At 41.6% G+C, this 129,849-nt stretch overlaps 3 protein-coding genes across 3 annotated transcripts; 2 read left to right on the forward strand and 1 right to left on the reverse strand.

Annotated features, from left to right (window-relative positions):
* Positions 1–1,016: 1,016 nt before the first annotated feature.
* Positions 1,017–32,960, forward strand: LOC306776292 (ankyrin repeat domain-containing protein 13C-like). Its single transcript, XM_079266935.1, has 13 exons — positions 1,017–1,623; positions 3,483–3,524; positions 15,719–15,823; positions 20,680–20,765; positions 21,121–21,166; positions 22,038–22,104; positions 23,317–23,461; positions 23,646–23,777; positions 24,723–24,884; positions 29,606–29,685; positions 30,044–30,142; positions 30,585–30,685; positions 30,844–32,960. Exons 1-13 carry the CDS (start codon positions 1,236–1,238, stop codon positions 30,972–30,974), a joined length of 1,584 nt encoding a protein of 527 aa, XP_079123061.1. The 5' UTR covers positions 1,017–1,235; the 3' UTR covers positions 30,975–32,960.
* Positions 32,961–35,913: 2,953 nt separating this feature from the next.
* rsph4a (radial spoke head component 4A) lies at positions 35,914–42,652 on the forward strand (the record flags this gene model as incomplete). The annotated part of the gene is made up of 7 exons (XM_079267246.1): positions 35,914–36,011; positions 37,309–37,531; positions 39,050–39,325; positions 40,414–40,854; positions 40,937–41,078; positions 42,181–42,298; positions 42,406–42,652. 7 exons carry the CDS (start codon positions 35,914–35,916, stop codon positions 42,650–42,652), a joined length of 1,545 nt encoding a protein of 514 aa, XP_079123372.1.
* Positions 42,653–47,675: 5,023 nt separating this feature from the next.
* LOC306777011 (F-box-like/WD repeat-containing protein TBL1XR1) lies at positions 47,676–87,804 on the reverse strand. The gene is made up of 16 exons (XM_079267935.1): positions 87,548–87,804; positions 70,628–70,692; positions 59,783–59,884; positions 58,197–58,342; positions 57,894–58,119; positions 57,506–57,638; positions 56,248–56,389; positions 55,464–55,527; positions 54,557–54,654; positions 54,361–54,421; positions 54,150–54,271; positions 53,852–53,926; positions 53,408–53,535; positions 52,951–53,116; positions 52,361–52,462; positions 47,676–52,276 (listed from the first exon to the last, which is right to left on the reverse strand). Exons 3-16 carry the CDS (start codon positions 59,838–59,840, stop codon positions 52,250–52,252), a joined length of 1,548 nt encoding a protein of 515 aa, XP_079124061.1. The 5' UTR covers positions 59,841–59,884; positions 70,628–70,692; positions 87,548–87,804; the 3' UTR covers positions 47,676–52,249.
* Positions 87,805–129,849: the final 42,045 nt, after the last annotated feature.

The raw sequence follows: 129,849 nt of genomic DNA on the forward strand, positions 1-129,849 counted from the left end.
TAGTAATACTTCTTCCACCATTGCCAACCCATAAACTGTGTATAAACAGGCGTGGGGGAAGAAATATCCAATATTTTTTAATGTAAAGATACTTTATTTCATGTAAATGTCCGGCATTCAAAATGTGTGTACTCAATGTCGTAATGAGAAAGGTACTCTTTTTCACTTTCTATGGGACTGTCCAAAGATTCAAAGCTTCTTGACGGTTGTTATACAATTTTTGTCAGAGATGTTTTATACTAAAGTGTAAAATTCTGTGTGCTTGGAATACATATTTAAAGATTGAAACAGACTAAACTTCTGGACTCTAGTCTTCCTCAAGCCAGGAGAGCTAGTATTTCACTATGTTGTAAGAGTTAATGCTCCATCATTGACAATATAAAGGAGCTTTTTGGATTGTATGGGTCTGGACAGACTAACTTACATTGCTACGGGCAAGAGGAACGACTTTGTTTAGCTCTGGGAACCACATAAAGATTGTGAAAGTTAGAAATGTGGGGTTTATCTGAAGTAAAGAAACATACAGTACCACAGTTTGAGTACAGAAATACTGACTTTACATGCACACAACTTGCACTAATATTAGAATCCACAAATATTTCCCTACATTCTTTACAATTTCCTTCAGGAAATAGGGAAATATTTTTGTTTTTATTTGTATTCCAATATCGGTGTAAGTTTCTTTATATAGTAAAGAATATAGGGAAATATTTTGTTTTTATTTCTATTCTAATATCGGTGTAAGTTGGGAGGAAATATTATTTAAAATCATGACCAGAAAACCAACTGTACTTGCTATAGCTGTAAAATATCGAAGTATCCGACCTCAAATGTATTACAGTACGTTGTTACTTGACAGAAACAAATGTATTAAAGGAATATCTATTGGCTAGTGGCCGTTAGTAACCTTCACTGAACTCTCGCGATACTACGAGGCGGAAGACATTAGCCGAATCCTCCGTACTAGTTAATAGGAGCCGCTTATGTTGTGCAGCAAAGAACTAGGAGGCCAGTGAAGTGTTTGTTTTCATAGTAACCCAGTTATCGGAAGTGCTACTCGTTCGACTCTGAACACGCGGTCGGGTTTGCCTGTCCGGTTGAGGATTAAGTGTGTTTTCATGTTGTGCAGTTTACGGTGCGTTTACGCGAGGACTTCCACCTGGCGAATCGCATCAGTTCGCCCGGGAGGGTCATCGTCAGCGACGACACCCTCTGCTGCCATAACTGTTTAGAAAATGACCGGAGAGAAGATCCGCTCCCTGCGCAAGGACCACAGGCCGAGCAAGGACGAGGATTTACTGGAGCCGGACGAGGAGGCTGCAACCGGGACGTTCACCGCCTCCAAGACGAACAGCAAGAGCAGAGCGAGTAAAATCTTCAGCAATCACAAGTTAGTCAAGTCTTCATCCGCTCAGCAGCAGCAGCAGCAGCAGCAGCAACAGTCACAGATTAACGCGAACGCCAACACTTTGTCAACGTCGGACGTTATCGACGACAACAACAAAAACCCCATTATCCGAACCGGGCAGGACTTCCCGGTGCACGAGTGCGTGTTCAAAGGAGATGTCCGACGCCTGTCCTCACTCATACGGACGCAGAACATCGCCCAGAAAGATGTCCACGGTGAGTCTACCATATATCTTAACCCCGAAGGCAGGACCCCAGCACTCATCACGATCCACCAATGTTTAAGGTCCAGCAAAGGCTCTGTTTTAGTGAGCTAATAGGCCACCAGTCCCTAGCAGAGAGTAGGCGAGGCTTCTCCCTACCAAGGCCAAAATGAGGAATATGTTTGACCACCCTAGTTTCTTCAGATCCAGTGCCCTCAAGTCAAGTATGTAAGAAGGAGGGTTTTGCTTCAATACCTCCTCTCACCTAGAGCACTGCAATTCCTAATTAACCAGAGCTAGTCACAAAACCCCTCTAAGATAAGCCATCTTTGATAAACGCTCATTAGAAGTTGCTCCACAGCCATTGTGTGTGTATTTAGGGGTCATTCGCAAGACCTTTCCCAGACTGATGGCTCCTCTTCTGCAGGGCAAAGTCTGCTCGGATAACGCCACAATTTCCACAGAAACCCCTTCCTGCACTAACATAAAAGGACATGATTGTGTTGTTCCGGTTCACGTGCTGAGACAAAAGATGGCCTATTAGTTGTGCTCAGTGGCAATGCTGGAATGTGGTCTGTCTTCAGATCACAGCGCTGATCAAACGGGACATTTGCCTCTGGTGTTGTTTTGGAACTTGAGCCTGTATTGTTCAATGGTTTTGCCGTCTTCTTAAGGATTGGTATGGTTCAGTGGGTTTGTGTGTTTACGCACACATTAGTTGATCCTCCACTGGAAAAACAGGATGACGCCCGACTGTCACATAATGTCATTAAAATCAGTCGGTATGTTTACACGAATGAAGAAATAGAGCTTTATTAACCATTGCATTATCCCAACATACACACACAGTTAACGGCTGCAACTAACAGTTATTTTATTTTAGATTTTTCATAGTTTTTGCAGATGAAATACTGGCAATGAAATCAGTTGACACCAATATCTGGAATAACTAGAGCAACCGGTATACTGATTTTGGAAAGCCACATTGCTAATAGAGATACAATTCCATTCACCGCCATTGAAATCCTGGCGTCTCTGTTTATCACAACATGGAGTGGGACTGCCAGCTGATTCCCAGCATTGATTTTCACATACATCAGGGATTCTACGAGGCCGACCTACTCTGGATGCTTGCCCGCCACGCTCTCTCCATGGAAAAGAAGCCTGAAGGAGCTGACCGGACAGTTTGGCTTCTCCTTGAGTGGTTCTCCTATGCCTATGAGGCACATTTCACATCCTAGGGAAAGAAGACCTGTGCTTCTCCACACCTGACTTGTGTTAAGGATTTGGGCGGGCCTGGAAAAAAATGCCTCAATGAAGCCCAGGAGCCATCCTTAGCATAAACCCTCCCCTAACACTATATAAAAACTAGAGCACATGGCATCAGGGGTTCTGACCGGCTTAAGTCTCAGCCCATAGAGCGTGTGCTTTAACACTCTGCAGCAGTGAGATGGCCAACATGTCGTACACTGTAACTGTACATGTAATCAACCCTCCTCCACGATTGAGCATAGTTTTAGAGCCTTTAGCCTATATTTTTATACACTTGCTGATTTTTTTAATTTATTTTTTTATTCATTGTACGGTACTTTGGCAGGGTGGTTAACAGCACATTTTTGCTGTGGTGTGACAAACTCAAACTCCTGTATTGTAGCATTACCCGGAATTAATATCCATCTTATTTCGGGGATGCGGTAGGTTAATACATTATATGATATTGCTTGTCATGGTAGGAGAACACTCAATAGTCATATACTTACCATATCATTTGGACTCTCACCAGGCATATAGGCGCAGTGCTTATCACAGACTGTTGTTTCTTATTGTGATTATCAAAAGCAGCCAACAGATCAGTTTTTTTTGTCTCCTCAGGAAACACACCATTGCATCTCGCCGTCATGATGGGGCACAAAGGTGAGTCATGTTTAAAGATGCACCTCTGTGTGGTTTATATTTGTCTCGCTGCTGCTTTCTAATTGAATCTCTCTGCTGGTCTGAATGTGGTTGATTAGTTGAGATGAGAGATGTCATTTTCAACTTCAATAATATTTTCTTAGTGAGCTGCTATTAGTTTTCTGCTGGGGGCTCTTGTCCTGACAATCTTACAGAGCTATTAGTTTGAATCAGTTGTAATAAAGGTCTCGCAAATGATGTTTCACACAAATGGTACAGCTATGTGTGTTGTCCCAGTAGGAAATCAAAAAGTGTAACTAGTTGAGTATTTATGTAACGCACTGTAGGCTAGCAATCAGTTGGGAGTACAAGATGAATATTTCATCATGATTCGAGGCTTTGTAGAAGTCTTTACATGATTTTGTTCTTAGCTGAAATGCACAGGTTGGACTGCATGAAATATTAATGCAATGCAAGGAGACTTCAGAACATGCTGTTGAGAAATGAATCTCCTGCAGCAGGTTCCCAGTGAACAATTCGAGCAAAGGGTTACTTGTTCTGCACATTCCCATTTGTTTAATGTCTGTCATTGGAGCAATTGATTTCACATGCAAGTTCAATTCCTGTCGACGAAGTGAAGGCCCTGACACTGCCTGTCGGTAATCCACACAGTGGACGGCCGAAGTGTAGTGGCGGATGGGACACTATGGAATCTATTGTGCTAATGAGGTTGCTTATCTGCCTGAGCTGCTAGCTCGTCCTCCAGGGATGCTCAGACCAGACGGGCTGAAGGCTCCAGCATGAGGTCATAGTCTGGGTGTGGCTCGCCGGTTGGGATGGAGAGGAAAAGGCTCTCTTTGTGTCGCGCATGTGTTTATTATTTACCAGACTAGTAATGGCAGTGATGTCAGCTTGGGCTATAAGAAACGCATCTTTAACAGCTTTGTTTTGTCTGACCAACACTCTACAACACGATACATCCAGCTTAAAGTGATGTGAAGCAGTACATTTTCATACTGGAGAAGCTGTGACCACAGAATTATGGTTTGAAATTGAATCATCAAAATAGTTCCTGTTACATTTTCTGTCAATCATGTAATCTTTTTTTCAGTGATTTGTCTAATCGTTAACTGAAGTAGAAGACGACATGTCAAGTAGACAAAAATAAGTAATATTAATCCAACACCAGAATCGATGATGATGAGTGAATGAACAACAATAGATTTTTCTATTCAATGAATACTCTTCAGGTCACTTTCTAACTCATTATTTATGTCCTAAACTGAAATTAAAGCTTGCAGTACACTTATTACTGTACTTCCCACCCAGTTTTGTTTTGACACCGTGGTTAGAGGTATTGGATACACACGTTTTTTTTTCCTGAAGCCTGTTTCCTGTCATGTCCCGTCAAAGGGTTGTGATATCTGTACCCTTGGCCACACTAGATATTTTAAACTGGTTTCAGATATAACAACATAGAGAGTGTTTGGAGCCAAAGAGCCACTCTGGCGGAGATCAGGAGAGGAGATTAGAGTTTCATTATGTACATTAAGCATAACATTGGTTTGGGATAATCTGCAAAACAAACCAAGGAACATTAAACAGCACCAGTTTTGCCTCAGAGACTACAACAATGTGATTCTTCAACTGCTGTTTGATTCGGTCACCGAGTGTGTGACCGATGGCGAGGAAGTGAGCGACAACGCCGTTTTATAGATGTACTCAGCCTGGATCAGGATGGGTGGTGATGGTGGGGGTTTAAACAGCCCACAGAGCCTTTTGTCAAGTGCCCCATCTGTAGCCACTGCACGTAGTGAAGCAATAGATTAGCACTTTATTTCTCCAACCTGCTCCGCCGCCCTCATTCCTCTGTTAGAGTTGTACCGTATGTGTCTTGAGCAGGACCTCCACACAGCTGCTGTACATGCAATTAACCCAGAAACCCACAGGGAGACTTCCTTTCAATACTTTCACGACTGCGTAACAGATCGAGGCAGACAGCAGATCACTGTTTCAGAGTTAAAGGCTAATTGTCAATGTATCCACTATGCAGGCATATCCTTTCGGTTTGATTCAAATAGGTCACCTGCATCTGTTTGATTGATGAGTAAATTACAGACACATGGCCTGGCTCTTGTCTTCATGGTTATATAATGTACGCTAAACCTAATCATGATTATTACACGAGCATTTGTTTTAGCAGTGGTGATATATAGGTCAAAGGCCAGAGGGAATATATAGGGCTTACATCAGAAAGCAAATGCTCATGCACATGGCCGCCTGTATTTCCTTCAACATCAACCTCTATAATCAGCTGCTCCATTCCCCAGGCTCAGACAAATGCATGAAAATATAGGTTTGTTTTTATGTTTGCTGATGTAAAGCACTTTGCGAGGCACTTTACAGTTACATCCACCCTTTCTGGTGCCAACGCAGCATCTTTATTTAATTACAGCGTGCAGTATGGCCGATGTTATTCCGTCTTTCTGAAGTGCTGAGCCTTGGACAATAGTCAGAGCTTTAATATGCAGATTGCGTGGAACAGGGTTGGGCAACAATTTTATAAAAAAACCCAATTCAGACAAGTCATGAGCCAAGCCTTTGATCCTCAGCTGCTCCCCTGGTGTGAACTCGATGACTTCCCATTGGTGTGACTTTGTTCATTTTGATTTCTTTGCCATGCTTCCACATGGAAGCAAGTTGTACATGGAGCAATTGTGTTGCTTCTGTAAAGAATATGGACGACCGATAAGTGCTTTAGGTGCTGTCACGACACACGTTTTTTATTTTTCTGCAACTACACTCCTGGGATAGCCACATTCCTCTTTGTTGTAATGTCTTTAATTAGGAAGAGTTTCAAAATGTGTTCCTCTCTTTCATAAAGAATGCATGAGACCCTGGCCTCTTTGTCATTAATAAAACATTGAGTATGTAGATCAGAGGGGTGATGTGCTATTTAAGACCATGTGACAATGTTGCTCCTGTGTGCGTTACGTTCTCTTTTTAAAAAGGCAGAAGTTATTCTTTCTAGTTCTAGACACCAGGTTGGCTCTGCGAGTACACCACTTGAGGCAGGTTTTTTTAATGGCTTCCATACTAATGTTAAGCAGAGAAACAAGTCTGAACATGAGGGAAGTAACCAGTTTGAATTTGTATCCAAGACTAATAAGGTTGGCTCAAAGGTTCGCAGTGAAAGAAGGCTTGTGTTGAGAGCTTCTATGTGGTTTTTGTAAGCGTAAACGATCGCCGGTCAAACGGCTACAATAAACCCGCCCCATCAACTGAGAGCCCTACATATCCACTCGGCAGCGGACAGTTAGCAGTTTGCCTCTGCTTTGCATTTGAGTGGTTTGCCTGTGTCCACATGCCGGTGACTGTGACGGCTCCTGGCCAGCACTGAGACAGAGTCGAACAGACGCCAACAATATAATGAATGATGTCACGATAAAACTGACTGCTGAGCCGGAACAACAGGCTTCAGTTTTGGCTCGCTGTAGTTTTGGTGACCGGCTGCCCAGAGACTGAAGGGATTTTGCGCCGCACTTACTGCTGATCTTGCCATTGAAAGAGGGATCAGGGCCTTTGGCTGATTTCCCACTGTTGGAATTTCAAGCACACCTCTGAGGATTACTCTCCGCAGTACCAGGGGGTGTTTGACATTTAATTCCTGAGAATCTTTCCACATGTTTTAGCAGTATGGATTCAAAAGTCGGATGCTGAGTGGATGCTGAGTCTTGTGTAACTGTTGGTCCCATATGGCTCTTTGGTTAATCGGTCAGCTGACATCTCAATCCTATAACACAATTTTGCTCATCTATAAAACCAGGATTATTCATTTTTTTATCATTGATGTGATTCTACAGGAATCAGTTTCTATGACACATTTTCTAGCAGTCGGACAACATTTGTATCTAAAATATACTGCAAAGGGATCAGATGCACACTACAAGCCAGTAGAAGCGTCTTCGTCGTCCTTTTTGGTTCGTTCGTCTTGTGAATATGAGCTGGACACAAAATTAGAGCTGGGCGCAGTGTTGGCATGGAGTTAAAATTAGTTTATTGGGCCTTGTTTATGAATTAAATGTGTCACCATAGCAACATTGAAGGTGATGAGAAAAGGCAGCTCGTGGGAAGATGGGTCAGTCTCAACTTGAATTAGTTTGAGGATATAGTCGATTCTTCTGTTTTTAAATATTCATGTCCTGTGCACATTTGAAGACAAACGGACATCATTTTCCTTTCTTTTTTTTTCTCTGTCTTGACATTTTGTATTCATGCGCTGTGGATGTGTAGCATCAGCAGGACACCAGGAAGTCATTAAAGCTTGTTCACCCATTGGTGTTTGGCCTTTAATAAAGGTCCTTATTGCTTAATACCACACCACCTTTTCTGTGCCGTGTGTGTATTTCTGTCTCTCTAGTTTAAAAATAACAAAAAATCAATTTCCAATTTCCTGTTACCCGTGAGTTGTCTGTGAGACACCATTTGATGCTTGATGCAACGATCACTTCGGAGGAATTTTTTCATACTTGTTTCGCCTCTCTCTTTATTACCTAAATTAAACGTGTCTCCAGTGCTTCCTGTTAATCCGAAAGCTGCAGACAGGGTTTTAATAGGTGGTCGGAGAAAAAAGCAACTTTCGATGTTGCTTCACTGCTTACCTGCTTGTTGCAGAACCACCTTTTACAGATTTGCAGATTATATTTTCAATACACACACGTTGACTGCTGTTATATTCCAGGGATTTCATTTTAAAAAGGAAACAGACTTTTGTTATCGGAGCACCTACCGACCCATGTTTGTGAGGCACATGTTAAGATAGTATTTTTTACCTCATAACAAAGGGGAGGCCGAGCCAGCCATGTGGCCGGCTTCCTTGTGCCGTCGACACGCTGCACCAATAATGCTACCAAAACTGGTTTACAATTATAAGGAATTTAATTCCACTGATGTAAGCACGATTACAGTTATACATTGGAGTGTACACTCCTATGACATATTAAAACAATAAAACCCCATTTGCAAAAAACCTCGCTCGGCTCCTCCGGTGGAAACACGTCTGTCGTCCGGGAGCCATGGCACTGAGAGAGAGCGAGGAAAAAAAGACTTTGAATTACCCCTCCCACCCCTGTTTGACACACCTCCCCTTCCGTCTATCTCAATTGCTATTGGCTAACTTCCAGGAGCGTATTCACTTGTCTGGCTCTGAGTTCATCATCACATTCAATGACTGTCAGTTACGTTTTAAACCCTTCTATAATAATCCTTCAAAATAAAAGTTATACTTCTGCACTTGGCAGAAGTTTCATGCTTCTGCATGTTTGTTTATGCTTATGTTTATCTTAATTATGCATTCTCAAAACCCTTATGATTATGACTAACTATGAATTATTAATTATGAATTATTAAACACTTTTATTATATCTACTAACTACAGTTTTTTACTCAAATTTCTTACAATTCCCCCCTAACTCACAGTTCACTGTGAGTTAGCTACTCAAATGTAGTTAGTTTTTCAAATGTCCCTGGAGACCTCCCCCCTACTCAATCCAGGGAGAGGCTTCCTATCTATCTAAACAGAGGCAAACAATTCATGCACACAGATATCATTTCAAGTATTTCTGTTCAGTTCGTTTCAAGATAGAGTGCGTTGAAAGTCACTGCCTTCCATGTCTTGGGGCTGGCAGGATCAGGATACAGCCTGTAGGCTAGAGAACACATACTGAGAAGCCTTGACTGTTCTTTTACACGTGACAAAATTACATTTCTTAATCTTTACACCTTAAAATCCCTTTATAACCCAATTAAACAAAAAAAATTTTAATCTCCAAATACTCATCCAAAACAATCCGTCTATTTTCCAAACTTCCAACATCTCACTGGATGTTTTAGAAGTCCATCTGGGCCTTTATCAGGTCCTTCAGGATCTCCGAGAGGATGGTCAGGAACCGCTTGTGAAGTTCCGCTATGGCACCGCTGGTGGCCTCATCTAGACTGTGGCCATCTGAAGCGCCAATTCGTCCTCATCCTCGTCACATAACTGGTTGCCTGGACTGGTGTCTGGCTCATCGGTGAAACAATAAACCCCTGTAGAGGTCCACGGATGCACGGGAACCCCCATCCACAGACAACTAGGCGGTCTATGATGACAGCACACAGAATAATTACGATTGCCAAAAATGTATGTTTTCACTGGCTAAGCATACTTCCCAACCAGTCGGTGAACGGATTCGTGACACCAGAGTTGTCTGCTAGCTCTTGGCTGAGTGCTGTCAGTCCCTCCAGAGCCCTGGTCACCGATCCATCAGGAGCTGTGTTATTTGGAATGAAAGTGCAGCACGCAGACCCAAACATCTGGCACACGCCACTTTTCTCTGCTAAATCATATCTAATGCCATTCTGTTCTGCAAGGTCATTAAACTAGTCTTCGCCAGCTGTGCATGCAGTCCTGATATGGCGTCACTGGTGAAGTTTACTAAACGCTGTTGGTTATAGTAAATGTAGTTGATCCAATCGACATTTTTATTAATCATCACCCTCTGAGAGAAAACAGATTCTAAATCTGCTGCTATTTGATTTCTGGCTTGAAAGTCATTAGACACCCCCCTTGGCAGTCTTATGACATCTTATGTACACTTGGTCATCAAAGGCTCCCTTCGGGCCACCGGCATCTCTTTTGGATATTCTGTTAGCATGTGGGCGTGGAGAGATGAGTTCTCTATAAGTTGCATCAGTGACAGGCAAAATATAGAATGACAATATAAGTTGCACCAACGCACATCTATCTGTCCAATCTTTAGGCAGGATTGGATGTATGGTTCTTCCTCCACACCATCACCATAAATCAGCTCTAGGTGCTGTCTGTCTTAACACACTGTTATATAGATAGTCGCTAGCGTTGTGACTGTTGCTACAATTTGCATTAATTTGCAATAATACTACCTACATTGGGCCCTTAGCGGTATCTGAGACTATACAATCAAATGGACCCTCTGTAACTTTGAACAGAGGTGGGGTATTATATTCTACAGGTGGGTAATGCCAGTGTAGCCTCTGACAAGTGTGTTGGAGGGGCAAAGTGTCATCAGTAAACAGAGTTAAAATACAACTAAATTCAGGACTTATGAGTCTGAATCTTGAAGGAACTGGTGTTGCTAGGGGTTGCTCGGTCCTGAACACACAATACAATCTGTACTACTGACTTGAAGCCGTATATTGTACCCACCATACATTCCCATCTGCCATTCCCGTTTCCACCCCTTACCTCATCCTCTGCGTCAGTCGTGTGTCGAACCTGGTCTTTTTACAGGCTTAACAATAATCCTAATGAGCCCTTGTGGGGCAGGACTATCAGTAGCCTTTCCCTGTATTACGTAAAGTCCTCAGTCAGTCAATTTAGGTAAGTCTTAAAGGATTACATCTACCCACCCCTTTTCTACACATGTGATAAGAAGCTGGGGCATTTAACATCTTTAGTCGGTCTTTAAGACCTGGGTTGGGGTCTTTTCCTAAACCCTCGCCACCTGTGTTCATCGTTGCCCATCCCCAATCTTCACACGCACAGTTATAATACGATAACAGCTTACCATACTTATTTGTGGCGGGCCCACACTCGTCAGTTATGATGCACAAGGTTTTGGTCATCCACCCGTAGGTGTGTTCATACCTGGGACAGGAAACGACTTCACAGAAGTCGAACTGGACCGTTGATGTTGTACCTTCTTTGAACGTAAGAGTGAGAGTTACATTTTCATAGGTGAGTGTCGTCGGAGAAGCCTCTCTACGTGGTCTGAGATCGGTTTGATTAGTTACTGAAGCTAAATTTCGAATCCTGATGTAGTCATGCATGTGTTCTGGCTCCTGTCTGTGGTTAATTCCCCACACTAAGAGGGAAACTACTGAAATCAGGACGAAAGTAATTACAGACTTCCATAACCTACTGAAGCTAGAGTCTCCCAATGGAAGGCCTCGCTTAAACTGTGGGGGAAACGTCATCTTCAGTACTGTCTAACCCCTCTTTTGAGGTGTCTTTGGCTTCAAATTTTCCTGTCTGATGTTCACTCCTGTCTCTGCGAGTGTCACACTCGTTACCTTCGCTGCTGCACAGTGAGTGAGGTGGTGTCAAGTAGCTCCAGTTTTACCTTTCACCTTTACTGCATGTGAGGTTGCCAATACTACCTCCCATGGACCGGTCCACCTTGGTTCACTCCACCTGCGCTCATGGACTCTTATCCACACCAGACTGCCTGGTGACACATCAGCCTGCTTCCTTTCGTCAGCTGCTGCTTCTGCGTTTGTCACCTGAGAAAACAACACTCGGCTCATGTTAGTTAGAGCTCCCGTATATTTCTCAATTTCTAGAGTTAGCAAGTCTAGTTGTGGTTTATCATGACGTTATTAAATCTCAAAATTTGTGAGTAGCACCTTTACTGAAAACGATTCTAAATGTGGATCTACAAAAAATGTTTGACACCTTACCATAAATGTTTGACACCTTACTATATCCCCCTTCACCTCGATATCTCTGCTGTAAGGGATCACATGGCAATCATCTATGTATCTTGGCTATACAGTGAACCTCCCCATGGTCCTGGTGACAGCATGGGCATCTGTTGATGTCTCACGGGAGGAGGTCCAGCTGGACCTGGTCGTAGGTGCTGCTGATGTTGTGGTGGGAACGGAGCATGTTGTGGTGCTGCACTGATCTGTCTTCCTCTCCTTTTATGTGGGCAATCTCTTACCCAATGACCCTCTCTCCCACATACGTAGCACTTCCCTCTACCTACAGGTCTTTCATAACCTCCTCTGTAGTTACCTCTCCCTCCGTTAGATGCTCGTGCACGTCCTCTGCCTCTATAATGTGGTGGAGGTTGGTAGTACACCACTGTGTGGGCTGGTACTGCTGGATTTGGTTGGTATGAGGTCGGGGGTGCAGCTGGATATTGGGGCTGTTGTGAGGCCTGAGCCTTGGCTACGGCCATCTGTTTCTTGGCCAGATGTTTTCTACTTATTTCTCTGTCAGCCGCCGCTATTTGAAGTTTCAGCAGCCGCCGCTGCATGCTCTTTATATCCTCGTCTTCTTTACTTTCTGCTCGTCTTTCCTCTATCTGCTGTTGCAAATCTTTTCTGATGCATTCTACTTCTCTTACTTCACATTTTAGTCTTCTTACCAGGGCTCCTACTTCCTTACTCTGCTTCTTTAATGTAAACATTATGCAGCCTAGGAGTATTCAAATGTGTGTATTAAATGTGCATGCTTGTCATCACCTGAATCAAAGTCAACTCACCCTCTGTGCTGTATGGCGTGTGGCCGCTGACTCCAAAACTGGGATCCGCTGCTCCACTTCCCAGATCTGGACCCACTCAACCACGCACCTTGACTAAAACAAACACAGAACTGCCAAAAGTTCAGCAGTAAATGTTAGCATACGTCTGTAGTGTAAGAGAGGTCAACGATCTCTCAAATATGTTGCGCCGTCCGTGTCAAAATTGATTCTTAGGAACTGTGTAAATTAGTAAATGTACCAAAATTAGTCAATACTGGATATGTGAAGGAATCTCGAATCCAAAATTGAAGCTAGAATTCCGAAATCAAACTCAACATCTAAATCAGAATCACAATCACAATCCAGTTCCAAATCAGAATTCGAAAGGTTTAAAATTGGAAGTAAAATGAAATTAAAAAACAATGAATAATTAATCAATTAAATATTAAATTCAACTTTAAAAATCAATAACTGTGTTCAAAGATATTCAATCAGAAATACCAATGTAAGTCAAACTGTTGAACTACACTTACACTCTGGTCTGCACAATGAGTCACAATTAAGTTCAAGAATTGAAGAAACACAACTGAAACCATTAATCTTTGTTAAAATGCTGAACTAAAACCAAAGTCAACGACTAAAGTTATAATGCTTAATTAAAACTAAGGTCAGGATATAAGCTCAGAGCTCTTAGACAATGAATCTCTGAAAAATTCAGATTCTACTCACTTATTTACAGTTATCTGCAGTTACTCCTGTTTAATTGTTTTTAAATCTCCTTTTCTTTTGCCTTATGTTTTGATGCCTCCAATGGTTTTATGTGAAGCACCTTGAAATGTGCTATACAAATAAACTTGCCTTGCCGTCTGCGCCGAACCGGAAGTTGTTCTGCGCCAAACCGGAAGTTGTCATGAAACCAGCTTTTTTGTAACAGATATGCTAACCGCAATGCTAACGACAAAAACGGAGTTTCTAATAAAGCGTACGCACACACAAGTATCACCAAAATCCCACACTTTAATTCCACTCATACGCCTTCTGTCTCCTCTCTCAATCCAGCCGTTATTTTATTTTATAAGCACTTATTTTACATACAGAGTACGGCAACGCCGGAGCTACACGTAGCTAGCGTTAGCTCCTCACAGCGCGGTCATGCAATATCAATCATTTTAAACGTATTTCCACGCTGCTAAAACACAGACTAGTCACACGTATTATTGGACATATTTAGTCATCATTTTAAACGTATTTCCACGCTGCTAAAACACAGACTAGTCACACGTATTATTGTTTTATTAACCCTTAAACCTCCGGTTAACGGGCTTTAGCTCATCCGGACCCGAGCTCACTGTTACGTATATGAAACGCGAGTTATTCACTTCCAACGCCACAAACCACTCACCCAGTCTGTCTAGTTTCACCAAAGCCCTTATTCTACGCCCTCTGAATCACCCACATGATCCACTAATTATATTCACAGCCAAAGCGAGCAAGAGTGTTTTTCCTGGAGCCTGCGGCCTCAGAAGCTAACTCCCGCTAGCCTAGCTCTCTAAGCAGCGTATGCTCAAAGCCCGAAAATTCTTGGGCCACAACAACAAAGGATCGCACCCCTAAGTCGGAATGCCAAGATATTTCAGTCCGCCAAGTCACATACCTGCTTTAAACTAGCTATCTGCAGGCCTAACAATACTTATGTTGGGCCGAAGGAGGCTCCCAGCATGAGCAAAGCAGTTTCGCCCGTACCACAGCTTGTTTGATTCCAATGTGGTGATTTACTTACACAGCGCTGTCCGTCTTTAATTAATTCTTAGGATCCTTATACTCTTGACTAATCCCTTAAGTTCATCATACTTCAGACAGCAAATCGTACTTACCTCAGTGGAACATGGCCTCCCTCGTGGAACGTACCCACCGGCCACACAGAGCTAGCCGTTAGCAACGCTTAGCCAAGCAGAAATACCTCTAAGATTCCTAGAAGCTAACTCACAGATTTCATGAAACGGCTCTGCCTACCGATATTGTGGGCCCAGGATGTCTGCTTGACTAATGCCGCCGTCAGCACACACAGCGAGGCCGGCAAGACTGTCCCATCTGGGGTTCGCCAAATTTGTTAAGATAGTATTTTTTACCTCATAACAAAGGGGAGGCCGAGCCAGCCATGTGGCCGGCTTCCTTGTGCCGTCGACACGCTGCACCAATAATGCTACCAAAACTGGTTTACAATTATAAGGAATTTAATTCCACTGATGTAAGCACGATTACAGTTATACATTGGAGTGTACACTCCTATGACATATTAAAACAATAAAACCCCATTTGCAAAAAACCTCGCTCGGCTCCTCCGGTGGAAACACGTCTGTCGTCCGGGAGCCATGGCACTGAGAGAGAGCGAGGAAAAAAAGACTTTGAATTACCCCTCCCACCCCTGTTTGACACACCTCCCCTTCCGTCTATCTCAATTGCTATTGGCTAACTTCCAGGAGCGTATTCACTTGTCTGGCTCTGAGTTCATCATCACATTCAATGACTGTCAGTTACGTTTTAAACCCTTCTATAATAATCCTTCAAAATAAAAGTTATACTTCTGCACTTGGCAGAAGTTTCATGCTTCTGCATGTTTGTTTATGCTTATGTTTATCTTAATTATGCATTCTCAAAACCCTTATGATTATGACTAACTATGAATTATTAATTATGAATTATTAAACACTTTTATTATATCTACTAACTACAGTTTTTTACTCAAATTTCTTACACACATATTCATTTTGAGATTTCTCTCTTTCCTCCCTGAGTTGTTTTTTGCAGCTGGTCTTTTATTTGCATACTGTATATGTTTTAGTTTGTCTTAATTGTGACACCATTACTAGAACTTCCCATTTAAAGAGAGTTGTTATGATTCAAGTAATTATTTACCTATCAGACTGTCTTCCCTGCCCTCTCTTATAGAGTGTGCCCACCTGCTGCTGGCCCACAATGCACCAGTGAAGGTGAAGAACGCTCAGGGATGGAGTCCCCTTGCTGAGGCCATCAGCTACGGAGAGCGACAAATGAGTAAGTATCCGACTGACTGAGAGGCACTGGGAGGCAATACGCTGCAACCCACAGCCGCTGCTACACACTGAGTTGATGTTGGTCAGTAGGCATATTTACTGACATCGATGTGGCTTCAATACGGTTTCAGTTTGGGTTTTCCAGCGTGAAAACAAAATGGTGACAAGGGTGAGAATAGATCCGATCAACAGTCCACGGCACCGGCTCCAAGAGAGGCCATGACGCTGGTCTGCCTACTTTGTCCCTCAGAGAGAGAGAGGGAACATTCCTCAAGGCCCTCTGGCTTTTGTGCTTTGATGAAAGGCAATTCATTCGATGTTTCTCTCTCCTCTCATTGGACGATTATGCACAAGCTCCCGTCTCGCACATGTTTTCACCCACAGTTCATAGTTGCTCAAACTTTGATTGAAAAACGCTTTGAATGGTTTAAGACTAATTTCATGTGTCCATATCAGCCTCTAAAAAAACATGAATGTGAAACCAATCATGTTTGTTTTTATAGGTGTTGGATGAGAACACCTTTGTACACTGGCAGTTTAATTTTTAACATATTGAATATTTAAATTCTGTGAGTGTATTTCCTAAAATGTGCTGCTTTGGAAGCACGCCTCATCAGTCTGGCAGTTATCCCCTTTTCTGTAATACACCTTTAAGACTATATCGTTTTTCTATATCTCAAACCCTACTTTTATGTGATAGGTGCATTTCGTCCACTATCTATTTAAAGCTCTTGGTACTCTTCTCATGGTAACAGGAAGGCCTGAGGTTTTGTTCTGTGTGGTTGAGCGCTGTAGCAGTGGTGAGGATCAAAATAAGAACGTCTCAAACTGAACTACAATACTACTGCTGCAAAACTGCCGCCAGATTGAGTTGGCGAAGGGCACGTGTAGTCGACTCAACTGGTTTTGGAATATCACAGGTACATGGGGTTGGAACATTGTTTAATCTTATAATTAAAAAATGCAAAAGAGCCAAGACTTATTTTTCACGCAATGCTCATAATTTGACTAAAAAAAGCTGCTAAATGGTCGATAGCCGATGGGTTCCGAGATTTGTTTGTGGAAATTGCTCTCCACATGAACCATTTAACCAAAGCCTGCTGAAACAGGAAAAGTCAATACTACAAACGGAAACCAGAACGCTTCTCGCCCAGCTTCCTAGTGTCAAAAGATTTTGCATAAGCAATACGACTATGATAAAGCTCAAAGGCAGAATGCAGTTGAAGTTTCTTAAAAAGACTTTCAAGTCCACCAGAATGAAATAGTAGGGGCTTATTAGCGCTGCCACTTGGCACCACCATTGAGCAGACTAAAGTGTCTCCTTTGACGGCATCTTCTAACTCTCTAATGCCACTTACCGTACCGTAACAGGTTTACAAGTGTCTCTATTGACTGAAGCCTGTAATGAACTCTGTAGCACTATTTTACTTTACCATTGAGACGCGTCCTCACCTCGACTAGCATGTACAGACCACCGTGCCATGCCGCTACATGACATATTGTGTTTAACTTGCGGTTGCTACCGTCACCATTGCTCGTGCACGCTGAATACAGCATGTTTGCTTCTGGTGTCTGAATATTGTCAAAAGACATTCTGGGAAAAACAGAAAATCGCTTGACTGAAGTTATGTAGAAGATGAGGCAGGTTGAGGGAAAGTGGTTGGACCATGAAAGTGATGCACAACACTTCATAACTAAAAACTAATGCAACAAAGTGTTCTGTCAAGAATATATCAGGTTTTTCTTTCAAGTAAGAGGCATGAAAGTACATTGTTTACTGTGGGATCAGTATGTGTGACAAAATAATCTCAACTCAAAGTACACTTATCAGCTTTTTTAAGTGTTCCAAACACATATGTTCTTCGTCAGAGGAGTTTGTAGGCCAGAGCGATGTCGGAGATAAGTAGATAGGCACCTGCTCGCAGACGAGGTCAGACGAGGTCAGTCTGCTGATCATCTGAAGCAAAATAATCTGCCACTGAGGACTGTTGTTGTTTAACCCTCTTTAACTCTGTGTTCTTTAATGTCGGTCCAAACCACAGGGCAGGGCCTCTGTTGTGACAAAGGGCTGAGCCTGAACACTGTTAAACAATCATACTGGGCCTTCCACATACAGAATTTCACCTGGTTGCCACGATTGCATTGAAGGAGAAAGGTGCTGTAGGAAACTGACTGTTGTAAAGCGCAATAAATGTTGAGTCCCTCACTGGCTTACTCACCAGCGGAGCCCCACCTAGCAGTTATCAGTAAGAGCTGAGTCAGTGCGTGTCAGGAGTCTGTGAGGGAAGTGGAGACCTAAGAGCTTTGTTTGTCTGCTTTACAGTAAGGCATCTGTCCTGAAAACTGGTTACACCATTTAATTATAGAGGTCTGGTTCTCCATAAAGTCAGTTTGTCAATTAAATATCGCCCAGGCTGAAGCCGAAGTCAATTATTTTTCCTTCCCTAATCAAGCATCTTATGAATTTAATCAAACATTAAGAGCTCTCCCCCCTGTGTGTTATCTCCAGTTAATATGGACCTTTTCGAGTCTTTTTAGATTTCGTGTAAAAATTGATTGACAAGCTTCAGTACGTGTAGTGATTTTTAACTTAATTCAGATTGGACTGTTTGCTGCCTGTGTTACATTACAGTCATTTAGCAGATGCTTTTACCCAAAGCGACTTACAGTAAGTGTATTCAACATCGGTATTCAAGAGAACGACCAGTCACCAGAAGTCATACGTACATCTCCTTTTTCAAACAAGCATCTAAGAGCATAAACCAGAGCAACTGCACAGTGCAGAAACAAACTAATGTAATAAGTGCTGAGTGGAAGTCTCAGGGTCGCACTTCTTGAAGAGGTGAGTTTTCAGCCTGATGAAAGATGGGCAGCGACTCTGCCGTCCTGACGTCAGTGGAGAGTTAATTCCACCACTGATGGGCCAGGACGGAAAACAGCTGTGACCGGGTCGAACGGCCGCAGGGACCTCTGAGCGACGGGGCAACCAGTCGCCCCGAGGCAGCAGAGCGAAGTGGTCGGGCGGGGGTGTAGGGCTTGACCATGGCCTGGAGATAGGAAGGAGCTGTTCCTTTCACTGCCCTGTAGGCTAGCACCAGAGTCTTAAACTGGATGCGAGCTTATACAGGGAGCCAGTGTAGAGAACGGAGAGGGGAAGTTGTGTGGGAAAACTTGGGGCGATTGAACACCAGGCGAGCTGCAGCTTTCTGGACAAGCTTGCCTGCTTGGCTCCACCACACAGTGACTCCAGCGTACCTGAGTCAATATTGACTGTTCTCAGATTGTTGGAGGCCGGCCAGCAGTTGTCCAGTTAGATCCATGGCCTAATAGTTAAATAGTTGCAGTTTGTGGTGATGTAAATACAAATAGTCCTGACTCTGTCTCTTTTCATTAATGTGTGGAGGTGAAATTATTGAGATCACTCGTCTAATTAACGCCAGTAAAGAGCCCTAATTAGTGTCTCAGTGAATTAACTCCAGCGTGGAGAGTCAGTTTGGTTTAGTGTTAAAGAGGTCGCCATTGGTTTGTCGGCCTCTGTTGGCCGGGTGGTCTGTGAGCAGATGGTGAGGTTCTACTTTTTTTTTGCTTGTCCCGCTGAGAGGCAACGAGGATCAGGAGGAGCCCCATCCAGAGCTTGTCCACACTCATTAGGCAGCCGGACCTCAAAGACACCTCGTCCTTTGCTCGTGTCTGTGTCAATTGGCACGAGTGTCATCGTGTGTGTGTGTGTGTCTGTGTATTGCATGCCTGCCCTGCACTCTAGTTTGGCCGTGTTTGACCATCGAGCCCTCCACACTGCCATGTTGGGATTATCAATAAGACAATATGTAGGACATGTTAGTGTATTGACTCAGCACATGGAGCACAGCAGTTACTTCGGCTGATGTCGGCTTCATTAAAGCACCACAATTATGTGCTCCCGTTCCCATTGTAAACAGTAAATAACGTTTATGTTTGCTGCTTGGGTGTGTCTGTTTTTCTCTTCATCCTCTAAAGTCTCTGCAGCCAGAGGGCTGAAGATCTGTGAATGCTTGTTAATGCGAGTATGTCTCTACCCCGGGTTGTCGTGGTGGTTAAAAGTGCAGCTCATTTATAGGGAGCTCCACACCTGCCAGGCTTGTTGCCTTTGCCCTTTGTTGCCCTTTATTGCCCTTCCTGGAAATGTTTTGATCCCGGCAGGCAGTGTAGAGGGATTGGCCCGATGCTGCTGGGAGTGTCCCTGGGAGTGTCCCATCTGGCCCCGGAAAGTCAGCGGATCTCTAAGCTAAAAGCCGTCGTTACTGTAAACTGCTGATATTTGCCTTTAGCGTGTCACATTGCTGACCGGGTATGCATAGCAAGACAATTCCTAAGATGATGGTGGTGACTCGCAGTAGATTCACGCAGGCATAAACGTAAGCCTTGACTTTCCTGAACAGTGCTACATTAAGGCAGCGTTCATTTTTGGCACCTTTTAAAATGGTGTTATGAACATTATATTTACTTTCTCCGTTCTTTCCTCGGTCAACTAATCATGATTAAGGAGAAGCTGTCTTGCATGGCATGTAAAGAATGATGCCAAAACAAGAGAAATATGGTAGAAAAATGAGGTTTTGAATATAGTGAATAAATGTTCTTGGAGCAAGTTAAGTGGTGGGATCGAATTCCATGAAACCAAAAGGTTATTCGAAAGAATTCACAGTCAGCCGTTATGGGAACAGATAACATTTCTCCAGTACACTTCTTTTACAATTTTCTGTGCTGAAAAATCTCTGAAGCCATTGCTCTTTTTCTACGCTGTGAAAATATGCCTCTTTATTGACGCTTTTTGTCTCACTCGTGCTTCTGTTCTTCTCTTTTTTTCTTTTTGTCTTCCAGTCACAGCGCTGTTGAGGAAGCTGAAGCAACAGTCCAGGGAGACTGTGGAGGACAAGAGACCCAAGCTGCTGAAAGCCCTGAAAGAAGTAAGTAGTCCTGACTCAGTTTTCTGCTCCTGACGTCTGGACGCTGTTTCTTTGTTTCTGATCATCAGGTCTTTTCACTTTTCACTCTGCTCCCCCTCTTCTTGTCCTTTTTCCATCTCGTCTCGCTCGTCATCTCAACAAAGCAAAGCCAGGAGCCACACACAAACACACAAACGCACATTATCGACGAGTCCGACTCTAAGACGTGCTGTTAAACATTGTGTTTAACACCAATGTTTTTGTGGCTGTCTGGTGTGATGTCACATGTTCACACAAACACTGTAAACATTTCGTCATGTACAGAAAGACTCTGTAGTTTCGCTTGTGATTGAGATGTATTTGTCTTCATTTCCAGCTCGGAGACTTTTACTTGGAACTTCACTGGGACTTCCAAAGCTGGGGTGAGTCAAGCCACACCTTCTGCTGTCTTACAATAGTGGCAGAAAACATCATTGTTTCACAGACGCTATCCACTCTGGGGAAATTAACCGTGCGGAGGAATGTGTCATGACAGGAAAATGTGACTAACTGTCTGGTTAGAGAGTGTTAATCTCTGCCATAAGGGACATTAGCTGAACATGACTTCCCCTGCTGTCCATGAATTGACAGACCATCCTCTAATGTTAACATCCATCCTTTCGTCGTTATATCAGGACTATGTGCTTATACCAGCTGCACTGAATTTACACACTGACCTGATGATCTGTTGCAGAAAGCAGATGGAATATACAGAGTGACTAAATGCATCTGCTGGAGCAGGTGTAGCAGCGTTTTGCTTAGTCAGGACAAGGCTGGCCTCAGATTGTGAGCCAGGACTGAATTCTGTGTACCGGTACTCACTGTCTGTCTGTGTGAATTATTGACAAGGTGGACACGGTTATGTAATGGACGCACGAGGGTAACCCAATGTACACTGGTTGCGTAACAGTGTATTTGCAATGGAATTTGTGTAGAAAGTAAATTATGTTGTAGGTTAGAGAGATTAAGATTCATGTGCTTAGAGAAGCATCTGGTTTAAAACCAGCACAGTCACAGATCTGAGACCGTCGCAGGGATTTGTTTTTTAATGCGGCCCTTCACGGAATCATTTTGGACTGTTAAAATACCTCTGGCATTTTACGCAATGATAGAACAGCGAGGAAAGTGTCTGTCTGTCAGTTACTTCATGATACTGAGGCCTTGAGCAGGATGATGATAGTCTTTGCTGTTGAGTGAGCTTTCTAAATGTAGACGTTGTTTTACACGTCCTCACTGTTTCTTGTCATGTTGCAGTGCCTTTGCTCTCCAGAATCCTACCTTCAGATGCATGTAAGATCTACAAGCAGGGCCTCAACATCAGGCAAGTCCTGTCAACGTATGTATTGTATGTGTGTTTAAAAAGTGTGATGTTTGAAGACAACTCAACAGCTGCTTTGCAAACATGGAAACCACATCATATTAAACAGTGTTTTTTTGAGACAACCTTTTATCAAGGCACTTTATTACTTTTGACTCTTACTACTTCATCTGTCATCCGCTTAAAACAACCTCTCCTATTCCTCCTCTCCTTTCTCTCTACCTCCCTGTTTTCTCCCTTCAGCCTAATTTGGTGAACTAGATTGGGTATCTGTGGAAACTAGACAGTGATGCCTATGACCACTGATCTTTTACTTCTGTGTTTTTTCAGTTAATGTCAGAGGCCTCATAGAAAGGAGAGTTACAGTAATGTGCTGCCGAGCTCGCTCACAAAGGGCACCAGCCAAAATGTGTCAGTCACAAAATCACATCAATGAATCTACAGCAGGAATCCACCATGTTATGTTTTATGGTCTTGTGGGCAGCGTTCAACAGCCCTGAGGTTCAGCACATCAACACTCGGGTTCCAGTTTTATTATTCAGTCATATCGTAGACAAACCCTGGCAGCCCTTTATTCAGCACATGCAGATGCTCCTGTATTTGTGTGTCGTAACATATCAACTATTTCTATCTGAAGAATGAACTCGGCACAGAAAAGTGTGTTTGAGCATCTGCACGCTGGAGCGTGTCATTGTTCTCTGAAACTGCTCCTGGCTGTCTAATTTGGTATTCAAAATGCCCTCTTGTTATCCTGGAGTTGCAGAGGGAGCGGGAGAGGGAAATAAAAAAAACTGTCACAGCAAGTTCATTTACATTCTAGTGCTACGGTGTGTCAGGCCTGTCGTCCACCTACCCATAGCACCTACCACGTTGTGTCTGGTCTTCAAAAGCAGATCAGCTATTCTCTTTGCTGGCTAATTCCATGACCACTCACTTTGACAAAGTGGAAGAATTGGCGATAATTACCATACACATTGTCTCTAAACTCTCAGAGCAAAGGTGTGACATCCATCACAGTTTTTTCATTTCACGTACAGTTTTGACACTGTTTGCTGACGTGTTAGTGGCCAAAGTGAAACTCAGTGCAGCTCTTGTGCTGTCATCCTCTGTTTCCTTGTTTGTCTGTCTTCTCCTTTCATGTATCTAAAGTTCCCACACTAAACCCGCTCTATGTATGTGACTATATATGTGTGTGTGTGTGTGTGTTGAGTGTAGATTGGACACTACCTTGATCGACTTCACGGACATGAAGTGTCAACGCGGGGACCTCAGTTTCATCTTCAATGGCAACGCCATCCCCTCCGAGTCTTTTGTTGTGCTGGACAACGAACAGAAAGTCTACCAGCGGATACACCACGAGGTGTGTGAGACACGTGCTGATACAAGACGGAAAGACTTGCTTGCAGCCTCTGAAGTTTGCAGTGTTCATAACAACCCACATGACCGTGTTCTGACAGTGTTCTTTGCGCAATCTGCCCAGTAATTATTGAAATATCTCGTGTTGGATGCCGCTTTAGTTTCCTGACACTGTCCTGTATTTTCAGGAGTCCGAGATGGAGACAGAGGAGGAAGTGGACATACTGATGAGCAGCGACGTGTACTCCGCAACTCTCTCCACCAAGTCCATCACCTTCTCCAGGGCGCAGTCCGGCTGGCTGTTCAGAGAGGACAAGACGGTCGGTGCCCGTTGTTGTATTGTGGTTGTTCTTATCGTGGTGCTACTCCCACCACCACAGCTTTTCCAAAGCCAGTTGTGGGTCACAGGGTTTCACCTGGATGTGTCATTTCTGGAATCTGTAGTAGCTTTGACCCATACAGAAAGTTGGGAATTTCATCAATTGTCTGGATAAGGCAGGAGATGGAAGCTACACAGATAAATATCAGAACAGATTACGTGTAACATCAGTTGCAATACATGATTCTTGGTGAACTCAAAAGTAACCCAGACTGTTGAGCCCATAACATGTTTGACCTGAAAAATATTGACAGACTAAAGGGCATAAAATATTAGGTCTGGTCTGGGAAGTGCTCTGACAGTGTGCTAGATGTGCTGACTTGTAAAAATCAACGGAAAGAAAAACATACGGATCCCTGTGCTCTCACTTTTTACTTTTACTTTTAAGCAATAATGTAGGCAAAGTAAACATAGCAGATAAATTAGCAATAGTTTGACATGTCTGGACAGAATCCGACTCTGTTTTCTTTTGCTCCTTTTTCTTTTTCTTTCCATCTTTTACAGGTAAAACAATTTGCTCACCATTATGTTCTTAGCCTGACCTGTAAATCTTGTTTCTCCGCGCCTTTTTGATACCTCACCCCAAAAGCATTCCTCTGTCAGCATATGACAGATGACATTGCTGTAGACTCTGTCCACTTTCCTGATCATATTTCCTGCACTACATCTCCCATACCAGGCATCAAAGACAGGAATGAATCAATGATAACCCCAGGAAGGAACCACAGGTGATAGGCTGAGAGTTGAACAACAACACAGGCAGGGCAGGGGCCACGAAGGTGGTGGATGAGTTATGAGGCTATTGCTTTCTGTCCGCTTGACATGTTTAAAAAGGAAATTGGTGAGTCAGCGGGGGGACTTATCTCACGGTTTCCTCTACCTCCAGGAGCGCGTGGGAAACTTTCTGGCAGACTTTTACTCTGTGAACGGCCTGGTGCTCGAGTCCAGGAAGAGACGGGAGCATCTGAGCGAGGAGGACATCTTGAGGAACAAAGCCATCATGGAGAGCCTGAGCAAAGGAGGGAATCTCATAGAGCAGAACTTTGAGGTGAGTGGGGCTTCTAATATGGCTGATGGTTACTTCATTTTAGCAGCGTGATGGAGGAAGCAGAGAGACTTCCACCAGAGGCTCAAATGTACAGCCTTAGACCACAATGCCCCCGCTATCATCACCCATGATTTGATTATTGGGGTTATAAGGCCCCATGAAGCATCACATCGCAAACACTTATCATAGATTGTTACTTGACACCTGCATGTTGATAACATGTTACACCGGATCCAATGACTAACATCCACCTTGACCTTAAAAAAAGGCACAGAATCTTTACTGACCCAACTTTTCCAGGAACTGTAGAACCAGAGGAAGTAAAAGCCTCTTTGCTGTTTTCTTATTTGTGCTTCCTCAGAAGATGAGGCAAACTAGAGTCAGCCTGACCTGGTTAAACTTGCACTTTGTTTCTGTTGCCTTCGATTGGCCAAACTGTGGCAGATAGTTAGACATTGAGAATCTGTGTCTCACTTTGACTCACTGCAAGGTAAACCAAGTGGAGCTGTTTACTTATACCTGCAGCGTAACGTCCAGTCCCGAAACTGTCCTGTCCCGCTGGAACCTTTGGGTAGGACATGAGTCTCAGACAGAATAAACCTCACAGTTCTCACTACGGTGTCTGTACAAAACTCAATCCTGTAGAAACATCATGGAGATCCCGCCAGAACCTGTCAATCAACTGTGCATGGTGTATGGAAGCATTCCTGTCGTAATGTTGTTTCTTTGATGTTTTATTTGTTTTGGACATGAAAACAGAATGAAAAGCTGCCCTCGCTCACTCACTGAGACAGCCCCCCCTCTCCTCATCCACCAAGCATGGGCTTGAGTCTCAGCACAGCCACCTAGTGGCTACAAAGCTGCACCTTCACATTCACAGGGATGACTCTACCACCCACCTCACGATAGTTTGTTCTGGAGTTTGCTGAGCAAGCTCTTGTCTTTACACTGACCATAAAGCCAGTCGCAAAGTCAAAGCCTCTCAACTCTCAATGGCTGCCTTTAACTGGTTGGTTTTTGTCGACTCCCACTTGTTCTGTGCTGGGCTTTGTCTCTTCACAGTGTCCTCTGCTGCCTGTCAGTGTATTTACACTCATTTAAATCACTGCCCACTCATGTTTAAAGTGAAAAAGCCAGTAGTTTAGTGGGTCTTAGTGTCGATGTATGAATAGTTCTCCTTCCACCTCAGTGGAAAATGATACATGGAAAGTCTGTGACCGGGGGCGGGGGGAAGAAAGCAGCAGCGGTGACGTCGCTTTGTTTACAGCAGTGAAGGGGAGCGGGTCAGCTGTGCGCCTGTGGACACAGGGAAGCGTGGGGGGCTTTTAAACAGAGCTTGACACTATTGATCAAATGGTTGGAGGCTTAAACCCTCGGTGCAATGGAATGATGGAAGGGTGGGACCGGCATACCGGCAGATCTGTGTGTTCTCTGTCCTCGACACAACAACACGCCAGAGCTGACACGCACAGGGTGAGAGCAAGGCCACAGCCCACAGTGACAACCGCAAAACATCTGTGATGATTGCAGTGTAGGCGGGAGGTGAACGAAGATATCGATATGTTGTTTGTAGTCACGCTACACACGGCTGACTCTTGGCACAGTCAGGTGTCTCACCATCCACATTTTTCCACATTATTCTGCCCTAGTGCCTTATTTAGGCAAGGTCTTCAATCTTGATTTAAATGAGCTGAGGGTCTCAGCAGACCTGCAGCTTTCTGGGACTTTGTTCCAGATATGTGGAGCAGAAAAACTGAACGCTGCTTCTCCATGTTTAGTTCTGACTCTGGGAACAGAAAGTAGACCGGTCCCAGACGACCTGAGGGGTCGGGATGGTTCATAAGGTAGCAGCAGATCAGAGATGTATTTTGGCCCTAAACCATTCAGTGCTTTGTAAACCAACAGCAGGATTTTAAAGTCAATTCTTTGTTGGACAGGAAGCCAGTGCAAAGACCTCAGAACTGGAGTGATGTGGTCCACCCTCCTGGTCTTAGTGAGGACTCGAGCTGCAGCGTTCTGAATCAGCTGCAGCTTTCTGACGGACTTTTTACAGAGACCTGTAAACACACCGTTACAGTAGTCCATTCTGCTGAAGATAAATGCGTGGTTTCTTCGCAGCCTCACCTTTCTTTTTCTATAAACTTGCAGGACAGGAATTGAAGCGGCTAGCTGCATACAGGGCCCGACTTTTCCTGGAGAGAGTCATTGGTGTCATTAGCCTTGTAGCCTGGACCCAGAAGATATCAATTATTGGAGTGTGAAGAGGAGTGTGTTTGGTTCCAGCAATGACCAGCTTTTTCATGGTGTCAGTAAACTCAGGTGGGGGGAGGATGGGGAGAGTGTGAGAGAGGATTGCGATCCAAAGTATGGACCCGAATGGGATTTCCCCACCCTTCTAGGAAGGGTGGGGAAAGTGGGAGATTGGAGGCGAAGGCGGTCCCTGATGATGAGGTTGGAGACTCCTCCTTTTGGCTGTCGTTAGGCGGGGTCATCCTTCCCGTAAGGTCTCCATGGCGATGCTGTGTGGTTATCTCTTGTTTAGACTCCTCTTGTGTCTTGTCCTTGGCAGTAGGGACAGACGAGTGACGCAGGGAGAAAAACAGGTTCGAGGTAAACAGTTTTACCCCTGACGTGTTCAGGCAAAATCCATGCGCTGCAAAAAGATGTCTGCGCTCCCAGAAAAGGTAGAAATTGTTGATAAAATGTACTGAATGGTCAGCACATGCAGTTGACAGCCATCTGTTCAGTGCAAACAGCCTGCTGAATCCTTCATCTCCTCCTCTGACTGGTGGAAGAGGGCCACTGATGAACACCTCAGCCTTGACAGAGCTGACTGTGTTTAACAGATCAATAAAGTCTCGCTTCAGAACTTCAGACTGTTTCACAATATCACAGCTTCCTGTATGCACGATGATGTTTTCCGCTGTGGGAGAGTCAGCCACGATGTCCAGGATTTTGTCTCATGTCAGAGACCATATCTTTCGGAAAGCAGAGTATTTTGGTGTTCTTGCTGCACAGTTTTCTGACATCTTTTACAGCATAGTCACCAACAATCAGAGTCTCAGGCCCAGTCACTAGCATTGCCTGCGGCCTTTTCTCACATTGACTCTCAGTTTTTACCCCGCTTTGAGGAGATAGCTGCTTATCCAGGTCATCAGATGGAGATTTAGGATCCTGCAACAATGGAGCAAATCTGTTTTGAAGTTGTAGGCTTGGTTGTTGTGGAGGTGTTTTGCAGGTTTTACCTTCCTTAGCTGTCCTTGGCTTTGGCCGTCTGGGTGCAGGGGTTGAGGAGGAGTTCTGCCCGTGTGCTAGTGCAGGCCAGTCAGTCGCATCACAAATCTCAGGGCGCTGGACTCTGCCTGTTTGTCGTCCTCCCATATATTTTCTCTTCGGCTTTGCACCGAGAGAGTTCCTGGGAGGACCACCATTTGAAGATTCATTATCTGCTCTCTCCTCCTGTTTCTTGGTAGGCCTGGTTGTGCTAGTTAGCTGTGTCTTAGCTGGCGTTTGTCCAGTGTTTTGAGTCCATGGTAGAGTGGTATCATTCCCACACAGTCCATTTACCTCCACGTTTACTTCTAGTCGGTAGATTTTTGTTTCCAAGACTGCAATCTTCTGTAGGAGTTTGTAGTAGTCATCCGTGGAGAAGGGAGGCATCTTGCTGCTACTTAGCTTTAACTTAGCTGCTAGTTAGCATTAGCCAACAATCCAAATAGCTCGACGACTTTCTGGATTTGTCTTCACTCAAACGTTGAAGAGTGATAGATCTGGCAAGATATGTGTGATATATCTGGCAAATTGAAGCAAGCAGAGGCAAGAGCAAGCAGCAAAGCGACTGCACTCTCTCATCAAGCATGTGTGCTAGTGCAGGCCAGCCAGTCTCATATTTCCTGCTCACAAAAGAGAAGTCAGCTGGTGTGATTCAGTGTGAACTTTGGCAAGAACAATGAGTTCATTTCAGCAGAAAGTACATTTTATGAGAAACAGGAACTAAGTAAAAAAGTAAACGCATCAATTATTTGGAAAGTTTCCACCTCAGCAAATATTGATCTTGGCTGTAACTGAAACCAACTGTAGCCTGAGATGATGTCTTCATTGCTTTTGTTTCATATGGTTTACAGCTGCTGTATATATAGAAATCGTGTGAATAGAAAAAGGCTTAAGAGCAGGAACACTGAAGGTCAGGAAATAAGGACAACATGTAGGAAACTAGATTAAACTGCACTCTGTGAAGTAGTATCACGTCTCAGATGTTTAGCGGTGGTGTTCTAAATTATAGTAATTCAGTTACTTTGAAAAGGCCAAACAGCTTCACAGGTTTAGTGATGCACTGGGGCCCTCTAGTGGCCTGTGCTGTGCATGGCGTCGCTCTGTGGGAACAAACCGATACGGACTGATGCATGAGAAAAAGGTGTTACAATAATATTTAAGAGATTTCACTTTCTTCACTGAGGTCCTCGTGTGACTTTTGTCAAAGTTGCTGCTAAGCAGAAATTGGCAGCTGCATGTTTTACTAACAGCCCATTGTAAATAAAAACCACCTGTGGATAAGCTTAATGTTAGAAGATTCTCAGTTTAATCAGTAATCATTATGCTTGGTCTGACATCAGTGTGCATTTTAATCTCTGTTTTTATGTTCTTTTGTGTTTGTCCCTGCAGTAGTTTAGTCTTCAGATCTGCCCTTAACATGTTGTTTGTGTTTTCTTTGTGCTCTTCAGCCGGCGAGGAGGCAATCTTTAACTGCCCCTTCACCCAACACTGTTTCCTGGGAAGAATACATTTCTGCTGACAATGGAAGGTAGCTTTTTCAGAGGACACCAGACCATTAAGGGAAAATAATGTTACAGTAATTCAATTTAAGATTAATCACATTTCTTTACCAAATATATTGCTGCAATATCATTGTTACGTAACGTATGTCGTTTCCATTCATATTGTAGACTGCGTTCTCCTCTTGCACACATCGTATGTATGTCTGTATGTATGTTACTATAATTATATGTTACTTCCATGATAATATCTGTACAATTCAAAACTCGTGCATCCGTTTTCAGTATTGACAAAAAATACATGTGAGATTTCTGCATATTAACTGGCTGTAAGCGCTCGATCATGACATTCTAATCTGACAGGTTGTCGTTTCTCTCTCTGCTCAGAGCTCCCCATCTAGGAAGAGAGCTGGTCTGCAAAGAGAGCAAGAAAAACTTCAAAGCCACGATAGCCATGAGTCAAGACTTCCCTCTGGGCATCGAATCGTGAGTCTTCTCTTTAACTTTGTATCCAGTTATTAAAAAGCAGGCAGCCATAATTCCCCCATCTTGTTTTCTGTGGTGATCAAAAGAGAAATCACTGGTATGTGCAAACCACAAGAACTATTTTATTGGAAATATTTTCTCCATATATCTGTTTGTGTTATTACTGATTGTTTATGTATCAGCAATGTGTTACAGTTCTGTCCTGTGGGCTTCAAATGGTTGATATAATTGCGTTGATATAAGCAACAAATGAGGTTGAATGAATACTGTTGAATTGAACTTTGAAATAAACTATGACAAACTAATACATCTAACAAATGATGCCGCTATCTAAGAACCTGTAAATTATACCCAGTCAAATTTCCCTGATATGGTATTTATTTCAGCTATAACTTTAATTATTGTTCGTGTCTTCTCTACAACAAATTGTTTGTTTTGTCAGGTTGTTGAATGTTCTGGAGGTGATTGCACCCTTCAAGCACTTTAATAAACTCAGAGAGTTTGTTCAGATGAAGCTCCCTCCTGGCTTTCCTGTCAAACTGGGTAAGTAGATGTAATTCCAAAAAGCATGCTGTATAAGAGAGACAGTAAATTGAAAGGGACTTTTTTCATTTGATATTTCAAATATGGAAAGAAATCGATCACAGGCAGGGATAACAAAATGAAACGTGATTCATAATTCTGCTCGTGTCTCCCTGCAGACATCCCTGTTTTTCCTACGATCACAGCCACCGTGACGTTTCAGGAGTTTCGCTATGATGGGTTTGATCAGTCCATTTTTACCATTCCCAACGACTATAAAGAAGACCCTAGCCGCTTCCCTGACCTTTAACCTCTTAAGCTGGAACAGGAAACAAATGTGCAACGAGGGAACATGATGCTACAAAATGTACTTTTCTAATTGAAAAAGGAAAAATGGAGAGAGAAAAAAAATAGTGGTCATTTTTCCTTGACAGTTTATGAATTTCTATCTTCCATCCCAAACCCTGAACACAAACAGCAACAAGACAACCAGAGTTTGACATACAGGACTAAAATGCCATCATCAGAGCTGGTGGAAGCCCACTGTGGCAGAGAGGTCGAAATCTCCTGACATTAACGAGGCGTTTTGAAGCGCAGTGTTGCAGGTGTTTACTTTAATCCAGCAGCCGAGGCAGGAAACTTGGAGCTGAGGGTCTGAAAGGCTCATCAGTGAGAAGGCATTGAAGGTAGAGTGAGTTTTTTTGGATATGGGGTATAAGCAGAACACAGACAATCGGTTGATGCTATGTATTTAAGTATGTAAGTAATGTTTATAAAGGGAATGTGTTTAACTGACCTGTAGTAAAGCACTGTGGGAGAGGAATTCCACCAAAAATTACTTTTTAGGTCCTTTTTCCTGCTAAAGTAGGCTTTTAAAAATGTACGATATTAGATCTGAGACATAAACTGTATATAATCTAATGCCCACCTGTTAGACAGGTGTGTATGAGAATAAAACCACTACTTTTTTACACTCTATTCTTTAACAATATCACCCACAGATGTAATGCCACTTGAAATTCACAACATTGAAAATAAGTTTTCGAAAATGTTATGTGAAGTAGTGTCTTTTGTAGGCTAAAACCCTAAAAATCAGTTTTTGCAGAATTCCTTAAATTGTTTGTGAATGAGTGTTTGTGTGTAACATTGATTTCAATGGGCATGGAGTTGCATCACTGAACTTTCGGGCACTAATAAGATCCATGACAGCCACTCTACATTCAGCTGAGTTCATCAACACTCATTTTGGGATACACCTTTAATCCTGAATTTGAAATATTATTGTTTAACTAAGGCAATGCTGGAAATACTGCAATTTATATGGTACCACAAAGTCTTCTCTTAGTTTGTTGGCGTGTCAGCGCGTGTAGGTAATAATATCAAAGCCTTTTGTTTCTTACTACACCTTTTTAAACTATGTACAATAATGCAAAAATAACTATGGATTGCATAGTGGATACATATTAGGAATGAATGAGTGACTACAACATTCATGCCATTTTTACACCATAACAATAACCAGTACAGCACAGTATGTAAATACATGTTTTATGACCTTTTGTCTTTTATGTTCTTTTTTTATTGTTCTTTGTGTTGGTGATTTGAAGATGTCATCTACAAAAGGAACATTTGTGGATTTTTTTTTTTCTTTTTTTTTAATGTAGCATCATGAGTTTGTTGATTTTCTTTTATTTTTTTTGACGTGGTGGCAGTTGCTATTTTTGTACATACTTGTAATGTTTTAAAGAAAAAAGGAATCTCTTAATTCTTCTGTCATTATTTCCCTTCCGACTATATCTGATAAAACCTCCAGGTGTGATTATCAAACAATCAACTTCACAGGGTGAAAAGCACAAAGCATCAGGCTTCCTCTGGAAACAAAGTTATTTGTTTGTAGCTGCTGCTATGGTTCATGAGCCCTTAATTATGTCGATACCTACAAGTGTTGTGATCGTGTTTGTTGGTTAACTTGCCTGCTCCTGGAGTTTAAAATGAAGGTGTACACAGATGTGGTGGCTCAGTGTCGTTAGACACATCGTTATTAACGAAACGTACATTTAATGCATTTTATACATTAGTTACATTCCTCTGTATGGGCAAGTGCAGCTAACAAAACTGAAAGTGTGCCTCCTTACTGACATATCCATTTTCATTTCATGCTCCTTCCTGTGTTCAGCTGCTTGAATTTTCCATGTTTTAAGTAGGAAATGTATCGTTAATCATGTTCGTTGTACAGCAAAGACTGTTGTATAAGTCTGCAAAACTATTTTCATATAAAATGTACTAAAAATTAAAATTTCACATATCTGAAAGAGTTTTTGGACTCGTTTTTCACTACCATGATTTACTGTTGCTTATTAAAACCTTTTTAATATGATGACAAAAGATCATAAGACATCATAGTATTCTATGAAAATGTCCCAAACGGGTCAATTTTATAGTACACCATAAATAATCAAAAAAATTCATAGTATTTCATAAGCACGTCATAGTATGCATGTCATATAAATGTAAAACATGTCATTGTATATAGTATGCAATAAAAATGTCATGATGTATTATGACATTAAAATGTCGAAAAAATAGTAGGCAAGGCAAGTTTATTTGTATGGCACATTTCAACAACAAGGTAATTCAAAGTGCTTCACATAAAACCATTAAAAGCATCAAAACATAAGGCAAAAGAAAAGGAGATTTCAAAACAATTAAGAACATTCATTGCATTAAAACTTTTTTTTTTTTTAACTAAGAAATAAAATACAGTAGTAAAATGCAGAAATGCAGGAAATTGATTAATATATTAATTGAATGTGGTTCAATTAAAGGCAGCAGCAAACAAAAGTCTTCAATCTTGATTTAAATGAGCTGAGGGTCTCAGCAGACCTGCAGTAAAAGATTACAACTAATGTCGTATGGCATAAAAAGGTCATGGTATAGAACACCATTGAGATTCATGTATGCCATAAACCACATTATAAAAAAGGTATAGTATGTATGCCAGTAAAATTTGTATAAAAAGAATAATATAGCATGCCATAAAAGATTATTAAAATATAATAATGTAGTAGGCCATAAAAAATATGAATGCTATTGTTAAGAACATAAAGTAAAAGTATAGCATGTCAAATGACATTTTGAATTATATCATTAAATGTATTTTTAAAAAGATGGAATGTTCCAATATGTAAACAATCTTCGACTGGGTCATAAAAATGCTAAAAATTGACAATTGACAGACAATGTTGATATTGGCATTGGTATCAGCTGACAAGGTATGTTTATAAATGGCAGTGGCACGGCCTCCCTACTCACTGTACCTTGCACATGTTTAAAATAAAACATGAATATATGAACCTGTGTATTATTTGAATAGCTTAGTATTGAATGCACAATAAAGAGGTATGTTTATACATGGCACTAGGCCCAGTTTAATATAAAATACAATTGTATACAATATATATATATAGTCGGGGGTCCCTGCTCCATCTCTATCAGTTCCTTGGCCTGAAAAACGTTGAAGACCCCTGTCGTAAAAAATGTCAAAAAACTAAATGTGATGAATTGAATTTGTTTATTTAATTAATTCATTACAATAAAAATATTATAAAAAAAGGTCACAGTATGGTCTGTTGCCGAAATTTTGCAGTTTGTCTTAAAATGTCCAAAAAGTCATAGTATGTTTACATAAAATAAGTGCAGTATATCATAAAAATAACTTGTAAAAAATATCATACTATGAAATTACATGTCAGTATAGTATTGGTATTGTGGTATAGTGAATTATAAAGATTTGTAACAAAAAGAGTATGAAGAGTATTCAAATATGGCATCAAAATAGTTCATAAAAAGTAGTAATATAGTGTGCCATAAAACAATTCATGAAAAAGTCAAAGTAAAGTTTGTCATTAAATAGGAAAATAGTGATGGTATAGCCTGTCATGAAATGCTTTTAAAAAGTCATAATGTTAAAATAGTAATGAAAAAGTAAAAACTAAAAGTTGAATGTATGTCCAAAAGTTATTAGTATATTATGTCAAAGAAATGTTAAATAAGTCCTGGTTTAGTATATAAAAAAACAGCCAAAAATAATAATTATAGAGCATCGCATGAAGAAAAAGGAGTATGTGATAAGAAAAAGGCAGTATGGTGAGTCATAAAAAAAATCGAAATATCATAGCAGTATGTCATAAAACAATGTCCAAAAAATCACAGTATATGTCATGAAATTAAAATGACAACCGAAGTTCAAAGTTCAAAGTTTGCTTTATTGTCAATTCCACAATATGTACCGAACATACAGAGGAGTTGAAAAGACGTTTCTCTTCAGACCCACATATGAACATATAAAGTGAATACAGTGCAATAGATTAAAAAAAAAACATTTAGACAACATATGTATTATCAGAAAAAAACTATCAATCTGTATTTAGCAGCAGTCGGACATATTGTATGTAAGTCATACACATATTGTAATAAGTCATTAAAATGTCAAAAAAGAAATCATAGTACATGAAAATGTACTGTGCAGCAGCGCCCTTTGCTTGTATAGAAGAGGGAGAAAAAGCTTACAGCACCTGGTATTCCCAGGCGGTCTCCCATCCAAGTACTGACCAGGCCCGACCCTGCTTAGCTTCCGAGATCAGACGAGATCGGGCGTGTTCAGGGTGGTATGGCCGTAAGCGAAGAAACTACCTACCAAAGGGCCCTTGAAAGATACTGCTCTTATGTCAATCTGTAGCACTTGCACATTGCCCGGTAATCGAATACACGCTCGAAAAATCAATTCCCTTGATAACCATACTAACATACTCTGTCAATTTTACATTAATACAGGCTATGTTATACAACTATTACTGGATTATTATCACTGATCACCCCCTTACCAAAGCAGCATAGAGTATAGAATTTTATGTCATCAATATCATAGTACAGTAAGTCACCAAAAACGTCACGGTACAGTATGTCATCAAAATGTCCAAAAAGTCACAATAAATGTCATAAAATTAAAATGACAACAAAACGTCATAGTATATGTGACAAAGTGGGTGAGAACACTCCATTTGTCCCCAAATTACATTCATCTATAAACCATGTGTTCTCGAGGGAGCTCGCGGTGCTCTCGCGAACCTAGCAACCATTCTGTTGCAGTAACCATAGCAACCGGTGAAGTTTGGAGCCACACCGGAGCCACACCGGAGCTAACTACGCCGTTAATTCATCGTTGTGAACGCTACTAAAACAGAAGTACGATGGACGCAGAGCGAGACGACAGTGAGCAGAGTCTGCAGTCAGCGGCCTCGTTTAAGGCTCTCATGATGACGAGCAGCACGCAGAGCAACATGAACCTGTGAGTGATGAATGAACGATGAACAGTTAGCTCACAGTTAGCTAGCTAGCTCACGGCTGCGGTGTCGGTTGGTTACAATGCATCACGTGATGTAAACAAGTAGGAATTACAACGAAGGCTGGTTGAGAGTCAGATTTTACTGTATGCAGAAACAAAATCAAATTCATCAAACTGTCAACATTTTCCAACAACAAGCCCTTAATTCACCGCCTTCACATGCTGGACCCTGCTCCTTGTCTGGCAGGTTATTAACAGATTTGAGGACACAGCACTCACAGGTCTAATCTTCCGTGTGTCGGTGACAAATCCGGAAAAATATATATTTTTAAAGATAACTACTTCTACTATTAATTATCATAATCACTTTATCTGACATAAATAACATTTGAATCCTTACAATTGTTCACACAGACACAGCGAGCCTCTACATTACTAACGTTACTCATCACAAGACTTGTTCTGCCTGAAGTTGGTAAAGGTGTTGCTGTCCTCCATGTTTGGCTCCAGGAGGTTGAGGATGCTCCTTTAGAAATACGCTGCTGTGAGAATGACCGTTGTAAACTCCCTTAGGAGCCTAAAGGACGGCATCCGATCATAAGGTGCTCTAGATTTGGTAACAAAGCCAGTATAAATTATCTCTTCATCTGAGCACCACTGGTGGTTGATCATCTCTCTTCACCGATTGTATTGTCCGGTCCTAGCGGTGAATGGAGAGCCCCACTGGAACAACGGCCGAGTCATCAGCAAAGGAAAACTTAACAGGACATTTTCAATTGCATACATGTGAAGTTTATTCAGTTAAAAAAAAAAGCACTCAGTGGTTCTCAAGTTTATATGGAAAACACAGAAAATCTGGTTGTCAATATCACTTTGCAGTCATAACATAATACAAAACTGAACAAACCCATGCTCTGTACAGTTATACATTTGTAGTGTTTGTAGCGCGACTGTGTCTCAATGGTAGAGCGGGGTCGTCCTTCAATCAGAGGATCTGCGGTTCAATCCCCGGCTTGTCCATGTTGCCTTGTCCTTGGGCAAGACACTTAACACCTGCTGTGTGTGAATGGGTGTAAATGTTAGATGGGACGGTGGCACCTTGCATCCATCAGTGTATGAATGGGTGAATGACATGTTGAGTTAAAGCGCTTTGAAAACTAGAAAAGCTCTATACAAGCACAGACCATTTAGTATAAGTATGCTTATATGTGTGAATAACATTTCTGGGAGGACATTTCCTAAAATGATCACCAGATGGTCAAACGCTGAGGAAGCTGATGTCTTTCTTTTCACGTTCCAGTTATGACCACCTCACCCAGGTGCTGATGAAGGTGATGGATGAGCATCCACAGAATGCGGTGGATGTGATTGAGGATATAAGCCAGGATGTGAAGCGGACTTTTTTTGAAGCGAAGCAAAGCACCCTGCGAGACCTTCCACAGACTACGGCTGCTGAGCTGCTGGCTGAGAAGCAGCGCCTGCTGTTTGCTGGGCCAGAAGAGGATGACCAGGAGGAGAAAGCGGTATCGGCAACATACACACTATGAATTTGTCTTGGTGATTTGAAGGGGAAATTACATACAGGCGATAGGGCTTACCTGTGAAACATTGGATTGTAAATTGAAAGTGTTTTTAGACACGTAATGAAGCCAGGTTACAAATCAGTTCTTTTAACAGCATTTTATTGACTGTTATATATGGCAATTGTCCAGAACTGTAAAGAAAAAGTACTGACAGCTGTTATAATATGTCTGGTTGGATTCATAATCTTAATTTTTTTCTTTGACATCTGGTCAAAGGTCCGGATTTAGGTCAAAAATTTAAATTTTAGACTGCAAGTAATGTTAACACAAACAAAGTTATTTTCCTAAACCCAACTAAGAAGGTGTGTTGCTTAAACCTAACTAAGGTTTGTTGCTTAAACCTAACTAAGAAGGTGTGTTGCTTAAACCCAACTAAGAAGGTTTGTTGCTTAAACCTAACTAAGAAGGTGTGTTGCTTAAACCTAACTAAGGTTTGTTGCGTAAACCTAACTAAGAAGGTTTGTTGCTTAAACCTAACGAAGAAGGTTTGTTGCTTAAACCTAACTAAGAAGGTGTGTTGCTTAAACCTAACTAAGAAGGTGTGTTGCTTAAACCTAACTAAGAAGGTTTGTTGCTTAAACCTAACGAAGAAGGTTTGTTGCTTAAACCTAACTAAGAAGGTTTGTTGCTTAAACCTAACGAAGAAGGTTTGTTGCTTAAACCTAACTAAGAAGGTTTGTTGCTTAAACCTAACTAAGAAGGTGTGTTGCTTAAACCTAACTAAGAAGGTTTGTTGCTTAAACTATTGGGTCTACAGATGAAAAATAGCCTTTTGGCTAACTCTGGCAGAAATGCAGAAATGTTTTTATTAATGTGCACTGTCCCGTTCAAATACACCAATAAAATAAACCTAACTAAGAAGGATTGCTGCTTAAACCTAACTAAGTTTCCTGTGAAGACGGGTGTTTATTTTGAAGGGACTGTATGCATGTAACGAGCGTAAATTGACACGTGTTGCTGGCTTTGGTAGGAAAAACGCATGAAAAATGAGAAGTGACTTTTCATAACATATCATACAAACCGTTATATGAGGATACGTTGTGTGTGCTTATAAGAAAAGCTCATGACACAAAGAGCCCTTCCGTACAGACACACACAAGGCCCCACTCATAGCAACAGACCCCCAAATTGTGGTTGTTTTGTTTCTTTTTGAGCAACATTCTACCTGTTAAGTATTGCCTTTGGATGACAAATGCACCTAATGAAACTAAGTATTTAGTTGTCGCTCATGATTTAAAGAGCATATCTACCTGCCATTTAAATCTGGTGTTCCCAGAAGGCTGTTTGTCCAGGGTCTTTGCTGTTTCACTGATTCGCACAACTGTCATTTGTAAATGGATGAGTAACCATTATAATGTTGCCTGCCAGGCTTACCTGAAAATATATTTTGTGGGTATTACTCATATAGTAAACAGAGCTGAATTTGTACAATTTAACATGTTCATTGGTCTTCATCAGATGGAGTCACCTCTCCCTAATGTGAGTGTGATTGGCTTCTACTGGGAGCAGGCTGGAGTAGGTCTGGGCAGAGAGGAGATGCTGCGGGTTTTCCTCGCACTGAAGCAGCTCGTTGAGTCGCAGAAACTGCTGCGCTGCCGACTGTGGGGCAAGATTCTGGGAACGGAGAGCAGCTATATTGTTGCTGAAGCCGAATACGAAGTGGGGGAGGTAGAGAGGAGCTCTGAAGAATCAGCTGAGGAAGAGGAGAGAGAAGCAGAGATTGAGGAGGATGAGGTGAGGAAGAGAAAAGTACTCAATCTATGAACCAGATACTCTTTATTTATTCTCAAACTGTGGCAGGGGTCTTTATTTACCTCCGCTTCAGAACCAGGCCTTTATTTGAATCCATTTTTCTTATGTTAAAAGTATATTTGATACATATTTTAGTAGGACTCCTCCCCTTTCCTGATTTGCACTGTTTAATCAGCTGTTAATGCAATCTCAACACTTTCTCCATGTTTGCTCCATGTTTACGCATTTACCTCCTTGAAAAACACAAATCCCCAAGTTGTCATTTACTGATTATTTCCAATCACATGCACTTTTCCGTTTTTTGTATCACTGTTGGCTTTTGTCGGTGAAACCCACGACCTCCTGCAGGGCTATTGAAAGCCTAGGCTAAGAGGAAATAATGCCTGACAGAAAAAGCAATAAAGCCTGCCCCTCTCCTGATTGGCTGTCTACAGGGCTTGACATTAAGCTTATTTAGCCATTTGTCCTCCGGGAAAGGAGCTGAGATGTTTTACTTGCCCGATCGTCAAACTTTAAAATATAGGCCTATTAATAAATTAATCCAATCCATAAAGATTTGGAGAATTTTACAATTTTTTTTTATCCTTTTACTTTGTTAATAGTAATTTATCGTGGTTATTTGCATAAAAACACACAATTCAAATGAGGAAACAATTTTTGGGGGGGTATTCACAGTATTAATAATTATAAGCAGCTTAATGCTAGTGTTAGGAAATGAAACGGGTCGCAACTCTAATATTTATTTTTGTGTTGCTGTGAAAACATCTCCTTCAACCAATGAAGTTTATTGCCAAAACCACATTTTACCTGATTACACCTGAACACATAATGAAAACGTTGTAATTGACCTTCCTCCAATACAAACTTTTAATGTTTGGAGCATGAACGCACCATAATGTAACCGAAAGGAGCCTTTATCAGCAGCACTGTGCTCGGGAGAGACAGGTCACTGCAACTAGTCTGAGCAGCATGCATGCTTCTTCCAGAGTGTCCCTTACTCTTTTCAAGGGAAAGAATAGAAATGAATTGTTTGAGTAATTCCTCTGGTCTTGTGGTGGCTTTGCTTTCAGGGGGATCCACTTCCTCGGTCCACCTATGAACCCCTTCCAGCACTGCCGGAGGAGAATCTAGGAAGAGGTGCTAACAAGTGTGTTTATTATGTGTGCAAAGAGCCAGGTCTTCCTTGGGTAAAGCTCCCTTCAGTCAGTCCAGCACAGATCACTGTTGCTCGCCAGATCCGTAAATTCTTCACTGGGAGGCTGGACAACCCAGTTGTCAGCTACCCGCCTTTCACCGGGAATGAAGCCAACTACCTGAGAGCACAGATTGCTCGGATCTCTGCTGGCACACAGGTCAGCCCCGAAGGCTTCTACAAGCCTGCAGAGGATGAAGACTATGAGGAAGCCTTGAACAGCGTTGAAGTGAATCCTGACTTTGAGGGCATCTCTGTTGCTGAGTTGGCTGAGTCTTTGTCCACCTGGGTGCATCATGTTCAGCACATTCTGCAGCAGGTACAAGTCTGATCCCAACAGGTACATGGACCATTTTCTCAAGTGATAAGCGTATTTAATGTGTTAGTATGGACTATTTTAGGGCCGCTGTACTTTGGCGGACCTGGCTAAGAAAACGGGAGATGACTTCAACGAGGAAGGAGAGGCTGAAGAGAGGAAAGATGATGATGAACCTGAGCAAGAAGTTGGACCCCCTTTGCTTACCCGTCTCTCCGAAGATGCAGGTCAGTCTTTGACTTTGGACATTTTCATGCCAAACCACTTTTGTGTTCAAAAGGTAACTTATGATTTCATTTCCACATGGGATCGGGTGACTTGTTGCCTTCACATCTCCCCAAATGAATCCCACATCTTCACAGTTTCAGTCAGATTTACTCACTAAAATCTCCCAAATGTCACTGTCCTTACAGTGCTGCCCAGCTGCCAAAATCCAGATGATATCAGAAGGCAATAAAAATGTTGATATGCTCATCAATTAAACTAGAAAATGCATTTCCTGCAGAAAATGCATGTGAATTCTGAGAGCTTAAATAAATTGCAAAGCATTACAGAACATATGAAAGTATTTAAATGAAAATGCACTGCACTGCTGAAAAAGAACTGGAAACTGAAATGTAAAACTGGAAGAATTGGTTACTGAACTGCAATACGTGAAGAAGCTAAGAGCTGAGTACACTGGTGGAAAAGCTGGAAGCTAAACTGGGATACTGTCAAAAGGTGGAAATTGAAATGAATTAACTGAAAAGGCGGAAAGCAGAAATGCTTTGGACTTTAAAAGGCAGAAAAGTTTGAATTTTTTTTTTTTTTAAACGACCATAAATGTCCTGGTTTCTTCAGCTGAAAGTATGAAGGACTAGTCAATCGAACAAAAAAACAGAAGAAGTATAAATACTTTGTGACCTTTTTAAAGCTTACATGAAATCTATACATTAAAAGTCTGCAGAAGTAGCAGATATTGCTACTATTATACCATTTGGCCTTTATTTTCCACAATCCCCCCTTTTAGAGGGTCTCTGCAGAAAAGGGAAAAGGCTTTTAGTTTGAAAAATACATATAACAGGTCACTCAAAGGCCCCTTAAACTCCTGTTACCAACTAGGGGCTTTTGTTTTGGAAATCCAGTCGCCTATGTGAACTCCTGTTGGTGCATCACCTAAAGAATCTATAAATAGAATCTTGTTTTGTGTTGGTACTCCTGCCCATTTCTCCAAACTGGGTGACGTGCTGACCGTTATCAACAGTAGATAGTACACTGACAATGGATAAGTAAACCAAACCTTTGTCCTTAAAGGCAGCGACATCTTTTTTTTATATTTGTGTCTCTCAGAAAAGTTCAACATTCCTCCCTGGACCTTGAGGGTATCCTCCACTCTCACCTACCAGCATGCATTGGCTGTGATACGTTCTAACCTTTGGCCAGGGGCATATGCATACAGTTGTGGAAAGTACGTGAAAAGATCAGAATACTCTCACTTCCTGTGTTTGATTTCTCACAGTATCCTAAAGACAACGTTGTAATTTACAACCAACCATGTGCTGTCTCTTGATTTAGGACGTTTGAGAACATATATGTTGGATGGGGTCTGAAGTATGCAGGTGAAGGCTACAGCCCTCCTGTACCCCCGCCACCACAGAACGAATATCCAAGCGGACCAGAAATCACAGAGGCCCTGGACCCATCACTGGAGGAGGAGCTGGCACGGCAAGAAACTCTGGAGGAGGAGCGAGATGCCGAGGAAGAGCTGGAGGAAGAGCTGGAGGACATAGACGGTGAGGACGACGAGGAAGATGACGATTGACATTTTTCAAGTATTTATTTGTACTTCAATGGCCAAATAAATCAGTTTATTATCAATCAGTTTATTCAGCAACATGGCTTGCTATTGTAAATTCAGGTTAATATGTTCAACATCTGAACAGGTCACTTGTGTAAAGATGAGGCAATGCTTGCGGTGGCAATGTACCAAAAGTTTGTTAAATGTATCCTGTGGAAGTTTTGACCGCTATGGAACAATGTTTTACAGATGTTGGTTATTTCCCTCTGACTTTAGGGAGGGGAGACTTTTATTTTTATCCAACTGGTTCTGCCCTAGCTGCAGTGCACACCAATAGCCAGCAGGCAGCACATGTGAGCAAAGTAGTAAACAAAAATATGTAGCCTAATGTATGTTATGGTCATAATATACCCTGCAAAAGAATAAAAAAAACCTTCACCAAATAATTCAGTTTCTTCTGTCATTTCACATCTAGTTGTTACAAACACACACTTAGTAATGAAGCAGAGTCTCTAACGGGTGCAATCGTTTTTTATTTCCTGGTATAAAAGCACCTTTAGTCTGGAAGACTGAGGGATGTTTCGCCTCAGCCCAGGTCTCATAGCTATGATCAAGGTTTTGTACCAAGACATTGAGAGTGTACTCAAAATGAATGAAGGCCATAGGGCTCCCTTCAGAGTCCACAGAGCGGTGAGACAGGACTGCTCTCCCTCATGGATGCTGTTTCTGTTGATTATTGAACCCATGTTGTATAAAATAAGAGCAAACATCAAAGGTCGGGTGTTAAAGGTCACATTTGATCAGCTAATACTGACACCATTGTTCTTTTTTATTAAAAACCAGAGGGAGATTAGAAAACTGGGGACTATCTGTTCAAGATTTTGGCACCATATCAGCTGCGAAGATGAATTTGGCAAAAAATGAAGCGCTGGCAATTGGGAGCTGGGGTCCGCCCAGTCTACCAGGAGGGTGGACCTTGAAAAGGGACGTTTTTATAGAAAGTGAAAATAGAAGGTGTCCTGCAGAGGCAGAGCACTAGTTAATAATACTTTGGTGGCACAGCTTGGCCAGTAGAACCACCTAAATGCCAAACACAAAGGTTAAAGGCCATCTTGGTGGACTTCTTCTGGGACAGGCTGCATCGGCTGACCTGCCGATCCGCTCAGCTGTTTGGGTCCTTAAGTTATCTTCCCAACAGAAAAGGCAAATGGACACAACACTAAGTGATAAAGAACATATCAATATTTATTTATTTTTTGTACAGGGCCACCACCTGTTCTGGTTTTTGGGCTGCAATTAAGAGCACACACACACACACACACTCTCTCACTCACACACACGGTCTAAAGTGAGATCAGAATGGCTGTAAGAGACCGACATGTAGATGCTTTACCGGATCATTACTCTTTAATGTAATGTGTTACGGTAAAAATAGTTATTTAACACCATCAAATATTGCACATGCAATGCCTTGTTGTGGGGAGAACCAGAAAGAAGAGGAACAATTGTACAGCAGAGCTCAGCATGAACTGAACACCCAGCAAGTGAAAGGCGGTGAAAGTAGCATTTTAACCTTTGCTTCCATTTTCATGGACCTCTTCCCATCCTTTATTGTTCTTTGTCTTGTCCTCCTCCTCCTCTGATGTGTTAGAGGAGTCAGACATCGTATCATAGGAAGATTACATTGAGCGTTAACAAGATACAAATACAAACATAAGGCTTACAGCACAATGCCCAAAGAAAAACATAGGTGCATGAATACTCTACTAGAGTCCAGAGTTAGACTTATATAAGACCCAACTGTGTGTTGGGAGACTTACTGAATGCCAACTGTTCTTTCAGATCGTCTCTCTCCTGGGTCAGCTCATCTCTGCCCTCAGCTTACACACCTCCAACTCATGGGATTTGTTTTTGGCTTCCAGCTGTGCAGTAGAAGCTATTGACACACTTAATAGAAGTAGAAGAGTTTATTATTGAATACATCTATTACCCTTATTTGCATGTCTGCTATAAGCCTAATAGCTCTTAATTACTCCACTCATATGAACAGATAAATGGTCATCTAACATCGTCATTATCGGTTACATCCCAAGTCTCTTAATTGCATCCCCGTTTCCCTCACTTGCAAACAAGAGACTTGGGATGTAGCCTTAGCTAGCTGTTAGCAACCACCTTTTTTAAAGACACGAAAAGGCTTCAAAATCCCAGAGAGGGATATTTACTCACGTATTTAACGTCGTAGAACCAAACATTAAAATCTCTAAAGCTTCCGTTAACCCAAAGCCTTATTTCAGGCATTTGACCAAAACCTGAATTATTGAATATATGATTGAAAAACTGATTAAAACTAAAACCTTTACAGTATATATATATGTATCTGTATGTACAGTATAATCCTTCTGAGCAGGCATTCTAGGCACGGGCGAGTTAAAGTGTCCTTTAAAGACACAGACACCCAAGCTCTGCTCTACAAAACTAGTTTCCACCCAAAACACACCTATGCAGGCCTGATTAAGTCACAATTGTTGAGGTTTCACAGAATCTGCACTGAACAGGAGGATTTTAATTCGGCAGTCAGAGTGTTGTTTCGAGCTTTGACCAGCAGAGGATACTCTCAGACTTTTCTTAGAAAATGCAGGAGGTCATTTCAGCAAACTAAACCTACAGTAGTAACTTATAACCTTCCATTTGTGACTACATTTTCCCCGTCAACTGTTGAACTGATCAGAGAAAGTAGGAGGAACTTTCACAAACACATTACAGGAACCTCAACATCTTTTTTTGTAAAGTAACTAAAAAAGTAACTTTTTAAACCCTAACCCTAACCCTAACCCTTAGGAGGGCCCCGCTCTTAACTAACCCTAACCCTAACCCCCTAACCCAACCCTAACCCTAACCCTAACCCTAACCCACCCTAACCCTAGCCCTAACCCTTGTGCCAGTGCCCCTCGTGGCCCTCTTAGGAGGGCCCCGCTCTTAACTAAACCTAACCCTAACCCTAACCCAACCCTAACCCTAAGTTACTTTGCAAAAAAAGTTACTTTTTTAATTACTTTTCAAAAAAAGTTACTTTTTTAGTTACTTTGGAAAAAAAGTTACTTTTTTAGTTACTTTGGAAAAAAAGTTACTTTTTTAGTTACTTTGGAAAAAAAGTTACTTTTTTAGTTACTTTGGAAAAAAGTTACTTTTTTAGTTACGTTGAAAAAAAAGTTACTTTTTTAGTTACGTTGGAAAAAAAGTTACTTTTTTAGTTACTTTGTAAAAAAAAGTTACTTTTTTAGTTACTTTGTAAAAAAAAGTTACTTTTTAGTTTCTTTGTAAAAAAGTTACTTTTTAGTTTCTTTGTAAAAAAGTTACTTTTTTAGTTACTTTGGAAGTTTGGAAGAAGACAGAGTTTGCTAATGTTTGCCTGGCTCGTAACACTGAAGAGCTATCATCAGATACGAAGAGACAACTTGATTTTTTTCGTGAGCCTGTTTCATGTGTGTTGAATTTAAATATTAGACAACTTTTCATCACCCTCACTAAGTCATATTTAAGATTGTCTTGAGGTGAGAATATTGATCGGTTCCTATGTAATTAGCTTTTAGATGGCTTGTTCTTTGTTATCTGACTTTCAAGATGTGAAAGAAAGGCAGAATAGTTGTTGAGATGTGTTCACACATGAATGCTTACATTTGGTTACATTGCTATTTGCTGTCATTGAAAATAAAATGATAAAATAACAATGTATGTATAGGCTACTTGTATTGTTTAAAATAATGTCAGCAGGGACTGTTGGACCTTGGGCATTTTCACATTATCAAATTTGGCCCTCTTTGAAAAAAGTTTGGACACCCCTGTTATACACGGTACTAGGCCCAGTTTAATATAAAACACAATTTTATACCAGTGGCGGGCCATCAGGGCCTGCAAAGCCTTCTCTGCTCGCCTAAAAAGAATCACTAAGTTATATCTATTTTATAATTTTTCTTAAATACACTACATGTATTATAATTCATAAAAATATTTTTCCCATTATCTTATTTTCTCATTGCACAGCTACTGTCTTCCTCAGTTGCTCTGCTTCCAGTGCAGCTTGTGTTAAGTCGAGCTTTTATCCAATCAGATTTCACCTTGTGTCTCTTGGTCAGAAGAGAGGCCCGAGGCCTGCAGACTCTCACCTGCAGCCAGTGCAGATTAAAGTGAATGGGGACGATATTGTTGATTGTCACAGTGTTTAACCAATCAGATCTTTAGTTTGACATGTTGGGCGTAGTCTTTGACGTATCAGAGCCTGCAAGCCGGCCTATGATGACGTCAGCATTACACGCCGCTCAGTGACCATGTGTAGCTCTGCCGCGAGGTGCAGAATGCGCTGTGATTGGTCAGGGGGCGAGTACGCGACTATCGTGAAACGAAACTTAACAGCAGAGGCTGTCGGGTAGTGAATCGCATCACGTGATGCAGCTCAGCCAATCAAATATGGGCATTCTGACTCCAGTGAGACGTAGCACACACCATGACACAGGGGACTGAGACGAGGAAAGACATTGCAGAGCAGTACATTCAACGTTGTAGTTGTGAAAGTAAAATCCTATGATAATCTCTTTGGGTCGCGGCTTGTCATCAAGACCACAAAACCCAAACGGCTGCATCTTCCTTTACATGACGAGAAATGAAAAATAAATATTGCTTCTCTCCCACTTTGAAAATCCCTGATTTTAAACCGTACGCTGAGGAAGAAGCACGTCTCTTTAGTGTCATTGTGTCGGATGTGCAGCACAGACAGCACGAGCATGAGGACGGGAACACGGGGGAGGTTCAAGCTCTTTGAAATCAGTGTTGTATTGGTTCAATAAAGCCATTCATAAAGTATGTTTCGACATGAATAAAACACGGATTCATGATCGTCACTGACACGAGTACGGTTACTCCAGGATGGTAGTTCAGCGCCGACACTACGCAGCATTTTCTCTCTCACACACTCACACAAATAAAAACTCAAAACTCTTATCAAAATATATTTTATTCTGGACTTTTGTTCTACTGATCTGACTTCAATGATAACAGACCAATGTGATGCGAGTTGCAGAAGAAGAGAAAAGAAGAAAAGTCACAAAGGCTGTGAGACCTCATGGGAGAGCTGCTGCTTAGACTGACATGTCTGTTGTGGTGGCACAAATAAAAGGCTGACTCAGCGACATTAGCCATGTGGACCCAGACACACTGACGGCACAGACCTAAGGGTGGCAGGAAGTTGCCCGCGTGAGATATTTTCATTTAACTTTTGGCTCAAGTGCTTGAAATACAAGGAAGAAAAAAAAAAAGTGATGAAATCACTCAGGACTCTTAAAAGGAAAACATGAAATCTCTGTAAGCCCATTAGTAAAAAACGCCCAATTTATTACAGACTGATACAAGAGGAAATAAATGGATTTGCAGTTTGTTTGTCAGAAGCAGAGCTCTGGAGGCAGATGTCAAATTCTTTGTTTAATTAAACCTTTGAGTGAAGCCAACCTAAAGCTTAAACTTTTACAAACTTAAACTGTTATGAGAAAATATAACCAAAAATATGGAAATAAGTTCAACAACTCCAGATGAGTCTGGAGAATTTGGCTGCCGTTTCATTTCAAATATTACCAGAGAATAAACGTTTCTTCAGCTCCGGTCAATGAGGCTTACGATATTTTTAGCACAGAAAAAGAATATGTAGTTTGCGCATTTATAATAACTCACGTATTTATTTGCTTCTTAACTGCCCCGGTGATTGTACTAATGATGGGACTAAACAGCCAATAAGAAATCACCTTCTTCTGAAAGGGAACCTCGCGGTTCACAGGGAGCCAGGCTGGATGAGCATGCAGGTGAAGCTGAGGATGCACAGCGCAGAGAGGACGTGAGCACACAGAGCAACCACACAATCACATGACAATCACATGACTGAGCAGAGAACAGACTTTCATCTTTTCCAAGAAAATCCTTCAGGTGCTAAAAGTTTCTTTTATAAAATATAATCAATTATGCAAAATAATCATTTTCTGTGCTCACAATATCCGACTGTGCACAACCAGTTCAGACTCAAATGTTAAGTCCTTATTTAACCAATGAGATTAAATCTGCTTCCAGAGCAACTCTCTGAATCCTCACTAGATGAACACAATGAACAAAAGGGGAACCAGAAACATTCCCAAGAGTCCTGGCTTGATTAAAAAAAAATAACAAATTACAATCATATTTATTTAAGGAGTAACTTTTCCTTTGTAAATTGTTTTCTTTGTAAGCCAAGAAGAAAGTCATTGTCATCTGGGACCGAGTTTCCCCAAAAGATAAAAGTAAAATGAAAAGGTGAAGCATGTCTTTATTTAAAACTTAATTTAGTGGTCAGTCGCTCCTCTGGGACAACTCTTCACACGCTCGGTGCCTCGCTCAGCCTCACATAACAGGGTCGCCCTTTACCGTTTGCAATAGGAACAAAACAAAGTCTTTCAAATGTAGAGAACATGGAAATTAACACCGCCAAGAAATCATCAATTCACTTCTTTTTTTTCAAATCTACAAAGAAATTACAAAAATGTAACAATAATTTGTGTTTAAAAGAGTATAAAATGTCTCGTCAGCAAGGAACCTCAGTCAAGTGTGAGCAGAATGTTGACGGGGAAGAAAGCAACAAGAATGGAGGTGATTTAAATACATTGAACACAGCTCGACATCTTCTGTTTATTCACCAGGATGGCCATGCTGTGGATAAAATACTGCAACATGTGACCTTTAGCTTCTTCAGATCTTTGTATCTCGGATTGTTTCTTTCAGAAGTGTAGTTATAAACACACTTTATGACAAGCAGCTGCTAACAAAAACAGACAAAAATGAAAATGTCCAGATATTGCTTTAATGTTTGGATCTGCTTTTGAGCTCGATTCTGAATCGCAACCGTGTGCCAGGGATCAGCCAGTAAGATTCAACAGGGGAATGAAACCATTGGCTGCGTTATTAAAGGCATAAGAAAGCATGACGAGGGAAACATATAGAACGTGACATCTCTCTCTTTCTAAGTAAAGGCAGCCAAAAGTCACTCAAGCCCTCGACTCCATCCCAGGGAAATGTGGGTGGTCGTATTATTAAAACAGTTAAAAAAGAAAACATTCTTCAGATTGAGGTTTGGAGGCAGACCTGCTCTGGAATCACCAAGTTATGGTTTAACCTTCAACAGGGCAGAGCCAAAGAACACAAGCTGGCCCACCGGAAGTCGAAATATTGGTCAAAATACAATTTAAAAGACATCAGTGGTTCCGGGACGACACGGTTAGCATCGCGCTGCTCACCTCTACAAAAAGCGTTTCGGGGTTTAATTTTTTTTTGGAATACTGCATAAAAACTGCTCTGTGGCAAACGCGGGTTACGACACTTGCATGTTCTGTTCAACAAGATAATCTTCACAAACGAGCACTTCATGGTTTTTTGACGCGCAGATGAAATTGGCAGAAGTAAAGCGCTAACGTGAGCCTGTGACGTGTTCAATGTGACGACGTTTAGTCTCATGTAGACACTTGTTAGCAACCGCCTCTTTATAAAAAACTAAACTACATCGGCATTCAAACTTGGCCCCTCCTCCCCGTCTCATCGAGTAAGCACGTGTTAACCACAGACCGTATTTCACAACTACCGTATTTCACAACTAACCATCCCATAATCCCACAGACTTTGTGACAAGGGAACCAGAAGTGCAAACATGGCGACTCCTCTGTGATCGCCCGTGCACCGCTTCTTTTAGAAGTTGGATCTGATTAAGCCGGCCAGCTCAGTACAGCCAGGCCACGTCCAAACTAAATAATGCACTTCATGTACTTTGCGAACCACTTTATCGGAGTTCCTGAACGCTCCTCAGTGCTCTCAAAGGCTGCATTTGATAGGTACTGATGACGATGCAACGTTAGATGAACCGTTAGTATACAAAAAACTTAATTTAATGACAGTTTCCTGGGTGAACTATTTCGTGTTTGTTCTATAGACTGAGGGGGTGATTTCAGAAACAGCTTGACCGTCCTCTTAATGCTGCGTTCAGGCCGAGTGAGCCAAACCGTTACAAACAGCCTCCTGGTCAAACTACAACATGAACTCAAGCACAAAGCGTCAAACGCGTCGCAAAATGACTGCAAAGCAGCCATTGTTGGCAGTCACGTGTACATAATGAACTTTGAACTCCAGCTGTAACTGTTCAGCTCATCAAAAAGGAAGTACAAACCGTTCGTGTGTATTTGGTTTCACTTGTTTACGAACAAATACACAACATGATAACAAAAGGGCTCATTGAGGCTCCTGGGACAATGCGAGAAAGCTCCCCGGTGGACACACAGTAGCGTTCTATGATCGTTGTGCGATTGCAGCAACAGAGCTCAGCTCTACAGTCTTTGACGTCGTCGGCCTCTTTTACCCGATGGGTGTTTTCTTTGGCTCGACCCATCTGCTCTTTATTCACCGGGATTATTTCTGCCTCCAGAACATCTGCATGACCGAAACGTGGAGCAACACTTCAGGGCATCGTGATGTGAGGGTCGATCAAATTAGAAATGTTTGAAGTCTTCCGGATGATGCGTAAAACACACACAAAAAAACACAACTGCTGGAATCCTACTGGCTGAGGACCTGACGACGGTTGCATTAATACAACTCAGATTTAGACAAGTGGAGGTCAGCTTCTGGCCAATTGAAACGTTTTCCATCACACAAGTAGCTGCTATGGCCGAAGGGTCCAGAGAGGAGAACTGTGGGTGAAACATCTGGATTGAATTGTGCACAGAGGAGCAGTTTCTTTAAAGCATCTAGACGTACATCAGCTGTGTCATTTTGGCTGTACAGAGGGAGTCTAGAGTTCACATGAACTACTCCACTCTGAGGTTAACCGTTTGACCAAACTCACACCTGCAGAAACCACCGCTGACACACAGGAGAATAAAAGCCTTGGGATTTGCCACCTTGTTTTGAAATCATGACGAGGACACAGTTGTTTTGAGAACTGCTTGGTGTGCATGTCCGAGCGTGTTTATATGTATGTTCTTCTCCAATCAATGAAACTCTGACCAGACCAGCCCGACCCCTCCCCCGAAGATAAAAAATATAAAAACATTGAAACAGAGATCTGAAATTTAAAAAAACTAAGTGCCATCCTATTTTATGGTGGATAAGTTGATATGTCTTCACAATGAGATCCAACTGGTAACAAAGAGCAACACTTTTTTCATTGTTTTTCATTTTGATGACGATGAGCATGGTTTAAAGATCAAAAAAGCAAAATAGCTTCCAAATTTTGGTACATATACGGATCTGTAATTTTTTTTTTTTGTCTATCAGTTTTTTTTTCGTTTTTTCTCTGCGTCCCTTCTGCATCTCTGTAAGAGTCTGCACAGATAGAGAGGGGCGCTTCCATCCGCCCGTTTATCCGTCTGTCCGTTTGTCCGTTCATCCCCCCGTGTCTGGACCTGCTGTGTCGAGTGCTTGCTTCCTGTTCCCGTTTCCTGCTTCCTGTCTGTCGGTGGGCGGGGCCATAGTCGTAAGCGAGAGCAGTACGCAGGGCAGGCAAGGACAGTCATTTGGCTATGTACACATTCATGGTCGGTCCATGGCTTCCAACAAACAGCGGTACTATTTCCGAAGGTCTAGTACACACACCTGGGACAAGAAGAGGACGGATATCAAAAACCTTCACAATAAAAGCTCGAGAACATCCACCCAAACAGTCCAGCGTGTACTTACAGATCCGTCTGATGCGCTGGCTCCCACTTTGTCCCCCGCTGCATTCCAGCAAACCTCAAAGATTCCTCCCGTCCCTCTGTAACTGTGGACTAGAGCGCCCGTCTGTAGCACAAAGAGGGGGGGGAGGACAGATATTATGCTTTGGGCTGTTTACGGGAAGAAAAAAACATAAAACAACACAGCAGGAGCCTTAAAACTGCTGTAGTTGCATTATATTTCTGGCCACACGGGGGCAGCAGCTAAGCGTTTGTGAGCCCAACATTCAACTCGGTCTCTTCAGCTCTTAAATAGCTGCAGTTGGTTTATTAAAACAGTGTTCAATGAAAAATGCTGCCGCTGGAAAATGATTGGATGACAAGCTTACACTGTAAAATGTTTCTTGGTTTGTTACACATTCAAGCTGTTAATATAACTAATATTTGTTGGTGCAGCTTTGAAGTACCACTTTACTAAAATCTGTGTACACTGTACAAAATGAAAGCACAGCGGGATCAGTGAAGTGACACGTTCAATAAAAAGGTACGGACACTGTCTTAAGGTGAACCGGTCACAAACACGCACCCCCCCCCCCCCCCCCGTTCTCTTCATACCTGTGTATTCCAGATGTGCACGCATTTGTCAAAGGAGCCACTGGCCAGATGCCGACCATCGGGGCTGAAAGCCACGCTGTAGACGGGCTCCTGGTGCTTCGTCAGCGTGTGGATGCAGATGCCTCTCTCCACGTCCCAAAGACGAACTGTGGAGTCAAACGATGCACTGTGGAAGTAAGACACCGGGACAGACGGGGTTAAAGAGGTGCCGACGTTCGGAAAATGGAGATTTATTGTGCAAAAAAATATATATAAAATAAAAAATAAAAGTATAAAAGAGTATAAAGAGTATTGTGCAAAGTTTAGATTACCAGGGCAAAGTAAAGCACTCTGCTTCTCTGCTGCGCTCAATTCAAAACTTAAAGACAGACGTGTGCAGATTGTATTGGCTCCAGCTCAGAAACAACAGAGTGTAAAACACTGCTCCACGCGTTAGCTTTGGCTGACAGACGCTCACCTAGCTAGCATGAGATTGGCGCTGGGGTTGTTGGTTCCAGGCCCGGTGGGACTCCATTTGATGGTGTAGATTTCTTTACTGTGGGCCTGCAGGTCATGGACACACAAGTCCTGCTTCATACTCCAGATCTGAAAACAAACCACAGAACGTTATCCTTGTACCCACTGTGGTTGATCATTACATCACAAGTGTGTCAACATGCAGCCGTCAGCGCACACACACACACACACACACACACACACACACACACACACACACACACACACACACACACACACACACACACACACACACACACACACACACACACACACACACACACACACACACACACGTCCTGCCTCCTCCCTCAGAGATGTGAACTAGATGGCTGCCCAAAAGAAGAAGACGTTTGGCTTTTTACAGAGCAGAGACCGTCTGTGTTTCACCGGGTTTCTCTCTCACCTTCAACGTCATGTCGTCTGAGCAGGAGGCGAGCAGGTTCCCTGTGGGATCCCACTTGATTGCATTTACTTCATTCTGGAGAGAGAGAAGAGAGAGAGACCTTGTCTGTGATGCATGTACAGTATCTTGATTTATGTTAACCCTGGATCCAGGTTAATGCTAACAAATGCCCTCATCCAAAGCAGTTTAGACCAAATATCCCTGTGAACAGTGAGAGTAACACCTTTTTCTATCCCTTCAGGAGTTACACATCAGTGATGAGGTTACACATGTGTCACTACATACGCACTCCACTTACTGTGTGTCCCTGGAATGTTTTAATGGGTCGGTCCTGTCCCAGTTTACAGACGTGGATGCACATGTCCGTACTACAGGAGGCAAACGTGTTGTTGCTCTGCCAATCAACGTCTAGTGCCGGAGCTGAGAGGGACGGAAAGACGGACGTTAGCGAGATCAAAAGGCGAAGCTTGAAAATAATTCTTAAGTGACAAGAAGTGATGCTGCTGTACCTGAATGGAAGGGAAACTGTTGTTTGGCTTCTCCTGTATGGGCATCCCATATGATTGTTGTCTGGCAGGACACATGCACATGTATAGTTAGAGCTAACAATGACTACACAGTGCAGTTATTTGATCAACTTATTAAAACGGTACATGAGAGGTCATGCTAGCAGGTATTCAACACGTTGACTTAGAGCTGGTTTACCTTGTCTACTCCTGCACTCAGGATAAAATTGCCTTTTCTGTTCCACTTAAGGGCAAAAATGGGACCTTTGTGCTGACCAAGTGTACTGGCCAGGTTCCCTGTGGAGCCACACACACACACACACACACACACACACAATAATGAGTCAGTCTTTAGAAGTTTAACCCTTTAAATGTGAGTTTCTTTACATCATACCATTGTTGTTATGGTGAAGGAAAAATACAAATATGGAATTTTCTGCACAATAAATGCTACATTTGGTTTTTCTGGAATATGCCAATGGAACATTGACTTTGAAGCATTGCCTCAAACACTGCAGCGCTCCATAACACAGCAGCAGTAACCTGAGTGGAAACCAGGATGAAGGCATAAAGGAGTCCACATCACAGCTGTGAAGCCTCGTACAGTAACAATGCCTGGTTTTATGGCTGTGAGTGTCTGTATTTTGGCTACACCGTTTATTTTAATTAAACTTGTTTTACGGGTTAAATCCCACCCTAGCCAAAATTCATATACATTAAAACAGCCAAAAATGATGGAAAAGGGGAACATTAAACATCCTATTGATGCACAAGGGACCTAAATAACACAAAATGGGTCAACACACAGCTGGACATATGTAAGCCTGCCTCTAGGGGGCAGCATTGTTCAGATGAATGAAACCATGTGACACACAGGTCGCAGTACATGACAACACCACCACAGAGCAATCATTGATAGAGTTCCCACAGCAACACTTGTGTTCATTCCCTAATGCTTGCTAATATACAAATATATGTATACAAGTACACTTTTATAATATACAAGAACTCTTGATATTAAATGTTGCCCTAAATCTATAACATTGCTTTGATTTCCGAATATTAAACAATACATTCTCATGTTAAACGATTTAAAGACATCTCACCATCCTTCGTCCATATTCTGGCAAAGCCGTCATAAGAGCCTGTTGCTAACAGCGTGCCCTCGCTCTGCCAAACGGGGGGGGGGGGGGGGGGGGGGGAGAGAGAGAGAGAGAGAGAGTGTCAGAGTGGATCAGAGAGTGAGTGGTTCAACATGTAAAAAAAAAAAAAAAGCCCATTTGGACACCTGTACAGACGCATGTTGTCTTTTGCAGAATTTGCAACATGGAGTCCAGGCTGAATGAACATTTCCTGGGACTCAGCTGGGATTAGAAGAGAGGCCTGTGTGCTTTCCAGCAGCATGGACGCTCTCCAGGAATTCTCTTGCCTCTGCCCCTTGGCTCAGGTTTACAATTCATTGGCTGAACTAAAGGAAAATGTCTCTCTCTGATGATCCCCCACTGTTAGACATCATCACCGGTGCTCTGGGAGTTTCTCTGTGATGAGGCATTTGTTGCGATTTGCCTCTCTGGTGCACACAGGACCGTAAATGCAGTACGTTAAGTACAGTAAGTACAAAGCAATGTTCTGTTGTTTTTGCTCTCTATGCACGTCTGTCAAGTGTTCAAATGTTTGAAATAATAAGCATGAGCAACCAAAGTATATTTCTGAAGATGTTGAAAATTATAAAGCTTTGAAAGATGACCGTACTTTGTGGCTGTGAAGGAGCCCTTCCACAGAGATTTCTACCATTCGTACACATCTGAGCTGGTCCCTTGTTTGAAATGAATGCCTCCACGCAGATGGACTCACGTGTTAGGTGATGTGCAGGTGTGTTGGTGCGCTTACATTCCAGTCCAGCGAGGTGACGTCTTTGTTGCTGGGGACGTCCTGCCCCCCCTCTCGTATGCAGTGTCTGAGGACCAGCTGTGTGGAGCAGCTCGTACTGTTTTCACTCAGGTTCCAGATACGAGCCGTCGAATCCCCGGACCTGAGACAAACACGTTCAGACATGAGCCATGTTTCCTCTTTGCCAAGCTTTTTAAGACCATTTCAATCCGTTTCTTTATCAACACATCTAAAGTTTAACTGATGTTTCAAGTGACATATTTCAGCCCAATTTCAAAATGCAGACATTATACTCCGGCTGGTCATAGGTTGAAGTAAATCTTACAATATCAATTAGGGCTGCAACAACAAGCTTGTTAGCTCATTAATAACAGTAGTAAAGCAGGGGTGGTATAGTTTGCAAGACTAAAGACACGTTTTATTCACTCGCCTTTTTTTGGCCCATTCATTTTTCAATCTGTTGTCATGTATTCTGTGCTTTGTCCCATATCAGTTATTGTTGACAAACATATTTGTGTGCTGTACTTTTTAATTTCATTTTAAAGTTATTTTATAGCGCTTGGTCATTAAGCTGTGTTTAAATGTGGTGTATAAATGAACTGAACTTGCACTTACTACAATGATGGTAATAATTTAATGAATAAGCTTCAAGTGAACTTGAGTGTGTGTGAGAGTTTGTGCATCTGTGAGTTTGTGTGAGTGTGGTGTAGAGAACAAGTTCTGACGTTCAAACAAATCCTGTTAAGTTTTCTGATTTGTATTTTTCTTTATTTTTTATAAATTATTTATTGTTCTGACAGCTCAGGTCCCTTTAAACAAAAATACATATTTTTGTGTTAGTCCATTTTTTTTATTTTATTTTTTTATTATTACTTTAACAGCTCAGGGATGTTCAAGGAGCAACCTGTTTGTGCACTTTCTGAAGATCAGTTCCGTTTTTGAATAAAGGGTTGGAAATGAATGCTTTTTTATTTTTTATCCGATTAATCGATTAATCTAAAAAAGAATCACCCGATTAATCGATTATTAAAATAATCGTTAGTTGCAGCCCTAATATCAGTAACAAATATTTGTTTCTATATGTATAATATTATGGCAATGTGTGCACCATCACATGTAAAAAATGAAACTCATGTTTCATGCAGTGAAGGGTTAGAGTCCGGCAGGGGACATCTTGTTTAATTTCTCCATCTTGTTTCCGATCGTCTCTCTATTGCGAGTGTCCGAGGATAACGGTAGGAAATGAAAAGTGACCAACCCCGATGCCAGCAGATCGCTGACTGGGTTCCAGGCACAGATGAAGACCTCCGACTCGTGGCCCCTCAAGACCATGGCCTTGTTCTGGGGGATCTCCACGTCTCCGTCTACCTCCATCAGGTCTGCGTGGTTGTCTGCGCGTAGAGTTTGGTGGGTGAGACAGGATATCAAGATATGGAGTTGCAATTCTATACCTCTGTGTGAGCGAACATATGCAATATAAAGATAAACTTCATTACTAAAATTTACATTCCGTGACAAAAAACAAACACTAGTTTTACTAGTTGAACTTTAGAACTTTTTTATCCAACTACTCTTGCCAAGATCAAAAATAACATGTCCTGACCATCAGGTGCATGTCCTCGTCTATCTGTATACGCATTACTCACTAGCTAAGGCGTGGGCTCCGTTCTCCTCCCCGTTGGCAGTATTCTCTCCGTTCTTGGCGTTGCCAGCGATGCTGCCTCCGGTGGCCGACGTCTGTGCCGAAGCGGCGGCCTGCTGCTGGGCCATTTTGTCCCGGTAGGCCTGCTGCCTCGTCTGAACGACGTCCGGCATCACAGCGTCAATCAGAGACAGAGACTCAATGGGCCGCCCGTCAAATAATGTGCCGTCCTGTAGCATGGGAGGAATAACCAGTTAGAGAGGAGGAGGAGGGGAGGAAAGGATCTATTATCTAGTTTGTGTCCCACCTCATTGATGCTGACTTCAGCCTCGACGTACTGCAGGCCCTTCTGGATGATGCTGATGAGGGCAGCAGGGGGAACCAGAGCACCATTGATGTTGGACTGGCTGATGTGACTCTCTATACCGAAGGTAAACGCTGAGTGGGAGAACCCTGGAGAGACAAAGAGCAGGAGGAAGGGGGCAGGAGAGGAGAGGAGATTTTTATTGAAAGGCAACGGCATACGTATATATCACTGCAAATAATACTTCCCTCTTGATTTATTTCAGAACTACAATTTAAAGCCATCTTGTTCTTTCCACATCACTGCTGTTATTCTGTCCTCTTGTATGTTGTCGAGGTTATAGAAGAGATCGCTTGTACTGCGATCTCTGGCTACAACTGCCCACCAGCATCGTTTACACATATTTGAATTGAATGCATAAAACATCAGACTTTGTACTGGTTACTATGCAGTAAAATGCTTTCATACCTGTAGTGCCATTCATGCAGTAAATATGATAGTCATAGGAAGGGGAGTTTCAGACCACACAACTTTCATTGATTCCCACGTGTAACCAGCAGCAGCTGAACGTAGCCTTCTGGCTGCTCCTCTGCAGTGATATGGGGGTTTGGTTTACACTGCTCACCGCAGTTGGATAAAAGGTTATTGTCAAATACAAAAGGCCAGGATGTCTGGGTATATCTGGAGACTCATTTTAACTCTGTAAGTTTTTAGTCCATTTTAATCCAACAGATCCCAAGTTTACTCCCAATGTGCCACGGTCAGTATTGTGCACAGCAGCTTCATGTAAAGCATGCGAGGGTGACTCTTCACTCAGCCTTCAGCACTCTTACCAGACTGTTGGTCTTAGTTAGTCTCTTACCAGACTGTACTCTTAGCACCTGTACCAGGGTACAGGTGCTAAATAAATCCAGTCTATTAACCGTCTATGATTGATTAAGTAGTGGACAGACAGGCCTCTCAATCACCACCCACCCACTTCTCCTCCAGAGTGTGCCTGTCACCAAACACGCTGACCCGCACTGATTATGCTGTTTTTACACTTCAACATAGCGAGCAGCAGCAGAGACGGTCATTTCGCTCCAATGTGCAAACGTAAAACCAACTGAAGTAAAACGAATAGTTCAATTTTGTTGTTGCTTTAAATTGCATCAAACCTATGGCAAACTATGGAAATGGGATTTTGTTTTTTATCAAAGTATAAATCAAGGAATCTTCATTCGTTCTGATTCACAATATTCGGGTGTGTCAAAAAAACTTTGAATCAGTTTTATCGATTAAAAAGACAAAACGCTAATCATGACTTTGGTGACACTTTTGGCAAATTTAGTTTTCCGTGGGTCAGACTTGCAGTGCAGCGTTATTGACTCAAATGCTTATGGTTTGGACCTTCAATCATTTGAAATGATGAGTGACTTTGTGTCTATATTAAACCAAAACATTTAGAAATAGAGAAAAACATAATGACATTGGATGTAAAAATTGGATCGATAGGGAAGCAAAAGACTAATAAACGTTAATAAAAGTATAGTATTTTAAGATGAAAAAAATGCAGTATTGATAGCTAAAATAAGGACTTGGGAGGATACCTGACTCCTGTAGGTATCTGTAGACCAGGAAGTTGACCTCATCACTGCTAATGCTCATCTTTACTTCTGTTACACCATGAGGTCAGCACGCACACACCTAGCCTGGAAAACACAGAGAGAGAGATTCATTAACACTACTGCTCAATGCACATCATACATGAATGAATCATTTATGCATCGTTTGCTGGAACGTCGTCCGGCAAGGCAGTGTTGGCGAACCAAATACATGCGAGCACACATTCCTGGTAGATGACTTTGCAATGTGAATGCTTCACTTCTACCTCACGATCATCACAACAAAAGATAAAGCTCCGGCTACAACTGTAGCAAGCTGAGATCCAATCACAACGCAAGCAGAGTCGAGATAACAACAAAGTACTTCCAGGTGCAGATGTCATCCGCTAGTTTCACCACATTAGTTTCAACGAGGACCCGGTGAACGGTAAAATGTTTCATTCAACTTTAATACAACTCTTTACAGCCTCAACTTAAGGCTGTTTGATTACGACTCAAACGCAAATGCAGATGCCGATGAATGATTTACGGTAGCTTATGGTTAGCTGCTGTATTTCCTCATAGTAGCGGTCGTGTTGACTGGAACTACAACATGTGGATGAAGCCCTCTCCACTCCCATGTGTACTAAGCGCTCGCTACTTCTCAGGAGGTGCAGTAATGTATGGATCAGCTGTGCTTCTTAAGTGTTAACAAATAGCCTTCTCCCCAAGCGGCCTCTCCTCCACCCAATTACCTCTATATCGTTTAACAAGGTACCAATCCACGACACATGATCAACTAAAAAACACGAGGGGCGGTGGGGGGGGGGGGGGGGGAATTCTAACACATCCTGTGGTTTGACTTTTTCAGTTTGTGCATCCGAGCACATGTCAGGGGTTCATGACTCAACATTGATTTTGTCTGCGGTTTCCATGAACTGAAAAGGAAACCACAACTTTAGAAAGTCAGTGAGAGCCGATCCCAAACAAGGGCCGGCTCACAGCACATGTCCCCGGAGGATAATCAGCGATGTGATGCCTTGAGCCAAGTGTCTGCAGCCCCCCCCCCCCCCCCCTCTCCCAGGGAGAGCAGACTTTCTGTGCATTTAATGGCAGTTGAGTGGATGAAACACTCTCGTGGGTACAGTGAGCGCTACGTTACATTTCATTTCCCAGGATGTTCGATTTTCAGTCTGGCACAGAAATACACTTAGCGTGACCCTGTGGCCTTAACATTTGCAGACTGTCACAAGGGGGGGTTGGGAAGTAGTCCGGATCAGACTGCTCTTCTGACCAACTAACATGATCTACAAAAGATTTCACATAGTGATGCCATTACGTTATATACTTTCCACAGGTAGTTAGAGGAGAAGATGAGATTCATCGTCAAAGCTACAGTTTACTTTATTAAGAAGTAACCTCTTAACTGTCAAACCATCAGAATCCGTTTATTGCCATTGTATGTTGAACATACAATGAATTTGACATGACGGGAGGTGCGCAACATATAACAACAATCAACAACAATCGGCAATGCAAAGTACAAACACTTTTACAGAAATTAATCAGGTTCCTCCGCCTCCTTAATGCCTCTGCAAGATTCCAGCGTGCCGGAAAAAAAACAACCAATCAGAGTCAAGGACTCTCTCAATCACTGCTCATAAACCCTGATCAAACTGTCAAACTAGGCCCACTGTTTAGCTGTAAAACGATAAAGTGGTGGCTGGTTCTGGCTAGACTCTTTTCAACATGGCGGGCGGGTCACAAACTTTCTCATTGCAATAAAAAGTTGTATTAAAGTTACCAACAGTGGCATCAATGATAAACTGAAGGGAAACAGAATATATTGTTGAAAGTAAGGGCCAATGTGTCCACTCATTAACAACTTTTGCTATTCCTGCATAATGAACCTACAAACAACAACAACAACAACAGCAGCAGCAGCAGACTCCACACTCGAGCCAGTTGCATCACCTTCGCAAGAGAATAAGGCTGCCATGGCTGAGCTGTTTGGGGATCGGTCCCTGACCCAAGAGACTGCAGAAGAGGCGATGATGTTCCCTAGCATGTTGGCTGAGCGACGCTTATCGGTGTGCTTTCAATAGAGACCAACTGTCAGCATCTGTTCTGAGGGGTCAGATATACAGCAAGCAGACAAAATAATGCAGATCATCTGAGATGGGGGGTTACAAACACTGCTACATAAGTAGCTCAACTCTAACTAGCGGCATTGTGTGATGTTGAAATGAGCCATTACTACCACCCCGTGAAACACTGTGCTCTATAGCTATTATTAAATCGTAAGCAGCTGACGGGCTGCTTTTGCTTTTAAGTTACAGGCAACAGTTCCATGCTGCAAACACTGCAGCTCCGTACTAAGCATGCAGTGTTATGTTAGGATAGGAATGTATGACAGCCACCGTCACATTTACAACAACTCCACTTCAAATCTAAATACACTGGCTGCATTGCCTTTATGCCACACATGGAGTAAAGTCAATCTACAACAGCCTCACATTTGACCTAGTTATTGACAAGTAGCTCCAGAGATGAGTTTCTTGCGGATTTCAATCTAAAGCAGCATTTACACAGAAAATCTACACTAATAACGATTACAATTATATTATTAGAGCTGATTTACACAAGACAAACCTCTACACTCCATAATATTGCTCTTACTATTACTGTAAGTGGGGGGAAAACAAGCTCTCAAAGCTGGATAAGATCAATATCGATACAATGTGCTGTAGCTTATAACAGGCATAAATCACTCAATACATTTACAATAGCGTACTGTAATTTAAAGCAACCGCATTCACATTTGACTTTTAGGCTCCGTTGCTTTTTTTATTTTTATTAAGGGGGGGGGGGGGTGCGCAGCCTAAAAAGTTTGGGAACCACTGCTCTAGATAATCTACACAATGCATCTCATGGTCTATGGTAATCTGAACCGAGTATTGGCTGAAGTGCATGCAGGAATTAATTTGATTCAAACAGCAGCAGCTTTGATCAGTCCACCTAAAACAAGATGGCAGGCTGAGTATAGAGGAGAGTCGCCTGCTGTTGTGTTTGGTTTGAAATGAAAACCTGCAGACTGTTGAGTCACAGATCACTGAGACCCTCCGCTCAAATCCCATCTGACAGCAGCATTGCCTGGGGAGGACCACTCGTTTGTAAACACAACACTGCAGTTCCCTCCACCACCATCCCACTGCAGTGGCGCTGTGGAGCCGCCATCTGCAGCGAGGCTCCTCTGTGTTGACAGTGTGGGTGAACAACGGGGGGGGGGGGGAGAGAGGAGAGGAGAAGGGAATCTCTGTCTCTGCATTCCTTCTCTCTCCCTCTCCCCCTTGTGACTGCTACCAGTGGCAGACTGGCCTGTACAGTAGGCTCAAGCTTAAATCAAGTCCCAGCCTAATGAGAGAAGAGGAAGAGACTCACAAAGACCATCATACAACACCAAGACAAAATCAGGACGTGGAATCAAACACTGATGTTGATATGCACGCACCGCGCGTCTCTGACGCATTCAAATCTGAAAGTACGCAGTAAACTCACCACAGACACGTCCATTTCTTTTTCCCTGATAAAGCTCCATTGTGAACAAAATTTCCGTGTTGAAATCATAAAAATAAACAAAGAAATGAGGGTAATTTGGTTTAGATAACGTTTTAAAGAAACAGAAATTTGTGATTGTATTTGGTCTCATTTTCAGATAGGCCTACGTTTTAAACATACATAAATATAACCACAATCATAACTATATGACATCAAATTATTTCAACACAACTTTGATCGGGAACCCACTCAGTGGCTTTAGCTCACTCAAAGAGGTGTGATCAAAAAACACAACAGCTTATCAATATGTGCTACTTGCTGTCACAACACATTTAACTTCATATCAACGGAGTATTTATCTGAGTAACTGCAGCGATAACATGCATGACTGATGCATTATGCAGATATTAGGGTAGTGGATGAGGGGCACTTGTTTTTATTGCCTGTACATGCATTACATACACCAACTAGAAAGGTGTGTCAGCATCGACCACTACACTGTTGTGTAATAGAATGAATACGACCCACAGTGGGCTAACCCCCCGTCTAGACACCGATGGCCTGTAAAGGCGTTGTCAAACGCACTCCATTCAAACTCAAAAACAAGCTGTGACCCATGCATGCAATCGTTTTGAAGTCTGAGTATAAAACACGTCGTGCAATCTTGCCAAAAAAGACAAAATTAAATTTGCTGAGCTGTCAGTGTACTGGTAGTTCTGTTAGCGTCACACACCGTCCAACACACGAAGGCTACATCCACACTGAGGCGTTTTAAACTAAACCGATCTCCGTGCAAAAGGTGTTTCAGTATCGTTTATGAAATGATCTCCGTCCACACTAGCACGTCTGAAACGACTATCGCGTGACTATTCGCGTACACTAGGCATGCGGGTGCCGGTGTAAACAGGAAGTACATTGGTTGCTTATTTACAGAAAATACGACGTATTATGGTACCGTTTCACAATAAAAAGGTTGTGCTTGATACTTAAGATCTTCCTCTTTATACTCACATCGACAATGTAACTTACAACAGCTGCTAGCATAGACAACAAGGCCAGTAACGCTTGTAATACGTTACCCATGTTGAAACGAATCACTGGTAGAACAGGCCGGAAAAAGGGTCATGTGATAGGGGCGTGACGAATCAGGGAAGGACACGCCGTGACTGCAAAGACCCAATCGAGTAGCAAATGCGGGAGTCCACGTCAACGTTCCCTAACGTATGTGGTTCAGCCTGTCCACACTACGAGGTAACCCCGGAGTTTCAAAACTTGGGAGCGTTTTTAAACTCGTACATTATTGTGGATGCTCAGTGTAAACGTAGAAAACGGTATGCGTTTTAAAATGGAAACGTAGTAGTGCGGAATAAGAAGGTGTATGAAAAAATGTGAGTCGCTGCAACCGCGAGATGTCCTGTGCACCCAAAATATGATGAGGTTTGCCACAGCAGAACACGAGATTAGTCGTAGACAAGCGCTCTCACTCATGGTCAAGCTGAAAGCGAAATAATTCAACAACAACCGCAATGAATGCAGAGAACTCGGCCTCAGGAGGAGAGACATCGCGTCATGACCACAGCCGTTACCTCACGTCATGGAAACAAACCACGTACAGAAACTCATATGTTCAGCTGTGTGCTCGAGGCTCGCTTTTGACATATTTTGTACAAAAAGTGTCACTTTAGTACTATGTGTACTAGGGTTGCACGGTGTATCGATACTAAACAGGTACAGGTAGTACAGGTAGATTTTAGTATCGATACTTTATTAAAATAGCGCGCGATCAGAGCGCACTCGCAGCTCCGCTCCCTGTCATGCAGCCTGCAGGCATGCAAGGGGGCGGGGCTGCCCAGTGCGCTCACAGCAACAGTCAGCGCGCACACTCAGAGAGAGTGATCACAGGGGAGACACGCAGGAGCTTTTGCCGACCGTCCTCGGCTTGTTGGAAAACAAGATGCCAGAAGTATCATCTGGAAGTACTTTGGCTATATTGCAGACAGTGTAGGAAAGCCCACTGACCTACAGAGACCCATCTGCGAAACGTGTTTCAAAGCCACACAGACCAAGTGAGGCAACACGTCTAACATGGCAAAGCACCTTTCAGACAGACACCCCAAACTTTTCAAAGAGTTCAAAGAACTCTTAAAATATAAAGTGAAAACATCAAACTCACTATGCAAGTAAATTAAGCATTGTTTACCCACCCACTCCCACAGACAGATGCCAGCAGAAATCATGGCACCATGTAGTTTTCATTAATATCTTGCTGTAGGCTAATACTAATATTAATGCCATTTGTTAAGTGTTCAAAAAGCTGGGCAGGAACAAGCTGGTAAAAAAGGGAACCGTACAGATGTTTTATTTATTACTATTATAGATAAATATACCAGTATCATATCGTATTTGTGGTATTGTATCGAATTCTGGTATCGTATCGTAAGTATCGGTATCGTGATACTTATGGCAGCTATCGTATCGAAGTCATAATTTTGGTATCGTGACAACCCTAATGTGTACATCACGGCATTCTGAGACTGTATGGCACAAATATTTGAATTTACTCTGTGATTCTTTTCCACTCAACACTGATGTACTTATGTTGACAATTGGAACTGTTGCTTTCAGCCTCTAACAGTCTCTTGTTATGTTGGTACCGGCTGCATGTGTGAAAAGGGCCTCTTTGCACTCTGAAAAATGGCTGAGGAAAATCTCACACCGTTGTGTCTCACTGCACCATGGGTGTCCTTCTGTCCCTCCCGGTCTGTGGTAACGATATCCAGCATGTAGGTTTGGTGCTCTTTGAAGACTACTGCATCAATAGGTAAGGAAGAGCCACGCTGTGACTGCTGCTCTGGCTCTACTCTGCAGGTGGGAATGGGGCTCATTCCTATTCCTACAGGAGCTATCTGAGGCCTGTCGGTGTGGGCTCGTCCTCGGAAAGCAGTAAAAAAAGGGATATTCAGGCAGATTCATCATAGTGTCTCACTCTAAAACACATCCAAACATCTTGTCTCCCAGTTAGAGTCACACCTTGTTTCCAAGTTGAAACTTACCCCTGAAGAAGCTGGGTACTGTATGCCATTATAGTAGGTTTTATTACAGGCTGTTGAAATCTCCTTCACCACTGCTAAATGGCCATCTCTGTATGACCGCATATTTCCGCATGGGTTGGCTTTTATCAATCTCTCTTCGGGGGGATTCTATACACACGCGTGTAAAACCCAAAATCAATATGCACTCTCTCAGTTTTCTATAGCAACAATAAAACGCAATTTTAAAAAAACTGATTTGTAAAAATGCACCAGAAGGTGAAGCTGCTTATAATCAATATTCTACAGACGTTGGTCCCCAAAGTTAGAACACATCTAGGCAACAACCTAAATACGCTGCCCCTTGTTCCTGGGATAATGTACAGATTTAAACTGATTACCTGGGGAACGTAAGTCAGTGATCATATCATGTCTCATTGTTGTGTTATTCTCTGTCGGATATATTTCTTTCCTACTGGACAAAAAAACCCCACTAACAGCCGCTAACATGTCTTCAGTAGGAAAGGTGCAATCAACAGTCATTTGTGTGAAATTAACATAATTAGCATCCAAATTCTTGAGGTAGACCAAAAATATGTTTTGTGAGGTCACAGTTATCTTCGACCACCCAATTTGAATAAGTTCATCCTTGAGTATAAGTGGACGTTTGTGCCAAATCTAAAGAAACCCCGTCCCAGAGTTCCCAAGATATCGCGTTCATGAGAAGGTGACGGACGGACACCCTGAAAACAAAGGGCCTCCTGTCACAACTGTCGCCAAAGAGATTTTGACAATTATTACAATTTATTAATGTACCCAACATACAATTAATCTGCGCTCCTAAAAGCTACCTCAGGCTGTCGCAAGTCTGCAATATTGAAAAGGCAATGAGCTGTGCTCGTCACTGTCACTTTTTACCCAGCCGCCCAATCACAATGGAAGAGGGGCGGGACAAAGACCAACCGTCACATCCTCCACGTAGTGCTGAAGAAAAACAATGGAGGAGAAATGAATACACATACAAGTCAGTCCTCTCACTAACTTATTCAGCCTTCAGTACAGAGCAAGCATGCCTCATGCTGACATTTTTACTTATATATTTCATAACATAACCAGATGCATCCAAAGCATCTCATCTGGAAATAAAAACACTGCGCTTCATTGCTCTTCTGTGTTCGGCATAGCCCAACAATAAATCCTATTTATATCGCACTAAAATCTGGAGAGATGAAGTTATTTGCAAAAACAGGGCAATAAAAAAGCATTACCACCACGAGCTAAATCCCTTCCCCACCACAGCCCTGAAGCTGTCACACACCACTGACTGAAACAATAACTTCACCTTGCTGATCATTGTAAAACAAACTAGAATGAAACAAACTGTTTGAAGTCTTTCCACTGTTCCAACAATCAACTCTGGTGTAAGTTTGAAAGAGAGACTGAATAAGTAACAGAAAGAAAGTCACCAACTGGCAATTTCACTGTCTACCAATGCGTTTGTGGCATTGTTGGTGTGGAAATTCTTCAGTGCGAGTGAAGAACAACCTTAAAAACTAACTTAATCAGACACTTATTATATTGTCCTTTATTCCCATGCATGCTGCTCAGAGTAATCAGTGACCAGCTCTTCTGCATAGATAGTTGTTTAAAGGTGAGATGTTTCACAGCAATATCAAAGACATTAGAGTAGTGTAAAAAAAATTAAAAGTTAAACTGGAGCCTTGCTGTCAATTACAGTTATTGGCCGAGTCAGCAGGTCAGACATTTATTAAGTTGGAGCCTCGAAGGTTCACAGAGTTTACTCAAGAAATATTTTAAGAATTTGTATGATCAAATCCTGTCTCATAACCGTCTCTAAACCAGCAGTCAGTCAGCAAAATCTAAATTTGGCTAATTTTGGGCTCTTACTACGCTGTAAGACGTGTAATTGTGTCCCTCACTATTATCCTTCTCTGTATTCAACCATCTCACTTCCTGCTTCTTCCACACTCTCACACTAAATTGGTTTTGTAATTCAGGGTTAACCAGGGACAATGTTTTTTGCTTCCTTTCGGACACGCTAGAGAAATGTCTGAGATACGTGTGGTATATTTAAAAAATGGGGGCAGTGGAAGAGACGTAGCACACAAGCTATGTTATAGGAAAACTGCTGCACTGATACTGTGGGCTCAGTTATTTCAAAACAAAGACTTCTTTACTGCAGAAATAAACTATAAAAATCAACAACGGTGTACACGTTCTCCGATTAGTGTAATTATTTGACATGATATAACGCAGTAAAAGATTTGAAATGTCGGCACCACATAGTTAGCAGAGCTCAGACTTACAATACTGTGGCAATCAGCACCCAGAGATCTGAACCCCAGACCAGTTTCAACACACGGGACACGAGCGTTAAGTCTCAGTAGCAAAACACAGCTGGAGTCAAGGAAACAGCCACCTCACTAATGTTTAAAACCACAAAGCATCACAACATAAGCCAGCATGTAATGAAAAGGTGCATTGCTTATACTAACAAGAGGTAACATGCACTTTGGAACACAAAACAGCCAACAGTTGGGAAACGTGGGCCGTCGCTATTGCTACAATATTGAGCTTCACAAACTGAATTTTAACACTTTGGATCACCGCTATACAACATTCAAAACCGGCTACAGACCAGAATCGCAAGCCATGTTTTGGTAAACGCGCCCATCAGGCCATCTTGCTTCTGTCAAGGTGTACAAACAAACTTCAACGCATGCCCCAAATGAGGTCAGGAAATGGTTGCTCATTTTCTTTTTTAATTTCTCTCTTCTTTTCTGAGCACCTGGTTTTTGACGACTGGTCGTTTGTTTATATTTATGTGTAATTATTTAATTCCCAATTAAGTTTAATGTTTCAGTGCACTAATGTCATTTTGGACAAAAAAAAAACCATCATATCGTTACATATCACAATGCAACATTAATTCCTGCGCTATTTGCAAAGAAGACCAGATTCTTGAATTTTCGTGCGGACCGTTGAAACTTGTAGGCTGTTTATGTAAATACCACAGTGGATGACTAAGAACTACTGTGCTGCGTTATAGCATCATGAGTGCAATAAACAAAGAGCCGGGAGCTCTACAGCGAGGGAAACAAAGCCTTCCAATGTGGCTGACCTGACATTAACACAGCTAGTTGCAGAAATGGGTGGAAGCTGTCACAGCAAAGCATCTTGGTTCAAGCAGAGAACCAAGTGAACAATGTCACTAAGCCGGGCAGAAAGATCTTGGCTATCCAAGTGCATATAAACATAACCATCACGGTGGAGACCGAGCTTCTATGGATCCCGTCCTGCATTGTACATTGTGCAGTGCCGAGTAGTGTTCACAGGAAATCTGCTGGATTGTTTAGCAGCTCAAAACAGGAAGAGAGAGCCATTCGTTCAATAGAAACCAAACTTTCTGGCAATCACGGACGGTTTCAAGAGCAGAAAATAAACTCACATCAATCACGTTTTTTCTGCTCAGTAAAATAAGACATATGGGAGAGGAAGGGATGCAGGAAGCAACGGGGTTCATGGGAGACACTAACACTAACCACTTCTGTGTTTTAGAGACTCCAACCTCGACCTGACCAAACACTGCGGCACACTAGTCAGGGCTAGTCGGAGAATGAATAGAGGTCTTGCCGGAGTAGCAGTGAAGTACGTTGCCTTCCTCATATTTTGGCACTTTGTTCCAGTGTTTACTCTCTCGCTCCTGACATGGCCTCAGACATTTAAACAATGGGCGACATATCCTAAAAAAAGGAAGAAGAAACTGCCCGAAAGGAAAGCAACGCATTCACCAATTTGAACCAGAGCAAACCAATTATGGGTTTGAAAATGCCCCGAGTAGACATGTTGATTTTCACTGTTGGTGAAACATCAGTAGTGAACTGCATTAGACTGTAGAGGTGATTATGTGAACCACCAACGTGCAACAGATCTGCTACATTCCTGACTGGAACAGAAAATATACCTGATATAGGCATAAGCCAGCAACTGTGCATTAACTCAACTAAAGTGACAAAAAGATGATCACAGATAATGAAGGCAATTAAAAATGCAAGCATACTCAAAGAGATAGATTCAGTGGGGAAATCTCCACGGGTATAGATTTCATGAAAGGGAGACGTTAATGTTCTTCACAAACATCAGACATGAATTAATGACAGGTTGTTCAAAAGCCATGCTGTGACTCTGCATGACCCATGATGTTAAGAAGCAGGTGGAAACATTTCACAGATGGATCACTCACCACAGTAGTAAGTCTGTATGCCCACCAGTAGGTTCAGTCAGGGCCTTGTACCATGGGCTGAGAACCTGCAGCAACAAGGGGGAGGAGACAGTCAGGGGCTTTTCAATTCGATTAGAGACAGACAAAGTAATTTGGAAATCAGCGTTACCGTTGCTTCCAAACTCAAAGGTCACATCGTACGTTTAAAAAGACAGCAATTATACACTCAAATTTACCAAAACACGAGCCAAGCTTCAGAGAGTTTCTATGGTAAGTCACTGTACGAGAGGATTCAACACACAAACCATCTCTGACAGACCTCCAAAAGGTAACTGGAAGGTTCATATATTTGGTATTTCCTGAATGAACGAGACAAGACATTTTAAGTTTTGTATCAAAAAATAAAAGTCAAAGATGTTGTAAAAGGTTGCAGCCCTAATGAGGCGGTGTGCACAATGCAACACAGATTCCTGCTGGCAGGGAAGAAGAGAGCGGCTATCGAGCCAACGGATGTAAACAACGCTGGTTATAAACAACGCTGGTTATAAACTCTAGAAGTGATCTTTGTCAGGCCTCAACGACAGAAACAATGCTTCGTAGTGAGACACGTTGAATGTAAACATAACTGTGTTCAGGGTAGGAAATTCAAATATTTTAGGGGCAATTTTTGCCCCCACTGACTGAAATCCAGGGGCATTTTCAAAAAAATGGGGGCATTTTTTGAAACTCGTGAAATAACATTTAACCTTTGTTCAAAAAAATACATCTACTTATTTAGGCTTACAATATATAAGCAATTGTCATCAAATGGCAATAATAAGACTATTAGGCAGTAGCCTACAGATTCAAAGTGTTTTCTTAGATTCATTTAACAAAAAACAAACATAAATCAGACAATCATATTCAATTTCATTCTTATTTCTTTGTGGTTATTTATTGTTATTATTAAATGTTTTAAACAACTATAAACAATTATTAAGTCAACAATGCCTTGATTACATATATATATATATATATATACATATATATATATATATATATATATATATATATACATATACATATATATATACATATATATATATACATATATATATACATATATATATACATATATACATATATACATATATACATATATATACATATATACATATATACATATACACATATATACATATATATACATATATACATATATACATATACACATATACATATATATATATAAATAATCAAGGCATTGTATGGAATTAGAGAAAAAATATTTTTGTAGCACCTCAAATATTGTGATATTACCCATTTTTGTCCTGAACTTATGCATTAGTCATTGTGTGGAATCTTTGAGAAAAATATTTTTATAGCACCTTAAAAATAAAAAAAAATGTGCCATTTGAAGGTACAAATTCAGTTCAGAGTTTTTACTTCGTAAAATATCTGAATTGACTGTCAGTCAGGTATTATTAATTTCCAGCAACCCTCAAATCAAAGAATAAAGACACTTTACGCACAATTTAGGTATATTTTCCCTTTAACTCACGAGATGCAGGTAGCATGTTTTATACTTAATGTGAATATAATTCATTTCATCTAATTTCCATTATGCAATTTGTACTTTGTTGGCATCTTATTCTGAAAACCGGATGTTCGTCTGAAGAAACCGGATGTTCATCTCACGTTAATCTTTCCGTTAACTTTCAAAGTCCTCCGCTGGCTCCCGATCTGCACCGTTTAAATGCGTTTTCCGTGAATTTCAGGATATAGGTGCACCAACATGCAAGTGTCTGCTGAGTTGACCGCAGTCTCAGGTCTGATTAAGAAGCGCTCCATTTTTTTCGGGGGCATTTTTTGCCCCTCTCCTAGTGATATCAGGGGCAAAATGATATTTCTTAGTGGCAGTTTTGCCCTTTGCCCTCGTGTATTTCCGACGCTGACTGCGTTAGTCCACGGGGCTACCTTAAAGCAGATTTTAATGTGTATGTCTAACTCGGGACCAGGAGACCTCTCTGCCTGTACCTACGTTGGTAAAAAATCATCAAAATGTAAAATAATACAGAGGTTCTGTGGGATTGGACTTTACCGTCTCATCCACTAAGCACTTGGGTTGGATTGGTGTCCACCATTTACAATGATTTCATCTCGAAAAGTGCCAAGACTCTGGGGGTGAGGCCTCAGAAGCGTGACCTTCAGGGACAAGGCCTTGAGCTCAATTGGAAAAATATCTGGGCTAACATATTTATCTCATCAAAAAAACCCAGCACATCAGCTCATTCACTATAGGTTTGTCCATTAATGATATGCCACACCATACAGGGCCTTCAAAATTCATTAGCTGGAATTCATGAAGCGCAAGCATCCACTGGAGAGGCTCAGGACATCCTCATTGGTCCTCTTTCTTACACAGATATAATGTGTCACTGTGACAGAGTGTAAGAAGACCCGGCACACATACACGTTATCTTTTGTCCATAGGGTTGTGTTTTATTCATTTTTGTCGGTCTGTTTGCTTGTGGATTTCATTATTATTCTTTTTCTTTGCAAAGCAATGGTGATGTGTTAAATGCTGTTTGTATGTGCATAAATCACTGTCTGTGGTACCTTGTGTACAATGTTTACGTGACAAACTCGATAAAATGTAATATAATCTCTTACTAACGCCATGAAGCAGCCAGCCGTACATGTCTAACCGTGTGACTGACACTCATTCAATGTGTGAACAATGGGTCACCTCTTCAGCGTGCGGACAAAGGGAGACACGTTCACTGCATACATCTACAGCAGACCGCCACCATAACATAAACACACGCGTGTAGATGTAAAGCAATCAACACCAACTTTGTGAAGCCCTTTTTCGGTCGTACTGTGATTCAGTTCTGTGGTAATTATTACGGTGGTGATGGCGGGTTGTTGGATTGCATAATACTAAGAAGTGGACTGGAACAATTGAAAATCACCGCTCAGCTTCAGTCACTGATGTTAAAACCCACAAACCAAGCCAGAAATCTAGGTGTAGTTATGGATTCAGACCTCAACCTGAACAGCCATATCAAGACAATTACAAAATCAGCCTACTATCACCTGAAGAATATATCAAGGATTAGAGGACTTATGTCTCAACAGGATTTGGAAAAACTTGTCCACGCATTTATCTTCAGCAGACTGGACTACTGTAACGGTGTGTTCACAGGTCTCTGTAAAACGTCCGTCAGAAAGCTGCAGCTGATTCAGAACGCTGCAGCTCGAGTCCTCACTAAGACCAGGAGGGTGGACCACATCAACCCAGTTCTGAGGTCTTTGCACTGGCTTCCTGTCCAACAAAGAATTGACTTTAAAATCCTGCTGTTGGTTTACAAAGCACTGAATGGTTTAGGGCCAAAATACATCTCTGATCTGCTGCTACCTTATGAACCATCCCGACCCCTCAGGTCGTCTGGGACCGGTCTACTTTCTGTTCCCAGAGTCAGAACTAAACATGGAGAAGCAGCGTTCAGTTTTTCTGCTCCACATATCTGGAGTCCCAGAAAGCTGCAGGTCTGCTGAGACCCTCAGCTCATTTAAATCAAGATTGAAGACTTTTCTGTTTGCTGCTGCCTTTAATTGAACCACATTCAATTCATATACTAATCAATTTCCTGCATTTCTGCATTTTATTTCTTGCACTGTTTTTTAATGTTTTAATGAATGTTCTTAATTGTTTTTAAATCTCCTTTTCTTTTGCCTTATATTTTGATGCTTTTAATGGTTTTATGTGAAGCACTTTGAATTACCTTGTTGAAATGTGCTATACAAATAAACTTGCCTTGCCTTGGAAATCACTGAATGTTTCCCGGCTCCTTCTCTTGCCTCACTGCTTCCTTCCCTATTTTTCCCCTGACCTTGATTCCTATTCCTTTAGTCATGCTTTCTCTGCGTCCTGTATCTGCTGCCTCTTTCTACGGTGGTGGCAGAGACTGCGGAGCAAAGGCAGAGATCGTGTTACCACAAGCAGGAGTAGCTGGGTGCGGCCAGAGAAACGCTGAAAGTGTTGTGGGTTGCCAAGGGCTTACCGGAGGACACAGCCCTGGCATGACGGGAATGAGGTTTGTAAGCTGGTGGTTATCTCTGTGATCGAACGTGAAATACGAAACACGTGAAGTCAAAAGGAGGAGTTATGTACATGATTCATACTCCTTTCCCTCCAGTAAATATCACAATATAGATCGTATAAAAGTCTGAAGATAATTACTCCTAACCCATCTTTTCAGTGGCTAGGTCTGCAGTCTGATCTCGAGCTGATAGCTACCTGATTTCTTTACGGCACACCAGGATATATAGGAATCCCAACGGTATGATTTTCAATACCATCACAAATAAAGAAGCTCCGCTCTCTATGACGCTGTGTTGATGTGATGCGTTTGTGGGGTATTCGAGGTTCAGACTTCGTCAAACTACAAACTTTATAGCTACATGATTGTATTCAGCGGGCAGTCTGCTGCCACCACCGGCCCGTCATCTCAGCCCACCCAAAGGAGGTGTGGCACTGTGTAACATTAGCGAGTGTGTGGTCCAGAGAAAGTAATGTTATGACTGCGAACGCAGTAATACAGTAGGACTCGGGGTGGTTCAAATATGACCATTTGCATAACATGTGTGTCGGCGCATTGCAAGAATGGCCTCAAAGCACGGGATCCCCCGGAGAGCAAGCTGCACTTTAAAAGCATCGCCCACGATCCTCTCACGTGTGTTTTAGACATAGATCCACAAACGTAGTGCTCTATAAGCACTGCAAATTACAAATGGCTTATCACAGCAGTACAACTGTCACACACGTCTTGCACAAACACTTCCAAAAGTGAAAGCATTCAGACGGGATTCATCGAGATGGTAGCAGCAGCACGACAGCACTGCTATACTAATTTTTATCATCTGTCACTAAAGTCAGCCCACTTTAAATCAATACGTTTTTTCACCCTGAAATAACTCTTTCATGATAAGAATTGTCTCAACGAACCAAATCAGTAAATCATTTCACGTCATGCATGTGTGCGAGGAGCCAACAGGACTTCTAGAGAAGTCTCTTAACATGAAAGCTCTCAACAAACAAAGACTTCTATGCTCTTCAAACCTAAGAGACACATACATGGCAGTGACTGCAGTGATCAGCTACATCTCTGATTTGGGTCGGCATGAACTTTAAAATGGTTAAAATGTTTGCAGGGAAACATGCCCTCAGACCCCCCTAGGGGTCTACCCACCAGACAACATCCCGTGGGAAACACTAGATTCCTTTTGTACCTCAAGAGTCTCAAAACCCGCCGGCGAGATTTAAAAAAACGTTTTCTTTCAACAAATCTTCAAAACTACTTATTATAGCCAGAAGCATTATTAAAGAGCATCATTATCATCAGATGTTTATCTTGCCGACGGTCCTTGAACACATCATGTGCACTTGTCAGAAAAAGCAAGCAAAACAAAGCTTATAATTGTGATATTTCATCAAAGAAAATATTTCTACTTGTCATATTTAAAATCTCGCCCCGAACAAACCTTTTGCTTTAACAGTCCGTGAAAGTTAGACTGAGCTGCAGCCTGCTGAGCACACAGCATTGAGGAGAGGACAGGCTGTAAGTAGAGGTAGTAAAAATGTAAATAGCTCAATGTACATAGAGTAGAGCCTCCATTATAATATATGGGGAGCTTATGGACCACAGGCTATTCACTCAACAATGCCACATCACAAACATGGGTCATACCACTTAGTGCATTTAACCACAAGAATCCATGATGAGGTCTTTTAATACTGGCCAATCCAAAGCCACACGAGGCAAGCTCAACCAAAGCATAGCTCAGGTTTAACCCTGTACTACAGATCAACACATCAACGTGTGATGCAGCGCTGAGCCCCGGCTATCCCCAATAATAATGCAACACGATACATCAGAGCACTGCAGAGATCCCATGACATTCAGCTGGAGTTAAATACACCTTGGCTTTCTCCCGTTCTCTCTCATGAAGTACACAAGCAGCCCCTCATCAGAGTGGAGAAAGCCCGTCTAGTAAAACACACAGGTTACAGATAGCCTGCGAGACATTTTGGGCCTTAGCTCTTTGCAATGTACCCTGCAACGACATAAAAAATAATGCTGCATGTAGCTTTAGCCTAACGGCAGAAATATATGAGACAGACGCGTCTTCCGCGCAGAGCTCATCCATTATGATCAGTCTTAAGTTGCTACACTGACCACAGAAGTCAGACATCGCACATACCTACTTTTTGTTTGTTTCTTCTCAAAATGGAAACACCAGAGATGCACCGATTAGACTTTTTTCAGTCCGCTTTGGGTATCGGCTGTTTAATCAATAAGCCGTATGCCTCACTGTGTGGAAGGGACTGGGATCATTCTGCTATGTGGAAGGTAACATCAGGCTCGACTTAAACATTGTTTTCTTCACTTAACAAATAAACACAAAAATATAAATATACTGACTCATATGATATAGTCTCCGCTTCCAAATCCTGCATAACCAACTGCATTATTATTGAAAAGATATAAACCCAATATCTAGAAAATGAGCGAGCATGCAACCATACGCTACAAATTCTGTGCAGCAGTAAGTCCCATCGGCCTGAAGTGCATATTCATACATTAGCCCCTTTCACCCTTTTTCTTTTTAAACAGCAAGTCAGCTGGAAACATTTTAAAAATAACCAAGTATCAATCAGCTAGTAAGCGACAGACGGCTGGTAAAATCGGCAAGCGCACTCAATATTTCAGCCAGCAAAGTCGAAAGTGAACGGCCGTGTGAAATCAAGGAGGAATTACTGCTACATTTGGGCGGTAAATCGGCCATCATCACTATTAACCTCTACCTATGCACCATGCAAAGCTCGACACGTTTTTGTACCAATTGTACACAACCGTTGCTCCCGACGTCAATGTGGACAAAACACGCATTTAAAAAACTAGTCAGTTACAAATTCCCATCGCTACAACTAAATTGTTTATATTCTGAGCAAAGCCATGCCTCCTCGTGATTCTGCCTATTGAGAATGTTTTCGGCCGTACACTTGATCGTAGAATATGAAGAAATGTTGTGAAGCTGTTCAGAGCTAGGGGTGGGAATCACCAGAGGTCCCGCGATACGATATTATCACGATACTACGATATTATCGCGATACTGCGATAACATATTTTGCAATTTATTACTTTTTTCAACTTCAAATGATGTCCCCAAAGGAAAACTGTGTCAACATGTTTTAATTAATAAGATAAAGTTTTCAATCTGTTCATCTCACTTCAATCATTTTTATTGCAGCAAAATAGGATTATCAAGCAGACAGACTGACCAACAATGTCATAAATGTTGCATGAACCTGACAAACTCAACTGTTTGTATTACTACATCGTCCAACTTAACTAAATGCAAACGTGTGGACTCAGTATGTGAACTATAACTTATATAAGTAGGATATGAGAGTTATATAACTCAGTATAACTTGCGATGCGTGGACGTCGAGGGCAGAGACAGTTATGCGCTGCACTCTCCCCATGAGCCGGCTACTGTTGGCAGGTTTAACCCCGTTGTGAGGCCAGATGTCTCTCTTTGTTTTGACCAACTTCCTACCAATCACGCTGACCCGGGACCTTTGCTGACCTCACCAGACAATAACTCAGCACCATCTAGTGGACTGAAAGAGCAATTGATTTGATTTTCAAAAAAAATAAAATAAAAAAAATTTAAAAAATAGTTTATAGAATAAAAGATTGATTCTTGGCGGCCATGTATCGACACAATATCGCCACGCAAAATATCGCGATACTATGCTGTATCGATTTTTTCCCCACCCCTATTCAGAGCGTGAGGCAGCAAATAACTATGTGCTACGTAAACTATAGGCTATGCCCACGGAGATCTCACTGCGTAACTTCTAAAGTACCGACAGCAGAACCGTTAACTCCAGACCAATCAAAGTTTTTACTCATTTAGAACCGGCTTTTTTTGTGTTTAGAGGCATCTGGTGCAGCCCAACACAGTGGGCCCCATTGAAACAAAGGAGGAGATTGAGTTATTGTTTTAAACCAGTTGGTCTAAATGCAAAAATTGCCTAGTTTAGTGGTAGCCAGTATATCAGCTCTCTGCTTGTTAAACGCTGGTTCATGTGGCACAAAAACTCAAGCTTTTGTGTGCGCTGCTCATTGTTTAGTCCGATATTAGCATCTTGAGATGAGAGACAATGTGTACGACCGGATTGTTTCACAAGTTATCACTTCACATAATCATTTTGAACCAATAAAAACCGTAATCATGGTCAGACAAGAGGCGGTGGGTTCCGCCTCTTTTGCTCTCCACTCGGACCGTCTACCTACATTCAGCCAAAAGTCTGCTCAAACGTGATTGGTCAACACTACTCAGACCACAAACTGAAACCACAAGGCTCCGGGTTTCTGTTGAATACAGAATCTGTTAAGAGATAATTAGTTGATCAAAAGGCGAAAATAAAAACAATCGGGCTAAAGTCAATCACTATTCACTGAGCAGTATTTTAGTTCTCATATTGGGTTGTCATCAATGCCTGTGTGAGTTATGATGTATTCTAACTTAACATGTATTTAGCTGACTTACAAGAAGTGCATTCAACCATGCGGGTGCAAAAAAAAGGTCAACAAATATGCAGTTCTACTTTAAGTACTATGTATAGAGACAAAAGAACTGAGAGAAAGGAGTTCTCATTTTTTACTCTATTATATATCAGATGAATCATATCCAGCATCTCCAGTAAACTGGGATTTTCCAGCGGTAGGGGTGGAAGCTGGAGTACAAATAATGACCCTCGGTCTCTCTGCAGCAGGGGGGCTGCAGGTCTGTAAGCTTCAAAGCCTTGTGGGTAAAGAGGGGGAGGGACACAGACACATTCTTCACAATGTTGAACTTGACCCCTGGGGTTGCCCACGCACCCCCACACACCCCCACCCACACACACACACACACTATACCGTTCATCCGGTATACCGGTTTTAATTTCCTGTATGATATACATTTTTCACACACACCATACCGGTGCATAGCCGAAACAACTGCTGTCACTGCTTGCAGCAAAATATATTGTTCGCCGCTAAGGGCGCTACGGTCGGAGCTAGTTCTTTACAGTGTATTAACAATTAATAACCCACAGGGCAAAACACCACGACACACAACAGTTTGTAATACTAATAATTTATTAACAGTTATAAAATGACACCACCGAACAGCATGCTGGGTGCAGCTCGCTAGCTAGCCCGGTAGCACAACAGTCTTAACAGCTGGAAGAGGCTCCGTCGCTACAGTAACGTTTCATTAAAGAACAGAAAGGAGCGATGCAGGATGAACAAAGACAGACCGGAGATGCACCGATAGAGTCTGTGCCCAAGAGAGGAGCTGTGTCTGCTGTTTGGAAGTTTTTTGGTTTTAAAAATCCGACGTCCAAAAGACTATATATTGCAAAGTGTGTCGAGCCACTGTTGTTGCCACTGGTGGTAACACGAGCAACTTACTCCATCAACCTCAGCAGAAAACGTGTTTGAATACCAAGAGTGCGATTACGGTCGTCAACCAGTAACGTTAGCGCTGGTGAAACAGTGAAGCCAAAGGGTCACACATCGCTTGAAGAGGCATTTGCTCGAGGCACTGCATATGACAAGAAAAGCAAGCGGTCGAGCGACATGACAAACGCAATAACGATCCAGCTATGCAAGGACATGGTCCCGCTACAGACAGTCGAGAAAGACAGGCTCAGAGCAATGATTAAAACACTGGATTCAAGGTACGTCTTACCGGGGCGACAATACTTCAGCCAAACTGCTATCCCAACATTATACGAACAAACGAGCACACCCTATTGTGATCAAAGCCTTTATACATGATGACATTAACATGTTTTAATATTATATGTACTCCTGACAGTAGAGTAAGCCATTATAAACTTATAAAAAAAAAATACCGTGATACCACCAGAATCTTAAAAAATACCGTGATACAAATTTTTGGTCATACCGCCCAGCACTACCACAACCACCATCACTTTAGACATTTGAAGATTATTATGACCAATTTCAGATCCATGCACCTTTCAGCAGACCAGAACACGCAGAACAAACAAAGCGTTGCACCAGTTGGATAGTTGTTGACAATCGTAAACAGACAACCAGTCTGACAACTAGTCCCACCTACAGGCAACTCACCTGACTTTGGGCAGGAAAATGAATCACTCAGATAAATCGACTCATTGGTAAAATCATTGAGAGTTAATCAATTAAAAAGAGGCAGCCCTAATTTCATGTAATTCCTCATGTGAGCTACACAAGCCGTTCATCAACACAGCATCATAACATCCAACAGAATCCATTGCTTTTTGCAGCCCTATTCAAGTTAGCGAGCAAGCTTTTTAAGAACTCTTTAAACCAGGGGTCTCAAACTCATTTTCACTCCGGGCCACATCAGCATCATGGTCGCACACAAAGGGCCGGTTGTAAATGTAACTACTCCTAACATATTGTTAAACAATTCTCTGCATTTGATTGTTTATTAAAGTGTAAAAATATTGTACATGCAGTTATATAAATGTAAAAATATATTTAAGCACATTTCTGTTGTTATAACTTAAATCCTTTTAATTTAGGGTTAAGAAACCCACATTACTCTATCAAACTATTAAAGAAAATATCTAAGACAATTGATGATTATTTTAATAATCGATTAATTGGGTGATTCTTTTTTCGATTAATCGGATAAAAAAAAGCATTCATTTCCAACCCTTTATTCAAAAACAGAACTGATCTTCAGAAAGTGCACAAACAGGTTGTTCCTTGAACATCCCTGAGCTGTGAAAGTAATAATAAAAATAAATGGACGAACACAAAAAACATATACATGTGCACAAAAATATGTATATTTTTGTTTAAAGGGACCTGAGCTGTCAGAACAATAAATAATTTATAAAAAATACAAATCAGAAAACTTAACAGGATTTGTTTGAATGTCAGAACTTGTTCTCTACACTACACTCAGACACCCACACAAGTTCACTTGAAGCGTATTCATTCAATTATTACCATCATTGTAGTAAGTGCAAGTTAAGTTAATTTATACACCACATTTAAACACAGCTTAATGACCAAGCGCTATAAAATAACTTTAAAATGAACAGCACACAAATATATTTGTCAACAATAACTGATATGGGACAAAGCACAGAATACATGACAACAGATTGAAAAATGAATGGGCCAAAAAAGGCGAGTGAATAAAAACGCGTCTTTAGTCTTGCAAACTATACCACCCCTGCTTTACTACTGTTATTAACGACATAACGCTAACTTGTCAAGCTGGATAACGAGTAAACACCAGCACCAGAAGAGCTACTGGAGGGCCGTTAGGTTGCTCACTTCAAAACGGAACTAAAGTAGGATTCTGTAGTGATTTACCCTGCTGTTGAACATCCTTCCTCCCCATCAAGGACTCCAACATGTTTACGTTGTTGAATCAGGAAATAAATACTGTAGCCGGCTGTGTTCACCCAGAGCTCTACGATACCTCATATCAATAGAGACCGGACCAAACGATGTGTACACGTGTGTGTGTGTGTGTAAACGATGAATAGACGCTCCCGTATGTGGAGCTGCTACAATGTTAGCATAGCCTAGCATGAACACAAATAGTCCCGGGCGAGACTGGAGTTTGGTGTGAACGCAGCATTAGGTCGTACTGATTTGTCTGCCTCCGCCATGTGTTTCAGAACAACGTTACGGGTCTTTCCTCTACCTCCGCTGTGCTCCGCTCTTTTTTATTTTTATACTCAATCATCTCCGCGACTTATTGAGTGGCGTAATAATCGCGCGACACAACAAATCGATTAAGAAATTCGATAATCAATAATGAAAACTATTTTAATTATCGATTAAATCGATTCGTGATTGCAGCCCTACTGCAGTGGGTTACGTAGTTGTGCGTTAACAGTATTTATCCACACTTATATTGTACATGATAGCTAAATATGTATCCTTATCTCTGCACACGTACAGGATCCAGAGCTGTCCCATATTTGCCATTACCTCACACAGACAGACATTTTCACTCACTGCCCCTTCTGTTCCATTTTGTCTTTTCAACTCACCACGCTGACGAGCAGCGGTTACATAACTGTACAACTCGTCCGCTGTGATTTAATAAGGCCGGCTAATCAATGTGCCCCGTGTAGATAACATGAGTCAGCTGCTCTGTAGCTAAGCATATGCCTGTGTCCTGTGCTCAACGTGTGCTGTGGGAAAGCAACGTTGAGCACAAAACAAGCACAACCACAATACTATTGATGTTCACATTATTATATTTCAGAGATCCTTCTGGTCACAGCTTAGCTGCACTACAGACTATTATTAAATGTCCACGTCTCGCTGTCTTCTCAGTGGAAATGACCAAAGCGGAGCTGCAAAAGAAACAAGCGACTAATCACAGAAAGAGACACAATAGATTACTCTCACTGCCCCATTTCAAATGCTGATGTTAAGTGCAGTCTGGTCACAGAAACCTTTACTGCCGTACAGTCGGGCTAAACGGGCCAATGTGAGGAAGGTCAACGAGAAATGACGGACAGATTTCCTTCTTTGCGTCCACACTTCTCAGTCTTGCATCAGCTGTGGAAATTGTAAATTATAGCCATTGTTAAAAACTGAGGCAAACAGAAATCGGCAAACAGAAATCACTTCATCCATTTAATGATTTTTACTACTTTCAATAATGTAGCATCGTGAAGAATTTGTTGCCTGTTCATAACAAAAAAAAAAAAAAAAAAAAGCGTGTTGCTTATTAATTCTATTGACGGAAACATTTTCTTCACATTTCATTATTACTGCCACTGGAGCCAGCGATATGTAACTGTCAGCTTATGGAAAAGTCAAGTTCTGCATTTACAGAAATTGCATTGCAGTTTTTTATGCCGTTTTAACTTATGTTCTGGATGTCAGTGAGCGCAGCCGTTTATGAGGCTACCGTTACTATTTGTGCAGGCGCAGTGATGCTGACAAAAACACACCGGCAACGGGAGATGAGAGCGGCAAGAAATATTGCTACAATGTACATTTTCTACCACATGACAACTTTACTGCTAATTTCTTGCTTCGATCGTCAACAGCTGTCTGCTCTGAGCACACAGGTATTCCTGAAAGCTGCTAACGCTACTCTTGTAACGCCGTCTTCCAGAACAGTGTTCTGTTACTAGCGATAGGGCAATCACGGATCAGGATTAAAAAAAAGAAACTCATATATAGATAAGTTGATCATGGTGAGTTTTCATGATTGGGATAATCGTCAATATTGTCACGTGTGACGTCTAGCTCGCCATCATGGCAGAGAAGTGAAACATGGAGCCTGTTTTTAAAAAAATACAAGAACTATCATGTAAAAAAGAACAGACACAATGTTGCCGTTTCTCTCTTTATTTATGCTGAGCGGCCTTATGATTTACGATTACCTTATACTACATAATCAACACTTTTAATTTCACACTCAATACTTCTTGCATGACATTTTCATAATGTCTCATACCTATCTGTTATGTCTGTATGGACGGCACTTTATATGCATATTTTAGCCACACCGCGACAATATTGAAAACGTGATCATTTTGGTCACTGTGATCGTGATTTTTAAAAAGTCGTACTGTTTCATATTTAACAGTATCTCGGTTTCTTCCGGAGTGCTCTAGCTAGCATATTCAGGTTTCTCATTAACAGAATAAGTGCTAGGTATGGATGGTGATACCAGGATCAGGTCCGATACTGTGCACATGTACTTGTAAATCTACTCCAACACAAACCGCATCCAATACCACTACGGGCGCCCTGGTTAAATCCTTCATTTGTCGCCTGGGAGAGTTAGCAGCTACGACGTTGTGTGCATCGTCTCAAACACATTCAGTGTCCACCGCAGGATGTCAGCGATGTGTCAGCCTGGCACAACATTAAGCTTTGTTTATAGTCGTGCTTGCGCTAGTGGGCGTACAAACTAAATGAACTGTGAATAATCAAAAAGACGAGTGTAACACATAGACTGTAGGTGTAACAGGCAAAAAGCCATAAACCAACCCCCACAATGCAGAGGAGCGATCATAATTATCTGTAAACTGATATCCATGGACTACCGTGTTGCCTTTCTACGACATGTCAAGAAACAAGTTCAGTATTTCATGCATTATAAAGAAACAGCTGACTACTTTATAAACTCAAATGAAGATTTTTAAGACCTCCTGTTTCTATAGCATCTACAAACACATTGGACTTCTTTGTAAACTCCCAAAATATGTGATCCATTTGTCACGTGATGGCGCGTGTGCCAGCGTACAAAAATTCAGTGACTACTCTGGGAGCCTACGGGCACCAGGCACCGACCGTGATTACGGCATGTTTTTGGCACGCACGCCGACTTCACTACGACGAGTATAAACTACGCTTTACTCCAATACTCTGTGTGTATCAAGAAAACACAATGCTCAACGTTAACATGTCAGCAACTGCATCACGTTGTATATTTCATTTGTTATTGTTGAAGAGTTAGGAACATCTGATAAAATTAAAACATGTTTTCAAAGCTATTGTTGTCAGCATGATGGTATCATTAGGTACTTATATCGGTACTCTGTATCGGCAAGTACTACCGGTAGTGTAAGTACTTGTTGGTGGTGTTGGTGCATTCCTAATGAGGGCTGATCCAGGTGTCTGAAAACAGGATATGGTATTTACATGTTTAAACACAGACGGGATATTCCCATAATATGTACATGTGTATGTACATCGAGAGCGAAGTGGAAACCGGAGTCAAATTCCAATAAAGCTGATTCTGATAACGGGTTATTCGTGTCATTGTAAACACCCTCTATGTTGACAAAACTAAATCTGTAAATGTATCTATGAAGCAGTCTCTCGTGGATTCTGAAGGACCACTGAGCAGACATGTAGAGTTTGGCTTTGAGGTGTTTTGGGGGGGGGGGGGGGGGTTTCCTCTCAGCCTGGGAGCATCTAAAAAAAATAAAGAAACCACCAAAGGAAGGATTTTTGGTGGGGACATTAAAAAAAAGACTACATCTGCTACTTGAATGTGGTCTTAGATAAATGGGCCCTGCAGCCGCCCTAAGACAATTTGAACATCCAACTCATCAAGATGTGGCAACGATTACTTTGTTTGCATTAAACGGCACTGACCACGAAAAAAAAAACTTTTTTGTGTGTGTGTGTGTGTGTGTGTTTCGAGCAGCTCTGTCCTTGTTTGACACACTAGTTCAACCTCAATGCACAAAGACCAAACCGAAGGATGTGTTGCTGCTGTTATCAACTGCACTGCACACAGGACAAAGACTCACAGCCGGCTGACGTGCCCATGTGTTGTGCACTCGTGTCAGAGAAAATAACCAGAGAGAAGTCAGTGATCCTAATCCAAAAAAAAACAACTAATTCCATTATACTGTTGTCAAATGGCGAGAGAAATGCAACCCGACAAATCGCAATAGTTACAGGCAACCATTGTCCACAGATGGTGTCCATTGTTGTGTTTTTCATTTAAATATATAAAAAAAACACAATGATATAAATACCAAATATTGACATTGGTAAGAGGTTAAAAAATCCAGTATTATTCAAAATCTACTACAAATGGCCATTACAAACAAATACATAGCCTCTTTTTACCTTAGATAAGTGACCGTGGTGTATGTGTGATAATGCACTCAAAGGATGTTCCAATATATCAAATATTGGATTCAGCACCCTGACCATATCAGGACACCTTCTCATACATTATTTACAGAACCTACTTTAAGTAGTAATCACAATATTCACTCAGAAGAAAACCACACAGGCAATAACTTGTAGCAGGGGAAAATAAAATATTCAAATTGAAAATAAAAGAACTTGTGTGGTCAAAAAACAAAAATTGTAAAACTTAATTTCAAGTTACACTTAATATCTTAGCCCAGTTAAGTTTACTTTGTGAATCCTGACTCCGGCTGAACAGAGTCCGTATTAGCAGCCTAGCACAGATACTGAAGGCTTATCTGGGACTGGTACATTGTGTCATTGAGTTGAGCTTCACAAGGTTGGCAAGTGGCCCTCCTGGGTGTGTGGGTTTGTGTGTACCCCTCCCCCACACCACCCACAGCTTGGAACAACCAGCTGCAAAGCACTGTAGAAAGCTTTGAGTAACATTGACACAAAAGGTAATAAAACACTACAATAAACAATGCACATATAAGAATACACTGTATGTTGCAGACAAGCAACATGATCTAAACCGTGGAGTTAACTACGGGCCTGCAGACCAATACACCTCAGACTAGTGAGTACAGCTGTGGGACAACATGCTGACGTTGCTAGAAGTACAGTTTCAGTTTTCATTCATAACGATTGTTGTTTTTTTAACAACACTGACTTAAGTAACACATAAGTATTGTCAAAGTACCAAAGTGCATTCCAACACAGTTTTATTAAAATAAGTAAAAGCATGAATCCATCATCTAAAAGAACAAAAATGTTTAAAATAATTGTTAGTAAAAAAGTTAGATCTGAGTAAAACAAATACATTTACAGAGGTGATACTAATATCATCAATATATGTTATGAATTATGTCTTCATGGTTGAAATAAAAAATAAAAAAAAAATCACTAAAGTGGTTTTAATTCAAAGCTAGCAGTAGCTGCAGGAAGGAAGCGCGCGCTCACAAACAAACCTACCACGAGAACAGCCCTACGAACACATGAACAGTGCACGCGCGCCTACTCACGCTGCCCATCCCCCACCCCGAGCGAAAAAATATAAATAAACGTTCAAAACATTGCAATAAACCGCCCAAACCTTGTATTTACAGTCATACGTGGTTACGCTACACGTGGGTACAATTTATACGGGCAATAATAACGTAAAATGAGGATAAACACTCACCTAAAGCTCCAAATCACTCAAAGGGGGGTGCCTTCTCCTCTGTGCTCCTAATATGGAATCTCCTCCTCCTCCACCACCGTTGTTTTCTAGCTCTAATTAAACCTCGAAAAAAGCGTTATAACGGCCTTCAGACCCGGCCAACCGGTGCTAGGAATCCCCAATGACCGATGTGTTTTGGATACACGGGCATATATACTGATAAATCCCCTTAAAATGAGCTGGATGGACAGTTGGGTCTAGATTGTAGCTTTGCTCGCTCGTAGAGAAAAGAGCCAAACGGTTCAGTAGCAGCCAACGGCTTCAGTCTGAAACACAGAGCGGCTGACCTGCCAGGCGAAAATGAGGTAGGCCTGAGCTGCTCGCTGCAGGAAGCACACTCCAGTCACATAAACATCAAAATGGGTGTCGCAGTAAGGATGATGTAGTCGGGCTGAGGTTGGCGGTAACTCTTCAAAAATAAAACACAAGTTTTGAGTTTGAATTTATTTTAGACCAATGCAATTATTTTAAGCTTAATATTATGATTAATAATACATCCATTTTTGGATTGGAGCACAGGCATGCTAGTTTGAGCTGTTATTAATACAGTAAAGGAAAGGTAGAGATTCGTCTACATTTTTATTTCATTTTTTAAAAGTGTTACACCACAATTATGTAATGTAGTTGTGCATGTTTTGATCGACATAATTGCCTAAATAAATAGTAAAAGCAGTCAACAGAAATACTTTTTATTTTTTTGCATTACAAGCTCCACCAATGGTTTGAAAGGCTTCACATGGTATACACCTCCTGTTTCATAAGCGAGCGTGGTCACGACTGGTTTTAGCAATGTCTCGTGATCAATCCGTAAACACGAAGCTAATTTCAACATCAACGGTCTGCACTCATATTTACAGGTGTAACAGCTTTTAAGGCTTTTGTTTATTTGAGCTATGACCAAACAATAATTGGAACAGTAAATAATTTAAGCCTTGTTACAATAAAGTGAAACATATTGTTGTTTGCTTGTCCATGAGTTATCACTAAATACAAAATAGTTTTTAAAATAGGAACTCAATAATTGAACAATATTACAATGTTGTATTCTGTATCTTTTTGAAAACGTATATTTAACTAAAGTCAAACGACTATAGAAGTAAACTAAAGACATCCGAGTGGGGGAAAAAAGCGGTCGCCATCGGTTGGAGGTTACAGCATCTTTTCAGTGTAAACCACAGCATACAAGGAAAAACTGGCTGAGACTGAGAGGGAGGCTTCGCTAGACTGATGCTTAACACATACAGATCCATATTCTGCAGACATAACACAATGAAAAATAGATATCTACTCAGGGGTGCACGTATACATTAACCGAACACACACACACACACATAAGGTCCAGCCGAGACAAACAGACACACGCGGACAGAAGGCTCTAGGGTGGTGTGTAGTGTGCGCTTTAGTGTGGCAGTAACAGCAGAGTGGAGGTTTTTACAGGGTGGGGTGGCATCGGTGTTTGTTTCTCTGTGCTTTCACATGCCCCGGGGAGGCTTGTGGTACAAGAGGGCCCCCTTTGATTTTGATAGTGGTTTTTATTTGCACACTTTTTTGCATTGTATCTGTTGTGTCTTAGAGGAAACGCAGCGATCCCAGCAGTTACGTTATTTTACTGCTTTTGTGTCCTATCACTGCTGCCTGAATGAAGAGAAAAACAGCGGTGTGGAGAAAAAAGCTGTGGCAAATTGTGAATTGAAAGACCTCAGGGTGAAGCAATCCACTGTCTGGGTAATGACTTTCTGGGAAACCACAACACACCATCTATATGCAGCACCCAGCCCCAGTGTTTCCTTCTTCTCTGATCACTCTGCAGCAGCAACACACCACCTCCACTACCAATGAGATTTTACTTTGATACAGTATCTCGTCAAATATATGACTTTTAATACTATGATCTACAACTGGGACTGAATTTTTAAATCCTAAAAGAATTACTCTTTGGCTGCTGTGCATACAATCACAAAATTAGCATACTATTAGCACTCCTGTATTTGCACACACACACGTGATGATAAAGGGCAAATTGGTTCCTATGCAACAATCCACAAGTAAACCACATTATTGTGAGCTCAATTCAGTCAAACAGAAGAGATCTCATTTTAAAAGTATTTCTCTATTTTGTGGACTGTGTAACAAGGTTAACATTTCAGTTCAGCATTTTGGGAAATAAGCTTATTTGCTTTCTTACCGAGAATTAGATGAGAAGACCGATACCACTCTGTATGGCAAATATGAAGCTGGAGTAAAGATTAGCATAAAATGCAAAAACAACTTATTGTGATTTTACAGGTTAGAATATAAAATAAGGGAAATACTCGAGTGAAGTACCTCTAAATTATACTTCATAGCAGGTCTTCAGTGATCGGGTGTTTTTCACAGCGGACGTGTTGACATGTAACACAGGCGGGCGTAAATAATCAAATGAATGATGGCTGATTTCTATTTAGCTGTTTTAGTTTCATGGTCCTGGTACTGTGCGTGCTTGATCACTTTCACGCTGCTGTGGCTTACTTGGACAGTTATACCCCATTTACACGTGGCACATGCAATCTGTTTCTGATAAGAAAAGATTGGGCAATGTGCTATACACAGCTGCAGTCAACTTAAAGCAATATGTAGACACAGCAAAAAACATTACATACAAAGACAGTTCAGTTTTGCAAACATACTTACATACATACATACATAAATACTGCACTGACTGAAGCAGTTGTTGATCACTTGTGGCCCCTACCTGCAGGTTAAGAGTAGTGAGGAGTCGGCAGTCAATGATATTAAATAGTTAAATAATAATGTATGTTTTCACAAAACCACGAGAGGCACACAGTCATAAATGAGCACAACAAATATTAATGTGACGGCCCGGTCCAGTAGAATGTGAGATTAGCTGTGCACAGACAGCCACAGAGATGCGCACGCACACTCACTCACACAAATGACCAAATACATTTGTTTTCCACGGTTACAGAACCTGGTTAGGTCCTTTGAAAGGTAAGAGTTACCAGAGCACTTCATAATACAGACACACACACTTGATTTGGCCACTTTTTTTCAGTCACTGCACATCCAACAATAATAGCCTTGGCCTTTAAAAACCCATACCAGCATTGTACTATATCCACTTCACAGGACATATAATACTTCACTCCACCTCTGGCATATTTAGTACTTTGACAATGACAGGGTCTCAAGAAAGCATGGCTCCATAATATGTCTTCATGAGGCCTTACAGTAATGGCTGTTCTCTATACGGAGCAATAATTTATACTCCATGGTCGAGACTGGAATAGCATGGTTGGCTGTTGCCGTTAAGTGATTAGATTATTTAGCGCGGTAGAGATGCAGACAGAGACAGATACTGCATGAACGTGTGTGGGCTTTTAAGTCGGTGTGCAAGGGGTGGGGGGCTGCAATAAAAAGTGGAAGAAATTACTTTGTGTCTTTTTGAATGTATATGCGCGTGTGTGTGTTTGTGGGTGTCCGAATGAAAAAGAGGCATAGTGTGTTCTGCCTCATCAGGCTGATAAGACAAAGTGAGGAGAGTCGGTTTAATATCCTCATCGATCCCAGCTCACCTCGTTACACATTAACATGTACGACTAGGAAATACAATTCAGACAGACAGACGGACTCTCCTGGGTGAAAGGGAGATGAAAAGATAAAGGAGTGCTCTTAGAGGGAGGAGGGGAAGACACCAATAATAAATCCCAGAGTGTGTAAACAAACCTGAGTTATAAAGACTACCGAGTGTCAATGCTGGTCATCTTGGCTGCTTAAAATGAGAAGCAGTCTCCCACTGAAACACCCAATAACTCCCCACAACAGAGAAGAAAGATACTACAATCTTAGGGATATGCTCACATGAGGTTGTGTGGTACAACTATTACAAACCAAGAAACTGTGGAAATAATTTAGGGGTGTCAATGTCTGATGACTAGATAATCAGATCTTTTGCACCGATTTTTCAACTGGGAGAGTTTCATGCTGAATCAAGTTGTAGAAATGCTCCTACGCTTTATACTTTCTGCTGTGGCCATAAAACTACAGCAATAATGTTTATTCTCATTATCGATTCCTAATTCATAGATATTCATACATAATATATATAAATATATATATATATATAGATATATCATTTTACCCAAGATTTACCCTTGAGATAATAAATATACAAATCAAGTCTTTTCTGTTTTCTTGTATGCAAAAACAATTACATCGTCCATACAAAGTATGAAGCTGCAGCCAGCAGGTGATTATCTTAGATTAGCTTAGTTTAGCATAAACACTGGAAGCAGGGGGAAACAGCTAGCCCAGCAGCAGTGGTGGAAAGTGGAGAGTAAGTTTTACTCAAACACTGCACCAATAAGTATAATTTTGAGGTACTTTGAGAATTTCCATTTTAATTCTACTTTATAGTTCTGCTTGATTTCAGCGGGTACAAATTTAATTTTTACTCCACTACGTTCATTTGATGAATTTAGTGACTATTTTTTTATGACTTTACAGATTCACAATGTCAATCCAAAATATCATCAACTAATAAATTATAATGTATCATTACATGATAAGCCAGTATCTAAAGTAATTCAAATTAGCTCCACCTTGCAACATCAAAGTGATAAGCGCATTCATCTATCAAGGATAATATAACGTTTTCTGAAATGGGCCATTTTACTTGTAACAGAGTATTTCTACACCGTTCTATTGCTACTTTTAGTCGAGTAAATTATTCTTCCACCGCTGCCTAGCAGTACGGTCTCGATTGCTGGCTGATTATTGCTTTGGGCACATGGTAATAACTGAAGTCAACTCAGATGATCAAGCTTTTATCCGCCCAGATCTTCCATCACCCTGTGGTGGCTGAACACGTTGACCTCTGGATCCACATTTACTCTTCACGAGAGGTCCCTGCGTGATGTCAGAATTTCTGCACAGAGCTGTTGAACACGTTTTGGGAATTATATGACAAGAATGTAAAGATGGCGACCGCCCACTGTAAAAGCCACTGACAGTGTACTGAAAGGTCAGTGACCTGTGGTTTCAAAGTTCAGTTTGTTTTGACTCTCGCTCGCATAGAGTGGTGTATAGTAACGAAGTAGAAATACTTTGTTACTGTACTTAAGTCGTTTTTTTGGATATCTGTACTTTACTTTACAATTTATATTTCTGTTGACTTTTACTTTTACTTCACTACATTATGCAAAGAAAACTGATACTTTTACTCCGATACATTTCCCCTGAAACCTTCGTTACTCGCTACAAAATCAAATCTATCTTTAGAAACAAAATGAATCATGAGACCAACGTCGGGGACTTTGGTGGAACACAGACTGCAAGCAAGCAGGTTTGGTGAATCAGTGGTCCTAGCTTGCAAGTTAAATCATTGGTTAATCACGTTAATGCACAATTGCAAACCAGTGCTCTCAAAGCCGCGGTGTTTTGATTCCCAGTGATGCCCAGGATGCTTTATGCTATAGCTAGCGAGCGACTACATGAGTAGAATTCCACACAGGACGGGTGGGATGAGGAGAGGTGGATGGGTCAAACAAACACTGTGTTTCCTCCAGGAGGCCGCAGTTTGTGCCGTGTGTGAAACGAGAAGCCAATGTTGATTTATTTGTGACGTGACTTCCGTACTTAAGCAACGCCACTTCCGTAGATATTTTAACGCAAACCACGATCTTTTCCTAAACCCAACTAAGTAGTTTCATCGCCTAAACCTGAGTTGTTTCCTGTGAAGGTGGAAGTTTATTTTGAAAAGACAGTATGCATGTAACAAGCCAAAACAGACTCGTGTTGCTGGACTTTTGCAGGAAAAACGCACGAAAAATGAGGAGTAACTTGTCGTAAGATATCAATAAAACGGGGATGAATTTATATCATTGTATAAAGAGAGTGACATGAGAAGACCAATCTCATGTCTGTAAGTTAAATCAGCTATAATCACTCTTTTAAAGTGATGAGTGACTCGTCTAAAACATTTAAAAAAGGAATAACTTCAACAGAATCATTCTATACAATGTGCATGTGGCCAAGATACCCAAGATATTCTAATATAATGTAAAGAAGTTACATTATAATACAATGTAACTTCTTTACATTCTAATAGAATTGTATTTTGAAGATGAACAGGACATTTTTCAGTTTCAAGTAATGACTGGGTTGTTACTTTCGGTGCTGCTTTAGTATTGATCATGTTTTGATATTTGAGTCATGTTGTGGATGATCAGATGGAGTTATGATGGTAGCAGTCGCCCAATTGCAGATTCAGCTTGAGCAAAACCTTTGCCTATTGTGTTCAAATCAGGCCCACAGGAGTTTACAAGGCAGGTGTCCTTTCTCTAAACACTGACCTGATGCATCAAGTGGATATGTTTTGCTGAACATAATATTATGCATTGGCCCTCTACATCCTCTAGTCTAATGAGCAGACTTATAAACGCACTGTTACAACTCCTTCATAGTGTCATATTGCTTTTCGGCTAATTATGATGATAAGTTCATAGTAGATGCAAAAGTATACTCATGTACAATATATTATGTTGAACATTGTTGCTCCTGGATGGATCACAGCCAACCCAATTATGTTCAACACAGCTCCATGTCCTTGGTCATGATGCCACAGCGCTTAAAAGAATAAACTTCATAATTCTCAAAATTCTGACCCTTTTTTATTAACAGCATTTACTTGTACTTTTACTTTCAATACTTAAGTACATTTAATATCAGAAAATTACTTTTGATACTTAAGTCCAATAAATATCAGATACTTTAAGACTTTTACTCAAGTAGTATTCTAATAGGTGACTTACTTTTACTGGAATCATTTTCCAGTCAGGTATCTTTACTGTTACTCAAGTATGGCTTTTAGGTACTTTATACACCACTGCTCACATAACAACTCCTCCTCATAGAACTCAAAAGCCAAGGGGCCCACAAAGCCTTCCCTATATGAAGTAAAACGCTATTTAAAGCAGTCCTATGACTTCACTCAACAACACATTGTGATGTTGGCTGCCACTTATGTGCTTTGATTTTTAAGAGATCTTCAAAGCACACAAGAAAACAGCATCAAGCTGTATGTAAACAAGAGCTCTATCACAGAGCTGTAGAATTGTATTGTTGCTCTATCAATCACACAGTCAACATCCCCCCCTTTGCAACCATTCACAAATGTGCAACAATCCTTTACATCTTGGACACCGATGTGCATGTCATATAAATCTATAGCGTGACGTATGAGTGTATGTCAGGCCTCAGCTTCGTAAAGTGAGACTGTGTACCTCTTCATGTCAGAAATTACACAATCAGCCTGTTCAAGTCAATGCACTCCGGGCTTTTGCCATTCCAGCCTCACTTGGTCTGGTTAAACCAGTATATTTCACAATGGTGATCTATGGGGAAAAGGTTTTGGGGCCCCAGGGGATTTTTTTGTTGCGCAACAACAGCACATTAACGTTCATATCAATGAGTTCTTCTTCATTGCACAAAGAAACTGTTTTCAATACAAGGTCCTTTGGTGATTTCCAACCATGTCCATAATGTTTATCAGATTCTGTAAATTTCTTACGTTTTCACATCCCAAGGGCAAAATGGTGCTCAGGGATGATCCAAAGAAACCAAAGCTGAAGGTGCTCTTTGTGTAAAGGCAATGCCTCTGCTTAAAGACACAAAAGGTGAAAAGCCCTTAGAATGGAGAGCACGAAGGGTTTTGTTGAGGCAGGGAGACAGGACCAAGAACCTTGTGGTGAATTTCAAATAGTGTGTGGGAGCAGCTCAAACGTGTGAATCTCAATCCATCTCACTGAAACCCTGTTACACGTGGAATATGTAACACTGCTAGCTTCATCTGTCTGGAAAGGTAATTGCTTTTGGCCTTTCAATTAGAGCTCTCTGTTATGTAAATATTTCATAATGGCTCCGTTCAAACACAACAGGAGAACTACGGAAAGAGTCTCACGCAATATTATTCCGAACACGAGAGGGAGAGGAGGCTACTGAGGGAAAACATACAACATGTGAAATTGTTAGCACATTTACGTAACAACACATGAAGCCATCTGTCCCTTGAAGACATCCAATGTATTGGACCCGCCGTTTGTATTCCACCCTATCTCCATAAACAGATATCTGCATTCATATGTAGATATCTGTTTCTGTCAACTAGCCAAGTTTTTGGTATCAGAAGTGTTCTGGTTTGCTGGTGGTGTGGAGAGCAAAGCGGTAGAAGGCATTGGCTGAAATGCATTTTGGGACCCCATTAGCTATCGCCTGACAACAAGTTTGTTTTTTATTAGCTAAAAATGAATACTGATAATAATTACAGATTCACTTTAAACGATCGTAATAATGTATTTGCAAGTCATAACTCTTTGGGTATAAAGCTTTCCATCAATGATTCAAATACATGCGTCACAATTGTAGATTATTGTTAATGTATTTTTCAAAGACATTATATTCCATTACTTTTGTTATGTAAATATCAACACACAGTTTTGTCTGTATAATACAACAAATAATTATGTATGGCAGCATATTGATGTGTATGTATGTGTGAGCGCAAACATGTCTGCATGCACTGTATAACCTACATTTTGTCGCATGTACTCTTTGATGTCACAATATTGCTGCATTCTCATGGATTCAGGCAGACGGTAGACAGCAGACGGACAACACCTGCTATGGTGATGGAGTAAAATATGTTGCATAACATCTCATATATATATATATTTTATGTAATTCTTCTAGTTCTGCATGTAGCTATAAAATGCAGCTTTATCTAAATATTTTATTTCAAACTTTAAAAAAATAATTCTCTGGTGTGAGGGAGATTTGTAACATCCGGTTGTAAATTCTGTCGCGGAGGAGGGCAAAAAGTTTTACCGTTACCGTTGTATTACAGTTGTAATGTTACAACAGGATTCTTTGTTTGTTTGTTGATCAACTAATTTGTTGTTGTTTTAAGCTTGTGTGTGTGTGTGTGTGCCTGTATTCCTTTACCTTGTGTAATGACATTAAATGTAATGAAGGTAAACCAATGACTTTCTTGAACAAAATAGAAAAAGTACATTCATCATCCAAACAATAGTACTTCTTACTGCACATTTATAAATAGATAAAATATCCAGCAGTGTGATCTTAGAGGCAAGGTCACAGCGTGGTATCTTGGCTTTATTATTGTTGGTCCTCTCAGTTTTTCTTCTCTTGTCTTACTGCCCATCTCTGTGATTCGCTACTCAGATGGAATCATCCATCTCTACACAGGAGGAGAGAGAGAAAGAAAGAAAGAAAGAAAGAGAGAGAGAAGTGGGGGATGGGTGAGGGGAGAGAGGGAGGGGGAGAGAGAGAGAGAGAGAGAGAGAGAGAGAGAGAGAGAGAGAGAGAGAGAGAGAGAGAGAGAGAGAGAGAGAGAGAGAGAGAGAGAGAGAGAGCTTATTGTAAACTGTAAGAGGTGTGCAGCAACTGGGACAGATTATGTCTGCGGAAACGAGGACTGCAGGATCCCACCCATCCCCCACACCACATACACACACAAACACACACCCACACACAGACACACAGCGACACACTCACACACTAGAGCTCATTTGTGCCTGGCTGGTCACCTCACTGCAATAGATAGATTCCACCCCACCCCCTATCCTCTGCTCAGTCATTCAGACCTGGGAGAGTCAATAACAAGCTGACATCATCATTGGTTTTGTAGGATACAGTGCTGCCTTTATTGTAGCAGCCATATGAAAGAGAGAGAGAGAGCACCATCCTCTGTGCCACTGATGAGGGCAGGGCCCGAGCGACCGAATGCAGGTCAGAGACCAGAGGTAGAGATAGGTGGACAGAGAGAGAGAGAGAGAGAGAGAGAGAGAGAGAGATGGGGGGAGGGGAAGAGCAGCTCTATTGGTTTGTCTGGATATATCAGTGACACAGACCAAGCTGCATAACACACACACACACAGACACACACGCATAATCAGTATATATAGGGACTCCCTGGTATGCACACGTACACACAATCACAAATACCTACTTGTTCACCCATGATGCTACACACACACACTCAATAGTCCAACATTTTAGGAAACATGTTTATTTGGTTTTTATTCCACGAGTAAGACGAGAAGGTCGGTATCAATCTCATGTCTTTGTGTTGAGTATGGAGTCAGGACTTGGCTAGCTAGCTCGGGCAAAGACGAGAAGCCTGGCTAGTACAGAGGAATATACTAAAATCCCTAAAAACGGCAAAATCTCGTTTCTATATTGCTGGTTATTTATAGGTTAAGCCAAGCTCCAAAGAAGAGCACTTCAAAGCTAATGTTACCTAGTGGCCAAACAGTGGAATTACAACTAATGCCATGGGGCCCAGAATTCCTTCTTACCATAGACTTAGATTAGGAACGAGACATTTGTAAAACAACTTCCCAGTAACACTTAAATAGCCCTCATTTCAATGATCAGGTCCTACTAGTTGTAAAATGCACTTGTAGTCAAATTCATACTTATTTTTCTTCCTCCGTTCATGTGAATCAACCCGTGAACGAGGCTGGACCGAGGGCTGGAAGGCGGGTTCAAAGGAAACGCTGAGTGCGCTTGCTCTAAGATCTAGGTCATTTCAACTTTTTTTGCTCCTTGCGCCACTGTGCAACTTCCGTAGACTGACTGCTCCCTCTGCCTCTGGTCTTTATGCGAAGCGAGGCTAAAACACCTTTTATCTGCAGCTAGGCCAGCTTGAATTCAATTTATTTCGCTTTCATCTGGGCCTCTGGCAGGATTCCTCTTCACAGATATGGCTCATGGGTATTGTGGAATGCGGAGTCATTTAACATATAATGAGGCGTGAACAGCGGATGGAAGAAGTATGCAGATAATTGACTGAAGTAAAGTAGCAATACAACAGTGAAAAAATATTCTGTGACAAGTAAAAGTCCTGCACTGAAAATTTTCAAAATCGCTACAGAGCAATGCATTTTGTTTTTTACATCATGTAGCACTGGCATGTGCATGAGGGTTACAGGGACATACTCCACCTTCTGACAGATGTTGGTGATGACGTGCCAAGAAATGTAGCAATGAGCAAACAAAGGCATTGAAGAAGAAGATTGCAAGCTATCGCAAACAGTGACGCAAACAAACAATATGTTATGAGGAAGGAAATGCATTCATGTTGACCTCAAGGCAAGGATGACACAATGCATTTTGGAGAGAAATACTGGTTGTGAATAAAGATTTTGTTTGTTTTCAACACAACTTCACACAACCTTTAGGTATAGAGCTGGAGTCTGGACATGATTAGCCTAGCTTAGCATGAAGACTGGATACAGCTTTTTCATGTCAACGTTAAAAAAGATACATTTTGCAAATTAGGCTGCTTTAGATGTGTTGCTAGGTATGCTTTTGAACATCAGACAGAGGTAGGCTAGTTGTTTCCTTTCGCTTTAATGCTAAACCAGTCGGACCGTATATCCTCACTCACATGAGAGAAATATAACTTCTCATCTCCCTCTCGTAAAGAAGGCAAATGAGCCAAGTTGAACGATTCCTTCAAGGCAGACACACACGCAATCAGTGTCTCAGCCATAACTCCCTGGCCCTCCCGCCATTACACACACACACACACACACAGCCTACACAACATTCCAATCAATTTTCCACAGGGTTCAGCATTCCAGCCTGGTGTTTCTTTCGTCCCACTGCACACAGGAAACCGTGTCTGTGCGTGCGTGCGTGTGTGCGTGTGTGTGTGTGTGTAAAAAGCTTTAGATGTTGCTTTAGCAGGGGGCCCAGTGAAAGGCTTTCTCTGTCAGATCAGTTGCCTTGAGCTCAGCTGCTAATCCGTGGCTGCAATACTATGCTCTCCTTCCCCAAACTGCAATCAAAAGTCTGCTTGCTACAACTTGACCAGCAGGGGGCAGTAGCCACAGGTTTGCTATAAATCAGAGGTCTTCAACAGGGGGGCCGCGGAGGTACTGCAGGGGGTCCGTGAAATTTCTGCTTGATTAGACAATTAAAAAAAAATAAAAAATTCTCTAAACATGAATGTGTCCATCATTTTAATAGTTCAGTATTGTATGAAAGATAACAGGTATGTGTATGCATGGCAGTGGCACTAATAGGCTGTCGCTCATTTTAGTTTCCACATTTATGTTGAAAATGAAAACATCAGTTTGAATAGCTTGTATGCATGATTGTCATGCAATTGACAGACGTTGATATTGACATTGGTATCAGCTGACAAGGTATGTTGATAAATGTCAGTGGCACGGCCACCCTACTCACTGTACCTTGCTTCACTCGGCAGAATCGGAGGTTGCCACCTGGTTGCAGCAAAAGCAGATTTGTTTTTTGTTTGCTGGACAACCTTATATTGTGTTGGGCAGTTTTCATGCAGTGCTTATGTCTGAACATGGCCTTAATGGAAAAATTATTATCTGTGACAATATTAGAAGACAGCACTCCTTAAGAAACTGAATAGCTGGAGACCTCCAGACACAACAGCATCAAGTCATACATACTGCCACAGAAATAGGCCTACACCTACCTACAAGCATATCATCTTACAGACATGCATCTACAGAGTGCCAAGTAACGGATACCTCAGCCAGGGCAGTGATAGCCCAGATGGCCTGAGTAGTGACCTACATAGACCCAGAAAGACCAACTGGAAGAACCGAGCAACACACAGGATGTGTGTGCATGTGTGTTTCCTGGAGGACAGAGGGAAAGGGGAGAAATTACACAGCATTTGGCCTATTTAGCATGACTTTTATGATGCACTGCAAAACATCATCAGCCTACTAAGTACTGTACGTACTGAAGGCTGAAGTATTTTTTGTCACCCTCTCATTGAAGGTGATGCTCCTCATTTCCATTAATTTCATGATAATGTGATTTTTCAAAAGCTGCTCTGATTAATATTTTATATCAGCAGTAAATTGGCCCTTTGCTTTGTGACAGCCATATGTCCCTTTTCATAAACAGATCCACAAGGCAGTTAGTTAGTATTGCCAGGTCGGAGCTCTCTAGCTGGTCTAGCTTGCCAGACTGCTGATGAGCTCCGCCTCGGTTCTCACTCCCCAACCTCCTGGCTGTTTGATGAGCACCCTGCTCTAGGAAAAGGACAGTGAGATGCGGTTACCAGCACGAAGAAAACAGTAGAAGTTGGACTTTGACATCCAATTTTCCTTTAACTATGTTGTTTTGAACAGAGTTCTGCTGATAGAGACACAAACCCAGAACAGGATTGTGCAGCTGGCGAGCAGTTCACTTCACTTGTTGACTCCATCCTTTTGGTTAGCGTTACCTAAATCTCGGGACCCGCAGTTTATTTTCTGACTGCCCATCCCCCCCACCCCGCAGCAAAGTTAAAACTGTCCGCTCCTGTGAGATTTGCGTTGGGTCCTGTGGGATCCCAATCCCAATACAGTCCTCTACTTCAAACTCACTGCCAGTGTGGTCTAAGATAACACGAATAATGGCTCACAGCTAAGTGGTCTGCTAGCTGGCAGTACACATGCTAGCAGATTAGCCTGCTAGCGGTAGTGCTGGCTCAACTACCGAGCTCTGTCTCTTGGCCCTTGCCTTACGGGACGTAGGAATGTTTGGCAGAACACGAGCTGCCATAAAACCCTCTCAAGGAAAAAGGAAAAAACTCGCCCTGTTCTCCAAGCCACACATTCTTTTGTCACAGATGGTTCTCCTTAGCGAGCACCTTGTACTGAATCTGGATTGGATGGAATTTCAAGAAAACCCCTTACTGTAAAAAGAAGTGGCTCATTTGGGGGAAACAAACGTCAGCTGCTTCTTTTCAGGCATTATGATTTGTGGTTCTTGTGGGCTGCTGCACATGGATTTCTTTTTCTATTTTCTTTTCAACTTGCCTGACTACTTCCAACAGACAATGTGAGCATAGAGCAGGGGCTCATTTACACAGTACACATGGTACTCTGAATCTGTTTAAAAACCAAGGACATCAGAGTTATTCCAGACCCAGTTTCCAGTTCTAGCTAACAGAGACAATCTGAGGGCACAACAAGTCACATCTACTGTTTGTTTTCTTTGCTCGTTGGAAAAATGTAATTGAATTCAGTTAGCTTCTCGCTTTCCAATTAGATTTAAACCAAAAAACCCTGATAAACAAATGTCAGGGTGATTTTGCCTCCCTTGTATTCTCTAAAGGTAGAAAGATAGGAAGAAATAGCTGATTATTATCATCAGTCCAGACTGTGGTCTGCCCTCAGTTGGTTTTGCAACGCCAGGCTTTCCAAGCATGACAAAACCCTGAGCATCAGATATCAACATCCGCCTCCTTAAACCCTTGTATGTCTGTTTAATTTCACCCAAACCCCTCCCAACACTTTCAACAAACCACACTGTCTCGCAAATGAACAGAGACATTCATTCTCAGTCTTGCAGTCCTCGTGCCACCCAACTTCAACTGCCATTATTCCCACTTAGCCAAGAAAATCAAACTCATAAAACACAGTCACCAGTCGTATAATCTGCTCCAACATGCTTGGTGTCAGTCAAAATGCCCGGTCTCAAAATCAGTGGAAGAAAGTGAGACTCAGCACGCCAAGGCATGCCCGGGAAAGAGCAGTCCTTTGTGTTTCATTGTGTAAGCTGACTGACAAGTAAATTAATATCTCCATCAAAAGCAATAAAAGTGTGCTACCCTCAGTGGATAACTGTATTGCGCACTGTACAACAGATTATGTGGGTCAAATGTTACATTAAAACATTTAAATGGCTCTGTTATGATTATCCCTGCACAGGAAATAAGCCGAACAAAGTGATCTCTCATCTGGCAATAGCAATGTACTTTCCTGCGACAGGCGTGTCTGGATGGAGCATTAAGTTGGTAAGTTACTCATTTACTCTGTCTGTCACGTTACTTCTCCAGTGCTTGTTTTAGTAGTCACTACAAATCCCTAACTCAGTGAGTGTGTAACTTACTCTAAATTGGTTTAGTTTAAATGGAAAACTAAACTAAAACAAGCAGTGAATGTAGACCAGAGGTCTCAGGTGAGGTCCAAAACTCAGAATTGTCACCAGCTCTGGGAGTTATGAGTGTAACACTGTCCTATGACCTCCCTCTTGGCTTTTCTTTTTTTCTTCTCTTTTTTTAAACGTGTCTAATTTATTTTGGCAGGCGACATCAAATTCTACCTCACCCCTCTCTCTGAAGTAAATCTCTGTTACACCACTCGTTCCCCTCTCACCCCCTCTCTGTAAAGAGGCTGTTTTCAGGCAGAGAAGAGCTTAACTCCAGGGAGCTCTGGAGATCAAAGTATCTACACACACACACACACATGTGTTCCCGCTCTCCGACAACCACAAATACAGCCAAAAACATCCTCACATACACACACATGGACAGAGTGATGTGAAATATCAGCATCAAACTGGAAGAGACAAGGTCTTTCCCATGGCACTTTCTGCTGCCTCTTCATGAATACACACACTAAACACACGCACACACACGGAAAATATTTGAAATTTGTAAGGGCAGATTAGGAGAAATCTCCTCGGGTGTTTCAACAGCGCCTTGAGAAGAGAATCCCTTTGTGTATACACTGACAGCTTTTTAGTACTGTGTGTGTGTGTGTGTGTGTGTGTGGAGGTTGAATAGGTGTTACTGACAAACATACCCCACATTCCCTGTCTGCATGAATTTAGCTTTGACTAAATTAACATTTTCCTCCACCCCATCCACCCTGCCCTCTTTCATTTCATCCCCTTCTTCCTCGTTGTCTCTCTCACAAGCCCCCGTCCCCTCTGCAGCATCCTAACATTACTGTAATGCGATGGGGCGAGATTATCCAGGCAAAGATACTTTGGTTTCATCACAAACCCAAGGATCTCCAGAGCGGTTCAGATTATTTTACACAACAGCTCATCATTCACCAAGCACTGGCGTTTTAGATTCGTCTCTGAGGGGAAATGATAAAGAGAGGTTTACATTTGGCACTTGAATGGGATTGTCTGTGATGCTTTAAAGCCAGGATGGCCAGTTAAGGATTCCTCTGTATGCAACCATTCGCTTCCCTTTTTTTTTTTTAACAAAACGCTGAAAAAACAACAGTCAACTTGTGGCCAAACAAAAAAATATCGTTGCCCTGGTTAGTCTTGATGAAACTAGAAACATTTCTGAAGAAAACAGGAATCAAGGATGGATTTAAGACATGGGACATTCAGCGGAAAGGGCACAATAATTATGACATCATGTTTTCTAGTTAATATACACAAGAGAGTTGTGAAAATAAAAGGAGATAATATGGAAAAATATCGTCTCTTTCAACAGACCCCACTTCTGCCTCAGCTCTGCGGGTGAAGACAATCCTCTCTGTTCATGGCTTCAAACTGTGTCCTCCAGGTATCCACGTTTTGTTTTATGTCATAGGCTGCTACACGATGAGAATAACGAAATAACGAAAGAACAATGTTACACATCACACAGGATGACGTTTGTAGTTCTGAGTGAAATATCTGGACAACTAATTTGATACAGACATCCGTGTAATAACTTTGATGGCTTTTCCCAAAACACCAATCGGCAGGTCAAAATTTAAATGCATCCGAAATTTCTGTTTACCACCGAATACCTGCAAAGCGAATGACATTCAGTTCTAGTGCTAATTAGCAAATGTTAGCATGCTAACACCCTAACACTGAGATGAGGACCATTGTATTATCCCTGCTCAACATCGGCATTTTAACATTGTCATTATGAACACGATAGCATGCTGGTGTTAGCATTTAGCACAAAGCACAGTTGGTCAGATATGTTTTTAAATGTAGTAAATATGATAGAGGAGACACTCCCTCTAAAGCAGGACAGATGTGAGTCTAACAGCAGGCTACACAGATAAATGGCCCATGCTCTTTTATTTGAACACCACCACAGAGCACACATTTGTGCATGTTAGACTTTTATGATGACTCTCACTTCAAGACACAATATAAATGTATTCACCTCGTGCTAGGGTAAAATATGATGAGATGGGTCCCTGTGTTTCTCCCCACATTCGATTTGATTTCAGCTGTAAACTACATTTGTAATTCTGAAAGCCTAAACTTTATACTTTTATAACACTATAAATTGAAAACGGAAATAAAAGGTGTGCGTTCATAGTTGTTTATTTTTGTGTCAACAAGAAGTAACATGTAAAATGTATTCAATATGTGACGCCAGCAGAACTAATTGAATCGACCTGTGAATTCTGTCGATTTTGCTGCACCCCCAGAGCACATGCACAGTGTTTGTGCAAGAGGGAGGGCACTATTATGTTTCTGTATTTGTGTGTGTCTGTGCTAATGTAGGCTGCCTGGATACAGCTGAGCCAATAACAGACATATCCTGAGTTTCCTTGGCAACACTATAGCAACCTTTGCTGTGAATGAGGCTGCTATTTCTAGGACAATCAAAAGGATGAAAGACTCATACAGTCGTTTCTCCTGCTCCGGGGTAATTCCAAAAATAGTTGCATGAACAGCACCGATACATGGATCATGTTACTACAGTTAAAGCCCTGAAATGTGTATGAAATCATTTGTCATATAAGTGGACCTCGGATCGCTGTGGCACTTTGCATTAAGATGTTTCTCGATGGTTTGAATTTGTAAAACCAGTTTAAATGTGTAATGTCAGAACATTTAGCACACATTATTTCGCAATTAACCGTTTTTGCAAAACCTTTCTATCATGAGATTGGAGCTTGTTGGTTTGACCTCCTTTTGCTGTTTCCTAATTAGCAGGGAAAGAAAGGGAGACAGGAAGGAGGCGGAATACAAGTGTAAGCCAATAAGAGGCTTATCATAGAGCTCCACATCTGTCTCCATCCATCGGTCTTCTAATGCGATTTCGTTATGCGTAATGCGGTTGAAAAATAGTTAGCCCTTCCGCTCTCTAGTCGAAAAAACACACCTGCACGTACTCAGGTGAGGTCTACTTAAAGAGTTAACGCCCCCTGACGTCATCATTGCATCATAATCATTTCGGCAGTAACATCTTAACAGGTTCAACAGGAAATCATAATTAGCATGGTTTGATGTACAAGCGGTAGCATGATTATAATTGACTAACAAGGATAGAATCTATAGGCAAAACACAAATCAGAGTAATGTCTTCTACAATACATATTGCAGACTTTGGGCCATACTTAATAAATGTTTGCAGAGGCTGTATTTGTCAGTGATTCTACAAATCAGATCCAGGGCAAGATATGCCAACAGCAACTGTCCAGAGTACTACATTTGCTGTTCCCCAGAGGATGCTGAATGATTTTGATGTTAACCACCATCTTAATGTTGTTCAAGAGTTAGATATACACTTAAATGAGATATAACAATGTATTTTAGGCAGGTTGACTTTAAATTAAAGGAGCATATTCGTGCTCCAAAGAGGATGAACCCTTTCTCAGCACCAATCTGAGGTCAATATGTCGACATCCCACACAAAATATCTCATAATCTAAAAAGGTAGCATGCCATGACATTTTCTGAGCATATTCATGTTCTAGCAGCGGGTGAACCCCTTTGAAAGTAATTACCTTTTCTTGAATGTCACCCAAAGGAAAAAACATCATTTTTTCCCTCGGCTGGAATGGTTCATGCACAGCAAAATTGCTAGTGTGTTGTTTGTTCTTTAAGTTTTGTATTGTCCGATGAAATTACCAGTTTAAGTTGTTGAATTCTGTATTATTACGGGTTATTTTTGTCGAACTTGAAGGTAATTCTGTCAAGAGTGTTTTAATCAATACAATCAACTGATGTAATATTTTTTGTGCTACAGGCACCTGGGGAGAACCAGTGCTATATAGGTCAATGGATCTAGTTTACTGTAGCTATACACACTCCAAATACCTCAAGAAAGACTGAGAAACGTCGGAGGCCTGCGCAGATTCTGATCTGCACAACAGCACACCAGAGCCAAGGCTCCCTGTGGTAGAAATTACACACTGACTTTCATCATTCTAAATAAGAAAGAAGAGCACAAAGAACGTGCACAGAATGTAATTAGCAGAGGCACTGCAGTGAAGCTTTCATATTCTCCACAAGCTCAAAAGGATTGCTTTGTGTTCACGCGGGTGAAAATGATCATTGAAAAGCAAGGTGACACATGTATTACAAGGACCAGGTGTTATTGTTCATTCAGGTTGGAATATTTTAGATTCTTCTATTTGATGTGACTTGAACCCCTTTCCCTCAACATGCACTGGCTTGACTTGGTTTGACTCGGTTTGACTCAGTGCGTCAGCACAGCACAGCAGGGATATGCATCCCATTACAACAGGATTACCCACTTGAAGGTGTGTGTAAATAACTGGATGTAAAACGCCGGATGAACACATTTTATTTCCTATGTTCTTCACAATAAAAGCCGGCTTGCAGCTAACAGTGCTAACAGTGCTAACAGTGCAAACAAAGACAAAAGTGATGTGTGAAGTGACGTGCACAGCGGTCGGCCCGGCTGTATGTCAACGAAGCACAGAGAGGCTTGGATTACAACACACACAGAGGGATAGCCCTTTCATTCTCTGCTCAGGTACATGACGCAACCATACATATAATAATAAACATATAGCAAATAGTTGTTCGCTGCTATATTAATGCTCTAAATATGGTATAGAGAAACTTTAAAGTCCCACCGCTGAGTTGGCTTCAACGCTTACTGAAACAGAAGTTGTGATAAATTAAGTCCGGAGATGTTTGAACCTCTGTAATTATTATCACATTTTCTTTCTGAAAAATCCAATGTTGCAACATCACTCGTCTGATTCTCATTCGTCCTACAGAGATGATGCATCCTACTGCTCATTTGCAAAGAGGCTCCAAAGGGACAACCTGTTTGTTGGGTTGAGTCAATATATGATCTATTGAGGCTTTGCATTTGACCAATTAATACAATTTTATAATTCTATTTGATTTTATAATTATATTAAATTGAACAATATATAATATATGTACCATTATATATTATATCATTAAGGTAAAGTTAACAGTCACCATTTTGCTTATGCACACAACTCCTCTCCTTTTATTTCATCATGCTCTCTCCGACAGCATTTCCTCCGTGTTCTCTCCTTCTCTGCTGTCTTTTACTCCTATTGCAGAGAGAGGAAGAGCTGAAGGAGAGAAAGGACGACAACGGGTAAATGAGGAAAGAAAGAAAGAGAGCGAGAGAGAGAAGATGCAAATGTAGACAGATGGTAAATACTTCCCTCCTGTAGGGAGCCATGTCAGACTGCAGTGCACTGCTGCACTGCATGACAAGATCAGGCAGGCAGACTGTGTGTGTGTGTGTGCTCATGTGTGTGTGTGGGTGTGTGACTAGGCAGGCAGGCTCTCAGTGAATGTAGGTGAAAGGGCTTTGCTGTCAGAGCGAGGCAGTGCAGAGTCGAGCAGAGCAGGGATAAGCTATAATCGACACTCCCCCGCCATCTTTCCCAAGGGGGGGGAGAGGCGGATCGATGTGGGAGGAGGAGAGGAGGGCAGTGAGAGAAAAGATACGGAAGTCACTTGATTAACTTTTTGAGTAAAGCCAGCAGTTTCTGTTGGACTCTCGAGACGTGGTCTTTTCGGTGGCCATGATGTGTGGCTGTAAAAAGAACAGCAGCTGGATTCATTTGCTCATTCTCAAACCCATGCTTGCCAAAAGAGGTTAAAAATGTCATATGGAAGTTGTGTATTTAGCTATATATCGGTGAAAAAAACAATATATACTGTCCATATGTTTCAAACACAACACTGTATGTCACAGTTCAACATTACTCATGCACCAACAGTTTCAAGGGGTTTGTATTTGCAACAAAAAGAGTTTAGGTGGATCCAAGGACGTCCATTATCCGCACTTCTCCTTGATTTAGTCTCAAAACCATTGGTGCTATCCATCATAATGACGTATATGTTTTAAATGCTGCTGTAAATGAGCACAAAGTATATCTATACGCTGATGACATCATTTTATATCTATAAGACCAAAAAGCCTTGTCGTCTAACAACGAATTGTCTATTGGACCTCTTTGTATACGACTTAAAATCTTAAACCCTTCCGAGTTTACAATTTTCTTATTTTTTCCAACTATTGCAACAGACATTTTAGTTTGGCGGTGTTTGCCTGCCAATTGCTCTGGGACAACAATGAGCAAGCTTGACAAGCTTGAATGTAACTGAGGTCACAACGCCTCCTGGCTGAGACTGAGAGACACAACAAAGACTTCAAAATGTATGAACAACTAAATGCAATACAGCTGAAGGGCGTAACATTTCTGAAAGCAGGCAGCAGTGTAGCAGTGAGGATACAGAGCTCAGAATTGCTCACGCTTTGTTGCACCTGTAACCACACCCAACAGTGGTGTCACAGGGTCATAGAGTGCACCTGTAACCCAAACCCTGTACTGCAGCAAGGTCAGACGTTAAACCACTGGGGGCCAGCAAAAAGAACACTTTCAAGGGGTTTGAAGTTACTCTTAAGAACCTTTAGCGCTATGCTGTAGCTCTGTCTTAACAGGACCATGAATTTGGAGTAGCTTTTGTGGATCTCTAGGATCCAGCATTTACGCCGTACTTAAGAAACACCAGAACATACTTTATTCATGTGCACCTTTGGCTTTTGTTGCGTTGTAGGTGCTTATTCACTTCTGTCCAGCAGATGAGAATCGGCCACGCACTTTTGGGTTTGCGATGCTATAAATAAACACTGTCAGACCAACGCCACAGCTTCCTCTTGGTGGTTTCATAACTGTCACAAACAGCAAAAACAACCATAACATTCACATTCATGTAGTTCCTCCTCAGAGAACATCGACATTAAGCCTGGAGTTTAAATGAGCTGTTCGTACTTTTGTAGCACAGTCCCTTGTTATATAACACAGAGGAGTTTGGCTGCAGGAGAGGCTTACTGTTCACTGGGGAGAAATCTGCTTTCACTGCCCAACAAGACAGAGCTATAAAAAGATAAAGATTCAGTGTGTGCGTGTGTGTGTATAGGTGTGTGTGTGTGTGTGTTTGTGTGTGTTTGTGTGGGTGTCTATGTGAGTTTGCTGCAGGCATAAACTGGAAAGGACAATCAACAATTACAGGCAGGCAGGCGTGGGGATGAATGAGGTGGTGGGGGAGGTTTAGCAGGAAGGAGAAAAATGAATCAGGGCTTGTGTGCTTGGTTAGGTCAGATAATTAATTGCTGACTGAAGATGGGGGAAGGAGGTAGACAAGGAAGGCTGAGGTCACTTTAGGCCAACTTGCCTCACAGGACTAGGTAGCTGAAAACAGCATACATTTTGACACAAATTGTCCATTGAGCTTGACTAACCAGGCTAAGCCCACTAGCGTGCTACGACTGGTGCACTGCCAAAACCTTCCGGGTTAAATTTGCGCTCTATCATTTTTGTTCCATGGGTGCGAATAGTAGACATAAATAGACTATTTTGACAATATTTGTTTGGCTCACTGGGCGTACCGAACCAAGGAAGTCGCATACCGAACCAGATGTCCCAAAAACGTTTTGGGAAAAATACACATACCTTTACATAGCTGGCGCATTGAGCCTGATATAAGTACATTCTTAATAAAGAAAAATAAACTTTGAATTAAGCACAGAAATCTTTAAACGGAGTCAATGGATCACCCTATTGGTTCAGAACACCAAGGTCATGTCTGCATCTGCAGCAGATTGACATCAGCAGGATATAAAATATCAATCAGCATCAACCAACCAAGTTGCAAATGATCATACCAAACATGAGTCTGTTTCTATGTCACTCACTGCCAGCATTGCATTTTTATGCCCAGACGCTGGCGACAGCCATCGTGAACGCGACATCTCAAGAACTCCTCGAGCTAATTTTTTCAACTTTGGCACAACGACCCATTGGAATCAAGACGCTCAGTAGATGTGACTTATATTGTGGCTTCATACAACATTGTTGACAAAAAAAGAATAATATCACGCAATCCAGATCCCCTTCTTGTCATTGGATGCCTGCACATTTGTCTTCCTGCACGTTATCACCTCGTACTGCCAGCTCTCAAAAAGCCTGGTGGCTAGCTGCCAGCTACCAGAAATTGAAATAACAATAAGATATTTAATAATGTTACATTACTTTTTAATTGACATTAACGCAAGCTTAATAGGTTTCAAAAGACAAGTAACATTATTAATTGCTAGCATCTCACAACAATGGGACATTGCTTGCATATGTGGGTTTAGCCTTTCAATTAAAAGTCAGTAGCCGGCCAGCTAAATTGGATAACCGCTTGCTTAACGTTTGTTAAATTGGAGTGTTAGAAATGATAGCCTTGCAAAAGCATGTACAAAATAATTGTCCATCAAAAAATGTGACAGTCGGGTATTGTCGATTTTGAATGGCTCCATGCAGCTAAATATACTCTATTTGCAACGTGTACTGGTTAATAAAATGTACGGCACACATGCAAGTATAAACAAGGCTGCACAGAATGCAAATGTACGGATGTGTCAAAGTACAGATCGGTCCAGTCAGTCTGCTTGAAATGAACTAGTTGTCCAACAAGTACATTTATAGCGTGAAGGCATTCATGAACTTCTGAATTCAGGCCTAAGACTAAATCTAAAAAAAGCTTATAAACACAAGGTACAACATGTGACAATACAACTAGAAATTCAGCAGACAGCATTTAAACAAACTTTGAAACAAATATTATCACGTATACATTTAAATCCAGGATTTAAACAGTAACCATCTTAAACCTGATGTCCTCATACTGCTGTGCTCTAGGAGCATTTTCTAAAAAGCATCCGTATGTGTTTGTGTGAGGTGGGGGTGGGGAGGGTAGTGGTATAGTGTTCAGAGAATGGTGAGAAGGAATAAATGGTCTGAGAAAGTGATTCCCTTAAGTGCATGGCCTAATAAAACAGGAGGTGTGTGTGAGAGACAAAGAGAAGGATAATAATGAGAGATGGAGCAGTGTGGTGGGGAGGGGGAAGACAGGCAAACAAATCACAGAAGAATGATGGAAGGTAGAGGGGATGGATGCAGACAAGAAAAAGGGGGTGAAAGACAGAAACAGAAGGGAAAGGGTGACAGAGAGCGACACTCGGTGGATTGGATTAGACTGGATGAATGTTTAATGATTCCCATCGGGGGGAGAGCTGGTTTTTGCAGAACCAAAATCCTGCAAATAAAAACAAATGAGGATCACGGAGACATGTAATAGAAGTGATGATATAAACACTAAGAATTATTTAATTGAATTGATGCTTATGAATAAATTAAAAGGTTGAGCATTTACATGATGAAATGGCAGCTGCAGTCTCAGCAGAACCCGCTACAAAAGAAAAACAAAAGTTTGTGGTGTATTTCAATCAGGAGAGAAAGTCAGATGAAGAACATATAATTGTTTATTAACAGATGATATGTGATGATAAAGTATTTGGTGCTTTGACTCTACAGGGAGATGTGTAATTAAGGGGCGTCTGCCCTTAACTGCAGCAAGATATATCCCCCCCTAAAAAAATAAAAAAATAAACTGCAGCAATGCCCTGTTTGGAATGTATAGGCTTTAGCCAGCAATGGCTATTGGTCAGCAGTCACCTGAATAGCAACAGCTTGAGCTTAGACCACGTGGCTAGTCTACAGGAATGACAGGCATTGTATAGATTTGGCTAAGCAGTAAGTCTCCGTAAACTAACACTTTTAATAAGACATTGAAGACCTGAAATTCAGCAGAGAATAGATTTAACAAAAAGAGGTCCACAGTGACCTGAGAATTAGCAATGCAATGGATCTGACACAACTTAGATGTACAATGTACATGATGCCACTTATCAGAATATGATGATTGTGAGCAGTGAAAATGCAGCAGCCTATGACGACATTCATGAGAACACAAGAATATGAACCACTTGTAAACTAGAATGGATAGGACGCTACTTACCAGATACCATGATATAACACCACAAATCACAGAACAATGAATATGGGCAATGAGTAGAATATGACGAAAATGGAACAGTTGCAGAATACACATAAGTAGGTATTAGCAACATAAATAGATTTAAGAAATTGGCAAAATAAATGTAGTAATAGTAGAACACCTGGATGTAAATGAGCTGAACACGTGGAAATCAGTAACTATAGCTGAATGATATGGATTATATAATAATCAGATCTCATGAGTTATCTATGACAGGAAATAACCAATAAAAAGGCAACAGTGAGGAGCAAAATAGCCATTGAGCCAAAATGCCACCACCTTGCATATATCAAGAGTGTGGGCAGGCATGATTACGGAGCAATTTAGATGATTAACAGATCCCCCAATGCTGCTGCTGCAATGAATGCGATACCACATGACAGGATAAAGTTACCAGTATGAGGACTCATTAGACCATGATGCAGTGTATGAGGTTGCGTTGGACCATGATGCATTGACAGCGACTTACCAGAGTACGCCGAAAAGGAGACTTTAGCAGAAAGTTATAAATAGTAGTTTTTGAGAAGAACGCAATGAATAACAAATTAATGAATAAGTAGAATACATAAACAGGAGGCTATCTTGCGATGGGATCACACCACTACGACGCCAATCAGGCCTGGGTGTTAAGTGCGCTGGACCAATGGCCCATTCACCACTTCTTATCCAGCTACTTTTGACGGCCTTGCTTGGACTGCACCTATCTTCGAACACAGTCTTTTCTAAGATGAGAGAGCGGAGAGTGATAGACAGGAAAGGAAAGGGGAGAGAAAGAGGGGATGCCATGCAGCAAAGGGCCCTGATTGGATTTGAACCTGGGCCGCTGTGGTAAGACTCAGCCTTGGTGCCCGCCCAACCATGTGAGATATCTGGGCGCCCCAGCCTTCTTCCTGAAAAAGATTTGTGCCTGCATCTATTGTGACACTATTACTGTTGCAAACCTGACCACAGACAGACAGCCAGACAGGCAGGCAGACAAGCAAGTGGCAAAGTACTAAAGACCGCTTCTGTGGTAGTTCTGCTACAGAAGTTGCCTCCAGGACGACATTTTTTATATTATGGCGCAAAAGGTGAAAACAGCATCAGCCACACACTAAGGCGGTTAGTAATGAATACTTATCCAAAATAGAATAAATATCAATCTGAATGATTAGTGTGACGTGAGGTAGCTGTGAAGCAAAAACTCCACCACCAGTTATATGCATATGTAAATAGAATCTGAGTAAGGCACAGAGCGAGCACTTTCACTGCCTGTCACGTGAAAGGTTGTGATGATGACTTGAGTGGCAGCTAACTGAGTGATGCTATCGCATGAAACTCGAAGCGGAATGCTCACATTGCGGATGCTGACTTCTGAGAACCACGAACCGGATATCCTTCAAAAGTCCACGGATAGACAATTTCCAGTCAGAAGAATGAACCGGTGCACCATGGAAGAGAGTTGCCGTTATGCCAACTGAGCATGGTTATTGTGGTTTGTGATGAAGTCAGCAATGACTAGGGCACTTGCTGATGCTGCGTACAGATGAGTTGCACTCAGGTGAATAACTGCTGTGTATGTCATGAATGAACGTGCCTGTTTCCCTTTGCTTGATTTAAAATGTAACAATGAAACGTAATAAAACTCCACTGTGTATTTAAGTTAAAAGTCCCAAACAACTGTACTAATAACGTACAAGTGCCATAGTATGGAGACGTCTACATTAAGGTACACGTATGGTACAGGACGTGTGATTGTAGGTTGTGAGGGCATGAAGTTTTAGTATACGATTTCAGCAAGGCAAACGCTGGATATTCGAATACCCTTCAGAAACAGAGGGATTGAATATGTCCTAACTGCCTGTGTCTCTAATATCCCACATTCATCGAGCCTGATAGATACCCTTGCAGTAGGAGCGGGCTAATTGAGAGGCCTGCCGCTATTACAGAATTTACGGTAATACTTTCCCCGTTGAATAAAACAATGTCACGGTTTGGACAGCGCCCTGAAAGTACTGACAAAGCAGTCTGACCATATTTATCCAATTGAAAAGACGGTCCGTGTGCGACACGCTAATTAATGTCTTCACCTTGACTGTTGAGCGGTTTGATGTTGAATGACTGCAAAGCGCATGAGGCCACTGCAACGAGGAGCCAGAGACGAGGGAAGCCGGTGAGGCAGTCGGCCCTGAGGCATGCACGGATAGCTTCAAAACAATGCAGCAGAAGCAGATTATTCACTCAATCGAACATATTACCCACAGTGCTACGAGGCCTCAGTTCAGTCTGAGGTTGGGGTTGTGTTACACTAGTAGCGGCTGATGTAGTCTAGAGCCTCTGGCCTCCAGCAGAGGAGCAGGAACAATTGTTGGATTTCCCCTTTAAAGCATTGAAATCAACAGGTGAAACGTACAATAACACTGAGTCGCACTTCAAGTACTTAAACTGTTATCCAAACTGCAGCAGCGAGTCTCGCCAAACTCGACAGGTAGCCAGGAATAGAATCTGCAGGATAATGAGCACTGAGTCGACGAGCTCTTCTCTGTTACATGAACGAATTTAGCAATCCCCAACATTCTCAGGCGGTATCTTCGGTATTCTTTGGCAGACGTTGGGTATGTGCAGGAAGTCTGGAGGAAAGCGTGTATGTACGGGTCAGGATGAATTGAGCATATATCTAACAACCTTAGGGAGCGCATACAGCTACAGTGAGGCCTGAAGGGACAATGTGTCAGTTACTCGCTACCCGCAAGCGAAACTTTGTCACGCAGTACCGACTGAGTCTGTAACACTGTTTAAAGGTTAAATGCTGCCATTCCCATTCGTGGATGGGACAGGATCAGAGCTTTTGTCAATGTTGGACTCAGGGGGCGAGGCTGTGGCTATTTCCTGGAAGCGGTACATATCAGTGGAGACCAAGTACATATCAAACATGAAAAAAAATGTGTTGGTTCACTTTTTGCCAGCACTTATGGGGGGATGGGACGATGTGAGCGGAGGGATAGAAGGCAGACAGCTGAGTGCTGGGTTAGGGTTAATGGATAACATCCCCCTGGACCAGAGACTACTTCCACCAAGACATGACTGGTATTTATCTGGAGTGCACTCATCATTCAGGTCACGTGAGCTAATACAACTGTTACAGCTCTGTGTGGCAGAAAAGAAACGGTGACATTGAGGAGACGTGGCCGCTTGTAACTTATCTCTTTCACCACCATTGAGAAATAGTGCATTAATTTTGAGATACTAGTACAGTTAGTGGTAACAAACTAGATCTTAGCCCAGATTGAGCGACTTGCAATGCAGGGTTAATACTGAATAAACACAAAATGTACATCGGAAAGTAAAAGAAATAAGTAGATTGATTTAGAATCAGAAACCAGGAAACAGCTGCCAGGTGTAGCATTGAGGCCAGAGAGAATAACAGAACAGTTTCCAGACAAAGATGAATGAATGTAGTCGATTCAAAAAGCAAAGAGAAGCTGCACTTTCTAACAGACTGAAGTGTAGCTGCACAGGGAGCTGCCAGCAGAACACTCCACATCAAGGTCAAGTGTGAAGCAGCTCACGTTAGAACTGTGCTGGGAAGCATCTTGGCCAAGTGTGTCAAAAATGACTTTCAATGTTGCTGCAGAATCTAATATCAAGGAAAGCACTTAGCAGGTAATTATATTACTCTAGGACAAGACACTTTGATCAGAGCAAGCCTTTTGAAATAATCTGTCTATTAGGGATGGAAATGACAATCCGTCAGTCGTCAGTCTAGCTTTTCAGTCCAGGACGCTATCTTCAATTTAATGTCTTTCCATTTGGTTTATAACTCAATACCCGTACAACTAATGACATTCCCATCAGCCTCAGCTGTACTCTGTTTTTAGTGGCAAATGTCAGCATGCACACACATTTTCTTTCTTTTTTTATTTTGTGTTGTTCAGCAAGACTTTCAAATAAATGTCCTCCAATTGGAAGTATCTTCCATGCCTGCAGCACTCATATTAGTATATTAAAATGAGTTCATCAATTTATAGGCAGCAAAACGAGCGTTGCATAGTCACACGGATGAGTTTAATTTGTGTCCACCACGAAAAAAGATACAAATTGACTTTCCTTTGGCATTGTTTTCGTGCTAGGGTAGATGCCTGAAATAAGGTCTGAGGTCAACAAAACGTAACAGATTTGAAAGTTAAACATAAAATACGTCTTGTGAATTCTAAAGCTTTTACGTGTTCAAAACGGTGGTTGAACAACTGGCTAAATGAAGCTACTAACGCATCACACCGAAGACTAGTCCGCCTTTAGCTAAGGGGTCGGGTATATCAGAAAGCTTTGTTAATATGCTCGCAAGTGCCTTAGCTAACCACTATAGCTTGCTAACACATAGATAACATTAACAGCTGACTTCATGGTCTTCATCATCATCCATCATCATTGTAGTTATCAACAAACAACCCCTGGTAGAAGGGTGCTAAAATAATCCTTTGACATGCTGGAATCTAATGTTTTAGCTAGCTACAGGCATTTTGTTAGCATTCCAGCCCTGGTTGATTGGTTGAGCCCAGATTGTTTTCTACTCCGGTGGGTTTTGTTTTCAGGGCATAACTTGTTGCGCTCTGTCTATCAGCTCAAAGCACCACAGTGCCTATAATTACAGCCTCACAGAGCTGCTAGCATGGCTGTCGACTCTATGACTTGTTTCCCAATATCTCAGTTATTTGACACTGTGTTCAGTCCTCTCTTTAGCTTTGTTTCCTCATTTCCCCGTAGGGGCTCGCGAGCTCCGGGACCCATTGGTGATTGGCACCTATGTACATGTGCACATCATGCTCGAAAGAATCATTAGAAATGATATAGTTACAGTGAAAGTGAGTCCAGCAAGCTGTAGAGACTGTCAGTGCTGACACTTCCTGTTTCCCTCCCTCCATCCATCTCTGAGTGTGAAGAAGAAAGAGGCGACGGGCTGGGTTAACAGCTTATGAGAAAGAGAGAAGGAAACATGTTGGATGGATGGTAAGGGGGTAGAGAGAGAGAGCGAGATAATGTGGAGTCTTGAGAAATTATAGAGTTAGGGAGGGAAATGAGATAACGAGAGGAGGGAGAAAGAGTGGGGGAAGGAGGCGTGAGGAGTCATAGCAAATGAGTGTGACATTGTGGAGAGGGGAGAATAGGAGAGGAAACATTGGGAGAAGTGTGTAGGTGTGTGTGAGCTGGAGAGAACACACAGGGTGATGGCAGGCTGTGCTGCATGATCAGCACTGCTATTTATAGATCTGTGGAAACAGGCAAAGGAAGACAAGTCCAGCAGCACTGCAGACCTGCAGACCTGCGCTATTATCAGCCTTATTATAGTCTCATGTTATACCTAGTTCAGTAGAGAGGGGCACCGTTGAATGCAGTCTGAGAGTCAAACATCAAGATGGGCTTTTTCAATTTATGTCTTGTTCTCTTGCTCATACACATATTATCTACATATGCAATGCAGTAAATAAGTATTAAGGCCTCAGCATGTTTCAAACAAAGTGCCAACAGACAATCTGACAATCCAGGCCGAATGTGCGCATTTATTTTTGGGGAGGTAAATCAGAATGTGACATTGGTTTGGAGGAGTCCCAAATTGTTCACAGATCCCTATTTGTACTATTCTATTTTTAGTACTGTTTGTCGCATTTGTCATGACATGCAAAAGTCACTTTGCTCTTGGAAGCAGTGTGACGTAGCCAGGGTGAGACTATGACTCAGGCTTTTCACCCAAAAACAGTTCTGGCATTGCATTCCTTTATTTTGATAGATGATAGCAGAGACTTGACAAGAAGTGAGGGGATTGAGAGATGGATGGGGCATGTTACAAAGGCCCGCTGACCATATGCGAACTGGGGACTTCTCAACTTACGGCCAGCACTCTAAACCCCAAGGCCACCAGGGTCCTCCTTTCTAACCCAGATTTGATTGGGGGTATTCATTTAACATTGAAATACTTAGATGAATAAAAAACTCCTTCAGTACCTATCATCAGGCTTTCAAGTCCACATAATTGCTTTAGGATTACTGTGCAATGCAATATTTTACTTCATGGCAAAAAGAAAGCACACAATTGGTTATACATCAGGTATACATCTATATGGCAATAAAAGAGTTTTGTGTTGAACTCGTACTCCAAACAGGCAGTAAAAACTAAACTACTAGACGTCCATGATGTCCACAGTAGGTCGCGTATGCGTCCGTTTGGGAGTATAAATGAGGCTTCACTCTGCATTGATAATATACATGAATCAGTTCTAATGTATTCATACTAATAATGTACTCTGGTGATTCAGTGGGTAATGTCCAGCAGTAGCTTTAGTGGACTTTGAATATATGAAAACTAATCTTCCAAAGTCTTTAAAACAGAAATCGCTAGTCTAACATAACAGCAAATGAAACCAACTCAAGGACGTTTAGTCTTTCTCTTCCCTTTTAGGAGATAATGAAGGGTAATGCAGCAGGAAGAAATTAAATGAAATTGGCAAGAATTGCTCTGCTTTTGGAGTGAATAGGTCAGCGTAAAGTACCACTTTGCTCTTTACTTCCTTTTTGTTATTTTAGCACAAAGTATTGATTTAGTCTTGTAATAGTTCGTGTTCTCATCTCTGTGTCGTCTTTCCTTAAAGCTGCCTCCTGTTTCTACACCTCACGGTTTACAAAGCCAACATTCAGTGGCAGTAAGAAGTAGCGTTGCCTGACGAGCAGGAAAAGCATATATTTTGCGCAGATATCATATTTTACACACATTACTGGGTACATTCCATAGTTCAAAAACATAAATACTCTATTGACCAGCCGCCACTGGACACAGTAGTCTTGTCATATCACATCACTGCAACCTCCGGTTCTGACAAGTGAAGCCGATGCGGAAGTGTCTTAAAAGTGTCTGTTCTGACCAGCAGGGTTGCTCCTTCCAAGTCTCATTGAATACACCATGATGTTCATTTAGTACATGATGGTCCAATGTAGAGTATGCTTTATGGCGGCCGTACTGTGATCGACAATACAAGACAGTCAGTTACACAGAAGAAGATACTAAACTAAACAGGGTGAGATACTGTGTTATGAGAGAAAATGATCCATCTCTTCTCTCCTGTGTTGCTCTTCTCGTTGTTTCTAAGCAGATCATCAGTGTCAAGGTCAGTTGAGCGGTGTGAAAACAAAGTCTCAAATTACTTTCTCATCATCCATCCCATCGGAACAGCTCACGTTGAAACGCTCTGACGCACAAATAAATACTCCAGGGCTTTTAGCCAGGTGCTTGTTAGTATTATTATACAGATTCAATGTTTAACAGTGACACATACGAATACAGCTCCAACACCAACAATGAGTAACAGCATTGTAAAGTTATGGGCTACACTGTTTGCATTTGGCTTCACCTCAGGAAAATAATTCCATGATCAATATAAAACCAATGCTCAGATCCCTTCTCTTCACCTCTGATTTCTCTTGCAAGTAAATCTGGAAGATAATATTACCGCTTGTGTTTTTTGCTATGCCACCATGTTCTGAGATCTCAGCAGATACCTTAGTTAGAACATCCTTCCATCGGATCATACAGTTGCACATTCATGCAAGTCTTAATGACATTTGAAAGGTTTCCAACTGAGCCCTCAGCATTCTTGAATCCTGTATAAAGCACTTTGAAGGCTGATACCGATAATGATACTAGCGTGTTCGGAAAAAAAGAGGTAAAAGTGCACAAAAGTTATATATAAATAATTATTCCTGTAATTATGGAAGTGCAACTCTTGGCTTTTTAAAAATGCTTTCTGAAGCAATTTTGCTTGTAGTAATAAAACTACTGATATGCTACTGGCATAAAAATGTAAAACAACTTTTTCAACAAAACTGAAGACAATCAATTGTATTTAACTGTATGTATTATATATATTAAAAGATTAACTATATCATATTTTAGTAATTAACAAGTTTCACTCAAATTAAATTTTAAAATGCCCTGTCTGTTGTCCTTAATGGTATTTTCATTTTATAATGTCACTTCAAGACAGTGGAGATATTGTCTGTGCATTTATAATCTCCATGGAACTATTACCTCAGTGGGAAGTATGCCAGCATACTATAATAGCTGGGGTTCATGTTCGTTCCTCTTTTATGTCAGATTATGAGCTGGCTGACAGTGTTTAAACTAAGAATAATCATCATTACGTGAAGGTGAAAATATGAACACACTCAGTGATTGATGAAACAGAACAGATGGGAGAATATACATCCATCAAAAGACATATCCCATGTAAATATTGTGTCGGTATCATACACATCAACATGTGATATGCAAATATCTTTGACTTCTATTCTACATAATTGGCAGACAAATAGCTGCCCACTCGTTGCATAATATACAGTAGAAACTGTTCCAGCAGAGTATGTGGCGCAGAAAGAATAAAATCCCAACATCACTTCCTCATTTCCCCGAAAGGCACAAGAGTCTCGGTCATCTGTCTTCATGGAGGAACTCAATGACACAGAAGGCAATAAAGTAGAGAGAAGCTCTTCAATCTCAAAGTTGTGCAGATGGAGAGCAGTCAGTGGGTGGTTGAGGAGCTATAGGGACACTGAGGCCATGTGAAGGCGAGGAGGAGGAGGAACATTAAGAAATTGGATGAATTAATGATGAATCTGCACAGGAAGGCGGCCAGAGAGCGAGAGAGTGTGTGACAGACACACGCACAAAGAGATACGGTACACACGGTGGTAGAAGGGGAGACGCACGGAGAACCAGAAATAGCTGGTGTGGAGCAGATTGTGCATGTGAAGGAGGTTGAGATGGGCTCAGTGCCAACAGTGTCTGTATCAGTACTACGCTAGGTTTGGTTGGCTGACAGGAGCTGGGAGCTTTGTATTTATCATCAAAATGTAAGCCAACATAAACTGTCACCAAATCAATTTCGTATTGTGCTGTGGCAGTGTCCTTGTACTATTCAAGGGAATCTGAAAAGGGGGGAAGAGAAGTGCCACTGTAGTTGTTTAGCAGCTCAGGTGACATCAGGAAGGCCTCTGAATTAGACTGAGCCGTGTGATTAACGTTTAGTCGATGATAAAACACACTCACTAGTTACTTAGTCATTGGAAACCTCGAACCAATTCAGCGGACACGGTCATGGTGTAACAGTCTAGACTCACAATATATACGTAAGTCAAATAACACTGTGCATATTCCATCATCTAAACATTTTAAAACTAAGGGGCTTTCTATCAAAGTCAGGCTGAGAGAATAACCCATGCATTCATAACAAGCTAGACTACTATCATGATGTTCTTTGTAACCAGACTCCCATAATCAGCAGGGGAGCGACTTCAGTCATTTCAAAACGCAGCTGCTCGTGTTCTTACCGGAACTAAACAGTGTAAGAGCACATTACTGAACTGGAATTGCTTTTATAATTCTACTACTTGCATACAAAGCTAAAAAATGGCCTTACCTCAGTATATAAAAACATGCTAATTCGATACATACCAGCAGGAAGCCTCTGGTCCACAGGGTTTTAGCCATCCCTCGTACTGACTCTGAAGCAGGGGAGGCTGCCTTCTGCATTCATGCCCCACGTAGATTGAACGTCCTGCCTGAGGACCTGAGAGAGAAGCCTCCACACTGAACACGTTTAAAAGCAGGTTCAACACATTTCTCTTCAAAACAGTCTGCGGCTAACTTTTCAGTGTGTGTGTGTGTGTGTGTGTGTGTGTTGTTTTGGTATATTTTGGCCTTTGTATATTTTGCAGTGATTCTTTTTTTGAATTGTATGATGTCATTTTTATGTAAAGCACATTGTGTTGCATGTTATTATGTTTGCAATGTGCTGTACAAATAAAGTTGACTTGACTAGATGGGGAGACTTTAAGGGAGTGTAACGTGTAGTGTGTAAGGAGTGTCAGAATAGAAGACATGACTGAACAATTTCCCACAATGTTTAACTATCGCTTGAATTGTAATGACAAATGAATTGTTGGTTTGTTTAGAGCCGGTATTAAGTCTTCATTGATGTTCCTCAATCTATATTGATTGAGGTTTTTCTTTTATGTATAAAAAGTGCAGCGCCTGCCAGGTGGCGTTTCGTTCTCTACTCTGCTATGTCACCAGAATAAAAAATGACTTTTATGTAAGTGTTGGAGAACTGGCAAGTTGCAAGGGTGCCAGCACACATTTTCAGCCTGCCAAAGAACGTGTGTGCATGGAAAGTGAATGAGTAACCCTCTCTCTTAGGTCAAGGTGCCTTTAAAGATGCTGCAGCACAGGAATAGTAGATCGTGGTCGTAACAGGAACCAGCATGACAGCTAAGGTTGGTGTAAGGCTGACAAAGACCTTGGTCAGTCCGCCTGTGAATTAGAACTGAAGTAAACAGATCGCGAATCAAATCTCCTCTGTGATAGCTGACAAAAATGCCTCAAAATAAATAAAGTGTGTGTGTGTGTGTGTGCGTGTAAGCAGGCAGTGACATGATGTCGCGTGACAGATTGAGGCCACTGTGAAGCGATCATGAAAGAGAGGCTCCAGTTATTGATTTTGGGATTAACAGTGGAGCTGCACGAACACCGGAGCACAGGATGAAAGGTGTGTACATGTGCTTGCAATGCACTCACACTAAAAACCGCCGCGCTATGATGTTGATACCGTCGCATTTTTTTCTCTTCGGATTTTGAAAGGTGGCGGTTTCATTTCCAACAACCTGCTGCTGCATTCAGGTCACAGAGCCTGTAATGAGGGCGCTGAAACAACCTCAGACAAGCTCAATGCACTGTTGAAGGTGAAGTTAGAAGAGCGAGAGTCACAAGGTCAGGTGTGTGTGTGTGTGTGTGTGTGTATGCAACCTCAGCTTCTGACAATGACTCTACTTCTCACTTGATTTATTCCCTCAGTAAACATTGTAAACATGAGTTTATTTTCTCTCTCGTTAGTTTTGTTCAATACAGCATGATGTTCATTTCGCAAATTACGGTCCCATTTAGAGTAAAATAGACGATAAAGCAGAATATGTTTTAGGATGTGGCCACCCTGTGATTGACAGGTCGCTGCCGCTACCAGGGCTGTATACGGTGTCTCTACGTCACTCCTCCGCACTCCAAATATGGTCGTGTCACTGGTTGCAATAAACCAAGATGGCCACGGCCAAAATCAAAGATGGCCATGGCCAAAATGCCGAACTCAAGAATTCAAAACGGCAGTCCACAGACCAATGGGAGACGTCACGACGACTACTTCTTATATACAGTCTATGTTCTGCCTGTATGTTGAACCTTGACAGGATCAACTCTTTTCTATTTTTAACCATTTCCTGTCTATCCGTTCTGTGTCTCACAGCATAGCCACCTCTCCGACCACAAAGCCGGCAGTCAGCCAGACTCCTGACGACAAATTAAGTTGTGGTTTTCTGAAATACATCTAATTTGACTCCCTTCATTGGGGCCTTTATTAGAGACACACTAGTTCAGGTGTTGATGGAGCAATACCCGGTGTAGCTCTCTTCATTTCATCCCAGCAGAGACCAGAAGGACAGTCATTACCATACATTAGCATTCCACTATTGTCCAGAGTACCCGTGTTTTTGCTGACATGTACAACCGCCAAGCCTTGATGGGACAGAGAGAGTACGGATCCACATCTTTCACCTTACGCCTTCCCTGGATCAGACTAGGGTCAGCTACTATTCATACCCAGAATGGACTGTAATTGTTGTGTCATTTCCTCGTAATCCATCATGCATGTCATTTTAAATCTATTGACCCTTTTAGACCTCTCCAACAGGACTTGTCCACATCCATCAATTTTTGCCACTTACCTCCTTTAAGTAGCTGTTCCGTTTTGGTACTCTCAGGATTGATTTGTATTTGAGGTCAGAGTGAAACAAAACAAGCTACTGCTGCTAATCGCCTCAATTGCTTATTGACATTGAATAATGAGAGCGACTGTGAGTGTTTTATGCATTTAACCTCCTTATTTTCTTGAAAAGGTGTTTGAATATTGGCAGCATGTCAGCTATAGGAGTCAATAGTGTGCATCTCTTAATCAACTCATATCATCCGCAAAACCTGTCAGCTAATCTGCAATTACTCTGCAAGGCAATGGAAATGGAAAGCTGCATTATTCATACTTTGGCCATTAGAGGGTAGAAAAACACGAACATGTTACTGTGATGAAATCAAATCCAATATTCACCCTTTTGTGTAATGTTTGACATTTTTGCTGGAATAGCTGGAGGTGGTTTAATTAAGGTGCGGAAGACGAGACTTGGGGCATTTCTATTACCTCTAAATGACTTTCCAACATAACGACGGCTGAGCCAGCGGCTAGCAGCTAATGGTGCTAACAGCTTTGTAGAGCTGCAGTGTCGAACTTGTTGCTTTACAAAAGTGAATCTGCATGACCACATCTGCTCTGCTTCTGAGGAATGTTTGCTGAATTAAAACCCGATCACCAGGGATAAAATCAGTACAAGATGGCAGCTGACAACACTGCACACTACCAGGACATTTTCCTTCTACAATACAGAGCTAAAGTAGAATCGGGGCATTTACAGTTCACCGGTCGCTGCCAATGTTCTCCTTCTGCATCTCCCTCACTGTCTTCCTCAGTCTGATGTGCTGCTGTGTCCTTATGCAACTCTGCCAACGTCGGTTATAAATAGGAACGTCGCCAAGGGTGCTCAGAGCTCAAAGCCCAAAACACACACGCATGCACATGAAAATACTGCTGGAGAATACACAAAATAATGTCCTCACATTCGGCAGTTGTTATCTGGTTTGACTGATTCCTTCTGATGGCACTTTTAGTATTTGATATTTAATATTTTAGGAGACAGTGTAGTTCATCCACCGACTGGATTGAGCTGGTAGACTGTGGACCAGTACTGACTCAGTCGCTGTACAAAGACAAAGTGGAGATCTAAGTTGGGCTCGTGAATCTGTAGTTAATGACGCAGTATGTAAGCGGGGACAAAAATATAAAGGCATCTCAGTTCACTGAGCTCCACTGAACTTTGCTTGGACATCTTAACTTAGCTTGAACTTTGATGTAGCCAGGCTTCTCTTCTAATCACTTTCTCTATTTTTCTTTCTCCTCTGGAAATCTGTGTGTTGCAGACTTGCCATCTTTACTTCACTGCCTGCCTTTATCTCTGCAGGCTGGCAATCCTCTGTGCCTCTGTCTCTTCAACCCTGTTGGATACTGAGCACTTCTGAAGACTCGTACTCTCTCTCTTGAGGGAGGGAGAAACAGAGAGAAACCGAGGGTTAGGAGGAGGGAGGGAGACTGAGAAACAGGATATTTTTGTTTGTTTCATATTTCGTCAGGATTTAAAATGAAAGCTAACTGGCGATTTCAATATTGTCTGAGTTCATTGACACACCCAAGGTTGCATTTTGAATCAGGTCCAATCATCCTCAGGTCCGTTTCCGATCGAGTCTTATTTTCTGATAATCAATTCATGCAGCTCAGGTTCGGACGGGCAATATTCTGTAAGCAGTCAGTGTTTCTCACCCAAACATCTCATGTGTGTCCCAGGGGTGTCAAACTCATTTTCACTCTGGGCCACATCAGCATCACGGTCGCCCTCAAAGGGCCGGTTGTAACTGTAAGACTGTATAACTAACGTCTCCTAACATATTGTTAAATAACTCTCTCTGCATTTGATTGTTGTTTATTCAAGTGTAAAAATATTGTACATTCAGTTATATAAATGAAAAATGTTTAAACACATTTCTGTTATTATAACATAAATCATTTTAATTGAGGGTTAAGAAACCCACATGACTATCAAAGATCAAACTGTTAAAGAAAATAATAAAGACAAATATCAAACACAAGTTATGACATTAACTTTGTTCAAAGCTGTTTGTGTCACCTCTCTGCATCACTAATGTTCCTCCCTGTCGTCGTCCTGTGCATGGCAGCTACATCCAAGAGCTGCTCACTGAGAGTCAGGTCTGATGAACATGGATAGATGCTCTGTATCCGTGTTGTCTGTGCTTTCATCAACAGCTAATGAAGAAGACGAGTACCTGCTCGTCTCTTGCTGCTAGTTCATGAACTCGGTCTGCGATGGTGTTTCTTCACAAACTGACATTTGTAAAAGTCTGTATCTGGTCGGAGCTCTGCTCACATCCTTCAGCATGCACTGGGCTGTAGTTGTGTAAATATATTCTGCTGTGATTGCAGTCTGCCTTTTAATTCTTGGACAGTTTGATGTTTTTCTTGGAGGCTAAATTTCGCTCCGTGTTTGGTGTCAAAATGCCGACGTGAATTGTATCCTTCATCACCGACACGCCTCATAACACAGAAGACAGACCCGTTTTTCTCCTTGAAGACATCTTGCCACATCAGGAGACCCATCCAACAGAGCCGGCCCTTATGAGACGAGGAACACTGAAATACCAAATTCTCCAGGTAATGAATTTTGTCCCCACATTGTATTTTCGGTAGACAGGTCGTCAACAGGTAGTCATATAATATGCTTCGGCATATTTTCCTGTGCAGTGCGGTGCTGTCGTGCACACAGGTGATGTCCTTGGTGAATTAGGAGGTTATTTGCATCTCCAGATGGCACACTTATCAATAATTCATTATGTTTTGAATACTTTCTCTTGCACTTTCATTCTTTGCACTGAAACATCGAGATGTAGAATTTCACATGGAATGCTCCCCAGGAAAAGCTGTCACACAAATCTTTCAAACTCAAAGTTGGATTTTCAAAACAAATAAGCAATGCAGCTAATCTTTCACGATACTTTCTTCGGAGTCAAAGCCAGCTCATCACCCTATTCTGATTATCAACACTCGATATTTGTGAATTACAGCCCAATCTCACCAGAAATTGGCACAACTAAGTTCATCTGCGCATCGTCTTAAAATAGGTGGTGTTAGAAGCTTGGTGGTGTAGCGACTACATGCAGGACTAGCGGAGCAACTGTAGCTGACGAGCTAACTGCCAACATGCTAGCCAGCCGGGACCTAACTGCTTGATCACTGAAGGGAACTTATGTTCACAAAGTTTATTCAAGAGGTGTCTTTGTACCATTTATTCGTAATTGTCAACAAATCCTGTTAGCCGGCTAAACAACGCTAATAAGCTAAGATAGCTTTCCTCCATTTTGCATTCAACGGTCAACACTATCGAGGCTTTTGGCAATTGGTCAACGATACAATTTTGCATCACAGTGCACTGATCACAACGATTCCATAGACATGAATTGTTTTTTGCTACAAATTGACTGTAAAGGCTGATGTGACTGAGCCTTTAAACTCTGAGAGTTGTTATTAGGAGAATCTCCTACATGCCTGTATGTGCAATATTTTATATTTATTAATCTTTTGTACCAACAAAGGCTTACATTGAATTAATGGATACATCCAATCAAATTGCGTTTTGCAGTTCATTGGTTTTGGGTATTTACATCCCTGCAAAAAAGCAGTGTGAGTAGACACTTCCAGTGAAAGGTATTGTACCATGAATGTAACTAGAATCAAGGTGAAGGCAGCGACACACATTACGACTGTTAAGCGGATTATGAATGTGATTTGGGTGTGACGATTAAAACATCTCTGCAAGTTAGTGGAATCAGTCTTCATGTGCGGTTTGCCCTGAGCTTTTTATTACAAACAGCTCCTGAGGCTGGATTACATTCGTGAGAACAGTGTTAACACAATAGAAGTCTCTTCCTGCCTTTACTCTTTAATGTGGATGTTTTAATCTTTATGCTATTTGGCATTGTATATTTTTATCCATATGCGCGGATACTTCCTTTAAGATATTTACATCATACAAAGACAATACACAGTAGTAATGACAAATTGTATTACAAAACAGAATCAATAAGGCTGCAATATATAATCCATACACACAACGCTCACTGGCTAATATCCAGTTTTCATTTAACAGATCAATATTGCCCCCATACACCAGCAGACCCATATATCTGTGTAAAACTCTTCTTTTTCTCACCACTGAGTGTTTCATCTTCAGTAGCAGCCAAGCACAAAAACAACTCTCCATTTGAGCTGGAGCACACAGCCTCTGGTCTCCTAGGCAACAAGCCAGGTTTCCCGCGGTAACAAATCACTGAAGCCCATTGGTGGTGGGGGGGGGGGGGGGGGGGGAGCTCCCTGCAGCATTCCCATGGCAACCAGCTCTGTGGTTTCTGAGAAATGATGGCATACATGCACTTAAAACACACACACACACACACACACACACACACACACACACACACACACACACACACACACACACACACACACACACACACACACACTTCTGTTCTCTCACATAAACACAAAAACAGCTCAGTTCTCCCAGTCGACAAAAGCATTGACCCTGTACGTCCTGGTCCTCCTCACCAAACACTCATTCAAACGTTGGTTTATTTTATTGTTGGTAAATGAATTCCACATCTACTGGCTTTCTGTTTCTTACAGGACTGAGGAAAAAGGGCAATCTGTGAGCCTTCTCATAGACACCTGGCCTGTAGGATGTCTCTGGTGTTATGTCACTAACCTAGAGCGTCCGCAGAGAGAATGAGGTGAGACAAAAGCCACAAGCTGCCTGAATGCTAACCGTTGGAATGTTGAGTGTTGAAAACAGTCATTTAGGAACAAAAGAGTAAGAACATGTGTCCCTATGCCTACAAATCAAGTAGCAAAGGTAGATTTACTGTGCCAACCATGTAGAATCATCCTGTGATCCAACACTTGATATAAGTATATACAGTATATATAAATATATATATATATATATATATATATATATATATATATATATATATATATATATATATATATATGTATGTATAACCAATGAACACCTTTTAACTGAGCAGGAAGTTGCACTGCACCGTAGTCTTCTGTTAGACAGTTGTGATCGTGGTGCAGATTGTCTATACATAGCTCTGCACACATGTTCTTTTTTGGCTAAAGAACCACTGAGTTATTTTAAGCCTGAAACTAGTCCACGGACACAGTGTGCAGATGCTCGCAAAGGTGCAGGCCAACATCTTTGGATGCAACTTTCCATGTGTGCTGTGTGGGCCGTGTCCCATTGACAAAAAACAGATGTACAGGAAGCAAAGGCTAAAGAGATCATCAGCTTTTCAGAAAGAGGGTTCCTTAAAATATATTGGCAATCTCCCATCTTTAAATTGCTCCTTAGACTGCTCCATTTGGGTTCGGTCTTGGCACTGATTTTAATATTTTGTGCAGCTGAGAATATCAATTTGTTGCGGGATTTTGTTAATACCACCATGAAAAGTCCAATGGAGGAGGCAAACACATTACTGGAGACCACAACTTGTGTCCTATCTCTTGCCAACA

This window comes from Melanostigma gelatinosum (assembly GCF_949748355.1).
Source record: "Melanostigma gelatinosum genome assembly, chromosome: 4".
Classification (NCBI taxonomy): Eukaryota; Metazoa; Chordata; class Actinopteri; order Perciformes; family Zoarcidae; genus Melanostigma; species Melanostigma gelatinosum.

Excerpts from the sequence above, each read along its gene's own strand:
- LOC306777011 (XM_079267935.1), bottom strand. The coding sequence starts at position 59,840 with ATGAGCATTAGCAGTGATGAGGTCAACTTCCTGGTCTACAGATACCTA. Across the intron at positions 55,528-56,247 it reads TCACCTCGCTGGACTGGAAT|AGCGAGGGCACGCTGTTAGC; the intron begins GTAAGCGCACCA and ends CCCGTTTGGCAG. Across the intron at positions 54,655-55,463 it reads CAGAATATGGACGAAGGATG|GGAACCTGGCCAGTACACTT; the intron begins GTGAGATGTCTT and ends GTGGCTCCACAG.
- LOC306776292 (XM_079266935.1), top strand. The coding sequence starts at position 1,236 with ATGACCGGAGAGAAGATCCGCTCCCTGCGCAAGGACCACAGGCCGAGC. Across the intron at positions 22,105-23,316 it reads AAGCAGGGCCTCAACATCAG|ATTGGACACTACCTTGATCG; the intron begins GCAAGTCCTGTC and ends TGTTGAGTGTAG. Across the intron at positions 23,462-23,645 it reads ACCAGCGGATACACCACGAG|GAGTCCGAGATGGAGACAGA; the intron begins GTGTGTGAGACA and ends CTGTATTTTCAG.